The sequence below is a fragment of the Enoplosus armatus genome, chromosome 19 (assembly GCF_043641665.1).
Source record: "Enoplosus armatus isolate fEnoArm2 chromosome 19, fEnoArm2.hap1, whole genome shotgun sequence".
Classification (NCBI taxonomy): Eukaryota; Metazoa; Chordata; class Actinopteri; order Centrarchiformes; family Enoplosidae; genus Enoplosus; species Enoplosus armatus.
Window position 1 is genome coordinate 13893566 of NC_092198.1, and position 117152 is coordinate 14010717.

The 117152-nt window shown below is 41.1% G+C and overlaps 9 protein-coding genes and 1 non-coding gene across 12 annotated transcripts; 4 read left to right on the forward strand and 6 right to left on the reverse strand.

Moving 5' to 3' along the window:
* Positions 1 to 919: 919 nt before the first annotated feature.
* Positions 920 to 8964, reverse strand: prkg3 (protein kinase cGMP-dependent 3). The gene is made up of 21 exons (XM_070925382.1): positions 8877 to 8964; positions 7984 to 8046; positions 7732 to 7858; positions 7351 to 7517; positions 7049 to 7162; positions 6309 to 6414; positions 6036 to 6099; positions 5666 to 5743; positions 5473 to 5561; positions 4639 to 4704; positions 4399 to 4446; positions 4214 to 4255; positions 3974 to 4085; positions 3531 to 3667; positions 3333 to 3422; positions 3005 to 3146; positions 2654 to 2817; positions 2220 to 2336; positions 1792 to 1854; positions 1493 to 1568; positions 920 to 1006 (listed from the first exon to the last, which is right to left on the reverse strand). Exons 1-21 carry the CDS (start codon positions 8962 to 8964, stop codon positions 920 to 922), a joined length of 2040 nt encoding a protein of 679 aa, XP_070781483.1.
* Positions 8965 to 14436: 5472 nt separating this feature from the next.
* LOC139301892 (phospholipase ABHD3-like) lies at positions 14437 to 18838 on the reverse strand. The gene is made up of 9 exons (XM_070925385.1): positions 18719 to 18838; positions 17102 to 17262; positions 16661 to 16843; positions 16432 to 16477; positions 15934 to 16046; positions 15573 to 15746; positions 15443 to 15491; positions 15195 to 15360; positions 14437 to 14642 (listed from the first exon to the last, which is right to left on the reverse strand). Exons 1-9 carry the CDS (start codon positions 18836 to 18838, stop codon positions 14437 to 14439), a joined length of 1218 nt encoding a protein of 405 aa, XP_070781486.1.
* A 1476-nt stretch (positions 18839 to 20314) lies between these two features.
* Positions 20315 to 22699, reverse strand: LOC139301893 (cathepsin B-like). The gene is made up of 9 exons (XM_070925387.1): positions 22577 to 22699; positions 22346 to 22431; positions 22112 to 22226; positions 21790 to 21905; positions 21611 to 21696; positions 21359 to 21502; positions 21152 to 21268; positions 20547 to 20675; positions 20315 to 20391 (listed from the first exon to the last, which is right to left on the reverse strand). The coding sequence occupies exons 1-9, from the start codon at positions 22697 to 22699 to the stop codon at positions 20315 to 20317; spliced, it is 993 nt and encodes a 330-aa protein (XP_070781488.1).
* A 1128-nt stretch (positions 22700 to 23827) lies between these two features.
* Positions 23828 to 31165, reverse strand: fdft1 (farnesyl-diphosphate farnesyltransferase 1). Of its 2 annotated transcripts, XM_070925384.1 has the most exons (8): positions 31067 to 31165; positions 28134 to 28231; positions 27086 to 27269; positions 26652 to 26780; positions 25968 to 26159; positions 25372 to 25548; positions 25102 to 25254; positions 23828 to 25018 (listed from the first exon to the last, which is right to left on the reverse strand). In XM_070925384.1, exons 1-8 carry the CDS (start codon positions 31163 to 31165, stop codon positions 24791 to 24793), a joined length of 1260 nt encoding a protein of 419 aa, XP_070781485.1. In that variant the 3' UTR covers positions 23828 to 24790. The 2 variants fall into 2 exon arrangements, with proteins under 2 accessions (XP_070781485.1, XP_070781484.1); XM_070925383.1 differs by lacking the exon at positions 31067 to 31165 and having other exon boundaries at positions 28134 to 28558.
* A 10449-nt stretch (positions 31166 to 41614) lies between these two features.
* Positions 41615 to 48865, reverse strand: gata4 (GATA binding protein 4). Its single transcript, XM_070925832.1, has 6 exons — positions 48343 to 48865; positions 42987 to 43153; positions 42756 to 42881; positions 42364 to 42445; positions 42143 to 42279; positions 41615 to 41740 (listed from the first exon to the last, which is right to left on the reverse strand). Exons 1-6 carry the CDS (start codon positions 48863 to 48865, stop codon positions 41615 to 41617), a joined length of 1161 nt encoding a protein of 386 aa, XP_070781933.1.
* Positions 48866 to 63465: 14600 nt separating this feature from the next.
* On the reverse strand, positions 63466 to 63537 carry trnae-cuc (transfer RNA glutamic acid (anticodon CUC)). The gene has a single exon. It is a non-coding gene; the product is annotated as a tRNA-Glu (tRNA).
* Positions 63538 to 64942: 1405 nt separating this feature from the next.
* Positions 64943 to 78794, forward strand: ncoa7b (nuclear receptor coactivator 7b). 2 transcript variants are annotated; one of them, XM_070925818.1, is made up of 16 exons: positions 64943 to 64980; positions 69752 to 69909; positions 72246 to 72316; positions 72455 to 72562; positions 72657 to 72758; positions 73502 to 73627; positions 73956 to 74140; positions 74561 to 74715; positions 75304 to 75879; positions 75986 to 76157; positions 76300 to 76447; positions 76596 to 76721; positions 76852 to 77004; positions 77866 to 77961; positions 78040 to 78113; positions 78267 to 78794. In XM_070925818.1, the coding sequence occupies exons 1-16, from the start codon at positions 64943 to 64945 to the stop codon at positions 78400 to 78402; spliced, it is 2424 nt and encodes an 807-aa protein (XP_070781919.1). In that variant the 3' UTR covers positions 78403 to 78794. The 2 variants fall into 2 exon arrangements, with proteins under 2 accessions (XP_070781919.1, XP_070781920.1); XM_070925819.1 differs by having other exon boundaries at positions 75313 to 75879.
* A 1968-nt stretch (positions 78795 to 80762) lies between these two features.
* LOC139302299 (adenosine 5'-monophosphoramidase HINT3-like) lies at positions 80763 to 83260 on the forward strand. The gene is made up of 5 exons (XM_070925957.1): positions 80763 to 80892; positions 81624 to 81741; positions 82123 to 82192; positions 82608 to 82734; positions 82964 to 83260. The coding sequence occupies exons 1-5, from the start codon at positions 80797 to 80799 to the stop codon at positions 83021 to 83023; spliced, it is 471 nt and encodes a 156-aa protein (XP_070782058.1). The 5' UTR covers positions 80763 to 80796; the 3' UTR covers positions 83024 to 83260.
* LOC139302300 (adenosine 5'-monophosphoramidase HINT3-like) lies at positions 83256 to 87168 on the forward strand. Its single transcript, XM_070925958.1, has 5 exons — positions 83256 to 83765; positions 83848 to 83965; positions 84878 to 84947; positions 85064 to 85190; positions 85761 to 87168. The coding sequence occupies exons 1-5, from the start codon at positions 83679 to 83681 to the stop codon at positions 85806 to 85808; spliced, it is 450 nt and encodes a 149-aa protein (XP_070782059.1). The 5' UTR covers positions 83256 to 83678; the 3' UTR covers positions 85809 to 87168.
* Positions 87169 to 91783: 4615 nt separating this feature from the next.
* On the forward strand, positions 91784 to 113055 carry ppp1r13bb (protein phosphatase 1, regulatory subunit 13Bb). The gene is made up of 18 exons (XM_070926331.1): positions 91784 to 91900; positions 95874 to 96021; positions 97148 to 97267; positions 98240 to 98310; positions 103015 to 103116; positions 104508 to 104682; positions 104849 to 105048; positions 105196 to 105336; positions 105542 to 105734; positions 106174 to 106302; positions 108391 to 108524; positions 108686 to 109136; positions 109947 to 110740; positions 110834 to 110971; positions 111069 to 111202; positions 111312 to 111478; positions 111768 to 111967; positions 112612 to 113055. Exons 1-18 carry the CDS (start codon positions 91784 to 91786, stop codon positions 112651 to 112653), a joined length of 3456 nt encoding a protein of 1151 aa, XP_070782432.1. The 3' UTR covers positions 112654 to 113055.
* The last annotated feature ends 4097 nt before the right edge of the window (positions 113056 to 117152 follow it).

Consider the following 117152-nt stretch of genomic DNA (forward strand, 5'->3'; position numbering starts at 1 on the left):
GTATTTTTCCCCTTTGGAAGATGTGATTGCTTTCATGTGAGTCTTGTCATATGTGTGTGATTTGGCCACAACAGCAAAAAATGTGCACCGTTTCACACTCAATATTTGATTGTAATGCAATGGTGGGTACGTAAAGGAAACAAACACAGCTAACTCAAGCATATAAGAGCACTTTTATTTGCTAAACTCGAGTCATGTAGACATTTTTCATCAGGATGTTCTGTGATCAAGGTGTGTGAAACTAATCTGCACACAAAAAGGGGGCAGATTATCCAAAAACTCTCCACAGGACAGTGACAGTTTATAATAAAAAAAACAACAACTTTAACAATATCAAAGCATTTAATGGCTTTGCTATGAGCAGGAAAGCATGTTTTATCTCTAAAACTAAGAAAGATCCAAAAGAACAATAAACATGGGCGCACAATACAGATAAAACATTATTGGTTTACAGTATCGAGTTAATTATCAGGTTTGTTAGAGCTGGCCTTTACAGATTACAGATTGTACAGTGACTCAAGCCTTTTTTCCGCAGCCAGCGAGCACTCAGGCGGGTGTTTTATTCTAATAAGTAAAGAGCGTTATTAACACTTCTTCATCTGGCACTAAATCTCCCTGCACTGAATTTGGAAACAGAACGTCCTCACATCTTGTTTTAACACCTCCTCATATTGTCGTCCCTTCGCCACCTAGATGGTTGTTTCTCTATAGCAACAGAGAGGCTTTAATAAATATGTTGCAAGTGGTGATTTCCTGCAGTTCCACTCTAACTTAATAATCAAATTAGTATGAAATGGGTTATGTTTTTTCCAATATGAAATGTGGCTTTAACTGTGTTTTGGCTTAAACTGAGGTTATTCTGATTTGGCTCCACATTTGAGTGACATGGGCAACTCTTGTGGCCTTTGATCTTTTAACATCAGAAGTCACGGTCCCAACCAGAGAACTCCTCCTCTGCTTTTGTCTGATCAAGAGGGAAGCGATCAAAGTTGATGTAGCAGGGGCCCTGGAGGAGGAAAAAATAATTGTTTAAATAATAAATTGCGGATACATTTAACACAGTCATATACAGTCCTGTCAAACTGTGACTTATAAGCAATAGCTTGTCCCTCCCGGCCTGTTTCATCTAAATAAACAGAAGGTTTTTAAAGTTTCAAAGACCCTGAAAACCTGTTCACTTTCTTATGAGTGATGGTGTCCTACATGAGCACACAATTCCTTTGATATTTCTGCCAAAGTCTGAGCAGTTTGGCTTATTTGATGTTCAATATTCATGTGAACCACACTCACACAGATTTTTTTTTTTCACACTTTATCTTTGCACATTTAGTAATGAATATTCAATGTTATAAAGATTTGAAACCATGTTTTAAAGGTGTTTAAAAAGTACTCTCTGGAAGTGAACTGGTGTTCTTTGGTTCTGTTTTCCTTAAACCACAGTAAAGGCGTTTTCACATGATAGTAAACAAACTAAGCTAGTGGTTTGGCTTGCCTTGCGTATGAGCCGGACTGTGGGGGCGTCAAGCTGACCCACGCGCAGCTTGTGCCAGTTCATACTGCTGAACCACCTGAAGGGAAAAGATGAGGGAGATTACAGGTCAAACAAACTGAGAGTGAGAAGTAACTCAAACGATTCATCACAAGTAGAAAAGCTCAGTCGGCAGCAGAGGAGAACAAAACCGAAGCTTCACACTTTGATTAAGAAAATAAAAAAGGCCAGCTGGTGAATACCTCCTGTGCCCCAAGGATTATGTGGTATCACTCATATATATGACATGTTGCCATGGTTACCTGTGATGCCGGACATCTTTGATTCCGTTCTTGGTGTTTCCTAACCTCTGACCTGGCCGAGGTCTGCAAACAAAAATACAAGATGGATGACATTTACGTCCAGTTGTATCATGAGATTCCACTTTTGAAGGGATTTGCATTCAAAAACCATAAAAGAATAGTGCTTATCAAGACACAGTGTATTGATTGTGCAGATATGCTCCATAATTCATGCTCTACACTGGGAGTAACTGTATGAAATGCTCAAACCTCTATGTAATTACATGACACATGAATGAATTACACATGCATGTTACATGATCCAATCCTATTTCATGAGAAAGTTAGCCATGCACCACATTGAGTTCTCTTTGAATTCATACTACAGCATTATCAGTATATGACATTTGAATCATAATGCAGTCTATATATATATATATCTGTCTCACCTGCACATTTTGCTGATAATGGACTTGGCTGCCTCACTCAAGTACGGTGGATACTTGAGCACCCCGTCCAAAATCTTGGCGTAAATCTTCTGAGGCTCTGAGCTTGAAAAGGGAGGGCTGACAGGTTGAAAAGAGAGAAGAGTGTTGTTGTTGTGTTAATCTTTCCACCGTCTGACATAAAAAATGGCTCAGAAATCAACCAGTTGCTGTTGGGTAACCTGAATCTTGCAGTCACATTTCTCTGCTGCCATCTACTGGTCAACATCAGGGCTTGACTTATTCGTGATTCATTCTCACTTCAATATATTTGTGTCACTCTCCCGTAACTTATAAAAGCTTTGGTTTATTTATTACTACAAGCTTGTCAGATATGAACCACTCCAAGACAGCAGAAATGCTTGTTTCTAATGTGGGCAGGTGTGTGTTAGTTTCACCTTCCCACCAGTAGCTCAAATATCAGGATGCCAAGGGACCAGAAGTCAACAGCAAAGTCATGTCCCTGGTTCTTGATGATCTCTGGGGCCATGTACTCAGGAGTGCCGACAAATGAGTAGGTTTTCTCACCACGCACCAACTCCCTGGCAAAACCAAAGTCAACCTGCACAGAGACACACACACACATGCACACAGAGAGGGTGGAATACACAAATCCTGCTCATTATCATTTGCATGACTGCAGCACAGAAACACATGCTCACACACCTCTGACGAGTGCATCTCCTGAATATTCAATTTATCCTTAGAGTTTAAAGAGTGTAGAAATCAACACACAGGTAAGAACTCACCAGTTTGACGTAGCCCTTTATGTCCAGCATCAGGTTCTCAGGCTTCAGGTCTCTGTACATGATGTTCTTTCTATGGAGGTAGGCGTAGGCCTCCACCACACAGGCAGTGCAGAACACAGCGATGGGCTCATCAAAGCGCCCTCTGCAATTCACACAGACATAAAAGGTTGAAATAACTTCCTCCTCTGCTCGCTTTAATTTCCTTTCAAACAAATGTATTACCCTCCATCACGTTCTGTTGCTGATATTTCACCAGTCTAAATGAGGAAATGAGATACTCTTTAAATATCATTTGAGACATTTCTTTTTTTGGTCCGTGTTTTCTCACACTTCTTTGAGTTTGGTCCAGATCTCTCCTCCAGCACAGAACTCCATGACCATGTAGATGTATCGCGTGTCTTTAAAAGCTGCATGAAGCCTACAGAGGAGGGATTAAACACCAACTAACACTTAGTACATTACACTGTATTTGTATGTTGTAATTAAAGGACTGTGTGTGTGTGTGTGTGTCTGTGATGGCGGATACCTGACGATGAAGTCACACTGGATGGCTTTAAGGATCTTCTTCTCAAACAGCATGTGCTCCTCTTGTCTCTTGGCAACAATGTGCTTCTTGCTGACTCGCTTCATGGCGTAATACGTCCCATGATTCACTGTGGTCGTCTCAGGATGACAACAAAACAATGATCATCACTAAACTATGAGTGCTGAATATCCTGGGTGTATATATACATACAAAGGAGCCTTTCTTTTCAATAAAATGAAATATTATATTCACCCCCCCCTCCCCATTTTCATACAGTCCCTTTGTATTTGCTATACCAGAAACAACTGTGTTTTAAAAGTGTGTATTAAAAGTCTCCTAGCTCAAAGAAGTGACAACAACCCCGAAATGGTTTTGGATAAGAGACCAAATGCATTTCACATTCCAGCAAATATCAAAACAGTGAAACAGAAATATACACGCACCAGCTCAACGCGGCCAAACCCTCCGACCCCAAGCGTGACAGGATCACCTTGATAGCGACCCTCCTGATACAACACAGGAACCAGATCCTTAAACCTCAGAGTGGAGCTGGGACTGACAGAGACAGACAGAGACCTTCTAACTGATGTTATTTCATTTCAAGGAACTCATTCGTGTGATTCATACGATTGTGTTACATCGTTCAGCCTGCGTCCACAAACTCTTCTTCCACAGACACTCACCTCGACTTTTCTGGAGCTTGTGCCTCCTGCAGCACTTTGGAGCTGGGAGCAAAAAAAACAAAGGGTCAAGATTTAAGGAGGAAACTAATCAGGACAGTCTGTTCTATTTACACTTCTCACTGCTCTTACCAAGACGGAGGAAAAGATTCATGGTTATGAAACGAAAAGTGTTCTGCAGTACGTACTCGTCAAACAGCTCCAGGTGCTCTAAGGGAATTGTCTCTTCAAATACCCTAAAGAAAAGGCAATTTTAGTCAAACTGCATCAATGACAAGTACACAAAAAGCAAACACTGCAAACGAGGTGACAATGGCAGAGAACAAATACACTGGAGGACTTCTCTCAAGGATCTTTCTCTCCAGCCATCACTGAACAGGAATATCACCTTCGTTTAGACTCAGAATTTAGTGTCGAGTCAGACTCACTCCTTGTCAATGGAGAAACAGGTTACAGGGCCGTCAGCAGTGCAGGTGGCAGTTCTCAAGACTTCACTGCAAGAGGAAAAAAACCCAGGAAAACTGCATGTCATTACTGTACATATACAATTGTCAACACCTCAATGTGGAAAAAGTGCATTTTAGCTGTCAGAAATCCGAGAAAACTTTAGCACCTGAAATCAATGACGTATTTCAGGTTTTATGTTTTGTTTTGCTGCAACAGGAATGTCATCCTCTAACTAAATAAACTATAGCTGGTAATGAAAGATATCTGTACTGGATTTTTCCAGCACATTAATATATGTGGATACAGAAAAGTGTTGCAGATGTATTAATTCACTGATCTCTATGCTGCACAAGTCTGCATCTGAAAAACCTCCCAATAAAACAACAAAGCTGCTGCCTGGTACTCAACAGCAGGCATCACTTGCTGGATGATATTTGGTTTTTAATAAAAAGCCAACATCACCCTTACATAATCAAAACAACATGTTGCTGTTACTCTACCGTAGATTACACTCTGTATTCTTGGTTTCTATGCAGTACTGCTGACACCCATGTACAAGTTTGCATTTTAACAGTTAAACATTTGCAAAATGTTTTGAATCTTCTCCTCCAAACTGGCTGATTTGCACATCAACAGCACTGAATTATTTAGGGAAATGTTCCTGGTTCTTCTAAATCTAGTGGAGTGATTTAAACCATAAGACATTTAGAAGATAAGCGGCAGGTTGTGCAACACAAATATCTCAGAGCAGTGGATGTTGCACAAGTCCAACTCCAACAAATGTCCTCAGGCATTTGTTGAGTTGCCATGGTTACCGTATGAGGGCCTGTTCCCCGAAATGCTCCCCTTTTCCCATCCTACGAATCTGCTTCTGATGCCCATTGACGTTCTTAGTCACCAGGACCTGAGGGGGAAACACACATGAGAGGGTGGAAGAGAATGAGTGCATATATATATATATTATGGCAAATCATGTAGGAAATTATTATATATATAATATGAAGTTACCTCTCCTTTGAGGATGATGTAGAATGTGTTTGCTTCTGCTCCTTCTCGAACTATAACATCTTTGTCCTGGTACTTCACCTGATGTAAACCAGACAAAAAACGTCATTTCCACATACTGACAAAAATGTATCAAATATGTTTGTCTTGAAAATAAAGTTTGTGATTTTACAGGAAAACAAAGCCACAAATATTACACCTAGTGCCTTGAAAATGCTTTCTTTCCAGACTACTGAGATTTAAAATATGTTAGCTGCAACTTGAAGCGTTAACTTTATGACCATCTATCATATATATAATTGTCAAGTTTTCCTTTATCTTCACATGACAACAGTAACACTCAAAGTTCACAAATGGACATCAAAGTACACACCTCCTCCATTGAGTCAATGATTTTGGACAACTGGACATCATTCAAGTCCTTCAGAGTACGAGACCTGTGGCAATAATGCAAAAAATACAGCAGCACAGTTAGAAATAGTTGTTATATGCTCCATTGAGCCATGAATAAGCACAGACACTGTTATGGAAGAGTGGCATAGGAGGAAACCGCCAAACCAAGATCAAAGAATACCTATTCTTTTAACTTGGGCAAACCATGCTGACAGGATATTAAATTTCCGCTAGCTGCAGTCTTTAAACTCACGTTTTCAGGAAGCCCATGAGCTGCTCCCGTTTCTTCTTGGACTTGTTGGTTATGATTGTCCTGTAAGTCTGTCGCTCCATGCACCACAGACGCACTGCTGTCTTTGCTGCAACGTTAAGTGAAAGTGATGAAAGCTGAAGCTAAGACTGTAAAGTCTGGCTGGACAGCTTTACTATCAGTAGGAAAGAGTACAGGGGGCCGAAATCACACAAATACACCAATGAAAATCTCACACCGAGGGCCGTACCTGACCCCCTCAGGGCCCGAACCTAAAAGTAGCATGGCACTTCTTTTTTCAATCAAAGGGCAGAATAGCTAAAAGTAATAGTAATAGTTGGTCAGTAATCTGTTTTCTATAATCAGATACTTTTGTCAAGATATTTTGACTACAGAGTTTGGCCACTCTATCTAGTCTTCTGTTACAGTTAATTTGCTTTGTTGTGGTTCATATTGCAGTGTGTGCAATGATGTGCTTCTACCAGACAAGACAGGCAATGATTAACAAGAGGGTGTGTGTGTGTGTGTGTGTGTGTGTGTGTGTGTGTGTGTGTGTGTGTGTGTGTGTGTGTGTGTGTACAGTTACATGCACAGTTACTGTACCTTAAGACACAAACATCTTCTATCCAGGGGGAATGATGACACAAAGGAATCACATGCTATTCATGCCTTTAGTATTAAGATAAACTGCCCCATTATTATCTCTGCGTGTACTTCCGGGAGTCATCGTTACAGGGGCTGACCTTTGACTGTTGCTGTCCGTTTGCAGTTGTACAGGATGGCCAACTCCCCAAACACATCACCAATGGTTAGGGTGCGGAGGTCCCGGCCTGCCTGGGTGACACAGAGCTCACCAGCTAAAAGGTGAAAGGAAAAGAAATGTGCAGAATTTTCTATATATTTTCTACATATAATATATTATATTGATGTTAAGGGTTTTCATATAAAAACAGAGAGCCTTAGAACATAATTCAAAACATCAGTCACATGCAGCCTTAGCAGGACAGACAGAAACACACACCCACACACTCAAGCGTGTCCTCACCTGCTACTATGTACATGCTGTCTCCTTCAGAGCCCTCTTTAATGACGTCCTCCCCCGGTTTGAAGTTAGATACTGCTAAGAGGTCCACCATCATGGCTGTTTGCTCATCGTCGAGGCGGCTCAGGAAGTCATTCTTCTGGATGGCTTTGACGATCAGATTTGTCTCGCTGATGATGGGAGGGGAGAGAAGTCATCTTGATCTAAGGTCATTGAAATGTCGAGGAGCTCCCACGTAGCATGCAAACCCATCATACATTATTTAGGTGTTTGACATGTGCAGGAGAGGCAATTAGATCGGATTTGCCACAATGGCAAAGCAAAAACTCCTGTGCAGTCTTACTTAAATGGAATACTCTCTCGTCACCAGTACTGATTACCAACCTGGCAGTTTTCTTGACCCTGGTGCGTGTAATCTCCAGGGTCTCAGGGATTGGTTCGGAGGCAATGACAGCCGCGCGGCTCTTCCTGACCTCGGGATCAATCTCATTACCGCTCTGAGAGGGAAACTCTGAAACAGACAAACAGAGGAACACAAATGGAGGGTTAACTACTGTAAATGGCTTGAAGCAAAGATCACTTCAATCGTGTGTGCGTGTGTGTGTGTCCCTGTCCCTGGTACCCAGAGCCTCTTACCCAGATCATGATATTGACTCTGCAGATCCTGCAAAAGGTTTTCTTTCTCCTGCAGTCTTTGTTCTTTGAGGATAAAAGCAGAGGAACACATTCAATGTATGAAATATCACAAGGAACCTGTTGCAGATACTGATATTGATTGATATTTGGGAGTTTATAAATATCCAATCATGATATATTGGCAGATATTCAATTTCTTACCAAGACATGTGTTGAATAGGACATTTTACAGTTGAAAATTAAATGTGTCAGTGCTCTCTGGGGGACAAACTACAGACATAGGGTGGCATGATGGTAATGTAGTAATTCTACAGAAACGTGCATTAAAGAGCAACTGTACCAGTTTAACTGTGTTCAGGCAGAACGCAAGGCGAAGTTTATAGCAGATGCAATTGCACACAAAACAATTAAAATGTGATTAGACACACATTTAACCGAGGTGGAGACGCATCTGTGCAAGGTCAAAATGTTTCAACTTGAGTGAAAAAGTCACGCTTATGAATCTACTTCATAAAAGTACAGAGACAAGACTAAAAACAAGAGGGACTGGATGGAAATAACAGAAAGAACTGGAGTTTCTGGTGAGTTGTGAGATCAGAGGCAGAAGCAAGCTACAGTTAATCTCCAGCGGTCAAATGCACATAAATGACTCAAGGTGAAAATTCGCTGTCATTTCTGTCTGAACACGCCTTAATCCTGCTTGCTCGGCCAATTAGTGGTGACTTTATGCTTTATTCGTGATGTAGCTTTGCATTATATTATATTATTATATACATTGCTATATTACAGCTGGATGCCGTCACAACCCCAGCTAGACCACACCTAGCTGTGATGTTGGGTGTGGTCTAATGTGAAGTGACTCTCTAATGTGACACAGTTATGGTTGCACTCACCCAGGTCTTTGTTTTGCCTCTGCAGCTCCTGGTTGATCAGACATTGCTTTTCTAGCTGCTGCTTCAGCTCCTCTAGTTGCTTCTCCATGACTACAAGAGGGAATAAATAAAGATATATATATGAGGAATCGATAGCGTGGTAAATAAATAAACTGCCCCACAATCAATAGTAGGCAGGTGGTATTAAGTTGAAGTGATGCATCTGAACACAGACATAAAATACAGCACCAGACATGCTGATATGTGTGGAGACTTGCACAAACAAAGCCCCAGACATCACATTTCAACTGTATGCAACTATGCTGGTGCCTATTTCACAAGGCACTGTACTCCACTGCCTGCACACAGCAAGAGCCCCGCTGAATAATGCAGACTAATGATGGACAGTCAACAGGGTGCTTTCTGAATGCTGTCACACCCTGCCAGCTTTTGCTAAAGATCTATTACTGTGCCAATGACTGAATGGCACAAAACCTGTCAAAATAGTACAGAAACCTTCATTATCAGCTCCCTTATTGCAGGCTGTCTGCTTATGGGTATTTCTTTATTATCCTCATGTGCGACATTAACAACCTCTGCCGTATAATTTAGTGTTTGCATAGAGTTGAACTAGCCAAGCAACACATGTGTGTGCATGCTAACAAATTAATTGACTCAGATTCATTAGCACTGCTTTGTGAGATAAGTTAACCACACACCAGATGCAATATTTTTTTTTTCATCCAGGTGATCCTGTTTACAAAAGCCCTCCACCATTTTAATTTTACTGTTAAATGGAAAGATGTTTATGTCTCTATTGACACGGCAAACATTACAATCAATACAAACACAAGGCCACTGGTTCCCCCGACCAATATCCTAAAACCCACACACAGGTGGAACGAGCTGTTTGCCTGTGATCACTGTGCTCATCATGTGACCCCCAGTTACCCCTGCCTCACCCTGAACATTGGACGGCTCTGAGATTAGACGCGACGTTAAAGCGAATCATAAAGTTGCTGAGCAATAGACCAACAAACTGTGACAGGGAAATATAAAATGGCTACTGTTCCACTATCAAAGAGGGTTGTTTCTTTGATGCAAATCTGGACAGAGGGTGATACTGGCAAGGAGTTGGGTGAGAACACCGGGCCCAGTCTTCACAGCATTTCCCAGTCACCTAAATTGGAAGTGATATTTTCCATCACGCCTATGATTCACTAACAAAGGGCAACGTGATAATCCAGTCCAACACAATACTACTGTAGTGCCAGGAGTTAATGGCCTGTGTTGCAGGAAAGACAAAGCTTGATGGTCATTAAATTTTACAGGGAACATAATGGCAACAAAACAATATGTCACTATATGTTGCACCATACTGGGAATTCAAATTTGAGACACACACACACACACACACACACACACACACACACATACACACACACAGACGGAGCTTTGCACAAGCACAATTTGTAAGCTTTCTAGGAACTTGCAGCTATAAATAAAGACAACAGAGGCAGATTGGGCTGATAACCTTTAGTGCCTGCTGGTCAACATTTAATGAAGGAAAATGACTGTTAGTTTAACTCCAACGCTTTCAGCCTGAGGCGACGAGGATGGAAGCAGTGATCCCATAAGTAACTGCACGCTGCTGGCTGTGTATCGGCTGTTTTTTTTTCATTTATTTATCTATTTATTCCTGTGATGTAATGGCTACAAAAGACTGAGATATTTCAAGTATTTTGTATATATTCAGACTATTAAGTTTGATCTTTGAAAGCCAACAACATTCACATAAGCAGTGATTCATCCAGTAAATGATTCTGGGAGGGAACGGGAAATGGAAAATTAGCAGCGATAACAAAAAAAAAAGGAACTATTTCTGTCTGCTTTTCAGCTGCACAGCAGGAACATGATGCTGGACTGATCACCATTATACTGATACAGGCAGCATACTGTACAGTCCATACTGCCTCATTACTAATTCATGGCCAAGTGTAACTACAGCTGAAGTCATATAAGATGCTCTGTAATCGAAACCTGTGTCTAGTCTGGTGGTGTGTTTAAGGTGCACTCTTTCAGTGGATATTAGGGTTTTCTGGCACATGCAGGTCATCATCTTTTTACTTAATGGAATTGTGATGGTGATAACTACCTCAAAAAAGGCATGTATGTCTCTGTTTAGTCTGTAAAGCTAAGAATCTGCACTTTAAACACATTGCGCCACATGATTACATATGGATCTAGAGCACAGTTAACAACAAAGCTGTCTAAATGCCCTTAGGATCCTCTCTTTACATGCCATCCCACTCTCAAAGACACAACGACATGTAATATGTAGACATACAGAGTCCACACTCACCTGCCGGCTGTGTGTGGATCAGGAGAGAAGATGAATGTCTTTCCAGCCTATAAAGGCCGCATGGATCACAGGAGGCAAATAATCACCCTGAACTGCTCACAAGATCCACTGTCAGTTGCAGAGAAGTATTTGCTGTGTGTTCAACTTCTGCTTGACCCCCAGACTGTCTACAGACTGGACACACCTGAGCAGATACAAACATGCAGTCTGCAACCTCTCTGGCATCACTTCCTCTTCTTCTTCTACCTGCTGCACACTTTCTCAGCTTACATTGCCATGTCGGCTCTACAGCTTTTACTATTTCTACTTCTCTCTGGCTATCTCGCACTCTCAATCTTCCCTCCTCTTTCTCTATCTGTCAATCTCAGCAGCTCTGGTGTTGAATCATTAACGATAACCTGAGGCTCCTCCCATCACACCAGGTAGAGGAATACAGGCAGGAGGAGGAGGAGGGGGAGGATGGACTGGGGAGAAAGCTAAAGTTGGGGTTTAAAAATCATGCTCAGCTGCTAAAATGCAGCTAAAACAGATTTATTTTGCAATTTACAATTCATTGTATTTTCTTCATTCTCTCTCAAAATTAACCTGTGCGTGGAGTTGTTTTTACTTTAAAACATAACTGCAATACTGATTTGTGAGTCTGTGACATTTAACAGTGATGTATGATTTCGATGCAGAAGACAGATACCAGAGAAAATTAAAGCAGGGGCATAAGTGAAGAATGAGAAGTCACTGTAAAAGATGATAGAAAGGGGAAGTGATTTGAAGACAATATGAGAAGCACACAAGCAACACAGATGAATTTTATGTATTTTCTCAAATGCTTTTTTTCCACCTCTGAAGAGCCACAGCTTTTCAAAGATCATAATGATGAGCGGCTTTCCTCTGAGAGTTACACTCACATAACTGACAGCTGGAGGGGAGGGAAATTATCAAAGCTGAGGGCAAGCAGGACAACTTGTAGATTATATCTGCCCGAGTTAGAAAGTGACTACTTCATTAGGTTTTAGTTTTCCACACTGGATGTTTTCCAGGCCACAGCGTCATTAAATGAATCTAAATGAGGCTGAAGGGTTAGCATTGTGACAGAGGGTGTGGGCCTTTATTGCTCACAGTTAATTATTGATACTCTGTCTGGTTAATCAGCGACATTAATGACCCCACCACTCAAGAGATAAAACGGCTCGGATTACAGCTTTGGAACCGGAGGGAACTCGGTGACAGGCTGTGCGGGTGTTGTGACATTTTTCCATCAGGACCAACGTGGTGATATGTATTAATCACAACAAACCCATGCTGAATTATGTGTTGCTATTGACGACAGCCACTGATGAGTTCAATTTAAGGACATCTTCAGTTTACAATCCCATTAGTAAATTCAAGATGAAAAATCACCAACTGAAATAAAAATGTGTGTTATTGTCATTCTTTAATTCAAGTGTCAAATAATCGAAAACCAAATAGATTGCTCATAATGTCCAAACTTACAAGTGGTCACAGCTCATACAGAAGTGGAACTGAAAAAAAAAGGAAAACATTTGTCCATTAAAAAATAAACAGCAATGAAAGGCAAGTGAATGTGGTCTGCAAAGAGCTAATAAACTCAATAAAACAGCAATTAGCAACATCTGCTGCTATAATCTTAATCCGTTCATGTTCTTGAGTCACAGTTGAAAACACTTCCCGTTAAGAGTCAAGTCAAACAACTGAAGCGTCCCGAACACATGACATAAATTGTAAATTAAGAGTAGCTTGGTATTGGCATTATTAAATGGTGTATCAGTGCACTGCTGGTAATACACACATAATAAAACCTTCAGTGTGTTCTCAACTGATTTTAAAGACATTCAGTGCGCGCGCACACACACACACACACACACACGCACGCACGCACGCACGCACGCAACTGATTTTCACACACACACACACACACACGCACACACACACGCACACACACAGATCTGGTCCTCGTGTGAAGACTTAAAATGATGATTAAGTTCAAGACAAATGCCCTCCGATAACTACAAACTACACTTCAAATAATTATCATGTGGTCTGAAAGTGGCCCCAATACACACATGATAGATGTTAATTTATCTATCGCCTGATCCTTAAACAAAAATGTGTTTCAAAGACAAACGAAAAGCAGATTACAACACACACAAATTCAAAACCCCTCACTTTCAATTAAATTATTGACAGCAGGTACAAATATCTCACACTGGGATTTACTGTTTTTTACAGTGTCAAATTGATGTACTGCATAAATTACATTGCAACCAAGCATACTGCAAAAGCATATACAAGCATATACAAGCATGCAATACTTTTTACATTTAACTGATTTTGCCTTTTTTTGTTGTTTTAAAATCAAAAACTCTTTTCTTCATGGCAGATATGCATATTACTGCTGTGTGGGTGTCTTCAGGTTGAGATTGATGGCTCTAACAACTGTTTGCAGGGTTAGCTCAGTGTGTGGTACGCAATGAGAAACTGTAAAAGGTTGAGACAGAACGCAAGGCAGGGCTAAAAGATGGGGAAGTATAATCCTTTAAGGCATGTTACACACTTCAACGGAAACAAGTCTTGCAAAACCAGAGTAATTGAAAGGAAAGCAAACAGTATACCAATATCAACAGGGCAATATTACTGTTCTAATATTAATTTCCAATTCATTTCTATTTAAATAACATTTTCAAATACTACCTCAAATCAAAGCACTCATTTTCGAAGTGCTTTTTGTTTTCAACACACACTACAGTGCTCCATGTGAGGTTGGGACGGCGTGTGGGAGAAACAATTTGATTAAAAGCAATTTACATTCTATTGACAAATAATTTAAAAACAAAAACAAATGTATGTGTTTCTTTTTTGTGTAGATACAATATTAGGTATCAACCTAACCATAACCAGCTGGCTGCAAGATTTCTTGAATCTTGAAAATTGTTCTCTACTTCTTTTCAACCTTCTTTGATTGCTCCTTCAAAGAGAACGTGAGACGATGAGGAGGTAGATTAGCCTAGCTGCAGTGAGGTCATATGATTGTACAATACAGTTGGTCATTCTCAGCGCAAACATGGAGGAGACCCAACATTTCTGTGCTAAGATAACGGCATGCAAAGATGAGCAATGCAGTTTTGTGAATTGTTGCGGTGATGCCAGTGACTTGACATTCTGACATTAGTTCAGGTTCGGACAGAGTGACGGGCTGGAAGGTGATCAGCTCATCTTCTCCTCCTTAATGCCGCAGGCTTTCTTGATGTCCCTCGGGTGTTCAAAGGCGGCTTGGACAAACTGACCAAACAGGCGCTCCATGTAGCTCTCACCACGGGGAAACAACCCCTGCAGGAAGGCGATGTGTCCACCATGGGCCGTCAACAACAGAGCGACATTAGGTAGGCTCTGGACTATGGTCAACGGGAAGGCTGTGCGGGCGGGAAATACATTGAAAAAGAAGTCTGATTTAGTGAGAGTAGTCAAGCTGAAAACATTTTGTGCCGCATGGAGACTGAAATATCAACCACAGCACAAAAGAAAACATTAAAGGGCAACTTAACACCCTGTTTTAACACCATTGAATTTTTGAAGGGGCGGTGGGAGGTGAAGGTCACGGCGTATTGTACTTCAGGGGTAGAGTGTCCCAGAGTACTTCATACATTTTTCAGACTTTTTGGAGTCAAGAAGACAAAATGACTGGAATTGTCTCTGGAAAAAAAACTTTTGTTGCAATAAACACTAAAAAATAAGACCAAGATCAATAGACAGTGTAATAAAGTGCCTGTACATGTAATTTACTATTTCAAAAAAGTGGATTTAGTGTCAAGTTACTCTTTAAACATTTCTGCCTCCACACCAAAGATTAGGAATATACAAATGAGACTAAAATACATCAAAATACTAAGGTTGTGTAAGTGTTTCATACATCTGGTGGATCCGATCACAACACAAATGTCCATCTTCTCCTGTCCTCTACTCACCATTTTGGGGAGAGAAGGGGTCATCGGCAGCGTTGAGACACAAGATGGGTACTGCTGTGTTGGGGAGTTTTTTGTCTGGGCTGGCATCGCGGTAATAGTCCGTACAAGATTTATAACCAAACATCAAAGAGGTGAAGCGTTCGTCAAACTCACGGATAGTCTGTGCCTAGAGAGGGGTGAAATGAAATTAAAGTAGAGAGAAAAGGCAACTACATGAAGTAAAGTAAATGTAAAGAACGGGGCCATACCTTCACGACATAATCAACGTCCACCACTTTCTCCAGAACCTTCCTGTGTCTGTGAGAAACAGATTTTTTTCTTTAAAACTCATTCAACAACCCCGAATTGTTAAACTAAATTCAAGAATACTTATCTGACCTGGAAACAGCGCGACACAGGCCACTCGTGAGGTATTTGTTGAAGAGCAGCCAGTTGAGTGGTTCTTCCATCGAGGCGGAGGACTTCACTGCATCCCAGGGGACCGAGATGGTGAAACCCGCCACCATCCCTGACTGTGTGCGCTTACGGGCCAGGTAGTTTAACAGTAACATGCTGCAAACAGGTGAAAGAAGAGAAGGGGAAAAAAACAGGAAAAGACAATTAAACAAAAACGGTAGTAACTAAAGAGAAGACAGAGAAAGGAAACAAAGCTAGGATAAATTTGACCATGAAATAACTTTTTGATTTTCTCAGAGAAATGTGAGCAGTTGGAAACCAAGACATCAAACACCCAACTCACCCTCCCAGAGACACACCAGCACCAAGCACAGGGGCATGTGGGTAAAGTCCTTTGACATGGTGCACCACACGCTCAAGATCTGAGGTATTAGCTGCGCAGTAGGTAACAGGCGTCTGAAGCGAGCAGAGAGACAGAGGAGGAGCATCACATGCAGTGTTCAAATACCAGATTCTGTGTTTGGGTTGTTATATGTACTACAGCTGGCGTCATTCTACAAATTCAGTGAAAAGTGTTTTTAAAAACACCTGATGTTTAAATCCCCAAATATGCACAGACCATTGGAATCATCATGCTACAACCAAGACAGCTTAACACTGCTATAATCACCAAAGACTGCTGAAAATAGTGCTCCCTTCAGACTGATACAGGTATCAATGTGCAAACCCTAAGATGTGGAGGTCCTTCATAAACAGAGGCTGTAGAAATGACAGAGGGAAAAGGAAACTTCAGAGTTAAATGTGACACAACCATAAATCATTAGGTAATCATTGTACTTACCAACAGCTCCTCCCCTCCAGCGCCTCTGTTGTTAAAGACCACACATCTAAGAAAGAAAATGTCTATGAAAAGAGCTACAGCAGTGACCAAACTTTCCTGTTACTTCTTCAAGATAGAGTCTATTCTGTTTAAATGACTGACTAGAAACGTTAGCGTGTTTACATTTCACTGATTTTGGCTCACAGATTAATCATTTTAGGACAGGGGACAGATGAGGAGCACAACTGACCTGTAGCCATGGCGGGTGGCCTGGCTAATGGCATGGAGCACATAGGACTGCTGGCTGTTCCCTGTCAGGCCTGGGAGGATCAGTACTGTGGGGCGGGTAGAGGATTCTGGGTAGGTCCCACTGGCCTGATTGTCCACCCAGTCCAGAGAGATCTGACCACCATCAGCCGTGCGGATCAGCTCACTGAGGGATGAAGGGAGCATTACTAGAATTTCGTGTTTCACCACACTATAGGTTTAAGGATAAGGACTTATTTCATCCACGTGTTTGAAATGCACTGGATATGAAGCACATAAACGTCATACTCTTACAGGACGATGCTATAGACAGGGTTTTCCTGAAGAAAAATATAGATACTGTAGTACGATAACAAGATGACTGTGTCAGCCAGCAAAATAAATATAACAGAACAAAGGAGCTAATGAAGGAGGTTCATCCTACTTGCGATAAGTAACGGGGGGTCTGGATTTGAGGAGGGCACAGACCAGCGTTTGAAGTCGGCCTCCCCAGCACCACGGAGTGGGACTGAAGCGCTCAGCCACCACAGGACAGTGCTTGTGGAGGAATTCACTGAAAGCCTTGCTAGAAACCAGGGCTGGTGTCTGGGAGGAAAAGAGACAAAAAAAAAAGTGGGTATGAAAACACAGAGGCCTTGAAATGAACACCTGTGACAGAATGCATGCAAAACAAGACGTATGAGAGGTATGGTGCTTCAAAAGCAGGGTGTGTGGTGATGTGGTGTGGCAAACTGTACAGTGAAAAAACAATAATTACGCACACTTTCTTTCTATATGTTTTGTTATGGTAGTTAACTATCCCATGGCATCTAGACTATAACATTTACAAAACACACAACATGTGTAGTATGTGGTATTAAGTTAGCATCCACTCACTGAGAAGTCGACAGACCAGATCATTAGTTTTAGTAATCCAGCTTCTCAAATGTAAAGATTTGGTGTTTTTTGTGTGTTTTATATGACTGCAAATCAAATATCTTTGGGTTTTGGACTACTGGTCAGACAAAACAAGTTATAGAAAAGGCGTTACTTTGGGTTTTAGGAAATTAGGAAAGTGATGGTTTTTTACATTTCATAGACTTAACAAATAATTGACAAATTGAAAAAGTAATCAGCAGATTGATCAATAATGAAAATAACCTGTAACACTTTATTTCAACCTCCCTAACATGCGTTTGTGTAACAGAGTCTATTCATGTTTTTGTCAACAATTGTAACTCCTCCAATGAGGGAGGAGATCTGTCATTATATATGATTACAACTAGGTTAAATGATATTACCCAGCATTTATTAGCACTTTATACACCAGTTATGATGCTTAATATGATAGTTACAGTTGATGACAAATATACTTAAACACTTAGAAATGTCCTAAATCTCCTTATGACTACATCATAGTGAGTCATAAAACATGTATTATTCATATGCTGCTTATAAATGCTAAATAAGTGTTATAATAAAGTGTTACATTACTGTAGGATCAGGCCTCAACATAATGTATGAATTAAATCTGCCCTCAATTTTGTAGAACAAAGTACAGTAACCTTAGACTAACGTTTGATATACAAACCATGGACATTATATGATAATAATTATTATATATTTTCATAAGGGCTCATAGTAGGATTTTGCTGGTGTGTAAAATAAAAATAGCTTGTGCAAAATTATCAAAATTGTCACCTTAAAGACATTCAGCTTTGTGTTGCCTGATCTCTAAAAGGTTTCTTTGAAAAAAGGAAAAAAAATTGGAAAAAAATACAATAAAACAAAATAGAATAGACTAAGATAGAATACAAAATTAATTAAATAAGAAAAAATAAAACCATATAAAGTAGCAAAGTAATATAAAAAATGATTACATCAAAAAACATAAAATTGAATAAGAAAAAATACAACAAAGCATAATAAAGTGGAAAGAGTGGAATACTAAACAGAATGCGAAAAACAAAAACTAAAATTGTGTCGAATAAGATGAAAAACACACACAATAACGTGGATATAGTGCAGTCGTTATTACCTAGCCTTGACCGCAGTGACTGACCTGACACTTGCGGCCCCACAGATAGTACAATGCGGCCGTGAGGGAGCAGATGAACACCGTGTACGGTCTGGAAACACACTCCCAATATGTTCTCCATAGCTCCGAGTGTGATAAAAACATGGCTATCTAGCTACAGTACAGAGCTAACCTGAGCTACATACAGAGCTAACAGAGTAACTGACTCGTTCACCGACACAACGAGACACACAACCGACAGACAGACGTTTAGTTAATGTCCGACAACCTGCCTTCATCACCACCAGCTAACGTTAAAGATGCTTTAAAGCCACTCCTCTACCCCGAGACGTCCCATCAGCTCTGACGATGGTGGTAACGAGCCGGTATCCACCTGCAGCCTTTTTATTCAGCGGTGTGTTTTCTCCAGGAGCTGCTACTTCCTGGTTGTCAGGTCATAGCCGAGGATCGTATTTTTCAAGGGGGCCGTCCAATGTCAAAGTCCGGCTCATGTTATGGTCCGCCCCAGTCCGCCCCAGTCCGCCCCCACCATGGATGGAGGCGTTCACAGACTGAATATGGAAGTTGACAAACACGCATGCGCGGTTCTTCTTCTTTTTTTATTTAAAGCCGACCGGTTTGCAACAAGCGTGTTATGCGCATTACCACCACCCTCTGCTGCATGTAGCACTTGACAAGGTCCTTGTTGTTTTTAGATTGTATATTTATTTTATATTTTCCTTTTCTTTTCAAATGTCAACCTTGGCGCCAAGGCTGACACAGGGCAAAGTGGACCCAGACCCTCAGGGGACCCAAAGACTGAAGGTTATGTAGGCAGTTACTTTGTAGAAATGTTATTAATAGCAAGTGTTTGGTAATATTCACAATTAAAACACTATTTTAAAATGATATGGTAAATTCCCTGATGTGGCTATTGCATGTTTACCTAATTTTTAGGTCTTATAGGGGTTCTGTGTCAAAATCTAGTTTTAATACCTGTAATATTCCAGTTGATACCTGCTTACATGGTGCATATTCATAAACAATGTTTGTTTAATTAAATTATCACAAACTAACGGACTGGGGCAGGGTAGTGTTACAGTTTAAGAATGATAGCTGGTGTTGAAGGCTCATTTTTGCCCTGGGACCCCTTCACAGGTTAATATAACTCTGCCTTTGCAGAGGACTCGTCTTCCTCTTCGTCTTTAATGTTTATGGTTGACTTCTCTGATTTGTTCAGCTGTGGACTGTGTTGCAGATATTTTGATCATGGATTGATATTCACTTGCTTGTCTTGTTACAGTCATGTATTTTTTTCACAAGGCCGCACATGGTTTGGATGTAATATATCATTATTACATGAATATATATAAAGTAGTTTCATCTTGAAAACTGGTAAAATTGCAAAACAATTAGGGGTACTCTTGTTGCATGAAACATCCATCCATCCATTCCATGCATCCAAAAAATACCTACAACATAATGATTTTCACAGAACAATAAAAAAATAAGAGCAACAGTTTCACCATGTTGTGCAATTTATTCCCTGTTGATTACATGAAGTCTTTCAATATTTGCCTTTAAATGCAATCCTCAAGTTCAAGGTCTTTATTTCATCTTTCTTGATTGACTTGATTTGACTCATTTAAGTGGGATTCCTGTAACCACCTCTGACTCAATTCCACACTCATCATTTCCACGCTTGATCTTGAAGAAACCTGAAATGAGAAGACACAAAAACATGACTTATAAGGCCAACACGTCTTTACCATGTCACTCACCACACTGCCAGATTGTGTGACATTGGTCTATCCTACACTACAAGAATATGTGACATGACGCTCTCCAGCCCCAAACCCTTGTTTTGACGTACCTTTATCTCCCCAGTCACTGTTCCAGGAGTTTGCAGCCAGCCAGTAGGGCGTCCCATTCTCCTCTCCCCAACCGAGGATCTTGATGGCATGACCCCCCAGCATCTCCCCTGTCACATGCTGGTACACACCTACAGTAGAGTAACATTGAGTGCAATAACACAGGACTTAAACAGTGGTGTTTTTCCACATTTTAATGCATTTACTACAGATTTTCTAAAGAATAAACTATGCTTTCAGATTGATGGTGTGTTCAAAGTAACTCCAGCATCTAAGATGTGAGAGTCAGTCACCAAAAATCCTTATATTTATGTGTTGTAGGACAGTGTGTCCCAACCTGGGGGTGTCTTTGACCACATATAAAATAAAGTGATCAGTGTAAACTATGAATATGATGCAAAACAAATTTTAAGTGGATTTTGATTCTGAAATGAATTGAAACTGCTTCAAAGGTTGTGAATATTTCTCAAAACTAAAGAAATGCTTTGGAATTAGGTCAGCAGTCACCTAAAGCATATATGTTGTATCCTGTATGTTGGAGTTAATGGGCTCAATATACCGTTTCAGAGTTGAAGCTAATTTGGAAACAAAGTCAAACCAGCCTCACCCGTCTTGTACAGCAGAAAATCTGCATATACAGCGAAAGCTGCCTCCACAGGCCCGTTCTTGTACAGCTCAGTCATGATCTGCTCCTGTTGGGATGGGATGTTGTATGTGCGTCTACCTGAAGAGGTGAACACAGAAAACAGTAACATCATAGGTAGAAACGAGACACGACGTGACAGGAAAGCTACCGGAGGGGGGGAAAGTGTACCAAAGTGTTTGTCCTTCTGGTAGGATGGCGAGTATCCATCAATGCACTGCTCCTCACACTTAGGAGTCTCCTCTTCACCCTGACAGGGAGGACGAGTACCATTTACATGATGCTCACAGGGAGCGATGCTGTAGGGTCGGCAGCCTGTCAAACATACCATCAGTGTCAGTTCAGACTTTAAATGCTTTCTTTTAAATACTTCCTGAAAAGTTGTATAAAACCCATTTCAGTTCACACTTAGGAAGAGCTCACCAACTTTGGAGTCATACAGGCCACCTGTCACAAGTCCTTTCTTTGCCCAGAACTCCCAAGCAGAGGAGGGAAACCCACCAAAACAGCTGCATCCACAGGAAAATAAAAACACCACAAGTGTTGTTCGATGTCCTCTTACAAGACCTGGAGTACACTCATTTTATTACTCAAATACTCACCCCATGCCACATTCATCACAGCAGGACAGTAGATCTTCAGCGGAGATCTCCACAGAGATCTTACCACTGCTGTGGATACACAACCTGTCGGATATCGCCTCAGCTGCCCCAAAGGCCTGTGGGAAATAAAAAAAAAGAGAAGAGAAAACAGAACACTGCTTTGTGAATATGATAGTTGGTCCTAAAATACACTTGATTTATCTTTTAGTTCCCCTCAACTGTGCACCTTTAACCCCTGTTACAGCTTTCCCTAACCAAGGAAAGAGTGCTGATTCTATTACTGCCTACTGTACTATTGTGTCCTTTAGTTGGTCTATCTTACCCAGCAGGACCCACAGGATCCCTGATCTCTGATCTGTTGGATTGTGGGACAGTTGGGCCACTGCTGGCGCGGGTCGAAACTGTCTGGAAGCTCGATGCCTTCGATATTGTGAACCCTGAACAAGAGAGGATGGTCAGTGAGCACTGCAGATAAGATGAACCTGCTGACTGTCACCTGACGTGAGAGACTGCACACACATAAATCCCACACTCACTCATGTATGTTAAAACTTACACCTCGGGCAGCTTGGGTCCGTTCAGTATAGTCCCACACAGTCCCTTCACATAGCTGATATCAACGTTATGGAAGTTCTGCCCGGCCTGGAGCAAGTTCAAATTAGAGATTACAGAAATTTCAAAATTCATGACCACAATCTGTGACAGCAGGTTTCCCCAGGTGGACATATGACATAAGTGCCAGAAATACCCTAAAAATATAGAGAATGGATGGTTAAGATGGGCTCACCGTCCAGGTGGTGTTGGCCTTGTTAATAAGGTTGATCATCTCTGAGGAGAGCAGGGGGAGGTGAGGCCGAGCCCAGGTGACAGAGACTGCCACAAGTACACAAAGGAGGGCTAGTGGACGCATCCTGCAAAACAGATGACAGTCAGACTCCAACATAACCACCTCGACTTCAGTTACTACTCAGAAGGGAGAGCTTGCTGTTTTATGACAGCAACAACAGCATCTAGTCGTCCTTTCTGAAAATGTTGAGATTATTTTTGCCTACATTTCCTTGTTGTAATGACATCTGAATGAACAAAATATAGATGTAAAATAAGCACAGGGGTGTTACAAATACATTTCTGTTGTAATTCAAGTGATAGTTGGACAGAGCTGCACCTACACAAGTACAACGCAACTAGAGAATGCATGATAGCTGCAGGTGATGTATTTAGTTATTGGCAACTACTTCTGTGCTTTTCAGATACACACATGAAGTGCCTCATCAGATATATTGTTATTCATGACTGCTGTCTATTTAAAACCAATTTAAAAGGATGGAAATTGAGTCTTATTAAAGCCAAAATCTAACAACTACTATTTATAAAACTATGAGGAAAAAAATCTGAATTTCAGCTGAATTTTAAGTATATTTGTTGGTATAATAACCTGCTTCCAGACAACTTAAATATAAGGATGCACTAATTAAAATCACAATAACACAATAAAAGAAAAACAATCTCTTAACTTAAGTCTTATCTTTTACCTGTGTTGCAGTTGTTTCAACAGACGTTTCTTCTGAGCGATTCCTTCCCCTCTCTGAACTAAACACTTCTTGCTGTCCTTTTTACAAGCATTAAGTTATGAAATCACATGTCTGTGTAATGAATGCATTAAAATCGGTCCACACCTCATGTGATTAACAAAATGTCTTTGCAAAGGTTGACAGGTGATCATAAAATTCCTGACAATGATAAAGAGAACATATGCAACTTATTAACTTTATGAAAACCTTTCCATTAGTTTGCTTCATAACTACGATTTCCCCATGTACACACATATACAGAAATATAACAATATATATAACAATATAACAAAATCAAAGCACAGCACAATACATGAACCTTGAACCTGTGCTGTAAAATACAAGAATATAATTTTACAATCTGGAATCTATAAAATCAAGTTTAACCCCACTATAATCATCAGGCTGTAAAAAAAAAAACAAGACTTGTGTTATTTGCACAATCACCATTCAAACGCAAGTTTAGATTCTTTCAACTCTTTATTTGTTCAAATATGTACAAATCAAAATGTCACATTACATAGCAATGTTTGTAGCTCTCCTTTGGTTCTGTACAAGGTTAATCTGTGCTAGCCTTTCTACTCACCAAAGCTGTGTTAAGGACACTTTAGCTAGCAGTCTCAATATGCATTTCTTTCAGTTATCAAATGTATGAGAAATTACATTTGTTCTCCCGTATTCATGTTAAACAGTCCACGTCAAAACTATGTTTCTTGTCTTTCTCTCCTATTCAAAAGGACAGAGTTGAAACAGAAAGAACACGGACATAAAAGTGTTGAATAAAACTGTCTACTGTGAGTGCACTGTTGTAACAGTTTCATTTCATTTTAGTGTAGAAACACAACAAGTGGAATATTCAGCAAGCTTTGATTTGACATGAAAAATAGGACTAAGATGTGACACAAAATTAAACAAAAACTTAATGAAGTTTGGTGACTGTGTTCCCCACAATCCTAAAATGGGCAGTGCCATGTACTGTGCATTTCACCATTTGAGCCCACTTAATGGAAAAGATTAAACTATTCATTCCTCTGTTGAAATATTTAAATAGGCTGAATAATTCCACTCAATTCAAAGGGTCAAAATGTTTAAAACAAATCAAACGAAAAAAAAAAAGAACACAAACGTCAAAAACGCCCTGAATTGTTTCAGTGTGCCATTTATGCTGGTGAATATAACCACACAACACGGTGTGTAAATCATTTATCCATGCAGGATGGACTACTAGAAATCACTATCACAACTAATGAGACCAGCCTGCTACCAGAACCCCTCCAGAGTATAAATATGTCCATGGTCTGGTGACAGCCATAATAAGAGGGCAAAGTGGGAAGAAGTGCTTCTTCCAGTCAGAGGAGAACCAGACCTCCAGAGTGGGCAAAGGGGCTTTCTGAATCTGTGGGCCCCAGGAAAAGTGAGGGTACATGGGTTCATTGTCCCTGCATGTCGCCGGTGCCCTGTGCCTGTGCTGCAGTGGTGCTGAGGTACTGCCAGCTGAGGGCGGCGAGCAGCATGGCAGCGGATAGGTACATGGGCGACAGGTGGTGGGTCCTGGAGGGGAGGCTGGACTGTGACAGGGCGGACTTCTCTCTGATCAGAGCCAGGATGTGCAGGGTCTTGTCCCGTGATGGGTCAGTAAGGGAGACCTTCTGTAAAATCTGCAGAGACAGAGGGCAAAATGGTTTGTGTTAAAATGCACCAAGATGGTTGAAGTAAGAGTTAAAACACAAATCACACCCACCTCCTGGCTGTACTGGGCGATGATGGTCTGCACAGCTCTCATATTGGTGGCTTCCATCATGAGTGTGACAGCCTGTCCCTTTCTGATCTTCACTACCCCCTGGAACACCATGGGGTTGTTGTAGCATGTCGATAGTGTAGCTATTGCCATCACCTGGTCAAGAGAGGATTAATATTACACCAAACTCTGTGCTGTTCAAATATCATGTCATACAAATCTAACTCAATCACTACATTGTGGTAATGCAATAAGTAATGCATCGGTGTGTACCTGTGGAATGGCACAGAAATTGAAGACGCTCTGGTTGCGCAGGCGGGACAGGTAGGCGATAACATCTGGGACGTGCCGCAGGGCATCAGTGACCAGCAGGTTCAGACAGGAGAGAGCCGACTCCAGCTTCTCGGGCTGGGCCAAGTCCTCCAGACGACCTGCAAACTGACTCCAAGCCTGCACAGGGACACAGAGGACACTAACACATCACATATGGTACGATGTGTTTTATTCAATATTCAGCAGACCTCTAAGCAACATGAGCAAAAGAAGTCATGTTGTTTTGCTTTTACTCTCCCTCTGCCGTCTCCCTCATCAACACTAACACAATGGTAAATGTAAAAGATGCATAACAAACAATGAATATGACTATCATTTTTTTTTAAATGTTTTATAAATTTTCTTTTTCTTAAGAGACACAATCTTACATGTGTGACACAACTCTCCATGCTGCATAAAACCTGTGTGTAAATTGACATATTCTGCATATAAAATGTGAGTAAATATTTAGGTTTGAGTGGGTTCAACACTGAAAGGTATTCAGGAGCATTTGCTTAAACTATCATACTGCAAACACACTCATACCACGATCTCACCTCTTGTGGCCAGAAGGCACGGCCCTCTTGCGTGTCCTCGAGATAGTCTCGGATGATGTTAGTCTTCTGGAGGAACAGGCCCATGGAGTTGGCCAGCTCGGTGTCCCTCCCCACCTCGGGGTCCTCCAGCTTGGACGCAGAGAACAGCTGAGACAGACCGATACCGACCAGCCCTGCCACAAAGTGGCAATACTGCACAGAAACAAAACAAACAAACAAGACAACATGGCACCAGCTTTTACAGTCACAGCACGACATGTATTACAAAATCAAAATTCTGGCTCATGATTGAACATGCAACGTTACTCTAATATCCAAAGGTGCAGAAGATTTTGAAGCTGCAATTAACAGAAATAGTTTAAGGTTCTATTTCTGGTTTTCAAAATTTGCATAACGTCCAAACTGTCACAGAGATACACGTCAATAATCATATATTTTCCTCCAAGCCAAAGACGCCTCAGACAAAACAATAGCATCTCTGCTCTAATCTGTTTTCTCATCTCTGCTGTTATGGCCAGTATAGGGTGAAGAGGTCAGGGGGCACCATAACCAGATCTCTTTGTGTTTGTGTTACAGATTTAAGTCATTTATTTCTTATTGGCATTTAAACACATGCTGCCATTATACTCCTAATATGTCTAATATTTATGCCTAACATAAAGGTAATACATGGCTAACATTTACCAGGTCCCACTCCTTCATGGATCCCACTTTCTTTTCCAGGAATTCAGCCATCCCAACTCCCATACGATGGCAGATATCTGAGATGACGTCTCTGTATTCCTGAGCGAGGTTTCTGAATTCCAGTGATATCTGAATACACATGAAGATTATAGTTACTGATTTATAACAGCCTTTAATCTGAGTGTTCATTTTAGACTTCTCTATCACATACCATCATAGAAATTAGACAACCAACTTACAAACTAAACTCTGTAAGTAACATGGTATTTTACGGTGTATGTGATTGTGTAAGAACTAGAAAATGAATCTGAGAGCTGCCATTTTGTCTGTAAATCTGTAATTTAAAAAGGAACTCCATCAGTAAATTAAGCCTGGAGAGCCTAATGTACCTACCTACTGCCTACTTCTATGTACCATCATGCAATGCTACTGACCGTGGGGAAATCCTCCAGAACCTGTCGGTCTTTCTCCTGGCTCTGAGTGAAGCACCACTCATCCTGGTACAGGTAGGTATGGAAATCATTCAGCATGGGAACCTTCTTGTCCAGTGGGATACTCATGTCATCCTCCACTGTGTCCAGCGCTCGCAGCACCAGGTAGAAAATACAAACTGCGTGTCTGGATCATAAAGACAGGACATGAGACGGCTTTAAAACACAACTGGAAAATCTTTTACCGAAAAAGCTGCCTCGCCATTGGTTAACAAGACGGCATAAATAGCAGGTGTGTGAAACAGGTCATCACAGATCGGTCTAGTGTATATGAAGAGGATATATAAAGCGCACACACACACACACTAAAGAGGTGTATTTACAAACAGCTGTCTCTCTACTGGCAGTTCTGACCTGAACAGGGATCTTAAATTAGACGCCCAGCAGGAGCAGCAGACTTCCCTGTTTGTAATATTAGCAGTTTCCTTTTTGGATACAAGTCACCAGTAGAAACTGGCCACATTAAGTCATCTGTTTCTTATGGTGTTACTTTTACTTACAGACACATTAAATTAAAAAGCACTTGTTTGTTTTGTTTCTACACTCTATGGTTATTATCATCATTATTACTTTTACTATTATTCATGAGTGACATTGAGTGAGCTGAGCCAATTAATCAATTCATTAATTAATCGATCAGCAGATCTGTTCGTTCATATTTGGTGCCTGACACAAACACCTAGCATTTATTTTTGGAGGAATGCATGGGAGCTGTGTCTCCACAGGACATACCATCATTTGAGTCGACTGTTTTTTCTCGAGTAATAAAACAAATGCAACACCAGATAACACACTGGGTCCAATGCAAGGAGGTCTAAACTGTTGATAGTAGTTTCAACGCGCTTTTATTTTGCACAAAAAGTACCAGTGAGGAAAAGGGAAGTACCCCAGCCAACGCCCCTGGTGCTGCCCTTCACTACAGAAAACATGCACGCAGACACACCCCTCCTCACCTGCAGCCAGCTCAGCTCCCAGTAGAGCTTCTACTCACCGTAACTCCCCGTCCAGCGCCTGAATCACAGCTGCAAAGCTCCGGCTGGTTTGGTTCAGGTACAGGTAGCAGGTCCGCAGGCTCTCGCTCATGGACTCCTGGCAGGAGAGACAGACGAAGGCAGTGTGTCGGTAAAAGCATGCGGGTCTCAGGGCGCTGGAGGGTCGGGCGGCCTCCTGCAGGCCACGCTCCCCGAGCCTCCAGCCCAGAAGGAGGGACCGAGGAGCGGACCCGCTGCCCCGCGGCGCCACCGAGAGAGAGCGCTTGAACACGGACAGAGAGACTGGACACTTGCAGCAAACTCCGGCCATACGAATCACCTGACAGTACCACCGACCCTGCAGCTACGACACGACCCTGTCCATGTCGACGCCAAGGCGGGTGGAGAAGCTCGAAACACGCAGTCCATGTAGAGGACAAGCAGAGCTAGGAGGTCGAGCGAGGTGAAAACATTTTAGGAGGAGGTCTAGCAGAGCTAAAACAAGCGCTCCACTGATCTCAACACAAGCTTACTTCACCGAGTAAGTGGGCAGCGTCTGTGCGCAGCATTTGTAGATCTGCTGTTGTGATTACAGCACTCCTCCCACCTCTACACACACGTAACACCGCTGCACTGCGCCGTGTTTCCTAATCTGCTCCTAGCAGCAGATATGGCTGTTAAACTCACTTTTATCCCGACGTGTTAACCCACAACTTGCCACAAGATGCATCACTGTATTAGAGCAGAAGCTGACATTAGATAATATGGTGTTTTGAATGGAAAACACACAGGCCTGAATATCTGCGTATGCTATTAGCTCATGTTGCCTCTTGGTGATTAGCCCACACACGCAGATAAAACGTGCAAAAACACTCGTGCATGATTTGGTTTCCAGTCACCTGTGATTTCATGCCTTACAAAAACCTACTTCTTTCGTCTAATATAAAACAACAAGTCATAACAACACTGTCAAAAGCAGGGCCCCTTTCTCCATACATGCATAACTGAGTTATCCAGTTTACAATATTGACAGTTTGACATTAATCTGGATGATTTTGGTTCTTCAAAGCGGTTTAAAATGAATCTGGTAACTTCACTGTTGTCAGAGCAACAAGTCCTTAAACCCAAACCTGCAGAAGTGCAGGCTTATTGACAGTTAGCTGGATCATGAACAAGCTTAGATTTATAATGAAATAGTGTTGATATATTTGTGCTTTTAGATGAGAAACATGCAGGTTATAGTAAAAATCAACATGATCTGTTGGTGTGATTATCACAACTAAAGTTTTCTATACTTATACACCATAAAACAACAAGAGCCAAATCAGATGTAGTTTGAGAGCCTGTGAGCAAAAAGACATACACTCAACTAAAAGACTGCTAAACAACTAATGGTGCCAGAATATAACATTTAATTTGACATTGAAATGGGAATTTGTCCATTTGAACTCTAAAACTTTAAATGAAATGATCAACTGGACAACTCACTTTGCTGAAAATTGTTTGTGCAGTTAAAGTAAGTGTATAAAGAGATTTTAGAAAGGTTTTATTTTCATAGCCGGTTTATGATTATTATTTAGAAGTCTCTTATACGTGCAGTTGAAAGTGTGGAAACGTTATGGAGCACAGTGTAGAACAAAATAACATCAGTAACAATGCAGGAACACACATGAGACTTGAATCTGTTTGCCCCCGTGCATGCTGGGAAGGTTCCTCATGTAATTGCAACCACATGATCAACACTCAGCCAACCATCAATGCTCATCATGGTTTCAATTCTCTTCTCATTTTTCAAAGAACCAAATTAGCTGGATTAGAATAAAAAAATATTATTTTAGCCATAACAGCATGTTAGTCCACTAAGAGACAGTGGGATGTTTATGTTTATGTAGATACAGGTGTCACAGTAAAATCTGTGACCTGTCAGATTCTGTCACGTTAGAGGGTTAACAGCTCATGTTAACAGGTAATGTGCTCTATCACTATAATCAAAATTTGTGACTCTTATTGAAATATTATGGGGTCTCCACCTTTGGTGAGATCAAAATGTGACAACAGCATTCAAAAATACATGTATCCTTTGCAGAAACTTTTACATTAGCCTGATAGTCAAACTGATTTGCTATTTTGTTTTTATTTGAGTATTTTGCTGTTAAAATTGCGTAAGGAAGTGTTTGAGCGGTGGTCAGAGGTCTGGAACCAGGCTACTTTTACTACATGATCCTCTGCATAGCTGCCTGGTTTGGCTTTGACACTGTGGCAGCACCTATAGTATATATTGTAATAGAAGGTGATATAAAAATATGATTAGATTCAATTGTAAGAATCCCAGACATAATGTATGGATGTGATGGTGTCTGGGCCATTGAATAATGCTGCCAACCAAAATAAAGACTCACTGGTCAAACCATGTTGCAGTCTGTGCAGGATCTCTGTCTCTCTCTCTCTATGTCTGTCTGTCTGTCTGTCTCTCTCTCTCTCTGGGTCACATTGGTGTTAAAACAGTCGGATTAGCCGTCAAACATGCGCACAGCATCTCTCCCCACTGCTGAAGCCTCCAAGCTCATTATGTAACGGAAATCCCGAGTCAATTGTCATACCTGCCGGTATATCCGAGCCAACGCAGGAGAGAGAGCACAGATCTAATTAATCCAACTAGCTGACTCTGTTTCCATCGGCCCCACAAGGAGCAAAACTCAGCACCATATAAGTGAATTCATTACAGGTTGTGTACACTAAGCATGTGCAGACCTACTTGTTAGTGGTGGTTTTCCGGGTTGCTACAGTAGCCTAGTACAATCTGTGCTGATGCTGTGAAAAGGGGAACATCGCGTGCTGCTTGATCCGTGAGGCAAATCTGCAAATGTAAATCTACCTGCATGTGTCTTCATGTTCACATGACAAGTTTGTTATCAGTATATATTTTCAGAACTAGGGTTCAGGGTTTACTTACATAATCCAATTTTGGCATGACGGTTCTGCAACCCCCCATCTTAAACTTAAACAGGTTGAATATCTCCTCCGGGTGGCCCAGTGACTTCAGGATGTCCATGTTGCTTCAGGTGTTCAGCTGTTACAAACTGATGCGGAAATCTGGCGAGGTGCTCCCCATCAAAACGATGCAGCAGCCGCAGCGCCAAGAGAACTCGGCTTTCAGTAACAAGCCATCGTCAGATCAACTGACTCCTCTGATTGGCTGGCGAGTCATGGGCTTAGAGCGCAGCGTCCAATGAGCGAGCAGCCCGTCTGGTGTGATGCCCCGCCTCAGCGAACTGTCAGTGAAGCGCGGCTTCTGATTGGTCCGTTATTTATCCGTAAGGGAAACCGTACCTGCTCAATGAAATTGCATAATTCTAGGACAGGTACCTATTGGATGTGATCACTAGGCAGTGTTCAACTGCAAGGCAACTTTTGTTTTATATTAGCTATATAAATAAAATGTTATTAATTATTAGTTGTATTTATTCAATCCTCAATGGCATATTAAGAATTAATATGATTAGTACTTTCATTTTTTAAGATAAGATACCCTTTTTGGTCCCACATAGGGTAAGTGTCACAGCAGCAGAAGCACACTAACATTTATAGTATAGATAAATTCCTTTAAAAATAAAAGGTACTATATACCTTAAGAAAATGCTAACTATTAATTGTATATTAGACAAAATATTCAATTAAATACACCTTGACATGTGAATTGCCTGTTCAAAAGATATTTTATCAAGAGTTCAAATGAGGTCACAGTAGGCGTATTAGCTCATATACAGCTGGGTGTGTAAAGTCCCAGTTAAGCTGAGCTGCTTTATTGCCAAGTAGTCCATCAGAAAGTCAGTAGGACTTCCAAGATTCACAGTCCAAACATGAAGAGCCCCAGCGCCATTTGTCTTTAACTAACAATAAATAATGTGCAAATTATGATTTATTGCAATTTGATTTTCATTTGACTCAAAGACAATTACTATTACAAGTTTAACTTTGAACTCTGTGATTTTGAATAATTTAGCTGTAGTCTGGCAGGTCTGTGTGTGAAGGCCTGACACAATCCTTTCAATAAGTTTATGGGCATCCAAGATCCAAGACTTTCCCATTTGTACTCTTCCACACTTATGCACACAGTCAAAAACCAGACAGATTTTGCACTTGTATATAAATTGCATGGTGATTTTTGATAATGTTTTCTGAGGTTATCAGGACTAAGAGTCCACAGCCAAGCTAGCAGCTCTGTGAGACTGTACAAAGCAGCGCTTTGAACTAAAGGCTAACATCATTTTACTAACATGCTCAAAGTGATAATGATAACATGGTGATGTTTCGCAAGTATATGTTTACCATGTTCGCCATCTTAGCTTAGTGTGTTAGCATGCCAACATTTGCTAAATAGCACTAAGCACAATGTGCAGCTGAGGCGGATTTCATTAGTTTTGCGGTTTTAAATCAAAGTTTTAGACAAATTAAAATGTTGACCCGATGATGGCATTACATGACAAGTCAGGGGATCATAAATGTTACAACAGTTCTTCCTGCAGAAGACATGAACATCTGTAGCAAATTTTATGGCAATCCCTCCAATAATTGTTGGGAAATTACACTGAAAACCTCAAATGCAAACCTTATGGTGTGTCACGGCTCAGGAAATGCAGGATTCGATCCAAATGCAGACAAAGCAGGCAGCAGGATGACTTCAGTGATTTATAGCTTACATGAGGGGGCAGGTAGATAGGTAGCAGTTAGACAGGTAACAGGCAGGCTGGTTCAAATCTGGGTGATAGAAGCTCAAAAGCAAAAACACAAGGCAAGACGGAAACATAGCAACTAGGACGAACTGGCAAAGGATCTGTGCTGGTATATGTAGTGAGTAACTACAGGTCAATGAGGAAGTCTGAGGGCACCTGGTGGACAGGTTGGGGGGTTTTATAACCCATTTCCACTTCCTTTTAATTGGTTTGGGATGGCACTTAAAGGTCCCATATTGTAGAAAGTCAGATTTCCATGTCTTGTTTGATTATAAAGCAGGTCTAGGTTCTATATGAATACTGTGAAAGTATCAAGACACATTTCACTCCACGGAGAGCTCCACCACACTCAGTCACGCCCCCTGCAGGTCATCTGCTCCAGGCACAGCACACCCACAAAGTACAGGGACATGTTCATCCACCCACTCAAGTCTTCATGCTTTTGGAGGTTGTTGTTTTGCAGTATGTCTAAAACGGCTTGTTTCAGACAGAGGGTGAACTGAGGGGTAGTATCAGATAAATAGTAGTATCAGGCACTCTTCAACCTGATGACTCCACCCCTCCCCCACCGGTCACCTCTACAATGTGCTTCACTGCCGACCATGTTAGAAGACAGCTGAGGAGACTCCACTCCAGCAAGGCTGCAGGCCCCGATGGTGTCAGCCCCAGGGTGCTTAAAGCCTGTGCCCCCCAGCTATGTGGAGTACTTCACCACGTCTTCAACATGAGCCTGAGTCTTCAGAGGGTCCCCGTGCTGTGGAAGACATCCTGCCTCGTTCCTGTTCCAAAGACGCCGCGACCCAGTGGCTCCAAGGACTACAGACCCGTGGCACTGACCTCCCACATCATGAAGACCCTGGAGAGACTCGTCCTAGAGCAGCTCCGGCCCTTGGTCAAGACACACTTGGACCCCCTTCAGTTCGTCTATTAGCCCCGACTTGGAGTGGAGGATGCCATCATCTACCTGCTCAACCGCGTCTACGCACACCTGGATAAGCCGGCGAGCACTGTGAGAGTCATGTTCTTTGACTTCTCCAGTGCGTTCAACACCATCCGTCCGGCTCTACTGGGTGAGAAGCTGACGGAGATGCAGGTGGATGCCCCCCTCGTGTCCTGGATTGTCAACTACCTGACTGGCAGACCACAGTATGTGCGCTTACAACACTGTGTGTCAGACAGAGTGGTCAGCAACACCGGGGCCCCGCAGGGGACTGTCCTCTCTCCCTTCCTCTTCACCGTCTACACCACGGACTTCAGCTACTGCACTGAGACCTGCCATCTTCAGAAGTTTTCTGACGACTCAGCAATAGTTGGATGTATCAGTAAGGGTGATGAAGAGGAGTACAGGGCTGCTGTGGACAACTTTGTCACATGGTGCGAGCAGAACCATCTACAGCTCAACGTGACAAAGACAAAGGAACTGACTGTGGATCTGAGGAGGACCAAGGCGCCGATGACCCCTGTTTCCATCCAGGGGGCCAGTGTGGACATTGTAGAGGATTACAAGTATCTGGGAGTTCACATAGACAATAAACTGGACTGGGTAAAGAACACTAATGCCCTCTACAGGAAGGGCCAGAGCCGTCTCTACTTTCTGAGGCGGCTGAGGTCCTTCAACATCTGCCGGACTATGCTGAGGATGTTTTATGAGTCTGTGGTGGCCAGTGCTATCCTCTATGCTGTTGCATGCTGGGGCAGCAGGCTGAGGGTGGCGGACTCCAACAGACTAAACAAACTGATCCGCAAGGCCAGTGACGTTGTGGGGGTGGAGCTGGACTCTCTGACGGTGGTGTCAGAGAGGAGGATGCTGTCTAAGCTGCGGGGCATCTTGGACAATGTTTCACATCCTCTCCATGACGTACTGGTCGGACACAAGAGCAGCTTCAGTGGGAGACTCATTGCTCCCAAATGCACAACTGAGCGACACAGGAAATCATTCCTGCCTGTGGCCATCAGACTGTTTAACTCCTCTCTCTGAATGTCAGACACTCAGGAAGAGACTGGAATCCGTATCTGTGTCTACCTCACCTGTTCATACACCACCTCACTATTTATTCAAAATGTTTAAGTGCAATACATATATAGTCACACACTTTAGTGCAACACATACATACATATACATTGTTATTGTATATATTTTTACCTCATTTCACTTAAATACTGTAAATGTGTATATTTTGTATTTTCATTTCATTTTTCATTTCACCTCATTTCACTTAAATACTGTAAATGTGTATATTTTGTATTTTGTATTTCTTATTTTATATTTTGTACAAACTTTTAGTTCTAAATTATGCTACTTTCTACTCTTGAATGGGAGCACCGGTACTGTACAATTTCCCCCCGGGGATCAATAAAGTATTTCTGATTCTGATTCTGATTCTGATAACGTCACGTGGACGCTTAGAGTGGAAGTGGATAGGGAGAGGGTGTAGGGGGTGGTTTGAGAATGGCCCGTAGAGGACGTCATTAAATGGTTTTGAGGAAGTGGGAACAGGTGTGTAGATGGGTGGGGAGGTCAAGTGATGGGGATAGGAGGGAAAGTCCGAGGGCATCTGCTGGATGGATGGAAAAAGGCAATGAAAGAGCCGGGGGAATGTGGCTGGAAAAGACAGACTGTGACATGGTGATGTAAGAGAAAAAGTCGGGGAATCACCAGTGAGTACCATGAATGCCATGATAACATTTCCATGCCAATTGCCATGATACATTTCATGTCTGTATTGTAATACTTAAGTTCTTATTGTAAATAGCCATGACTTTAACACACAGAAAAGCTACGCCGTCAGAAACCAAACACAGAGTAACAGCTAGATCCTGTCTAACGCGTTACCCTGCATGGCTCACATGTGTTCACATGCCTTTGCTTAAATGCAACAGTGTCTCGGAAACCACAAGAAAACACAAAGGAGATTGATGCTGTTACAGTTTGCTATGTTGTTGCTAAAGAATTGCTCAAACATGCAAAGGCACAAAAACACAGTAATGATGATTGTGTTGATGAGAAAGAGCCAAAGGCGCCAGACCTCCACAGTTGTTGTTTTGATGAATTCAAAATGGTTTTAATATATCACCAGATGTCTTCTTGTTTCACTCTAACATAAAACGTAGTGAGTGTCTGTTTTTGTATCCCTCAGTGTGGGAGATGACATGATAGTTGTTCTGAGAAGTGTCCCTGAGTCCTTGGCATGCTTTATGCTGGGAGGTGTTGGATGCCCGGAGTTAAAAGATAAGCTGAAGACCTTGGAGATGCTTCGCCTTCATAATAAGCATGGATGAGATCTGGTCTTGGCCGTCAGTCACAGAGTGACTGTGTGTGTCTACCCCTTCCTTATGATTTCTTCAAGGCTTAGGTACCATATAAAGCTGAGACAACGGTGTGAGGAATTTAAGTTTGTAGTTGGTATTTGACTGTGTCCATGTATGAAGACTGTGCCAAGATCTTCTCTGATATCAGATTTGTGCTGTAACAAACTGCAACAACTGAGGCTCATAGAGTTTATTCTTCTATTCATCAAAGCAAAGATTGACCAGAAGTACAAGTTTTTCCACATCAAACAGGCAATGTTGGACAGACACCATTTGGGATTATGGAAGGACTGTGTCAACCATGTTTGAAAGCAAGACTAATTGAGCAATTGTAATTCAATAGATTTTGCTTGAGGGCACGCAGCTGTGAACTGAAACCGACCTACTGCACAGGGTGTGTTTCACTTTGTAGCGTCAATGAATCACTTTGACCCATAAAACGAACCAGAAGCATCTCAAACATTTTCATTTGTCTTACACTCTTTTCACTTCAAAAAACGATTATTTCTTGCGTTATGATGGAGGCATTCGTGGACACAGGTGCTCCCTGCCGAACTCTCTGTAATGCTAGATTGTATGCTGCTAATTCTTTATCATTGACTTGCACAACAATTGCACTTTGAGTAGTGCTGTTATTTTAATGTTGTTTTTTAATACCAGGGAGTGCCATCATAATTGTGTTGTGTTGTTGTCTTGCACAGCAGTACAATGACAATAAAGATTCTTGACTTCAAAAGTAAGGTGGACTTTGTTCTTTCTCCTGTGCATACTTCTGTGAACTTACCAAACTGGGAGAAAAGGGGCTCTGAGGATGCCCTGAAGCAGTTGATGACACACACAGACACATGCACTGCGTGGCTTGACTGTAATACATCAACATAGAGCAGGTTAGGTAATAGCTATAAGGCCATGAGCATTACCAAGAGGAGGAGCTCAGTGCTGACAGTCACAAAGCAGTTGTCTGAGTAAACATGTGTAACTGTTCAGCCTTCGCTTAGTTTGTCAGAGCTGTTTCTCTTGCGTCAGGAGTCAACTAAGCGTCATAACCAGACAAAAGAGGAGCCAAATTTTTGTTGAATTATTCCTGAGCTACCAGAACGGAGGAGTCTGGATGGAACTTCCCATGTGAGTAAACTCAGTTCTTACTTTGAAACTAACCTGAAAGAGAGGCTAAGGAACGTTTCCTTGCATCCCGATATGTGTCAATGTCTGGAATAGCTGAAGGCATAGCATGGGCTCTTAAATGCCTTTATTCATAACCAGAGTTGTCTACGGATGTCCCATGAAGCCTACAGTGTTTGGTTATTTTTGAACAGCCACTGTACACACACCATTCTCTGATCCTACACGTTAATCAGTGCATTTTTATTCAGGTTGAGTCGTAAGCGGCCTCTGTTTAATGGATATGAAAAGGAGCCTCCGCCCTACACGAAGAAATGTTTGGCCACTCTGGTGGACAGACATCAGACTGACAGATCCCCAGAGCATGCCAGACTGAAGTAAGTACTGACTGAATTACAGTTCATGATCATAAAGGGTGTGAAACTGTTGAAACAGGAAAAGTTTATTCAAGCACCTGGGTTGTTTTAGGTCAGATGGTATTTCAAGTATCACAATTTCAGTTCCTCTTTGTATTACTCAGGCTGCAAAAATCAGTGTTACAGTATGCCATATTTTTTATATGATATATATCATTATGTTTCACAAGTGTATTTCCTCATATAACCTCTCAACTTGTGTAATGTCAGCCATAATCTCATGTTTTTAAGCCCATGCTCACAGAACGGACACTTAATTAATAATTATTAATTAATCAGTAATTTGTATTTTACAACATATTCAATTATTTTAAGTTCTCAACATATTTGTAATGAGCTCTCCTGATCTGCAGATGTTTTTAAGATATATATTCTGTAACCATTTAAGAAATGTGAAGAAACTTCGACAGTTTATGAAATATGCTTATTGACTTTCTTGCAGAGAGTTAGATGAACATACTACTTTCATGTCTGTCCATTCAAAATAAATCTAAAGCCAGGAGCCAGTTAGCTTTGCTTAGCGTAGCACAAAGACCTCTAAAGTTTACTCTACTGAGTATTTCTTGGCTGTCTTGACTATTTATTCCAGTCACTTCCTGGAGTCAAAACCAAAACGTGTCATATTTTTACAGATTGAACAAACAAGATGTAGTGAGCTTTAGAAGTGCTGGTAGGTGTTTTTTTTTTTTTACAGTTGGGCCGAGCCAGGCTAGCTGTTTCCCCCTGTTTCCAGTCTTTTTGCTAAGCTAAGCTAATCGGCTGCTGGCTGTAGGAGATGAGAGTGAGTGGTATTGATCCAACTCTCTGCAAGAAAGCGAATAAGCGTATTTAAAAAAACTATTCCTTTAAAAAGTAAATAAAATAGTAATTTGACAACAAGATTCTTATCACAAGTCCATCTGATATTTGTGCTAAGAAGCATCAAAATTGATTACATTTTTGTGTATATTTCAATACACATATTTACACCCCTGTAACCACAGGGTTTTTGTGTTATTCACCCAAACTTTTATGCCTTGCAATAAGATAATGTTTGTGTTACAGGACAAGCTGTGGACAACCCTGCACACGTGAAGCTTGTGTGAACGTAGGGATAAAACATCCGACTGAGGCCGAGAGCTTCTTTGAGCAGATATCGTCCTGGGCTGACACACAATACTCTGTGAAGAAAGTCTTGGAGCATCTCAAGTTCAGACAAGCCACAGATGACATTTTCCTCAACAACTCTGTCAACGAGAAATTTTTGGAGTTTCACCGTGACATCACAGAGGAATGTGGTGCTGAAGATAAGCAGCATTCATGGGCTGTCATTGAGAAACAGGAGGAGATTGTCATGTACGGACCTTATTATCCTAATTACAACAACGGAGAACACAGCGAGGACATCATTGTCAAACAAACCCAGGATCTTCTGGAGTCAGAGGCCGTCTCAGAAGACTGGAAGGTGTATGTTTTCACCATCAACAGCCCGTGTTTGGCTAGAAACACTGATCCATGCATGCTTAACCTAGTTCAGAAAGCTCAGGAGTGGTGGAGTGTGTATGGGGTGAAGACTCATATTGGTTATGTGAAGTGGTGGGGCTTCAAAGGAGTTAAAGAAAATGTATTCAGGGATATTAACTACAGCCAAGTGGAGTGTATAGGTCAGACAGAGGACCATGCGAGCTACATTAAAGCAGCTGAAAAGAGCACTGATCTTAATCCTTTATGTGAAAAAATGTTTTCTGCTGTTAAAGACCTCTTGAGATCTGTGAGTTTCCCTTTGACAAACATTGTGCAAGGACAGGACTGGAAGAGCTACTTCAAAAGTATGCATACTATTTTTGAAAGCAAACCGGAAGGCGAGAAAGAAATCCTCACACGGGACGTGAACGCCATCATCGAAGCTGCACAAGCTCTGCTTTCAGAAAAAGGTGGAAGTTTTGAGGAATGTTTAGAAAAAGGACGGGCTTTTGCTTTTGATCACACTTTTAGTTCACAAGTATCTGACGCCATCCTGGAACACATAACAGTCACATTTCAGCAGCGTTGGAGGGAGATGTTACAGGACAAATATACAGAGTTCATCAGGGAGAAGCTGACTGAAGACTTCAATCAATGCACCGTCCAGCTTTTTATCAAAGATGTCGCAAAGTTCACAAAAGAATACTTACAAATTGGAAGGATACAGTTCTCAGAAGAAGATTCAAAAGCTCCACAAGGTGTCCGATAACTAAACCCTTTGCCAATAATGGCGAGGACGTTAAGACTAAATATTTCAAAAATGTTTGGTATGCATTTGAATTGAAATGACTGACACCGAACCTTTCCACCACACATACCATTTGCATTATGCCAGAATGCTTTGTCTTTATTAGTTTCCTCATTAGAGCTACAGTTGCACACAGAGGAAAGGCATCAGGTAGTGTGAGTGCACACTGAGAAATCCATCTCTCACCGTGTCTTTACTTACAATATATCACAAGTGGTGTATTACAATTATACTGGAGTGGAGTTTTCTTTTCTTTTTTTTCTTCTTTTTTTTTTTTACATATATGCTCATATATTTGTTATTTTGCTAATTACATGTGGCGATATCCCACATTTACACATGTTGCCTCCATGCTTGTCACAAGCAAATTAAAGCAGTAAGTACTGCTAACAAACTGTACAGTCTTGACACAATACTTCTTCATAAAGTTTAACAAACAGCCTTCAGCTAATGGATGATAATTAGATGATGATGTGGTTTGAGATGGTGCCTATAATAATAAATATTTGCAGGATTTTCTTTTGGAAACGCTCTTAAGTATTAAAGATAGAGGTTTTCTTATCTGCACTTGTGTCAGCAGAGGGAGCTATGTGCCATTACTTCCATCCCACGTTCATCTTGTGCAACTTAGATGCTGCATAGGTAGTTTATCATGTATGTTTTCATTGAGGTGTCAATACTGCATTTTTCTACACAAAGGCAAACAGTTCAGGCAGCTTATCCAGAAACAACAAACCGCCAGGGAGCTGCTCCTATTGCACCGAGTAGGAGATCATGTTTACTGAGGAGTGATGAATGTCTCTCTTAGTTACAGTCAGTTTATAAGAAATTATCCAGATTAGCTTGTAGAATTAGATTGCTTGGGGCAATGGTAAAAGGGTCAGTTCACTAACCTACTGTTTTTTTGCTTTGCAGAATTTTGGTTTTATTTGCTAACATTTTGAGATATTGCTGCTGAGTTTGTAAAGAGTTTTTGAAATATAATTTTCAATGCTTTTAGCACCACAAACAAAACTTAATTCACCTCCATGCATTGTGGTGCAAAGTAAACACCACTTGTAAGTGTGAAAATATATATTTTTCGTATTAATGTGAACTGGCCCTTTAAGTACACTTGCTACAGCTCCTGTATGGTGCTTCTTTTGACATTAAGGTGTGTTACATGTTTCAAGTGTCAATCATTTTATGGCGAAAATGTCCATAATAATATGAAGACAAGACAAATATGTTCAAATAAAAATTACTCAGGGAGAAAAAGTCTGACCATTACCGTTATTTGTTACTGGTTTGTGTGACAGTATTTGTCAAGCACTCAATGCCCCTGCACTGGCCTGGTGGAAAAAGGTGAGACTGACACAAAAAAATGTTCCCTTTTTTCACTTGTTGCTTGTTTTTCATATCAAGAGTTGTTGTGTGTTTCCCATCACAGTGCTGCTCTTTAATGATTGTCTAACACAAACTCCATTCAGTCCTCGATTGCTGAGATTGAACACACACTATCTGTTTCCTTTGTGGCGCCCATGTATGCGTCCCAGAGCGTCATACTGAAGGCACTGTGCGGTGTGTAGGCTGCGGGAACATCTGCATCCAGAGCGGCAGTCTGCTGTCTGGAGAGCCCTGTCTCTCAGGAGAGTTTAATCGGTATAGATATAGGTTGAGATGTAGGTCTTCTAGGCCAGGATTAGGTTGTTCCAGGGCTCAGCTTTGGAGCCAGAGGACCCGCTGTGGCCCCCAGGGGACATCTTGAGAGGAATGGCCCCACCTTGAGCCACCATGTAGGCTGGCAGGGCTGAAATCTAGAGGGATACAGAAAAAAATGGTGAGAAAGGCTAGTGCAGGATTTAATCTGTCCTGTGAGGCTGTTAGTGCAGATGAGCGCCTCTTGGTGCATCACATAACAATCTTAGATAGGGACTTTATCTTTCCTTGTCCTATTACTTGGCATGTTGGAGGAATATCAATATAATAAGTGCCAAATAAGACTCCATATTGTAGAATTTGGGTTATAATAAACATGTCTAAAGTAGTTTAACTCTTGTCTGTTCCTTGAGGTGATAGTTTCTGGGCTTATTAGATTGTTCTATAGCTGAATGTAATGTGCAATGAGTGCCTCTACCTCTTTTGTTATCACAACCAAAGACTCTACAAAAAAATTGGACATAAATATTCTCTGAAGTTCGACTAAAAAGGCATCCAACCTGTGTGTGTGCACTGTGGTGTGAGTACAAGCTGTGAGTGTCCGGCTCTGTCTTTATCTGGCGAGGCTCCTCTGTGGCGGCGGAGGCACGGGGAGTGCTGCTTGGCGTGACTGGAGTCCCCTCACTGCCTGGGGTCCCTGTGGAGCACAGATCTGAGGTCAGTACACAGTCACAGATGGTATATACGCACAAACGTGAGCACAGGTGGTTTTGAAGCTCACCAGTGTGGGGCTTGTTGAGGTTCTTGGGTTTGCGTTTGCGGGTCTGGATCCCTTCTTTCTTCATAGCCAGGGGTCGTGGTACCTGTCGAGACAACAAAGAAATAACCTTTAGTCAAACAGCAGACTGAAGTAAGATAAGAGTAGCATCCTTGGAGGCTGGTGAGACAAAAATGAAGGGAAGTCAAGATTCAGAGGTGTAAAGGAAAAAGGATATGGCTGAAAAATGTACAGATGATAAGTCTTTTGCCCTCAAGACTTCCACTAATTTCTTAAGATACATTTTCAAAACTCAAACTTTTTGAAAATCTCATTTGATGGTGTGTACTTGGTGCTTAGATGTGTATTTGCTTTATTGACGTCTGTGTATTTCTATTTGCAAAGCATGCTCTCACCCCGTGGAGTTTCATGTAGAGGCCACAGGCGTTGCAGACCGGCTCTCCCTCTGCGTTTCGTCGCCACAGGGTGGTGGTGGTGGTGTGACAGTTGGTGCAAGACAGGCCCACCCTCCTCGAGGCAGACTGCAGCATTAGAAATATGACAAAAAGACAAAAATATCTCAGGTGAATTTATCATCCATGTAACACTCTGTATTGCCTGCAGGGAAAAGTGCCCTACTGTCCCACCAGCCGTCTTTGAGGTTTGATGAGAGGTCTGTTGATGCCATTCATCTTGTGGTACAGTCCGCAGGCGTTACACAGGTAGTGGCCGGTACCATCCCGCCTCCAGAGGGGGGTCGACATCGCCCCACAGTTCACACACTCTCGCCCCTCAGCAAAGTCATCAAACAGGTCTGATGAAGGACGACAAGAGAGAAATACAATAAGCCAAAACATGTAACTGTTCAAGGATAATACAATGCCACTGGTGCAAAGTAACTAAGTACATTTCTCAAGTACTGCACTAGTACAATTTTGAGGTACTCCATTTTATGCTACTTACTATACTTTTACTCTATTACATTCATTTGACAAATGTAATTACTAGTTACTTTACAGTTTCAGATTATTAATACAATAATCAACAAATAAATGATGATGTGATATTGTAGATTAAGCTACCCAGCAGTATTTAAAGTAATTAGATCAGCCCCACCTTTACCAGCTGCAACATTAAAGTAATACGTATATTAATCTATCAATAGTTGTAATCCAATAATGCAACATACACAATTGAAATGGTCCATTCTGCATGATATTTTGATGCTAATACTTCAAGTAAGTGTTTTAATTCAGGACTTTTATTAGTATTTCTATACTGTGGTATTAGTACTTTTACTTAAGTAAAATATCTAGTACCTCCGTTAGTAAATTCCTTCAAAACTCCACTGAATAAAGAAAAATGAAAGCATCCTGGTCAAGTTGAAGTCATGGCTTTTTTTTTCCTGAAAGTTGATGTTTCACTGATAATGTTTTGGCAATAAGTTGGCAAAGCTGTGTCTGCTACCATTGTCGGCCATTGCATAGAAAATTAAACTGATCTTTATATACTCTCCACATATAACTTATTTAGTTCATGTTACAGACTCACACTGAGTTAATTTCTGTGATTCTTCTAACTTCCAGCTGGGCTCATGCCACAAAAATTCTTTCCACCCTCCAACAATTTCCTGTGAAAACCCTGACAGGGTGGTCATCAAATGCAGTGGCACTTCTACACCAGCAGGAGGCGCAGGGCGGGCTACAGTCCTACAACAGGCCCACACAACAGCAGCCTGGAATCCCTCCTTATCTCGCAGCTCTCCATGAGATAAAGAGTCGGCTGGAAATAGAGACGCAATAGAGCTCCATCATATTCAAATAGAGAGTCCGTGTCTATCACATCTCTTCTCTCCCTCTCTCTCAGATAGCATGACATCTTCACTCTCTCATCTGCCACATAACAGAGTATCTCCCAAGAACCACTTAGCCGTTCAGGGGAAGGACATCAATCTGTGGTTTGATGGTGACAATATTCATCAGCTATGTGAGGTTAAAGCTTGAAGACATGTGGAAAACACCAACTTATTAACTATAAAAGCCACATTTAAATCAGACCCTAATGTGCTTTTTAATTGTACGCTCCACTGCGTGTGATTCTTCTTCTTCAGATAGTATAAATCTGGCCTCCCTCTGGTCCTCCCTCGCTGCAGAGTGTAACTGGAATGGCACTGATGCATATGCAGGCCTCCTCCAAGGCTGAGAGCAAAACAAAGACGGCAGGGCAAGCTAACCTTGAGCCAGGCAGCAATTGTAGCCAACACATCACAGCCACATGAGACAATACACAAAAACGCAACAGTGCAGTGTCCGTGTCTGTCTAAATGGAGGTTTATTTTTTCCGTTGCGTGAATGTCAGTGTGTCTTTATCAGGGTGCAGTTTAAAAAACACACCACACTGACGCTATTAGAGGACAAAGGTGACAAAAATAAATAGCATGTCTACTGTGACGTGCAGACGAACTCAGCTTTATCTAAGTACAATTCTGTGCTACTTTCACTTCACATGAATATTTCCTTTTGCTTAGACGTTATGTTTTTAGTATATGTACTCAGCTACATTTGTCTGACGGCTGTGGTCACTCATTACGTTGGATATAGAGACTTTACATGCAAAAACATATGATCACAATATAAACATTTATGTAACAGCTGCTATGTGAAATAGTGAAACCCAACAACCTGGACTGTGCGAATATACAGTATATAAGTACTTTTATTCCAGTACGAATTTAAGATGCTTGAGTATTTCCATTTTATGCTACTTTACACTTCTACTCCACATTTCAGAGGGAATTATTGCACTTTTTACTCCACTACATATCTTGACAGCTGTACAGATAAAAAAAAAACACAAGGTGAATTTATAAGATATGATTAATTGCTGTAAATCAAACAACCCAACAATATATGAAATAGTTGAAATTAGCATTAATGTATCAGTAATAATAATCTAATGGTAATATATACAGTTTTAGAGTTTCAAGGACTTTTACTTGTACTGGAGTATTTTTTACATCACTTGTACTTATTCTTCAGTATAAGTATTTTTGCTTTTGATATTTATTTATGCATTTTACACTCAGTGCTTTTAAAACATTTTACTTTATTCATTTTTAACATTTTTTTCCCACCGATGTTTACCCACATGCCGAGCAAACTGCAAAAAGATTTGTGTGTGTTACTTGCCAACATGCCACAGTCCAAAGGGAGAGAATATTAAACTGTTTAAGTCATCAGTTGGCTGTTTGTTTAATATTTAGATAGGCAGAGGCTCCTTGTATGTGAAGGAGACACATTTCATTTTCATTACTATCAGAGTGCATACAGATGTAATGTCTTATAAACAAAAATAATTATGTTTTATCCAAAACATACATCATAAAAAGCTTCTCTTGTCGTTGGAGAAATGTTATAGCTGTTTCCAGAATGATGGACATCTGATGCATAACTTCCTTTTTACTAAAAGAGTTTTAGATGTTTAGAAGCGCAAAGTAATTGTGAAGCTATTTTTGAATAATCAAACATATTTTCTTACTGATGTTTTACAGAACTTAAGCTTCTCAGTAAGCTTTATGCTAAATATCACTGATCATATTTCATGTGACGATCACTAAAAGAATCCTCATTGCGATGCATTTCTTCTTTCATTGACTCAGAAGACAAAGCGTGGTTTCCTTTTCTCCTGTTGACCAACCAGACAACAGAGACTTTCAAGGCTGAATGCCACTTCATCAAACTAAGATTTTGATCTAATTTTTATGTGATTGTAAAACAATGAGGTGAAGAATTGAAACATGAAGGCATGTTCGTCCATCAGCGAGGGAACAGGCTGTACTGTGAGAGGAGTGTGATTGTAATCAGATGAAGAGGTCAGAGTGGATCAATGCTCTTATCTCTCACACTCTTGTACAGCTGATCTTTTTCTGTATTCATCAAAGGCTTCGGGGAGATTAACATTACATTAGCCTTGTAGATGGGAACGCTTAGGCTATTTGAGTCATCACCACACAAACCATTTTTCGGTGCAGTCAGTCAGGTCACATGCTTATTAATCAGCAGACAGGAAGAGAGGCTGGTATTTATAAATGGAGAAGTAATCAGCTGTTAATCAACTGTTAATTTGATACTAATGAGAAGTGATATGTGTAATAATGGTCCAGCCAATCAGATTAGGTTGTAAGTTCCATGATAATGAAATGTGAATGTAAAGGTTTAGATGCCCATCACCCTGCAGCTGCCAGCAGTACAGAAAATAAATGTAGATAATGGAAGAAACACAGGTCAAATAAACACAATGCTGATTACTGTAGACCATACAAGGTGCAAGTCACAGTCATCGAAAAACTGACAACCAAAGCAAAATCAATGCGCTGAGATGGTCCAGAGTACACTGCAACCTGCAGCCAAACGCCTGGACGTAAAGTTAGGGTTGAAATTACTCCCAACATGTTTTATCGCTGGAAAAGGATTCGCTGTATCCTCACCAACTCTGACGTTGATGCAGTGAGTCCAGAGCGGCTGATCAGGATCAGTTTCTCCACGCACACACACTTCTAGAAATCTAATAAAATCTGACCTCATCCACGAGGCCACAGTCAAACACAACTCATAAACCAAAGTTTGTAATCCCTACAAACTGTTATCAATTCAGGTTCAGTTAAATATTAATTTCTGTCATTCCCATAATGTCTCTTTGATTCATAAAGATACACAAAACATGTTGTTATATTATGTTAATTATATAGTTGGTATTAAAACAGCCAATCTGAGTGTAGTATAATTGTCATTGATACTCTATTGTCTGACCTATTGGTTTATTTTAGAGGAACTCATCATAAGATATAGTTTGAAATCATTTCAAATGAAGTAGCCATTCATTTCATTGAATGACTTTATGTTGTTTTTACGTGTTAAATGTCACTTCCAGACACGTGGGATAAGTAAGGTGAATGTATAGTTCATAAAGTAAAAACACCTCAAATGTGTGATGATTATTATTACAAATATAATGCAGCTCAGCAGCCAGCAGTTTCGACTAACCGTTAACATGATCCAACGATACTGTCGCTGTGAGCAGGTACACTAACTGCTATTTTAGTGTAGCCAAACTTAACTTACATTTCATTAGAAAAAATATTTGCGCTTTATTTATCATATTTAACTGTCGTGAAAATACTTTAGTGAAATAGAAATCGTGCAACTTAAATAGATAAACTGCCAAACAAAAATTTCAAAGGTGACGATCAGCCTTTAGTCAGAACCAGAAACTGTTTATTGCCAAGTGACATACATTACAAGGAAGAAATTCCTTGTAATGTATGTTACCTCTTTGACAGTCCTTCTGCAGAGACGCTCTGTGGCGGATTTATGGGCTCATCTCATGTTGCTGCCTAAAATACGTTATAGGGTTATGATCAAATGTAATGAATGCAAACAAAAAAAACATGCAGGTCCTGCTTCATTTTAATTGGACGCTGATTTTCGTTCTGCAGAAATTTGATGAACAGTAACTTTTTTTTATCAGATCTTCTTTTGTCAGACAAAAATAGGCCTAATGTTTAAACTTGCCTCATTATTCAAGCAAATGTAATCGATTCCTTTTATAAAAGAATTGGTCTGATAGTTGTGTAAAATATAAACCACACATTGTATCTTGTTTTGTGTTATTATATTTCAAGTTAGTCAAATTAGTTGTTATTTTCAGATCATATTTCAGGTCCTCCGACAATTAACCTAAATAAGCCTTAATCTTGATTAAGAGATTATTTCTGATATCAGAGGAAACCGTTTTTTAAGACCTGTCCTGCAGCAGGATTTGCGTCAAAAATATAATTTTATTTCTGCGAAAAACATTTTTCAATCAGGCCTTGTAACCTCTTTGACATTCCTTACATTTCTGTCTGGATAACAGAATTTCAAGTCGAAACACCTTTTAATTTTCAGCACGACACTTACACAAAATATTGAATTAAAGTTATGTGTTTGTAATCCTGTCGCTCACCTATGTTTGGGTGCCGCGTTGTGCCAGGAGGAGCGCCGGTTTGGAGACCGTGGAGGACCGGGCTATCAAAGGGGGACGCCGGCCACGTTCCACTCACGTTCGGGGTCATGTAGGCCGGGTAGTGGCTGTGATATGACCCGCTGAGGCTCCGGGCGCCGTAATGCTCCCTCCCGTTGGCAGAGATGTTCAGCGGGCTGGTGTAAGAGGCTGCCGTCTCCCGGGCCGTGGCCACCCCGGAGGACAGAGGCGGGCTGGTGGAGAAGGCGAAGCGCGGAGACACCGGGGAGTGGTTGTACGAGGGCACCGAGTCGGCGCCCGACTGCGCCCAAGCAGAGTGGCTCGACACGGGGCTGCTCTGCTGCGACGCGCCGGGCGTCTGGAGGTAAGGCAGCGCCGGGATCATGGGGGTGACGACCCGGGTGGTGGGCACATAAACCGGAGAGGTGCCCGCCGAGGCGTTGTGGAGAAATCCGGCCTCATAAGAAGGGGGTCCGTGGTTGGTTGTCATTATGCCCTGATACATATCCTCTCCTTGAAGCTGGACATCCGTGTTGATGGAAGGGATAATGGATGCAGTTACGCACAGGATGGCGTAGTATTAACGCAAAAAGATATGGTTCAATGTGATCCCCAAAGCTCGCTCGTCCTCATTCAAATCAGATCTGCTGGCGAGAAGTCAAGTAAACCGCAACATTCAGAAAATCAAGAATAAACTGAGAGGAGACACGCGAGAGAGGAGGAGTGAGAGACTACACTTTGTGATCAAGATCCAGCTGTTATCATCTCTCTCTCTCTCTCTCTCTCTCTCTCTCTCTCTCTCTCTCTCTCTCTCTCTGTGTGTGTGTGTGTGTGTGTGTGTGTGTGTCCCTCTCTCTCCCCCAAAACAAGAAATGTGAAAAGAAGGATTTTAATGAAACGACCAACCAAATCACATTCAGTTATCTGACAGTTTTATTCTAGATACCTGAAGTTTCGCGGTGTTAACCAGAGATTAATAAACAGTTTCTGATTCTGATTTATTTCATTATTATTTTATATCTGATCTTTATTTTTTACTCATTATGTCCTGCATGCTTAGCTCGATGAAACAAATTATTTTGTTGTACCTATTTAGAAATCATTTTAATTTAAAAAGAAAATCCCTTTTTACTTTCATTTGTGAATTAAAATAACGCATAAGAAGGTCTTCAGTACAGATGTTGGCCTCTTCCCTGTTACAGAGTTGTAGATACGTTTCTATTTCTGTCACAAACTATGTCAAAATATGTAAATGTGGCGAAATAAAATCACTTTGAACACGGAACATTAAAACATACAAATTACAAACTGAAGCCTTGTTCCCTCTAAACCAACTCTCTTTACCATTTTTCGTTGCTTTGAAATCTCTCTAAATGGCGATTGATGGACAGATAGAAAATCACGACGATGTTCTTGTCTGTGGTGCTTAAACGTTGTATGATCTCGTTTTCTCCCCCAGTGGTATTTGAAGTTACAGTGAAGCTATAATATTTTTTTCCTGCAAACGTATCGTATAAATATATGAACTAAAGTAAAACCACTGAAAAACGTATTATATTAACTGATATTTTCTTTATATAATATAATTCTTTCCTGATTCTAGAGATCAAGATGTTTTACAGTTTCTAAACACGTGGTGGCCGTTATTAACGTCACATGAAAACAAGTTATCCATTAACCAATAGAAGGCCTATAGAAAGGCATTAATGAAGGAGAAGCAGATAGGCTACATATACATATACATATATATATATGTATATATATATATATATATATTCTGGAGGGTCTAACAGGTCATTGATTTGTTTCAGTTTGTTGTCACATGACTTCCATACATGTGCTGAATTATCTACACGTCTTATACGCAACATCGAGGCCTTTTTCTTTTTCTTTTCTTCGTGACAAACATGATGCATCGCGCTGGACGCTTGACGCGCCTGCAGTCGGAAGTCTCCGGCGGTTGTTGTCCTCATGAGGACAGATTTATACCTGTCATCAACACCAGTGAACGTAAACACACGAGGCCATTTCATTGTGCAGCCACTTCCCACAGTCAGCCGCTCGTTGAGTTATGTGGCTCAACACAGGCTGCCAATATGGTCCAGTGTGTGTGTGTGTGTGTGTGTGTGTGTGAAAGTTTAACTCTATAATCCCTAATTCACTGTGTTGTACATTATCTGATTAAAAGGTTATCAGATTATGACTATCTATGACCAGGCCTGTTGATCGAATTTCTTTCATTTTTAAAATTCACTTCAGAGGTTTCCCACTAGGAAGAGAATCAGTGACAGAAAGTGTCAAATAGAAAAATAACATCTGATTAAATGAAATCACCTTTAATGTCCAATTTCTCTCGCTAATAAACAGATTTTGCAGTTTTGACAAGGTTGTTCTCTGCATGTAAACAGATACTTTGACCTGTCATGTTGCATGACAATCACAGGTGTAGCTAATAACATGAATTATGACTCCTTTCCATTTAGGTGCACACCTAAATGGAATGCAGCCGTCATTAATGTAATTAATTACATCTGTGGTTTCCCTGCTAGCACGTTAAAATGACTACAGTGAAAAAAACATTACAAACTAGATCCCTTAGGAAATGTATCATTTGATGAGTTCAGCAAATCAATAAAAAAGTTTTTTGAGAAGACAAGCTTACACTCTTGGCTAACTAAATGGCATAACTCATGTTTACTGTTTTGCACGGTCCCTTAGATTAAATAGATTAATTAAAATTTTAAAAAATGATAAAAGATAGATATGTAGATTCAAAATTGACATGGTAATCAAGACATAACTGAAAACGCCTGTGTGAGAGGACTCCACGGGTTCAGCATTGCACTCCTGTAACGCTGTCGGACTCACGACGGACAGTTTTCTTTAAAAAAGGATCAAAACTGATGCTGCAGAACCAGAGATATCATCTTTGTTATTTCATATATTCTTACCCACAATGCAACATGACCACTGACAGTCAGTCAGAGGTTCGAGTGTGTTATGTTAGTAGCAGCTAACAGTGCATGTTTTACTTATGGCTTGGGAGCATACAGTATGCACATGTGGTATTTCAATGAGTGAATTATGAGTGTGCGTATCTATCTATCTATCTATCTTAATCTTATACAATAACCTATAGCCTTACACAGTAGTATTGACTCACCACCCCCCACCCTCTCTTGTATAAGTCAAATAGAGCAAGATTGCCTCAATGGAAATGAGGAACTGTCATCAATGTGTAACTGCAGGCTGATAACAGAACCACCAATTTGTGGCTAATAATATCAAGGCGTGGGTCCCTGTTTGCCTGCGAGGGCATAAAGCAGCATCAAAGTCAGAGATGATTCATGTTTTTATGGTTCCAGTTAATGTATAGAGGTTCAGTCTGTGTGCCGCCATGTGAAATAATAATTAATGTAAGAAAAGAAACATGGAGACATTTCTCTTAGTTCTGCATGCTGTGCAAGAAGTTTAGAGAGTTAGATCCTCAGTCAGTCCTCATTCAGCTGCAACAACGTTTGGTGTCATTCGTCTTTCAGGCCAACGGGCGACTAAACCCTGCAGTCTAATCTGGCCAAATATAAGGTGAAAAGTTTACAAAAATACCAAAAAATCAAACAGAGTCCATCCTCTTTTCTGTTATTGTACAGTACAGTGTGTGTTTTGATTTGTGTGTTTGCACATGCCAGGCTGTATCACTGACAGTGACAGAGGCCAGAGCCCGAGAAAACTGTGTGTGTGTGTGTGTGTGTGTGTGTTTATAACCATCATTCTGTGCAACTGTGTGTGTTTTCAGTGTGTATGAATGAGGAGGTGTTGGGTGAGGGACTAGATAGAGATGCTGGTATGTGGCGGACAGCAGCAGACTGTTGCTGAGGAAAGTGTGTGTGTGTGTGTGTGTGTGTGTGTGTGTGTGTGTCCCAACCAGGCACCAGGAAAACTGTCCCCGTCTTGGCTGGGGCAGTGACTCAATCATTTGGGGTCGGTGACTTACTTTGGCCCTTCTTCCTTGCACACACACACACACACACACACACACACACACACACACACACACAGAGCGGCTAGTAGACTCCTGGCTCCAGGAAGAAGACTTCAAATGGAGAAGCAGGAAAAGCCAGGAGGCATAATACCCTGTCGATATGGGCCAACAGAGGCCAGGGACACACACACACACACACACACACACACGTCACTCAGAGTACTCTTCATTAGCACGCTGTTTTGCAACGTAAGCAGAAAGTATGAATTTGTTTTTTACGAAAGACCTCTCCTCTCGCCTGCATCTGGTCCTGCTGACCTCACCTGTTTGTCTCCTTTTATCTGATCAGATTGATCATTCTGGATCCACTCATGTGATAATGATGAAACAGAGCTAATCAATATTAACTCACTGTTTGTCTAATGAGCTCATGAAGACCTCTGATTATGTCTGACGACTCTTTTTTGATTGTTTATTCATTCAATTTTCCTGTTTGACAATTATTTGATAAACCTCAGTTGACTTTTTTGACTTATTGATTTTACTTTATTGAGCCAGACTTTCAATTCATCAACAGCATGTGCACAAAACACGTGATTTCATTTGTAACACAAAAAAATACATGTATTCCATCAACTATTGGATTTTAAATATAATGTCATTTGGTCTGTTATCAGTTTGCTTCTATTGCAGTTTTTATTTTTCTCCAAGTCTCTCTAGGTTTCTACTGCTCTCATTCTTATCTTGAAATATCAAAACTTTCGTCATCGATGAATTTATTCATCCGTGTGTCTGTGGTCGTTTTCCTATCCGCTAACTTCAGTTCAAATCATGTATATCCATACATTTTGGTTCACTTTTGGGGGCTGAAGCCTTTAGTAATAATATTTGGTCAAGTTTGGGTGAGTCATTTATTGAAATTAGGGTTTTTGTCAGAGTTTCAGTTTATTGTAAAACACTGGTTGTATCTATACAGTCCACATTTGTTTTGCATTCTGCCTTCATTTTTCTACAAATGGGTGCAGTTTTCTTGTGGAATAATGCTCGTGTGTGTGCGTATGTGTGGATTTGTGTGTTATTCTAAGGTATCTGTATGTTATGCTTGCGGATTAAGTGTGTTTGACCAGGTAAGGTCAGGGAGTCACACAAGTCCTCTCAGCAAGACACCTGGGCTTCAGCAACGCTGATAATCTCTCTCTCTTTCTGACTAACACACACACACACACACACACACACACACACACACACACCATTAACCAGGAGTGGGGTTTTTTTGTTTCTGAATAAATTATTAACTCCTCAGTTGCAGGTTCTCATATGTGACGGGCTTGAGTCTTGAATTGGACTCTTGGTTCACACTGTTTGAAGAGCAGCGCAAACACATCACACAACACTCAATTGCAGATGATAAGAATTAAATTATCAAAACCTCTTTTGTTCTGATGGTCTCCATTGTTTATAAAGCTACTTAGCACAATATTTCTTTGACGATTGTATGCTAATATTTGAAATTCCACTCCTGGGTGTTGCTTGCTCAAATGCCAGCTTTAAAAAAAATGAGAAAAATCCTAAGGAAGTTCTGTGAGTGACTCGTTATGATCATGAGCCCACGTGCAAAATCCACCACTGACCAATCATATTGGCCAGGTGTCTGACTGACAGGGTGCCCCATGATACTCAGTGTGTTCATGTTTGTGTGTGAGCAATAGCAAGTGTATTTTTAGCAGTGAAGACTCAGGGATCCCAGGACCTCTCCCTGAGATAAGCAGTGGCCAAAGTCCGCAGGCTAGCGAAGGCCTAAAGAGCAAATAGGCAACACACACACACACATACACAAATGCAAAGACAGTGTTTAATATGCTGATACGTGGGGCTTAGTTGCAGTGATGAGGCAGGCAGAGGGAAAGCTGTTCGTTTGTACGTGGAGGGGCAAGTTAGGGGCAAGATTCAGGTTAGGTAAAGGTGAGGTGACGTCATCAAAACAATGGATTCTGGTGTCTTTGAAGGGTTCGTGCAGAGTTCATGCAGAGAGGGTTAAAGAAGTGTCGGTGTGGCTAAAATGGTGTGAGAAGATGCAGAGTGTGATGGAGAAAGAATGAGAAGGAGGGAAATAAGTGTGTGAACTTTTCATCAATGTCAAAAACTTCTCTTCTGCTGTCAGTCAACGGCAGGCTCCTCCCTCTCTCAAAACACTGTAAGGGAAAACAAAAACACAATGAGGAAGCGGGAGGAGGAAAAGGTCCCTCAATCCAGGGACGGTCACAGCGCACATGGCAGATAACAAGAGGAATATTTCTGTTTGGACAAAGAGAGGGGAGGGAAAAGAGGAGAAAAGTTTAACAAATTGGTTACGTCTGGAAAAAAAGAAGTTGAAAGTGAAAAAGAGGGAATGTCAGAGAGGAGGAGGAGGGAGATGCCACCAGACAGGAGGAGCAGTGGAAAACAAAAGAGGCTCCATACTCTGCTCTGTCTTATCTGTCTGAGGGTCTTATCCACCACTGGCTCTGTTAGTGTAACCCCATTCCCTCCCTCCCTGCCGGCCGCTCTCCCTCCACCTCATCCCTCCATCGCCAGGCCCCCCACCCCCGTCCCCCTCCCCCTCCCACCCCTCTACTGCCTGCTGCGGACCCCGTTATCAGGCCGGGGCTGACGTCAGGGGGCCCGCTGGTGCTGGGGGGCCGGAGACGGAGGCTGATAGCGCAGCAGAGGCTGCCTCCACACAGGCTGTGGGAACCACGGACCCAGCCCACCTCGACCCAACGGCCCCGCACGTCCACCACGAAAACACACACAGAGGTGAGGATGTGCGGTGAATTCCCGAAAGCACATACACTTTTTGTGGATTTGGGTTAGGGTTAGGATTTCTTTTAGAAACAATTAATAACGTACACATTGTGGGTATTTATAAAGCTGAGACCAATATTTATATGCTCAAAATGGTTAAATTTGACTATCTTTAGGCCAACAATCATAAAATATATCAAATAAATCAAGGCTTTTTCCTGCCAGTGTGGAGATTGCTATGAAACACCACTTAGACTCAACCGTATAAATACAATATATATGGGGTGACTCATGACCTGAGTATTTCTAAAATCCTGGCTACGGCCCTGACACTGATGCATGTACAGCACAGCTGATAAACCTTGCTCACCTATAGAAGGGGAACAAATGCATCTAAATGCAGCATATATGTTCACATCTTGCTATTATAAGCATTTTCCACTTTCACAGACTCTGCAGTCTCTTCTTTAGCCTAAAATAAACACAAGAATCTCATCCACAGCAGATATAAATTGCGTAGTTAATGAGCTGTTTCTTATCAAAATTCCCAACTGCGGAACATCTCATCTTCCATAAAAACAACATGTTTTTTTTTGCATCAAATATGTCCCAAGGTAGCAATATTACTGTAACTTCTTATCTCCCATCATTTTTGTCACAATATTTTAGCAGTGACTGACTTCCACTTAACAAAAATAAAGTGCACAAGTTCAGGGAATCACTTTATGCATCATAAGTTACATGTTTTCAACCTCACTCTTAAGAAATCAGCTCCCCAGGCACCCACTCAACCTGATAAAAACTACGTATGACAGATATTATGTGGAGAAGGAAACTGTCATTTAGGTTTGAAGATAAAGCTGAGGTTATGTGACACTCCTCAGCCCATGTATCTCCATAAGAGACAGAGCAGTGGACAGATTATGATGTCAGGGCTGGTATTAGTCCATGAGACATGAATTCACTGGAGTAAAAATCAGGGAATTAATTGCCTGAGACTAGGTTAAGGAGGCACTTAGCCCTGAGTGGTGGAATGGCTATTGTCATGCCAAAGAATCTATGTAAGGTGTGAGTGTGTGTGTGTTGGTACAGGTCAACAGGTGCAAGTCTGATCTGAGGGGAGTGAGTGGAGCATGGAGGGCTGCAGCAGATGAAGTTGGCAAGTTTCACATCATTAGTTGCAGGTGCAGCACTCCCAAAATGTGCAAACACACACACATCCAACTCACGTCACCTAAACCTTGTTAATTATCATCCCTCAACGTCAGTATACCCTTCTGAAACCACCCAGCTCACCTCTGTTCAGCTCTGGTTTGACACGTGGACAGTAATGGGAGTGAATCGAAGCATCAATCTGTTACACACACGTATATATTTCCACATCTTCCTACGTGTGTCTCAGATGTTTTCGGAGATGGATCTGTCGGATGGGGAGTGGAGACACACTTATCAGTGTGTTGTCCTCGATAAGGCGGAGAAGATTTGTTGTGTGTGTGTGTGTGTGTGTGTGTCTGTTGCTTTCTCTCTTACTCTGACCTCTCCTCGGCCGAGCAAGTAGGAGGAAGAAAAGAGTGGCCTTGACAGAGCGAGAGGAGGGGTGAGATGTAAAATAAGAATCTGCGAAAGAAGGAGGCCGTTGTTTTCTGGGTTGCTTATTTCTTCTCCTCCACCTCTCGCTGTCATTCTCTCTCACTCTCTTTATCAGACACACACTCCCTAAACTTCATCAGTGGCTGCAGCGTCCTTGGGTGTAAATAACTATAACATAAGTGAGAGATTAAAAAGACAATTTATCACTGCTACAGATGACACTGTGGCGGCAGTCTGTGAATGCTCTGTGGATTCAACATAAAGGAATTATTTGTAATATAGTGGCATTATCAACACTGAAAAATATGTGCAAGAAATCCTTGTGAAATGGTTTTGATTGTATCACGCAGAAACTACTTTTCCTGGATGTTGAAGTCAGTGCACGAGTGACTAAAGATGCAGTTCTTCCAATGGTCGGCGTAGGACCTGGCTCCAAAAGGATTCCAACTGTGTGGGCAAGATTACCCCCAGTTTCTTAAGAAATACAAATGTAGATTAGACTTGCATGCAAGTAACTTGATGTAATTTGAGCCAAAAGCATCGCTGAACTGAGTCTGTGTCTGTACCAAAACTATTCTCAGTCGATGATTTGGGGCCTAATAAGGTAAGAAAATACAGTGAATGTACAAACAAATCCCTAACTACACCTGCATCCCACATGTCAGTGCATGAATCCACCTGAGCTAGAAGTAGCGTTTGCAGTGCAGCTTGCAGATGTAATTGTATACACACATATGCATGTGCTAAACACCACCTGGGTGTGTAATGCCTGGAAAACCATGCAGCTGCTGTCTGGTGGGTAACATAAGCCTATGTTAACAAGTTTTAACAACAAAATTTAACAAAAGTTTGATGTAGAAAGCTGAGCGACCACTGCATTATAATTAACTAATGTGAAATTAACTGAATTTCATGAAACTGAAAGGAGCAGATTCCAATGTGGACAACAGATGTCACCTGGTGGCAATTTCCATTAAGAGGATATCAGAGATTAAAGAGGGGTACCTTCAAGCATATTTGCTTGATCTCATTCAGCACTAAACCATGGTGGTTTTTAGTTTTGCTTGCTCCACGCAGATTCTACACTGAATCCCAAATTTGGATTTTCCATCTAAAGAGCGAGGCAAGGCAGCAGAGAACAGTCAACCACTTTCACTATGGGGGATGTTACAGATTCTTTGAGTAGTCATGGTTTTTATTAACGTAGCCTACTCTATACTGTGTGAGTGTGTACTCATCGGGAAGTGTGTGTTTGACCAGAAGATTGACTCATTAACACAGATTGTAAATTAATCTGTGTTTAGAGAAATGCATTTGATGATTCATCCATTCACGTGACCACCTTCTATTCAACAGTGTATTGTCTCCTCGAGGCTCTCTTGGTAGTCTGTAGTCTGCCCTCTGGGTGACTTGATAAGCAACAGGCCTCATTAGTCTTTTTAATTGGTCCAGAACAGTTGTAGTGAGCCAGTCTGTGGTCTGGCCACATGCCAGGGTTAAGTAAACCGACCCAAAGGAAACATTGCACAGGCCAACCAACAGATCACAGAGTGCAACATCGAGCCGGACGGCTTTTGATTCAGACTAAACCAAATGGGGAATTCATTGTATACAATGTTTTATCTTATCTAGTGTACAAGTTATATCTCTAATTTCTGAGTTAGGCCATACCAAATTCAGTTTGGTGCCGAAAAAATTAAAACGTTTGAGCATGTACAGTGTTTCTCAGGGACCTGCTTTGTTAGATTTTAAAAATCACACGAGGAATCCGTTTCTAAACACATCGACTCCCTTCACTTGACAGCTTGTTGGCCATCTACCTTGACTAGCCTCCACAGCGCTAAATACAGATACTTCTCTTCCCAAGATGAGTGTAAAACAGAGCAACTTGTGTAGCCTTTAGTCTTCTGGAGCGTTTGCTTTGTCTGTGTGTTCTTTGTTTAAGATAAATATATATGTTTTTATTAGCTTTTATTGCTAATATTTGTAATTCATCTTCTTTTTACTCGTTTTTTGCTAATCTAGTACTGTGCATGTGTGATAGTGCGTGCACAAGCATGCATGTGTGAGAGTGTGTGTGTGCGCGCACTGTGGCGTCCATAGCTTGTGGGGAATCCATCAAAGCTTATCATTATAAGTAAACATGACAGAGTGGACAAAATGTCTTGTGCACCGCCAGACCTGCTATCTAACCACGAGCCATATCTGCGATGATGGACTGATGTGGCGCTGGCTTGGACTAACCAGAGTGTGTGAGAGTGTATGTGTATGTATGTACAAGCGCACACTGACACACATATGCAAGAACAACACACATCAAAAGAAGTACACATGTAGATACTCAAGACACAGTAAGCACACACTCAAGTTACCTTCAACATGGCCCTTATATATTTTGCCTCTCAAAGGAATACTACCTTTACCGTGCATGAAAAGTTGACTTATCGCACAATCATAGATGAGCAGGCGCAGTAATAATTCATATAGGAATTTATAGCTGTTATTTATTGGCCAGTGTTCTTCTGAAAAGTGATGGTTACTGTACAGGCCTCTTTTTATGGCAGATGAGATCAGAGGAGAGTTAAGGAGTTGCTGAGGGAGATTTATTAGTAATGTTAGCTAATAGTTCATGATCTGTACTCAGAGTGTTAGAATATAGACCTCGCTTAGCGTGAACTGCGCTATGTCAAGTAAAGTTATCAAAAGTCAGACAACGATTTTTAGAGCTTTTTCTTGCATTTGCCCAAGGTGAGGTGTGTTTGCGTTGAGGTCAGCCTGTGTGTCCCTCTACTTGTTACAACACCGCTGATAAGCAGGGTAAACCACCATGCACTGTTTGCTCCCCTACCATGGTCATGTGATCAAAAACACTGATGAGAGTGTGTGTGTGTGTGTGTTTGAGAGGGTGATATAGTGCTTGTGTCCATCTCTCCTGCAGGTCTTTCTACACTGTCTGCCTCCTTCCTCGAGGTGTGGCTCCTGCACTGTCTGGGCATTTAGCTCTAAGAACGAAAACCCCGACATTGATAACCTTTCCCCTGCTGTCCAGTTCCTGGGTCAAAGGTCATGGCTGCAGTGCCTCAGCTGACTTGGCAGATTGACAGCGGGTGTAGTGGCACTGGATGGTATACAGTATAGAGCTGTTTCAAGCCATGTCTTCATCACTTTCATTCGCCTCTCTGTCTTTGTTAACTGACTGGTGCAAGTGGCCGGTGTGTATGCAGAGGGAGTGTGTGTGTGTGTGTGTGTGTGTGTTTGTGTTTGTAAGGGGTCATTAACCTCATGGTAACCTAGAAGGACTGGACTCTCCTAGACCACCAAGGGAGTGGTAAATGTGTCTCCATCACATCTAAACTATTGCAGCTTGCAATTAATCATACACAAGTTTTTAAAAAACAATATTACATCCCTGCTCCTACAGCCATCCACAGAACACCATCGATTTGTAAATCCATCACTAATTTTGTGTGTAAAGTTCTTCCTGAGTTCTTAAGTACTGCCTAGTTTTAATCTGGTTTATTTGCTGCACTGTTATAGGAATAGTTCGACATTTTGGGAAACGTGCTTATTTGCTTTCTTGCTAAGAGTCAGATGAGAACACCACTCCCGTCTGAACAGTAAATATGAAGCTACAATGAGCAGCCGGTTAGCTTAGCACAAAGACTGGAAACCTGGCTCTGTCAAAAATGTGCCTATCAGCACCTCTAAAGCTCACTAATTGTTATTTATCACAAAGTGTAAAAAGAACACTTGTGGTTTGGGTTTTATTTAACTCTTCGGTTTAGCTAGCTGTTCCCCTTATAGTAAGCTAAGCTAACTGTTTGCTGACGGTGGCTTCATATTTACCATATTTACAGACTTGAGAGTGGTACTTATTTCTGCAAGAGAGCGAATGAGCGTACTTTGTCAAACTATTCCTTTTAAACATAGGGAATGTCTTAGCTAGTAAAGACTATGCAAAAGCTTGTAAATTTGTCACAGTTTTTGGCTGTTGAGGTTCAAAAAGGACTCTCAATCCTGATGGGATTTTTTTTTACAGTTGCTGTCGTTAGCTTCATTAATAACAGCTCGCTGATTTCTTGTCCTAATTGGTTTATTGCACAACAATCTGTCAGCATTCTTACATCTCACCATAAACACACAGATAAAAACCCAGTCTGAGGGAAGAGTTTCTAAAATATAGCTGCATTTCTTTTCACAGGTTTGGTTCATTATAATGAATTACAACTCCCATATTTCCTATCAATTATCATTTGTGTGACATATCCTTATTCAGTGTTTAGGTTTTGCAGCTTCTTGCTGCCACAGTGTACTTGAAGTTATCAGTGGTTGTAGTCTAAGCTAGAAGTGTATGACGTCTGAGCAAAATGATTTTAAATCCCTCCAAGGCCTGTGCCGGGTCAGACCTTTGTGGCTACAACAGTTAAAAGATATAAGCAAGATATCGTCTTTATTTGCCCTGACTTAGCAAAACAAGGCACTGAATAAAATGAGAAAAGATTGTAGTTGCTGCTATTGCTACTCTGACATAATGGTTTATTCTTAAATATGCACTGAATATATTAGTTGGAACATACAAGAATACATGCATTCTCAGTGGCACACATACAAACATGAAACACAATACGTCCTGAAAAATGTGCTTCATCTTTTTTTTCTCTTGCTCATCCTCTGCAATATAAATTCCAGTGTGTGTGTGTGTGTGTGTGTGTGTGTGTGTTTGAATAACTGAATACCCCTGTGTAGCAGTAATATTAACACAGAAAATGACACTGTAATGCTACCAGGCTGTTTGTGGGCCCTGATGGGACAGTACCGTAAAAATTCCAATATCAGAGGCTGAAATGAGACTACTAGTTTACTGTACAGATCTTATATGACAGGGAGACCAGGGACAATATAGGTTTGATGGACTTAGACTATTATTATAGCCCTGTCTGAGAGCCACATCTTGAAAACATTTACTCAGTATGTGGAGAGTCAAAAATTTACTAGAGCTCATCCTTGGCTTTTTTTAGTGCTTAAAATTCTGTGAAACTATGCTACTCTGTCTGCCTCAATGCATTTTCCTTTTCTATCTTGGTGTTTTCAAAGCCATGCCTGTGCTCCCTGGAAGAAAAAGCAGAAAATCAATGATAACTGGCAATACAAAACGTGAAGAAAACTATTAGAAATGAGGAAAGGGAACAAAAAGCAAGAGAAAACATTTGAAAGAAGGTGGATGGCCACATTTGGGTGGCTGCTTAGTCACATGAAGGTTTTGATGGTCTTGAAGGGGGACGATGATACCCAGAGACCCGGGGTCCCTGCCAACACAAACCCTGCTCCCAACCAAACAGTCCCCCACAATCCTTTGCTCCAAGCAGGGTCGGGAGAGGGGGGTGGGGGTGGAGAGGGGTTGATGAGAGTCTGGACAGGACGGAGGAGGGACACACCGGCGCCATGGCGATCCTTAAGACAACTTATCTCCTCTCTCACAATGATAGCGCCTGTCAAAATAACTGCAGAGATACATAGCCAGCCAGGAACTGGTTAACTCATGCCTTGTCCAATCAGAGGGCCTACAGCCGGGGTCTCTGTCTTTCCCCACCTTAGAGGGCTCTCTGGGACCCAAGTTCCATAAACACACATTATCTCTGTCTCATTGGTCTCTATCTCAAACAGGTTCAGTTCAACTAAGCTTTAATGGAAGGAGTAATATAAAAGCGTTACTGCATTACATTTATCTGAATTATATTGTAGTTAATGTCATGAGTGAATATTGGACTTGAAGTTGAAGAAATTATACAAAACAAATGTTAAAAACACTCAATAGTCTCTCCCTCACCCCTGTCCTCTCAGTGTGAAATGCTGCAGTGAAAAGTACGTCTTTACTCATCCAACAGAGACTGTTTTGAATGTTGTTCTTTTCTTAAAGACAAATAAAATAAGCTCATGTAAGTTACAAGGATCTTATGCTAGATGCTGTTTTAATGTGCAATACCTTTTGTATGGGACTGCTCTATATACCTAATGCAACCCTCCTCCACATTTTGTAGACCTCAGTCTTGTGCCATTTATTGTGAATTGTCGCCACCTAGCGGAATAGTTGATAAATAGCTCCGGAGGGCAAAGTCAAGTGTACTGTGTATTTCACATTTGGGTCCACATAAGGGGTCACATGATACTTGTGAAGGGTCTCGATATTTTTCAGGCGTTTAACACAAATTGCAATATATTTTATCATGTCTACTCTGGTAGGTGTCAAGTAGCCTACACATTGCTGCCAAAGTCAAAAAGGTTTGCACATTACAGTCTGTGGTGAACTCTTCACTCATTTAACAATTAGCAGAGGTAATACAAAAAACAGAAAAACAAAAGTAGAATTTTCAAGAGACAATATCTTGTTTTCTACAATAAGCTAACGTTACATCTGTAATGCTTTGGTGCGGACTTCAATTTCTAAACGAGACACGTTTTAGGCTGTTTTTATACATAAAACTAAATCTAAAAATGGTGGTAAAACAATTGTATTTAAATACTTTTTTTTACTGAAATGACTACTAAATAATAAAGGTATATACCTCCAGTCATTCACTGCACTGTATTTATAGGTTAGCAATATAGCTGTGAGTGGCACAGGATCGTCCGTCATTTGAGAAAGACGATCACGTATCAGTGTATTAATATTTCAGCCAACGTAGTTGTTAGGTTGGGTTTTCCCGCTGAACTCTATCGAGGGTTGAAGATAGTTAGGAGAAAAAGAAGTGTTCCCTGACCGGGAATCGAACCCGGGCCGCGGCGGTGAGAGCGCCGAATCCTAACCACTAGACCACCAGGGAGCTTGTACCTTCGTAACGCCGCAGAATAATTTAAATTATACCAAAGAAATTGTACAGTTGTGCATTTGTAGTTATATTGTTTATAGACGTCCGCCTACACCATGCCATGTAATATCGCCAAACAGTCAAATATTCAACCTGGCTAGTCTTAGCTAACTACGTCAACGATACCACGAAATTAGCTAGCTAGCTAACAGCTTATAGTAAAGACAAGCTAACTAGTGGTGAGCTCATTTGTGTTTTTACAGGGCACATGACACCAGAGGGCGTAGTGAAGGGGGGCATCATTCTGGTGTTAACATTAGCTGTTTGAGGATGCACGCAAGGTATGTGGGCAATTTTAGCTACCTGTTTTTATGTCAAATTTAGCGTTTAAATGCGTCGTTGCACGTCGATGTTTCGCGTCAGCGTTGGGTCACATTGCATGAACAGGAATACCTTATTTTAAAAAAACGGGGTAGCGGCTGGACCGAATAAAATATCCTTACCATCTCCGCCAGGTTGCTATTGTCCTGTAATCAAAGTGGCTAGCTAGCACAGTTGGCTTCAGCTGTTCAGCCAGCTGGAAGACAACCGTGTTCACTGTGACTGTGGTTGCTTAGACCTAGCGGTAGCACAATCATTAGCATAACATGATATCTGTCTTTTGTTATTGCTGCACCTTAAGAAGAGGGTGGTCAGTGGTCCGGTTCATAGAGAAATCCCACCTATTGAGCAAGCTGCTACAAATTGAAGAATGTAGCTAAGCGGGGTAACGTTGCTTCAAATGTAGCCTTTCCTCTGTGATCAGCCACTTATCTGTTATATAACACTTTGGAGGAAGTGCAGTTGCCTTATTTCTGCACTTTAGGGTGTGTGACATGCGTGTAATCAATTGTTTCGTTTTCGCTTAATCCTGTGAGGTTACAGCTAGCTCTTAGTGTAGCCATGATGGTCTGAATGTTTACATCAACTGGATTCCCATACCGATGTTGCTAATAATAGACACACTGAAGCATAATTAACGTAATAAAACACATGTGTACCGCGGCAACATTAAGTTGTAGCAGATGTGTCTTTCCTCTACAGCAGAGTGATGCATTTTCCATCCTGTTGGTCAGCCATTGTCAGCTGAGTAGCCTGAAAGGCTTATTATAGGATGCTTTCATCGCCCTCCACTTAGGCTGATGAGGCTTCACCATCAGTTATTAGGCTTTTTTTTGAGTGAGGAGGAACCCGGTGAGCCTGCTAATCCCCCGCTTATTTCCTCTGCAGGACAAGAGAGAAGTGTGAGAGCACAGTGTGAGAGGTGATCATCCCAAAGTTGTGTCTGCTGGCTTGGACACACTGAGTGCGGATGTTTGTGTTTGTGTGTATGGTTTGTATGAATGCACTTGACTGCACGCAGATTTAGGACCCTGGCCTGATGGAAAAGAGAGACAGGAAGCCGGGATATTTTGCCAGGTAAGGAACTCTCTGTGTGTTTGTTTGTTTTGAATTTATGTCATTTTCATTTCATTTAGCTATTTTCCATGCAGCCGTAATGAGCTCCAACATTTAGCTTTCATTAATCTGCATGTTTTTTTGTGCTTATGATAAATTGCAAGGTGGTTCTTTGAATAAAGAGTATAGATAGTGTGTTTTGCATTCGTGATGTTTTTAAGGGTTTCTTATGTTACCATGTAGGGTTAGTTAAGTCAGTTTTACAATCCTTAGACCCTTGATTAGGATAAAGAAAAACTACCAAAAAAAAGAGGAGGGAATCCTATTCCAGGACGGACAGACATGCATTAGGTGTCATATATATATATATATATATATATATATATACAGAGTACACAGGAATAGCAATTGTACAATCTCAATATGGAGAAACAGAACATTTGGTAATGGAAGTGCAAATATATGTGTGTAGAGCATCTCTCAGGTGACTGATCTACTGCACAGAAATCCTGTCATGACACCCAATTGATGTCTACATTAATGTCACAGAACACTTATAGTGTCAGGTTTCTCCCAAAATGATCTTGGCAATATATTCGAATGCCAGCTAAAATGACTGTCCAGTTACCATGACCTTCAATGAATGATGAGCATCAACCAGCCGGTTTATTGGGCAAGTTTCCCAACCCAAACAGATATTGTTGTTATTATTATTATTATTATTATTATTATTATTATTATTATATGCATCTGTTGGACGGAAGTCTTTTGGCTCTTGTGATATTTATGTCACTCAGCCCAGGTATCACATGCTGAAGTGTAAAGTCCAAAATCTTTTTATGAACAAGTTCTTTTTAGTGCATTGGTTGCTAGAAGTGACATTGTGGTTTTTCCATTTTGCTGCATGGACATTTGCACCTTGACATTCTGCTGTCAAGATGCATTAACTAATTATTTATTCCCACCTTTTTTGAATCATGGATCTACCCTGTTAAGTCACCTGTCCCGGAGCTGCACCCAGCCGATATAGCCCCATGTAATCCGAGTCATGCGTCAGAGGTCTTGCATGGAATTGACCCACTGGCATCATGTCGACTTCAAAATTGGATTTTGGCAGCATTGTGAAACATGATAACAGGAAATATATGGAGAGAGGCTTGTCACAGCTACGGTGCATAGACAGGCAAGCAATCGGCAGGTCATGAACAAAGAGCAGTCCTTTTCTTTCTGACGTGTACACAGATGTGTCGTAGAACTCAGAATATAGTCTGTACATAAGCAGTATATAACAGCGTGAGAAATATAAATATGACTTGTTTGACTTGTTTTATGCCTTAGAATAAGTCAACAGTTGCTTGTATGAAACTGAAGGGCCCCTAGGCAGAACAGTCAAATGTACACGAAACCAGATAAATAAGTTGATTTTATAGATGAGCAGTAGTCATGTGGTTAGAGTGCTGTTGATATATGAGAGTTGCTGAGTGTGGACTTGTTGTGAGGTAATGCAGTGTAGCCTAATGGGCTTTATTCTTTCTTACTATGCCTCAGGTTACTTGTCCAGGCTGTGACCGCTTTGTGTTTTCATGATTTGATTGGCTTGTGTTGGAAATATTACATCATGGAGAGAAATAATTTTGTGATGGCGTCGCTCTCTGATTTTTAGGCAGGCAGTGCATTAAATGTTAATGGGATGCAGACTTTGAGGTGGTGTTTTCCTGAAAAGGCAGTGTGCAAACCTGTGGGAGTGAGCAGCAAAACAACAGTGGAAAAGTGCAAGATGAATACATCAGACTCATGCAGACCTTTACTGTAAAGACCAATAGCCATATTGTGCCTCTATGGATGGAGTGAACATGTCAGGAAGGAAAATCAGGCTTATCTCCCCACACAGCTACTGCTATAACTTGTAGCCCTCCTGCTAGGTGCATCATATGCTGCCTCGCTTCCTGACAAATAGAGCAAAGGCCATTGTGGAGCATACACATGTGCAGCACAGTGCCAATAACAAGTATTAACCCATCATTGACTTTTTTCATGCTTTTACAATAGTTAACCCCAGTACATGTAATTTGATGTTTTTGACATTGAACAACAGAAACAATATTCTAATGTAAAAGTGAAAAATACATGAACAAACTGATGTAAATGAAGTAGAAATACAAAACACAAAATAAGTGCAAGTATTCACATCGTTAATATGGCATGTAACATTACAGTTGAGATCATATGAAGGTGTGACAAGTTTTTAGGTTAAATATTTGGAAAGTTCAACTGCTTATTAGTCAGTTTCCTGGAAAAAAGAAAGTAATATTCCTAAAAAATTTGCAACAAGGTTACTGAAAATTCAAAGGCACTGAATATACTGTAAGTACAATAAGATCGGGCTTAAAATGGAAATATTATAGCACAGCTGTACATTTGCCCAGAGCAGGCTGCTCACAAACACTAGGCTCCAAAAGGCTCATGGCAAGCCTGAAGGAGCTGCAGAGCGCTGCAGCTGAGATAGAGAGACGCTGCACATGAAGTAGCTGTTGTCTTGGTAATTTCACCAATCACAGCTGAATGGCTGTTCACAGCATCCTGGCCGGTGTTTGCCAAAAGATATGTGGGAGAATGTGAAAGTGGGGAAAAAAGGTCTTTGGTCTGATGAGACCTAAATTATCCTTTGTGGCCTTTGAAACGCACAGTTTTCATCAAGAACCCTGGTGGTGGTCGCAACGCGCTTTGGGGATGACTCCGCGCCGCAAGAAAGTTGGGGGTAAAATAAGAGTTGCAATAGAGAAATATCCTGAAGGAAAACCTACTAGTGTCTGCTCAAGAACTGCGATTTAGGAGACAATTTATTTTTCCAGCACAACAACCGCAAACTTATAGTTAAAGTAAAACACGAATAGCCTAAAAACAACAATATTAATGTCATGGAGATTTCAAATTTATTGTTTATTGGGATTCCCATTCATTCCTGGGGTCCATATTCAAATGAAATACATATAGTCAAAAATGTTTGCACTTACACTTCATGTAGTAAACAATAAAGTTACATTAACATTGCATCCATTAATAAAATTACATCAAAATCGTACATATACAAAACCTGAAAACAGTTTCAATCGATTGACAAGTAAAACAAAACAAAACAACAATAACAATCTCAAAGTTCATCTGAACATCAACATATTTTACATTTTACTTATTTATTATTACTTATTTTAGACTGAAGGATTATTACTGCAGTAGGTGTCTATTGTCTTGAGTGGGGGTGTGAATATGTACATAATTATTTAGTGTCGTATATTTGTACATAGTTAAAATACGTTTGTAGAGATTTCATATTTGCTGTTCAACAGTGTTATAAAGAGAGAGTTGTTGAGGCATAAAATCTAAATCTAAAATCTGTTGTTAGCACTGCAAAAACACAATTAAGCCAAGTTTTGTAAGTAGAAGAGCAGGTTATCTTTAGTTTGTTTTGCCATTTTCACTTGTTACTTCCAGTATTGTGCTTTCTCTGTTATTATGCCTGCAACGGGTACACTGGTTACAAACTAGAGGAGAGAGAAGAAGTAAAATAGTAAGATGAAGGGGAGAGAATGAAATGCCAAATGCACCAGAGTGAAACAGACGGTGCTGTTGAGAGTGTGTCTGCAGATTCTCGTTCACTGCCAGATGTGTGCTGCATCAGTTCAAGTGGGAGAGTGACCCGAGGCTGTGGGAGAGGCCTGAACTCTGTCTGTCTGCAGTCTTATCGACCCACTCTTGCCTGTCCATTAAGGCACTTGAATACTTAAAACGCTTCTCTTTTTTCGCTTTTCTTTTATTCCTCCTTTGCCCGGGGCTGCGCAGGGCAACACTGTCCCTATCACTCAAAGCTTATGATAAATCAAGTTGGTCTTATCTCTTCTTAACATACTCATATCCACACTTAAGGTTTCAGTTGGGCTCATGGAGCGTGCACTATCCTTAAGTGCACCACTAACCTGTGGTTCCACTGCACTGCAGTGTTCCCCCCTTAATGAACCCCAACAGAGTCTGGTGATGCTATTACATCACTCCCTTACCTAATGATTAAACAGGGGGGAAGGACTGTTTGAGAGGAAATACAGCTGACGCAGCAAAGTAAAGACAGAAAAGTTTAAGCTCAATGCGATAACTTTGAGCACAATAGCAGCACCTGCACAGAAGGTCTGAATTCACAACTGAAGTTTTGATGAATTTAGACAACAAACAAGCATGTTAGCACAAGTCATAAGTTTTAAATAAAACAAGGAGCTAGCTGATCATTTTATTATCTATTATCTCATCTGAGATTTGGTACCAATGACTTTAAAGAACAAGTTGATCAGATGAGAATGAAAGTTTCCACCCCTCCACAGCTGGAACTTGATGTGCAGGGTTTCATGCACATACTCGTCACACATCAAACCAAGACTAATAAGAGCCCCAGCCCTGATAGTATCAAAACAAGATATTCCCAGGCTGTGGAAACAGTCAACAATTGTGTATATGAGGGGATTTGAAAAGCTTATCAGGAGGGAGTTGATGATTTTAACTTGGATTTGTAAACATACACGTTTTTAGATTTCTCTTCTTGGTTTATGTTGTAACACAAGGTTTTATGTGTTTTATCATGTTTTATGTACCCAAGTCTTTACATACATACATTGATCTCCGCCTGAAAGTGTTATAAAGTGTTTGTTAGTGTAACAAAAGTGATCAAATGGTCATCTACACTCCTGTGCTCTCTTTATTTTTTGTAATGAAAAGATGTGAATATGTCCGTCTCCTCTTGCATCAGGCTGAAGAGGCGGAGACAGCTCAAGCAGAGCCAATCAGAGAAGAATGTGAATGAGCAGAGCCAGGCGTTCATCTCCTGTCCAGACGTCCCAAATGACAGCGACCCCAACAAGACGACAGACCTACAGAGAATAACAGCAAAGCCACCTGCAGGCTCAGGTAAGACCTGCATCAAAAACTCAGAGGAGAGCTGCAGTATGTATAAATAACTCGAGATGTTAGAACATAACCTGAAGCTTCTTATTGGCTTCAGATACCCTTAAAGAGCATGCATGTATAGAATAGCATTACTCATAAACATGTATATTATTTAATGCAATCTGTATGTTCAGTTTGTTATTGTCAGTAGACTTAAAGGTTGATTAAACGTCTCCACTGACATTTTGCTGTACCTACATATATATATATATATAAAATGTTACTATGACAACTGGAGAACTGGGACTGCTCTGCTCTACTTGAGTACTGGTGCTAGTACTATTTGTTAGTGTTGAGAATTATAATTAAGTTAGAAATAGTCTAGTCAGAGTCCCCTATCATGGCAGTTACCGTGAGCTTTGGTTTAATGGCTCCATTCAAAGCAGGTTTACCACCTAATTAGAAATAAATCTTATACCAGCAGGGCAAAATCATATATTCCTACTACTACAGAAGTATTCAAGCTCTTGTTGGCTTAACAAAATGGGTTTTCCCACTTTTAGACAAGCAAAATGTGTACTTGGTGGTGTTTGTAATACCTATGACTGATCTGCAGCACAGGGGTCCTCTGTGTTGGGAACGACCTCAGCAGTTTTATACAGGAAGTTGCATAACCTTTATCCTGTACTGTTTTGCAGTAGATGATAACATTAAAGGCGTTGTATTCACAAAGTTTGTGAGTAGTAAGAGTTGGTAATATTGTTAAATCACAATAGAAATACCATGATGCCCTTAAATTTCTGCTTGAAAATGACATCAAATTAAAATGAGCTCAGTTACGCAACGCGTCATACTCTGAAAACCAGGCCCTCTGAATGGCCAGACGTGAAATACTTTGATATTTATAACTATTTGGTCAAATCACCAGTTAAGATCATCATTTAAGCTAACAAAGATCAAAACCAGGCCTTGCATAACTTAGTTAGTTAGCTTAGCTTCAGCCTCTACACTTTGTCTGTATACACTGACATACTGAGTGTCAGGATCCAATTTTTCCCACTGATGCCTCACATCCTGCCTGTTTCTACTTTTGTCTTCCTAAAGACTTAGTTTTTTCAGATTGGCTGCTCATAAAAATGTATTTCTGGATTCTTCACCCTGTTGGTAGTGCATCCCACCACACAGCAGCTTTTAGGCATTTTTCTATTGTTTGCTAGCAGATGGAAATGACAAGGAGGCACCTTCACGCAATACAAAGTCAATGGAGAGCAATGAATTGTTGATGGAATAGTGTGAGTGTAAGCTAACTGTCAGAACATATCTACAGCTTCATATTTGCCCAACAATAAACCTAGTTTAACCTAAAGTCATTCCTACAGCTCAGAGTGATGTGCTGTTTTAATTAATTACACTTTAAGTTGGTTTTCTTATTTACATTATGAGCATTATGCACCAGGCTATCACATGTTGCATAAATCAACACCAACTCCATCATATTGACTGTGATAATAGACTCTTGTCATGCATGCAGTGCGTCAGCCAGCTGTGTAAACGCTGCAGCATGTGTTTTAATATGACCACATCATTGTTACCTGCAGCCCATCAAATCAAATATGATGCTCTGCAGTGTAATAGACAAACAAAACATAACTCTTTAGGTTATATACGCATCCGGCTAAAATCCATAGCCTACAATGCTTCATAGCATATACATATAGTACCAGTCACAGCCCAGTATGAATTCAGTGAATAAGCGGCAGTCTTGTCTTTGATGCTCGGTACAGTAAAGAGCAGATACTGCTGGAGTCTGGCTGTCTAATGCTTAGTCATGCCCTCTGTTTCCATGGAGGAGGCAGCAGTGTAATTACGCAGTCGGGGAGTGGTACACTAATAGCTTCTGTTTTACTGGCAAGAAGAAAGTGCTGACTGTGGACCTTGTCTACTACAAGGGTCAGGTTGCTTGTGTGTGTTTATGAAAACTGCTTCAGCATGTGTGGGACAGTGTTTTTAAGGCTGGATAATGAGTTGGGGACAAACAAGCACTGGTACTGTCTCAAAAGGAAATTAACCACAGGATATTTAGAAGGTCATCTCTGTGGGGTATTTCTTTTTACCGCCCTCAGTGGATGGTGTTTTTCATTTTCACTGTTTATTGTAGAAACTTAGAATCACTGGATTACTAGAAATATATGTGTTAGCAGCCTAGAAAGTATGAGATGGACAGCATGAAACCATATATTCATCTTTTAGAGGAGATGAATAATTGTTTTTTTATTGTTTTTCCCTTATGATACTTGTGAATTTGCCATTGTCCTCAGTCTGCAAAATCCTGTTCTCATTTTCTGTTTCCCTTGTAGATGATGGCTGTAAAAGTGACAATCAGGCAAAGAGGGAGAAGAGGAGGCCACCAGGGACGGTGGAGGTCATTGTGAGTAAAAGCACAGTGATGACACGTTTAAAGAACATGCTGACTTATTAGCAGAATGGTGGTAGTTTGCATCATCTAGTATTTTGTAGCATGCCTGTAGAGACTCATTATCACAGAGGAGTTCATGTCTTGTTACAGGTGGGACCTAATGACTCCCTCAACAGCATCGCACTCAAGTTCAACATCACGCCAAACAAGCTGGTCCAGCTGAACAAGCTCTTCTCTCGCAGTGTCTACCCGGGTCAGGTGAGAACCTCAGCAGTAACTCGAACCACCGTCCAGTAATGTCCCTCATTACCCCTCTGACTCGCTGTCCGTTGGCTGTCCATCATTATTACAGAAGCTGTTTGTCCCTGATGTGAGCCAGTCAGAAACTGACCCGAGGTCTCCGAGCTCCTCTGGTCCCACCGTCACAAATGGCTTGTCAGAGAGTGCCTCACATGTAAGTAGAAAATGATTCATCATGTTGCTTAGAGTACACAACATTATACAGTAGTTTACAGGAACCGTTTAGGGACATATTTGTTAAAAAGGTGGTTAAAAAGCATCCTCCCTCTGTCTTCTTATATTTTCTGTCTAAATCTTGACTATGAAACCGTCCAAAAATGTAAAAAAATTCAAATATCATATAAATCCACCTTTGTTTGCTTCATTTGGGATAATTGTGTAATTATACTTCAGGGTCTATCAGAAACATCAGGTACTGATAAAAATGTGTCTTCCACCAATCATCTTAGGTGTTAAACTTTGGTTAATTAGGTAATATAACAGGAGTACATACAGTCTTTCTTGTGTGTTTTCAAACTTGTCCAAAATTGGCTCCAACTTTTAAGTAAAACTGTGGCTCTGATGCTACAAAATGTTCCTTTATTTATTATTCAAATTCTGCCATCCTCCGTGATGAATTCCAAATGTAATCCATGGTATGACTTAGCAGTTTTTAATGGAGTGTGCATAAACAGTGTAGACTGAATATTTTGCAACAGAAGGTAATTTAATCTACCATCTTTTTGGCAGTCAAGAGAAAAAGTTACTTCAGTTATTTTAAAAGTGTGTATCAGACGTCTGTCTCTGGTGGTCTAAAATCAAAGGCTGATGAGAACTGAAACCACATGGCGATCGTACTCTTTAAAACATACAAGCTTAACATTCAGAGCTCTGATCTGTGCTTTGAACTTCCTTCAGGATGGCGTTTCAAACTGCATGTCAGCAAAGTCCATCCGGCGTGAGCTCTCCCCAAACTCAGAGGACGAGAGCCCGGCAACGGTTAAATTCATCAAGATGAGCTGCAAATATTTCACCGATGGGATGGTAAGAAGCCTAGAAAATATAATGATGCCAGGTAATGATTCAAATTAATGCTGAAACGCTTAATTTTGTAGTGGATTGACCAAATTAATCTGTGACAATTGAAGTCATTTACAAGTATAAATACTAATTTTGATGGACACAAAAAGTGAATAGATAAATAAATACACATATTATTATGTGTAATAAAATGTAAGCTAAAATGTTGACCTAATTCAAATTGTATTTAGCGATCACCACTCTTGTGTTTTGCTTGTTTTTGACCTATATGTGGTGTCACTGCCCCCCTCTCAGCACTGCAGTGTCTCTGTGTGTTATGTCATTGCTGCAGGGAGTGGTGGGAGGCGTGCTGATCGTGACACCCAACAACATCATGTTTGACCCCCACAAGTCCGACCCGCTGGTGATCGAGCATGGCTGTGAGGAGTACGGCCTGATCTGCCCCATGGAGGAGGTCGTCTCTGTGGCGCTGTATGACGACGTGTCGCGCATGAAGCTCAAAGATGCTCTGCCGTCGTAAGAGATTCTCTAACCAGCTCGCTTTCCTCATTTCCCTCTTTTGGTTCTTCTTCCAGTCCTTATACCTGATTCCTCCTTTCTTGTTCCTCCTTCCAGTTTCTAGTTTTCTTCTTCTTGTCAACAATAAAACACAAAACCCTTTTGATTTTCAGGACTTTTCACATTTGCCTCTTTACCACCTTTGTTTCCACTGGAAGTTGTTCTAGTTTTGCAATTTTCTGACTTGTTCATTCATTCATTTTTCTATTTTTGATTCATTAATTATTTTACATCACGTGTTATTTTGTTTTCTTTTGTTTTATATCATTCTGGTCATTTATAATTTCTGTTGGACCTTGTCTTTCTTTTTGTTTTGTTCCCTTTTCATTTTCATCCTCGTTTGCGGTGCGGTATGTGTGATGCCCCGTGACCCCACAGAGACCTACCCCAGGATTTGTGTCCTGTGTACAGGCCTGGCGAGTGGGAGCAACTGCCTTCAGAGCGGGATCTGAACCCCTTCAGCCGCTATGAAGCTCTCGATCCGAAGCGACCAATCGTCTTGGACAACATTGAATCGACCCTCTCAGAAACTGGTAACGTCATATCATCCCATGTTGACGTGTGGTGGAGCATACTGTATTGAGTCTCTTCTTAATCTTAGCAATGAGTGAAACTTCAAAATGGTGGCAATTCTGGGTTATGACTTTCTGCTTAAATCTGTTCAATCTGTACTATCCAAAACCAGCTGAAACAATTTTTGGGTGTTGTTTGATGTTTTGTGTCAGCTTAATGAATGAAAGTGACCACATATTTATTGAATTTAATATTTAGATTACTTCTCTGTCATCAATTCTTGAGTCTTTTTTTCATATCAATTTACTGACAATTTTATATAAAATATAGATGAAACTATTAGTCGATTAATTAATTAGTCTATTGACAGAATATTACCCTTTTTGATAGTTAATTAATGATAAGTTGGATTAATTGCTCAAGTCAGTTTGTAAGGGAATATCATGAAAAGTCACTTGTTCCGTCTTCTCAGATATGAATATTGTAAACAGTTGGTCGGGTCATTATTGTGCATTTTGCACTATTATTTTATCGACCAAAAACCTCTGCAGATTGATTGATAATGAAAATGTCTTGATGTTACACAAGTTTGATCATTTTAAAACCAGGGAGCACAGAGGGCGAGCAGACAGAAAAGTCTCCGTCAGACGAAGGATTCACAGAGTTGGAGCCTACTGTCAATGGGAGCACTGAAGAGGCGGAGGGGACGTCCTCCAAAACACCCAGCATCATCAGCAGGGACCAACAGGAACTAGGACCAAGCTGCCCAGGACAGGGAGACTTTCAGGACAAGTCGATACTTGGTCAAACTAAAGGGAAGCTGGATGATGAAGAGGATGAGGGTGTAGCTCAGAATAGCTCCATAGAGGATGGAGAGTCAATACAATCCTCTTCTGAGACTGAAAAACAGGGTGAGGTAACTGAAACCAAAGATATGAAACCTAAAGGGACCGAAGAGCTGCTAAATGATGCGCATGATAAAAGAATCAGCGCACCAGTGGACCAAAACAGGAAGTTGAGTCTGAAGGAGGCTTCGGAGGTCCCTGGGGACTGTAGTCCGAAGAGAGGAAGCCCAGACAGACCAGCAGGTGGCGCTGAACTCAGTGAGGAGGAGAGACGGAAGAAAACCTATGAGGCAGAAGTGAAGTCGTGGCTGCTGGAGAGGATGCAGGCTCCAATAGAAGGCAGGAATCATAAACTAGATATTAACCTCATTTGTCACAATTATTGTGACTGGATACTGACCAACCTCCATTTCTCTATTTATTTTAATTGTCCCATCCTCTGTAGACATGCTTTTCTCATCGGAGGAGAAGAGCAAAAACCCACCTATGTTCCTGTGCTTCAAAGTGGGAAAGCCAATGAGGAAGTCCTTTGCCTCTGGGATGACCTCTAGTCCCGCCCACTCATTTGGGGGCCGGGGTAAGCAGCCAGAGTACTGGTTTGCAGTGCCACAAGAAAGGTGAGGTGATTGTTAGCTCTTACATTAATAAACACCCTTACAGTACATTGACATGCTGAAATCCAGCAATACCACAAACGCAGATATTGTACTACAATGTGTGTAAGATGGCAGTGTGCCTTTTTGTGTTTGTGTGTTCCAGGGTGGACCATCTGTATGCATTTTTTGTCCAGTGGTCTCCAGATGTGTATGGGAAGGAGGCACGAGAGCAGGGCTTTGTTGTGGTGGAGAAAGATGAGCTGGACATGATAGACAACTTCTTCAGTGACCCGGCATCTTGCAGCTGGGAGGTAATCTCAGTTGAAAAGCAGGCATCACAGACTGTTATAGTGTGTTATGAGCTTCATTTATGACTAATACCATGTTTTACATAGACAGTGAAGTCTTTGTGTCATTGATTTCTCTTTGACTTGCTTATATGCTCATTTTGCTCCTAAGATCATCACCATTGATGAGGCAAAGCGTAGGCAGAGCTTCGGCAGCTGTGACGGAGACTTGTCTGTGGATGCCCTACCCATGCTCAGTGATGCCAGTGATCTGCTGCAGGACACACACATTGAGAAGGTACCTCCAGCTGGCTGCTAACCACGCGAACCACGTAACCCTCTTACTGACAAGGAAATTGTTACAATTTGAGGAAGAGCTTACTGATCAGTAAGTCTCATAATGATCTGATGATCTGTTTGCCCTCCAGCTTGCCTGTCGCTTGCCAGCCCGTGTGCAGGGTTACCCCTGGAGACTGGCCTACAGCACTGTGAAACATGGGACCAGCCTGAAGACGCTGTACAGGAGCCTGGCAGACGTGGACAGTCCTGTGCTGCTGGTCGTCAAAGACATGGATAACCAGGTAGATACAGTATGTAGATGAGTGGGGGCTCGCTGGCCGATAATACAGAAGGTGAATAGCAGCCAAATAAAATGGCCACTGGTCATTAGTAGACGGTGTGTATGGGCTCGATACACAGATGGCGATTGTTGTTTTTTCTTATTATTAATAACTGAACGACTACACAAACACCTGGCAAGGTTGGTGTTTACGTCCTGATTTAATTTAAATTTTTCAAAAACGTACAAGAATATATTTTTACAGAACACAACTAATTTATGCATTTTTACTATTTCTACTAGATATGAAGTTAGATGTTAGCGAACTTAAATAACTATTTAGATACATTATTAAACAACTCCTCCAACAACACAGCCGTTGGTGAAACATAAAAATATGTATTCCGGCATAGATTCTTTTTTCCTGCATCCTAAAAGGTAATAGTCAAATGTAATGGAAAAACTTGAAATTTAAACGGTGGTTCTCACAGTTGTTTAGTTAGGGTGTTTCTTATATTACAAGGGGTTTAAATTTAGATGCAACCGCCCAGTACATTCAAACATGTCTGTCGCTGCGTCCCAATTCAGGGGATGGATCCTTATTTTATCAAATAATTCTTTTCTTTTTTTTTTTAACATTGTCAAGGGCCTCCCCAGAGCAACACATGGGTTTTTTAGGTTTAGTTCTGACTGGTGCCTCCTTGTGGTGGTATCAGAAAATACACTGTGGTAAAAACTTGTCCTAACAGAAGGATTCCAGATTTCCCCTAATCATTAAGATTCACACAGGGGATTTAACTACTAGCTGAAACTCTTAAAGCCTAGTTATGAGTATTTGTTCCGAGTCTTTTCACCCTTAGATTGAATCTGACTCTTATCACAGATATTTGGGGCATTCTCGACTCATCCCTTCAGAGTGAGTGAACACTGCTACGGCACCGGAGAGACATTCCTCTACAGCTTCTGTCCTGAGATCAAGGTTTGTTGGACTAAGTTAGAACTAAGTTTGGGTATTTATTCTTCACATCAACAGCCATCATTCACTCTGTGTTTTCAGGTGTACCGCTGGACGGGGGAGAATTCTTACTTTGTGAAGGGCAATATTGATTCTCTGCAGATGGGAGGAGGAGGGTAAGGAGATCTACCAGCTACACAGCAAATTACTAGCTTGTTTAATGTGTTTTTTTGTGACCAAGCACAAATGTATATAAGTAATCTAAACCCTAGGGTTTGCCATCAAATAATGTACACCTGATTTCTAACTTTTTGACCCCTCTTCTGCAGTGGTCAGCTGGGTCTGTGGCTGGACGCTGAGCTGTACCGAGGCACCACCACCAAATGCGCTACCTTCAACAACCAGCCACTCTCCGCCCAGCAGGACTTCAACATCCACAGTCTGGAGGTCTGGACCTTCGAGTAGCCTCACCTGCTCCAGCTACGTCTATATTCGCTCTCCGGCACCCAACCCTCAAACATCCCCAAGTCTATTGCGCACCACTTGGAAGCAAACCTAGCTACCCCACAATGACACTAAATGCTCTGTGAGAGGAGACAGAAAGCAGTCTGCACAGTTGACTGAAAACCGAACGGAGAGTCGTCTGTAGCCTGTTTTGAGGTGAGTTTGGCCAGTTTATGTCTGGTTCATCCTTCCTTCAAAGGTGGAAATGTGAAGAAAATGTTGTTGCTCTCCGTTCATTGGCTGCCTTAGACGTCTCCAGCTTTCCCAGCATGCAGACTGCCTTACCACCATAAGCTTATGTGGAGAGAGAGAGAAGAGGAAGGCTGCTGATGTTACTGTTGAGGTTAACCCAAAAAGAGCTGATTTTAAGTGTGTATGAAAGAACAAGGTGTCCCATAATGCTGTCGGTGTAGATAACGGTTGATGTAATGTGTGTGTTTGGGAATATACAGGATTCTGTACTGAAGAGGTTTGGAATGATGGTATCTCTTCTTTTTTTTACGACAAAATGAATTTCAAATGTGAAAGAAGTGGAAATTGCCATGAAGTTTTTTTTTATTTAGGATCCTCCACCATTAAATTAACTGTCACTGCAGGAAATATTTCTAATTGTTTACAACGGAAGTGTTGCACTTCACCTGAAGGCCGTCTTGTTCCCTTATTTTGAGTTTTAGATGAACTGAATGAAAATGTTCCATTGCATTTCCTCATAGCTGCGTAAAATGTTTTCATTCCCCGTTTTCAATCCAAAAGTGGCAAAGCCAGAAAACATTTGCAATGACCAAATATATTCTATTTTAATTTCATATTAGTTGTGAGCTCATCATATTTTATAAGATATTTTAGATTTTTTTATTTTTACATTTTATTTTTACAAAGAATGCTCAGTTGTTGTTTTTTTTTAATGGTTGTGCTTTTATAGAAATGTTGTGTTAAATATTTCTGTTTCTGATTGGACCCAACAAGCACCAGAAATGACTGTATTGTCAGTATTGAATTCATGTCTCACGCCGACTGATTTTTATCTCTTTTGATTTTCATATGTGGTCATTGTTGTCACAGCTGGTAGAAGTTTAACACAATGTGACTTTGCACTACAGGATCGATCGACAGTCGACGCCGTGTTGTGGCCCCATGTAATTAAACATTTCTTCATTGTAAAATTGTTGCTGAATGTTGTTTGATCACCACTGCAGGAGGGAAGCTTCCCGTCCGACCACAGGTCAGCCTCAGTCTGCTTCACTTAAAGATGGGTGGAAAAGGGACTTTCTGTTTTTGCACTCTGGTATGCCACTTACTAAAAATTCAGATCTACTAACATGGAAAAGAAATGTTCATTTATACCCTGTGTATGTGACACAGGCTTGTAGTGCATGAATATGCAACACCGCAGATGTCTTGACACCACTGTGATGAATCCTGCCATACTCTCCACTAATGCCAGTAATCGCTTCATGTGAAAATGAGCTTTGTTGTCTTTAGTTGTTCAGTGTTGTAACTGTGAATGCTCCCCCGAGTATTATTTCTTGTGAATCCAAAACTGCTGTGGTCTGTGATATCACTAAGGATCTATTTATTGTGTTGTTATGGCAACCACATTTAAACCTAAATAAATGTTAAATATATACATATACGATAATGGGTCGTGTTGTTTGTTTCCATCCTTTTGTTTTGTTTTTCGCCCTTCAGTGGGATTTAAAATCCAGATTATAGATTATATAATTAGACCAGATTGTATAATTACTTTATTGAACATTACCTTGTTGTTATTGTGTGTACTGGTGAAAGTGCGACCAAGTTACAGTAAGACGCTGATGTAATAGGGGGAAGTTGCCATCCCCTCAAAGATCGCTAATAGCGAAGATGACTTCATTACATCACTTTCAAGAAACAATAAAGCAGACTAGGTTTCAGCAACCTGTTTCCAGGCACCACACAGGCACTTAAACATTACGTATCTTTATAGAACATATCCAAACCTGTGTACAGTGATCATTCATGCCTTCATGGCTTCTTTTTGGACGTTTATAAAATTTGCAAGGTAACCACATTACCCTACAGGTCTGTATATCCTGACTGCTTCACAAACAAACAATGTTTCCATTTATAGACAGTTGCCTAAATAAAGGACGAAGCAAGAAACACATTATTTGAAAGGCCAGTGAAAGATCAGTCAATTTGACTCCCTTCCATTCCCTACCTTTTGTGTTTGGTGTGGGGATCTAGAAAAACATTGCGTAATCTCTCTTCGCAAAGACGATCTTCGGCAGCAATTACAACCTGCGTTTTCCCGGCAGCAGTTGAGGAAGGGACAACAGAGACATCTGTCCAAGAACATATCGGATATATGTCGACATGTCGGGGAACGAATCAGACTCAACTCTAGATGAAACGTGTATTTTCTGTATGATAGCCAACGATCGAGACAAAGAAACGGAAGTCATTAGAAAGGTAAGACCCTTTTCAACAAAGATACAACTGTTGGTAAGGCTCACTTAACCACGCCTCCGTTGACAGATACAGAAGGATACATGACCGACTTCTTATTGAAATAAGACAAATACCATCAAACCGTATAATATAACAGAAACTCTTATCACAAGGTCCAGTGACTTGATTTGACTGTCCTTTATGGTTTTATAGGCTACAAAGTTTTATACAGTAGGCTATAACATTTATCACATAGCCTATTTTGTTAAATAGATCATCAAGAATAGTCCACATCAAACCCACATTTTCAAATAGAAGATCAAGAGTACATCCGGATAAAGATGTGATTATAAGCTATTGCAGTACAAATCATCTTTGTGATACGCAGGTAAACGCCAATTTCTGTCAATCAGATAGGAAGTTTCCAGTTAAGGACTTCTGGGCTTGTTTGACTTTCAGTTCCTTCTACATTAAATGTTCAGAAAGATAAAGAAATAAAGAAAAACAAAGTTTCTGACACATTGTCTCTATAAAGTGACTATGAGCAGGTAATGCAGACAAAGGAAGCGAAGACGTGTGTGCCAGAATAAAACATCCCACTACGGCCTCCATCCCAGTGGCAACCTTGTATCCACATCACTATTTCCAACTACACACAACTGTTACAGACTGAATACACAGGAATGCTGCATTCACTGGCCTCTAGGTTAACGTGTGCGTGTTTCATCTCTATATTTCATCCCCTCCAACAGAACAAGGAGCTGGTGTGTTTCAGAGACATTGACCCTGCTGCTCCCCACCATTACCTGGTTGTTCCTATACAGCACATACACAGCTGCTACTCACTGAACAGGGGACACATCGGCCTCGGTCAGTTATAGTGGATCAGTAAAAACTACTGTTAGTATAAGTACTGCAAATACCACTGAACCACTATTTCTACTGAGCTTCTACTGCTACTGTTACTACTAATACTACTACTGCTTGTAGTGATACTACTAGATTCCATACAAATACTGCTGCTAATACTCGTACTGATACTTTTACAGTAGGATAATACTAGAACTAGAAATAGCACTGCTGCTGCTGAAGCTACTATCACTTAACTACTGCTAGTAGGCCACTATTACAGCACTTCTATTAGTTTTCCTTCTCCAACTGCCTCAGTTTAATAGAGTGATATTAAGCTACCTCATAAGTTAAATCTAGTCAAGTCTTTACAGAGAAATAACTGAGTCATGTCTCCAACAGTTAAACAGATGGCTGAGATGGGGAAAGCTGTACTACAAGACCAAGGGATCACTGATATGAAGGACATAAGGTAGATGAAGACAGGTTGTGTGTGCGTGTTTTTCTTTACCTTTAATAAACACAAAATTTAAAAGGAATAGTTTGACATTTTGGGAAATACGCTTATGAGAAGAGATGAGAAGATCGATGCCACTCCCATGTTTGTACAGCCAGCAGCTGGTTAGCTTAGCTTAGCTTAGCACAGTGAGTAGAAATGGGGGGAAACAGATAGCCTTGTTTAATACGTATGAAGTGCAAAATCGCCAATTTAACGTTTTAATGGGTTATGTAGGCTACCTGACTAACTTCCTGGATTCTCCAATTGCTCAGATCCCAAAAGAATGTTGTTTTAAAAGTGTTCATTCCTCTTCTGGAATTTTCTCAAATTGTACTTTGACTTGCTTGTCAGCGTGCTGGTCACAGCCCTGATGTGTTTCTCTTCACAGGCTGGGGTTTCACAGACCTCCCTACACTTCAGTTGATCACCTCCACCTCCATGTGCTCGCACCCACCAGCAAAATCTCAAAGTACATGCAGTATAGGTTCATTCCACAGACCGAACGTTTTGTAACTGTGAGTGCTGGGGACTAGAAATTCCCTCTTCCTTACTCCTTATTTCATTGATTTTCTTTAGCAATTCTCTTATGAGAAGAATATTACAGTGATTGCACTTATTGTACTTGTTCTTTTGTTGTATTCATACGTTACTGTGAATAAAATCATTGGACAAAGGGCTAAACAACAGATAGAGTGACTTCCTCCTTCGGTCAAAATTTATAAGTTAATGTTTTTCTCTTTGCAGGAAAAAGGTCTACGGAAGCATCTAAAGGATAATCCTCCATCAGCCAAGCATCCTTTATAAAGCTGACTGTGGTCTCTGTGAGCCAGCAGCTCCCAAACTGGACTTTGGATTATTGCAGAGGAGCCTGAATGAGCCACATAAAAACCATGCCTTTAATATAACACTCAAATTATGCAAGAGTTGTGCTCACCAAGTTGGGACACAAGAGCAATGACAAGATTACAAACGAAAGAACATTATCTGGAAACTGGGTCAGTAAAAGAGATAATGAAGCAGGTTAATTCACTTTTTTTTTTTTCAAAGGAAAGCCATACAGTAGCATTGAGATGTCACTGTAGATAAATGACTGCAAACATTAATGCCAAATGTATGAAGTACACAGAATGTTTCATTTTTCTGAAATTTTGGTGGTAGTAGAAATATCAAGTAGCAGAAAATGTACCTCAAAATTGCACTTAAGTAGAGTACTTGAGTAAATGTACTTACTTACTTTCCACCACTGCCACAGAGTACAGTAGGCTGTTTTGGTTGAGACATGTTGGCGCATGTCTGACAAGTTTAGGATTGAAGTCATTTGAATCAGGGATGTACGCGGTTCCCCTGAACGCAGCAGTGTCCTGACTCCTGAGCACAGACACGCCCAGGCTTGACTCAGTCACAGCCTCACAGCGGTGAACCCACAGTGTACCGGAGAGACACAGCTTTAAAAACACACATGGGAACTCCGGACGCTTCTGGGAGCGAACATTGTCCTTTCTGCCAAATAGCGAACAACCAGGCTGACACAGAAATCCTGCTCAGCGTGAGTAGCGACTACTCATTCATGTTTAAAGAGTTCAAACAACTGGAGGCTCCTGACTCTGCCTCTGTCTCTCTCCCGGCAGGACGATGAGCTGCTGTGTTTTCGTGACGTGAAGCCTGGCGCCACACATCATTACCTCGTTGTCACCAGGACGCATATCGACAACTGCAAAAGTCTCCAGGGGGACGACATACCTCTAGGTGAGGGAGAGCCGGGACTCGCTGTCTGTTTGTTTGGCAGTTTGTCAGCAGGCCACGAGTATCACTTCAATAGAGGAAGATGAGTCAGCAGCCTTTGATCGATTGCAGGGAAATGTCACGTGTGTTTTGAGAGTGCCAGGATAATGACTGTCAACATACATCCATTCATTGTCCCAGAGACATCAGGAGGCATAATGCACAAAATGATAGGAGTGAAGTGTCCTGGTGAACAGGAACAACCTGAACTCTTATGCATTACCTCATTATACCTTAATATCCAGAGGTGGCATGTAACTAAGTACATTTACTCAAGTACTGTACTCAAGCACACCTTTTAAGGTACTTGCACTTCACTTGAGTATTTCCATTTTATGGTACTTTATACTTCTACTACACTTTTGAAGTCAATATTGTACTTTTTTACTTCACTACATTTATTTGACAACAGTAGTTACTAGTTACTTTTTTACAGATTATAAATACAAAATATTAATCAACTAATGAATTATGATGTATTATTATAGATTAAGCTACCCAGCAGTATATAAAGTAGTTGAAATAAGCCCCACCTTTACCAGCTGCAGCATTGGTGATGCTTACATTCTGCATAATGGGTACTTTTTTTATACTTTAAGTATATTTTGATGCTAATACTTGTACTCTTACTTAAGGACCTCTTCCACCACTCTCACTATCATTGAATGAATATGTGTCGCTGTCCTTGAGTCCAGTGGGAACGTTTGTCAGTTTTTCAAATGATTGAAAACCAAAGGTGTACCTGAGCTACTGTCCATGATGGACTCACATGAATAACTATCCTTTGGTAATTTTACACAGCAAATGTACTGCTGTGTACTGCAGTTTTTCAGGCTGTATGAGGAGACCATATTGATGTGATTTGTTTGTTGACAGTGGAGCGGATGGTAGAAATGGGAAGGAGTGTACTGGAGAAGAATAAAGTCAGCGACTTAGATGACGTCAGGTGAATCGGTTTCCTGAGATGCTTCTCAGGTCTTTATTGGGTCTTTTTGAATGATTTTGTTTGTAATCATTTATTTGCAAACTTTAGTTCATTTGTTTTTCATTGAATCTGTGCAGGATGGGGTTTCATGTGCCTCCATTCTCATCTGTCCCCCACCTCCACCTCCACGTTCTGGCCCCAGCCAGTAAGATGAACTTCAAGTCGCAGCTTCACTACGGGCCACAGTCTTACTGGTTCATCACAGTGAGTGAAGTCTTGAATGGAGTATGGAGACTGGAGTGTGCCAACAACATCATTGAATTTGATTATTTATTATTCATTCAAATCAAAAAATCATTTAACAAAATTAGTATTTTGGTAAATTTTGCAATTGCAAAGAACTTTAATAAAAATAGTAAAATGTCATTGTTGTCTTTAAATTATGATTACATTTAAACTTTTGGATTTCATTTTTAATGTCAAATAATTTACTGTTATTATTGTCACACTAATTTAAAGCTGCCTCTTTTTACATTAAAGACATGCAGCCTCAGAAAATGAAACTAATTAGGTACAATTTTGATTTTCTCAATCAATTAATTAACCCAAGTTGTTATTATCCTTTGATTACGTGATTATATTGACCCCTGATAAATTGAGTGATTATTTTTGGAAATGAGCCACATTCTTCCGTTCTGTCTGTTGTGTACACTGTACAAATGTTCTATACATTTTTTAAGTATAAATGTCTTTTTGTAATCACTTTTAATCACTATGATGCTGAACTACAATATTGTGAATACTTTATAAGGTCCTTGTTCGGCTCCATTGCAGGTGGACAAAGTGCTTTCTCAGCTGAAGACTCGCGGCAAGATCAAATGAAGCGATGCAAAGAGTCTGAAGGCGCAACAGTCTTCTTTTATGTCGACAGGTTATTTATTGTCATTCTGCCTCGCCGAGTGCAATTTTAAATCAGTTTTCCATCTGACTTGACATGTTTGTGTTAATGAGTTATAATGATGTATAATTTCTCCATGCTGCTTAATGATTTTAGTTGTGGAGAAAAGTGGAAAAATGGCTCTGTTATGAGTGGAAGCTGTAAAAGAATAATTGTTTCAAACATGCATCCTCGTCCTATCAAATGAGACTAACTTGAACCTGTTTACATGCAGAAGTAATTTCTTTAAATATTAATATAATATTATATATAATATTGATAAAAGATCTTGAGAAGCTCCAAATAATGGGATCATCTCTGACAAAGTCTTCGGGGTTGCTTGGCCCTTTCTCCCATTTCACAAACACAGGCTCAAGTGTGTGCAGCTGTGTATGATAGCCCCTCAGTGTTTCTGTTACTTTAATAATCACAGGGGACAATGGGTCTTTGTTTCACTGCCAGCACCTACTACTACAAATGTCTGAACAACACTGTTTGGAGGAAAAGCACAGAATTAAATATAAGAACACAAAAATACTGTCCAAATACTGTCCAAAAACAAAGTCATCAATTGACAGTGACTCATGGTGCATTGGTGGTCACACCTTCATAACAATGTCAGTTCTCTCTGTGAGCCACTTGATGTCACTAGTGCAACTTGCAACTCTTACAAAAGCATATATTTTTTGTTTTAATATGGCTCTCAACCTTTTTTATTACTCTTTTAAAAATGATAAACAGTAAACATCAAAAACCTGGTGTCTTTCTCTCAACGCCCCACCACACTGAGGCAAATATTCAGCACCATCTTTTATTCATCTTTATATATATATATATATATGATATATCTGTTAGTGTGAGGTGAAGTTACAAAAATACTAACATAGTCTAAACCTAACGTGCATGCCAACCTGCATATGACGGAGGACCCCTTGCCTGGAGGATACAGAAGGAGGTCCAGAGAGGAAGATGATGATGAAGAAGGGGAGAGTAGCAGTAAGAGACGGAAGAGAGATGGAAGAGTTTGTGTACAGCGACTCTGACAGTGATGTTGATTATGATAGTGATAGATGAAGATGCTGACGTGGAAGTTGAAAAACTTCCTGGATCCAGGAAGAGGGGAAGACATGATGATGAGGAAGATGAAAGGAGCGCTACTGACTGCTGTTTTTCTTCTGCTGTTTTTCTTCTGCTGTATGCTTCAGAAGAAATACCCCACTGAACAAGAACTTTGATTTCTACAGCTTTATATCTCTGTACTGTATTTCTAATCAGTCTATGGTAATAAAGCAGGACCAACCTTAAGGCCTTTATCATGTCATCAAATTTAAATGCAATGACTACAAACCAGCCTGGAGTTTTTAGGGCCCCTTGGCAGTTGCTCACTTTGCCCGGCTGGTAATCTAGACATGGGACTCAGTTTTCCTTCTATCTAGTTTTATCCCTTTAACTTTTCGATTCATTAAGGAAATCTATGTTTGTTTTTGTAATGGGAAAAACACTATTAAATGAAACATGCAGCAGTCAGTCCACATAGATTTTCAGACGCATGTGTGCGATTTGCTCATACTTCATCCTACAGAGAAGCCAACAAACTGAGTTATTATATCTGCTTATAGTTATCATTATCTACGCTGTTATTTCCCTCGTTAACATCTCTGTCATCCTGCACCTGTCAAGTGAAATACAATTGCAAAAGAAAGGAAGTGATTGCACTAATGTTACCACAGCAGTAAAGTACAGTAGCCTAACCGCAAAATACCACGGCGGTCGCGTTTGGGCTTGCTATGTGTCCGATAATGGATCCAGAGCGTATCCGCAAGGCATCAGCAACGTCTATCACTTAAACGTCGTAAGTTGTTGCTATAAACAATAGGTCGATAGCTGCGGACTTACTTTCAATATGATACGTCTTCCGTTTGATTTTGGACAACTCGTGTCAGCTGGAGAGAGATGAAACCATTCCAGCGGTCGATAAACTGGTATCCTGACTGGTGACGTTACATTCTTGACATTCTACGTTGACGCGACGCTCTGGTTGCTGCGGTGTAGCCCCGCCCCTCCCACCGTCAACAACTGGATTCCAGCTATTTGTGTTTTCGTCAACTAGCACTGCTAGCCTGCTAACGATGATTCATTGCGTTAGTAAAAACACGAGTTAGCCAATCTGGATGGACATTTATAAATTTATGTTTGCCTGATATGCACTCCATCGATAGCTTGTGCCGATGTGCAGCCAATGCAAGCTAAAGGACCGACGAGAGCGGAGAGATCGCCTTGCATACCGTCCTTTTAGCCGCCTCTGAAATCAGCTAACATAGCTAACACCTTACGTTACGTTAGCTGGCTGGCTGACAGCTGGTTCGGTTAGCTACGTGCCTTTTAACAGTAACGTAGCGAAGATTTACTCCCTGAAACAATGAGCTGCCTCTGACATTGGTGAGTATAATTAGTGTGTCATGGCTTAGTATTATCAAGTCAATGAATGTCATTTGTTTTGACTCGCTTCAGCGTTGCTTTGCGAGCTAACTGACTGGCTAACCATCGGCTTGTTTGTAGCAGCAGCTGCACAGAGCCACGCCTGGGCCATTTAAATTGACGTTTGTGGCTGAAAACATTGGACGTCAACTACCTTACAATGTTCAGTTTTATAGCACATAATAATTCCAATGTTTTGGTTTACAGAGAGGACTGAGGCCCAGTTGGTTGTCACATTGGAGTAACCAGAGCCCGTAACTAGAAGGTGGGTCTTGGTTAGTGGGTGAGCCGTAAGTCATCTTGCCGATGCGCCCCTGGTTTTGACCTGCCAGAGCTGCCAATATGATGCCGGTAAGTGCACACAGCACCCGCTCTCCTAGCACAAAAATGTAACTGACTCTACTATTTATTTTTTTCAAGATCAGTGCCTTCACATCTAATGATTGGACTGCCCACTTCTTTCACAAAATCAAACCTGTGTGCAAGGTGGAAATTGTCAGGTGTCAGATGCTCTCAGGAGTAGTATTAAGGGGAAATAAAAGGCACACCTAGCTTTTAATCTTGCTCTGTGGCATTTGGGGTTCTTCATTCACATGTGGTGGTCATGTGGTTCCTCAGTCTAAATATGTCAAAGTAACAGATGAACATGAGGAGCACAGTTTGATTCACACAAGTTGCAAGTTCAATCCTTTCCCACCGCCAATCAGCTAATCTATCAGTGCGATCAGTTCCGAGAAATAAAACGCTTAATGTTATCTTCTATGACTTTATCTGTTGGACAATGTCTCTGCAGTATAGCTGCAGGGAGTACATTTTCCATGTTGATGGTTACAATGACTAAAACATTAGGAAAGGGGAATGTGTTTAACTTGATGAACAGGGATTGTGGTGTGTCTGAACATCTTTAATCTCACAAGATTAAAGATGTAGTCCAGGTTAGGAAACATGCAATATTGAAGACGTAGAATTACACCACTGTATATCAGAATAGGGCAGGTTAACTGCACACCCTCGGCTCTCTCTATAAGAATTTGTGTTGAATAATGTTGAAACATCAATGATTGCTATATTTAAAGCAGTAGGTAAGGCAGTAGTAACTATTTTCATTGTGTTGTTTTCCCTGGTGTTATTGTTCAAGATGCTCTGTGTTGCAAAGAAAAGAATACTGAATGGCGACCCTATTGGAGTCGTGCTTTGTTGGGACCTCTTTTGTTATCTGTAGTGCTGAGAATGCAGTGGTGGATTGTGGGAGAAGTGATTGCAGCCCTTTTGGCCTTCAGGGAAGGGAACATGACCTCGGATACAGGATAAGTTTACAGTAGGTTCAGTAAAGTGTCATCATAAATGGAGGTGATTCAGTCTTGGCCGGTTATCTTTCCAAAGGATTGTGCGTTGGTTGAAAATACAGCATCACAGTCGCATCTTGTTTGTCATTTAAAATAGCTTTACAACACAACTTCAGAGAGGCTTTTAAGTTTTCTGGAGTACATAGTAACAGAGAAATAACTCCAGATTCGCTCCAGTCGTCGCAGGATTGAGTGCGATGGGAGCCTCCGTGGACGTTTGTACCCTGTGGCACCAACAGGCTATCAGAGTCAAAGAGCCAGTCGAGCAGAGAGGCAGCCTGCACTTGGGTCTCGCGTGACTCCAGCAGCCAATGAGACCTTGGCAGATCTAGGTCTGTGTGGCTGCGTCGACTAATGCTCTGTTGTTAAGGGGAACTTTTGAGCTGAGTAGATTGTCAAGTGGCATTAATCTCACACAGTAGAGCCGGGCAGAGCATGACTTACAGGAAATGTAAACATTGCATTTTATTGTCGCTTTTACCATTTTTGGAGGTATGCAGGTTTAGAGTGACACCAGCCAAGCCATCACAGTTATGTCATAAAGCACTTGTATTTCATATAAAAAAATAAAGTGTTTCATGGATTAGTGTTCGACCTTTTCCCCAAAGTCACTGTGAACAGATAAAAATAGTCCAGATCTTTGTTCTTATTGGTTGAACAAGTTTACATTATTAATTAGACTTTCTTAATGCCGTCCTCTAATGCACATTAGTCAGCTTTCAGTCAAAGGGACACATCCTTTATTAAGCAGCGGGTTAAATCTTGGCCTGATAAGTTCCCAAGCCTCTGTCCAGATTTGTATTTTCTCCAGCAAATATGTTGCCTGACAAAAAATATGAAATATCAAAGGAGTTTGTACTTGATAGCTACTAGACACATAAGCCCTGCTAGATTAGTCTGTAATGGTAGAGCCAGTGAGTATAACTTGGGTTATCCAGCTTAATAACAGAACATTTTTTCATATCAAAATGGGTCCAAAACATCTCATGTGCACCAGTGTTCAAGTGCCCGTGCACGTGTCACACATAACAGCATTATTTTTCAGTTTTCGGACACCCTGATGGGTCAGTTGTTTCAGTTTATTTCACATCATTATCTCATCTTTCCTCCGTGTAGTTCAGTGCCATTTTTGCCAGAAGGGCAGTTGGCTGCATGAAATGTCTAGATCACACATTGTTTTTCTATTAGTCAAGAATGTCAAAAGCAACTAGCTATGATTAAGTGATTTGTGTGTTTGAGTCAAGCAAAAAAAAAGACTTACTTACTCTTACTCTTATTTGTTTTTTTGTTACAATGTGAGTAAATAAGTTTGGGAGTTGAATTCATCCTCCATATGTCTTGAATCTGTGGCTCTGTGGAAAAAAAGAAACAGCCTTTCAGGTAAAGTTTGTGCTCTCAGGAAGCAATATTCTGCTAGATCTTTCTTCTTCATTGTGGCCACCTCTTTGTGAGTAAATGAATGACGGGATTTGTGAGAGGAAATGACAGTTTGAATCATCCTGCTGGAGATCAGGCCAGCCAAGCATCCCTCTTTCCCTCTCAGAAGTTAAATGATAAATGCTCCTTTCTCCAGATGATGCCCACTGTATCATTACGCGTCAGACAAGAGGGGATACTATATGTTTCTAGTCATGTGCAGCCAACGTACAGTATAAGGATGCCTCTACATGATAGTGCCCTGACCCTCTTGCCAGTCACAGATGTGGCCAAACTATTCTCATAAGCAGCCGTTGTTGGTGTTGCAGATGCTGGCACAACCCAGGGACAATTTTCCAATAGAAGGACTTGCCGTCACCCTCCTCCACCCACATCCACCACCCTGTGACTCTCTCTCTCTCTCTCTCTCATACTGTTTGTTTCTCTCTATCTCTCTCTCCCCCCTCCCTCTCTGTGTTACACACACGCGCACACACACACACACACACACACACACACACACACACACACACACACACACACACACAGAGCAAGTGTTTTTTTCCTCCCAAGTCTCCTCTGCAGCACTTCTCCAATGCACGCACCGCTGTCTGTTTCAGAGGTCTGCTCGGGATGGCATAACAATTAAGTCTCATGCCTTCAAAAGCGGCAGCGCTATGATGAAGAGGTTTGTGACTATAGTGTTACGCGGCCTTGTTAGCCTCTCCAAGGAAAACCCCATTTGGGCAAAGGAGCACCACCGGCCACCAAAGAAGGAGATCAGGAGGAAGCGGAGGGCGGTCAAAAGAGCCAAGAACATGGGCAGACGCAACTTAGTGAGGGCGGTTCGTATGTCTCTCCAGTGGTCAGTCAGCTGCATCACTGGAGTTTCTGTTTTCTACGCTGTCACTCTCTGATTGTTTATTCATGGCATGATTTAGTTTCTATTTATATGAAGGTATATTTTAGAATATTCTGCATTGGCTTTTTGTGACAAGTTTAAATTAAATTAAGTTTGCACCTCAGTTTAGTTGATTGGTTAATTGTGTGTCCTGATTAATTGAAGGCTTGTTTTGATATTCAGCATGTAGGTCTGTGTTGAACTGAGTGTAGATTATTATGGACTGTTTATTTTTATTGCTAGAATATTTCATTACATTTTCCTACCTGTTGTATTTCTTACATCGAACACTATAGCAAAACATAAATGTAAATGAGAATGCATAATTTCCACCAGTACAAATTCAAATAATGGCATCAGTCTTATCTGGATTCAAACTGATGTTGTTGCTGGCCTCATTGGGCTGTTTTGTGTTCACTATTTTTCTTCCTGTACTCTGTTGTATCTCATTATGCAGCTGGTAGCACTCCAATGCCCCTGGGGATTAGCAAAGTAATTATCTATCAGTAAAATGTGGACATAACTAGTCTCTTACAGCTTACTTACAGCACTTACTTTTTCAGTTTCTTTCCCATTTCTTTTTTTTTTCTGTTAATGCTCTTGCAGATCAGGTCCCAAAAATGACATCCATTGCTAGTCTGTCAGGACACTAGGTCCTAATAACGCTGTAAGAAGCAACATGAAATCATAGATGGATGATTTGGATGGACGACGAGTGCCTCGGCTCCAGCACCATTTCATCATACATAGTTTCTGAATTTGCCAGAATATGAGCTTTTAGGCTCACACTCAGCTGAGTGAAGTCGCAGAGGCTCCCGAGCACAAGTGACCATATTGTTTCAGTTAGGCTGCTGCCGAAAATGTCAATGAATCACACGGATGCATCATTACAAAGGATGAGTCACTTTGTCTTGGAGAAACCCCCAGAGTAATAATCTATAGGTAGCACAGTGACTAAACTTAGATATTATATTGTAGCACTACGAATGCACCCTGAGGCCACACGTACAGTTCTGCATCAATGAAACTTCATTGCACTTTGCATTTGAGTACCTACTAAATTATGCATGAGTAAAATACCTGAACTGCAGCTGAAACATTTTAATATTTTTTACTCATTACACAGAGTAACTTGTATAGTCGCTCAGGTGGAGTCCTAGTAGGAAGTTTTGGTTCTTTGTTCCAATTTATTTGGTTTGACATTGTGAGCCATATGTAAACAAAGTGTTGTAGTTGTTGGTCTAGGCGGCAAGAGTAGGATAACAGAGCCCTTTGATAGTGTAAGTAATGCTTTATTTTAAGTCTTTATTACTTGGTTTTCTTTGCATCATGCCTGAGTTGTTTCTTGGCTCAAATTGTCCCTGTTAGAGCATGTTCAACCAGTGAAGCATGTACAAAAACTTAACCTTAAACAAGTTAAAAGCAAGTGAGTGAAATATAGGGAATTCAGATTTCCCTTTTCTGCTCTGTTTACTGACAACGAGCTGAACTCACACCGAACCTGCAAGAAGGCCGTGATGAACTCCGTCTTTTCAAACACAGCTAACATTTGAACATCCCCCCAAACTCTTGGCTTTGTTATAGATATATTCTCCACAACAGTACTGTTTTTTCTGTAGTGACACAAAAAGTGAGGCCTGTCACATGAAACAGGAAGGCACACCTCAACCCCGTAGAGTGCTTTGTGCCACAGAAAACAATGAAAATCTGCCACATCTCACCACAGATGGAAAAACGCATCATGTAGATGTGCTGTAACACTGAACATAGAGGAGTTAATGTCGATCCATTTGGCACGTTATTGTCTCTCAAAAAAATTAATTACAAGAGCAAAGAAGTCTTAGTTAATGTGGGCTGGTCTAAATAAGGCAGATGGGAAGCATTATGACTTGAATATGAATATGAGTTGATGGCACAGCTTTCTTTTTGTCACAGGAAAGGATCAGTGTGTAAGGAGGACTTGAGAGGACATTATCCACTGATCCCCTCATTCTGTATTTTGGCTTTATTCAAGCAAGACGTTGATTAATCTCATCGTAGGATCCATGTAGTTGTTTACCCAGAAAATGAGTTGTCAAACATTTTACAACCTAACTTCAAAGTGGATCAGTATTTTTTTAATGCCCTTCATAAGTTTAGAAGTAACCAAGTGAGTCAATACTTTGTAATGACTGAGTCTTCTTAGATATGTTTTTATCAGCTTGGACCTTCTGGATTTGGGGATTGTTTTTTTTTTTTTTGCCCTCCAGCTTTCCTCCTTTAGGGGTAACATTGGACATGCTTTGGAGCTTGTCTGTGTGTTAGTTTGAGATTTAAGGGTCTGTTTACTGGTTAGTCTAAAAGAAAAACGTTGTAAAACAGTGAAACATGAAAAAGTCCAAGGAGGTTATTCATATTACCATAAATGTTCAACGTTCCAGAGAGATAATATGCACATAGAACATATATACTGATGTAGAAAGGTACATACAGTGAATTACATTACATAAATAGGCCTATTACAAGTCATCTGAGCCCAGATTGATTGAAAATAGCTTATTTTGATGATACAACAGTAAAAAAACAAAAAATAATTCATACAACAAAAAAGTTTTAGAAGCTACGACCATCACACTTGTATATCTGTGACCATGACCATTTAAATGACTGATAACAATTGTTGCCACCAAACTTACTAAGCTGCTGCTAATTAACCTTAATTCCCTAAATTGGCCAAACTACTGTCAGAAACTCCAGACTGGATAATAAGATCATTTCAGTGTTTGTGATTGGAGATTATTGGCACCAAACAAAAAAAAAACTATGTAATATGGTGTGGCCCACCAACTAGGCCTGGAGTTAAAGACCATTGTAATTTAAATCACAATTCACTATTATAAAAGCAAACCACAGATAGATAGATTCAGCCCTAGCTGTTTGTTGATTTTCTATCAATCAGCTGGTCGATGAATCATCCAATCATTTCAGCTCTTGCATTCAAGCTGAAGACACAAACTATGCAGGCAGTGCCGTATGGATTAGTCCAAAGGTCGTATACACATTGCTGCCCCTTTGCCTCGCCACCTGGCTAGTTGGCTGAGGATGTTTGGACAGGCGCTGTCGTACAGTCTGATAGCTGCAGGTACAAAGGAGCACTTGCAGCCCTCTGAACTTTCCGGTGATTGCTCGAAGACGCTGCATTTAGCGTGAAGTTCATTTTACTCCACATCCTGTCCTCTGTCTTCTGCCTCCAGGCTGTTACATTTCGCCATTTAGTAGCTGGATAGAATTAAGAATACATCAGCAGTTTCCCGACGTCCACTGGCTCAACGTGCCCTGAAAGTTATTTGTTAAGAACTTAGAAGTGTGTGTCATCTCTGCTTTTTTACAGCGTTTACAGTTATTTGAGAACAGACAGAAGCATGTGGGGGCTTGTATTGCTATGTCTCACCTCCCAGCCTAAACTGTATATCTTCAACGCTATGGCAGGCACTAATCACGGTAAACAGAAATGTGGCAGGCACAGGCATGAGTCCACCAGCAGCTCAAACTAACAGTCTCTGCTGGTGGACAGCAAAATGTAGCGTCAGCACACTGGGCTTTGTGCAACGAGTGGGTTAAGCTTCGTCCTTAAACCACACGTCATCTGACAATTACATATTTTCTCATTTCTTGAATCTCAAATAATTTCATATTTACATACAGAACAAATTTTCATGTAATATCTTTAATTTATCTTTATTTCTGTATGTCAGTATGATCTACCACTGTGTTTTCATGTTTTTCTTCTTTTATGCTATATTTTATTGACTGTCATTGGGCAGTATTAAAGCTTCGTCTTCTCTCTCCTGTGTCAGTCTCCCCCCTGAGCGTTTTTATTCCTCTTTCAGATGATATTGACGGTGTACCTCAGCGATGGGGAACAGGCTGTGACTGAGGTGCCCATCACCCCTGAGACGACGTGCCGGGATGTCGTCGAGTTCTGCAAAGAGCCCGGCGAGAGCGGCTGCCACCTGGCTGAGGTCTGGAGAGGCAACGGTAAGAGCTGGTTGAAATTGTGCCGCTTGTTACGGAGTGTTAAGAGCCGGCTTCTCTTCTCGCTTGAAAGCGCTCTGCCGTGTTAAGGAGGAATGCATGAAGGTGGAACTTCATTATCACTGAGCTTGACACTTCACTTACATGCACAAGAATTTAATTTTAGGAAGTAGCAGCGTTTAGCCTTCCTCATTAATTTAAAAACAAGCCCTTTGTTAAAGAAGTGGAAAAGCATGGAGAAGCCATAGATAAGGCAAAGGTTTCACACCCTCAAAGAGAAGAAAGGCATGTATTAACAAAAATACATGTTACCCATTCCCATCAGCTGTTATCAGACTGAAATAATTCCCTTAAGTACAAATTTGTGGGTTAGAAAAGGGTTACGTGCTGCTACAGTCTACAGCACTGTCACAGCAGATTCCACTCTGTCCAAACGATTTGCTCCCATCGCCACAGTCGTGCTGACATACCCGGTGTTATCAGCATTTTTCGCTGAGGGGCCACTCCCCTGTTGAACACAACATCCCAGCCGAGGGCTTTATTAACCCACGTTATGCAATCGTGTTCGGCTGGTGCCTGACAATGCAGCTGTCTGCCCCCGAAACCTCCTAAAACCTCCCTGTCTTTGTCTCTGTCTCTTTGTGTCTCTGCCTCTCTTTGCCCACAGAGTGCTGTCCTCTTGAAACACAGCAAATCTTTTAGCGCACATAGTTGTCCATCAATTTCGGAGGTTCCAGTTTTCCTAGGGATATCCGTGATTCATTTAATCCTGAAAACCTCCATGACGGCTCAAAGTGGCTCAGATCACAAGTTTATCTGCTGTTCAGTTTACTACCCCCCCCCCCCCCCCCACTCCACACACACAAAAAAGAGAACAGATTGCAACTTTCCCTTGGTAAAATTTTTATTTTATATATTTAAAGAAATTGTTCAACATTTTGGAATTTGCTTATACAGTAACACGTATCTGTCTGTGAAGTGTATTTCCCAAAATGTCAAACTTTTTCGGTAGAATTTTGCATTTGACATATTGGACATGTGCTAGAAAACTGAATTAGATCAGTTGTTACCATGAGACAAATATGTTCAACTAATCCTTCTTTCCCCCTGAACTTTTCTGTGTCTGTAGAGCGAGCCATCCCCTTCGAACACATGATGTATGAACATCTGCAGAAATGGGGGCCTCGGAAACAAGAAGTCAAGTTCTTCCTCCGGCATGAAGATTCACCGACTGAGAGCAGTGATCAAGGTGCGTGTTGTCCCTCACTCCTCTGTCTGCTCTGTGTAGTCTCCACCTGAAGGGGCCTGAAGGGTGGAGTCGGAGTTGTCAGGGAATTCCTGATACTTGTTCTGGTTGATGTTTCTCTGCCTCCCCTTCTCACCCCGGTATCTCTAGTCTTTTTGGTTTCAGGTAGGTTTTTTCTTTGGTCCAGGTTTGAACACTACAAACACAGTTTTGATGTTGTATCCTTTATTTTAAGGACTTATTATTAAGAAAATCAAAGTTTAATTGTCCTTAATGGGACATGTCAAAGGAATAAATCATTGCTGCATTTTCTCACACACACACACACACACACACACACACACAAACACACACTGCATTAACATGATCTTTTTGCATTTGTGTTTGGATGGAGTAGCTATGTAAAAAGCCAGGTGTAAAAATGCACCAAAGCTTAAAATCAATCACTGAAAGAATCTTTGCACAAGATCAACATTAATTCTGATGTTGGAATTTAATTAAAGTCAGAATACATGTCTAGACATTCAAAGAAAGTACACACAAAGTTAACTGCCTCATTGTGATGTGATCCTGATCTGATTCATGTTTGATATGAATTCAGAACTTGAGAAACTGTATTTTTGCAGCAAAGGTACCGTCAAGGTGATTTTTTTTTTTAGAAGTGCAGCAGAAGTGGCCAGTTCTCTATCTTTTCCTGTGAAGTTTTAAATCATTTACTCTCAAGCCTTTCTTATAAAAAAGTTTCGGTTAGGTGGCTTTAGTCAGCAGTGCTTGTCCCAGTTCTTAAATCCCTCTGTCATGTACAATCATGTCAGTGAATTTTCAAACTATCCTTGACAATGGTTGTAGCCTCTGAATCTGCACTTGTGTGTGTGTGTGCGTGTGCGCGCGCGCTTGTCCGTGCACGCTTGTCCGTGCACGCTTGTATGTCTCTGTCCTGCCTGTGTTTGTGATGGTGACTGTTTCTTTTTGCAGGGAGTCAGCAGTCTCAGGATCAGACGAGTCGCAGAAGTGGAAACACTGGAGAGAAGCACAATGAGAATGGGGTGAGACTTAATTAGCATTATCTAAATGAAATAGAAATGTACTTGCAATAACTTGCTGGAATTTGGTGCCTTCTTTTATGGATAGATAAGGGATATAATGAAAGTTATATATATGTGTGTGTGTGTTACTTTCTTTATTGTTTTTTTAAATTAAAATAAAGAACAGACGCATTCAGAGCGGTCGGTTCTCCTTTGAACTCCTTCTAAATTGAAGACTGCAAAGCAAGTAGTATCTAGGTTCATTATTCTTCCAGTGAGTTCAGGTGGTGTTGTTTCTTTACATCTAGTTTCTATAAGTTTGTTGTGTGCAGCATTATTCTGGTTTTCATTTGACGGATGAGGTAAGTAAGTATCAATACCTGCTGATCCATAATTATTCTGATATGAAGCCTGAGTTTGAGAGTAACATCACGAGTCCTGGTGTTGCAGTGCCAGTGTTTCCCTGTCAGGTGACCCCATTGTTGTGCATGTTGAGCTCTAGCTCCAGGAAGTGTGTGCTAGGAGATGTGAATGACTCCGATAAGAGCAGCCTCTGGCGTGGCATCCTTTCTCTCTCCGACCATCTGTCCCAGATTTCACAATGGAAAAGTGTTGCGGTCGAGGAATCGTAACTAATTCAGCCTTAAGGGTGGAGGGAAGAATCCAGCACAGCAGGAGATGGAGGGGTTGTGGTTTTTGTTTTCAAAAAAATATTGTAGCACAAGAGCACCCAGAAGCCATTCCTTTTTATTATCCTGAAAATCCACCACTTTTCACTGTGTTGAAGCATCACAAGGTAATATATATATTTTTATGGATACAGAGATCAGCTATTGATCGACTCTCCAAGCGGCAGTCTCAGTTTAAGCACTGCCAGTATCGTGCTGCTAACCTATAAATCCCCCACCGTAGCATGACAAGTAAAAATATCTATTTTATCGTCACTGTTCGTTCACTCAAACAGGAAAACATTATCATCTGCACGGCCGGCTCCGCTTAACCTCCCAAGTGCCGAGGCTCATTTGTGTCCGAGTTTCTTCCTAATATCTGATTTTAGAGGATTATATCAGTCAGCCTGCTGGATGATATAACGGGCCCTAAGAGGATCATTGCTTTGGCTTTTCTACAGGCTGCTGCCCAAACCCCAGGGGCTTTCTCTCCACCAAGCAGAGCTGATGATCCTCTGAGAGGGACGCTTCCCTCGTAAAGAGCAGAGGTGCCTCAAGGGAACGCCACAATGATCACACGCATTTTAAATGTTTTTTTTAATCACAATTTTAGCTTCCATAATTGGTGATGACAGCTTATTGGCAGCATTGAAACATCTCATTTCATTTGCCAAGAGATTACATTTGATCAGTCAATCAACAAACAAAATTAATCTGCAACTGTTTTGTTTTCATTGATTTTTCAAACAAAAAAAAATACCAGACAGTCTCTGGTTCCAGCTGCTCAAATGTGAGGATTTGCTGCTTTTTTTTGTCATTTATGAGAGTTACTCACAAGTGGTTGGAAGACATTGCTGTGGGCCCAGAAAAATTGTAATGTAATGAGAAAATAATCCACATATTAATCAATAATGAAAATAGTCAGTGGTTGGAGCCCTATGTTTGCCCACGCCGATGAGCTCTAGGGCTGCAGCTAACGATTCATTGCATTATCTGACCTGCAGTGTATTTTCTTGATTCATTGATGATTCTTTTGGTCTATAAAATGTCAGATAATAGTGAAAAATGCTGATCACAATTTCCTTAAACCCAAGATGACATGTTTAAAACAGCCCAAACTCAAAAGACATTTAATTTACTCAGAAATGATTGATACATCGTGATGATCATTTTAATCATGGATCACTCTCCATGTCAGATATGTATAAATCAATACAGTTGTTGGAGGGACTAATGTAGACTCCCAGTAGGACTACATCCCTCGTCTGCTCAGTCGGGTGTTTCTCCAGCTCCCTCTTCATCACTGTCTGAGGGCGTGTGTGTCTGTTTCTCCCTCGGGTGAATTGTCACTGATGCAGTGTTGCCTGAGTGCATTTGAGCGTGGCTGTATGTGTGCCAGTGGCTTCCCCCGCTCTCCCCATCTCGACCTCACATGAGTCACCCTCCCCCCTCTCCTCTGTGAGTCTTCCCACACATTCTTATATTCTAAATTCCTTAACAAATACCAGGTAAGACAACACTGTCTGAGCCACACGTGCAGGCAAAGCTGCAAATGCAGTGTCCCGGGCTTGAGTGTCCTCAGAGATGAGATGATGTGTGACATGTATACTATTGTTGCCTCACTTCACAATACCATAAAAGTCAAATTATTCCCGAAAAGAGGCATGTTTTATTCAGACAAGATGAGTCACAAAAATGCCTCTTCGAATCAAGTAGAAGCAGTGCACACAATATCTTTGTCTTTTGCATGTCATGTTTATTTCACTCTGATTTTATCGTATGTCTCCAGCTTTTTGCACGCATGTTTAGGATCATATCAACCAATATAGTTCTATTTTTCGTCGTCATCCTCTCCATGCCTCTTAGTAATGCTCTACATTTCTCGGTCTGCTGCTGAATAGAAAACAAAAACACCATGACATTTCCTGCATCGCCTCCTCTCTCCTCCCTCTTTGAACGCACCTCCTAAAGGCAAAGTCTAGGAGCACTTGAAGCATTTCAGTCCCGCTTGTAGTTGGGAGGACTGTGTTCACTGCTCACTCAGTATGCTGTTTTATTGAAGCGTCGTCTGCCAGTGGGCTCACTGCAGCAACTGCTTTGAGGAAGTTCAGAAGTCTGCAGAATGATAGTTCGGGGGAAAACAGAATTGAATGTGATAGCCTTTATTCTTTGAGCTCGCGAACGACACATGGGTTCTGATTTCTGGATCGAGAGGAGGACTTCATTGAAAATGTTTATGGAGGTGAAACAATTTTCTTTCATTTACTGTTACTTCTACTTGGGCTTTCTGAAAGTTGATAAGTTCAGTCTACATTGTATAAACCCCATACCTTTTATACTTTTTTTGGTTGTGTAGAGTTTGTGTCTTGCTACAATTACAGCTGAAGTGATTAGTTAACAGAAAGGAAATAATAATAATGATAATTGATTGATTGTTTAAGTCATTTTGCCAAGTTAAATGGTGGACATTCCCTTGTGTATGATTGTTTTGCAGCCTTTCTTTCTCTTTCGTGTTAGTAATCAGAAACTCTTTCAAGGGGAACTCCACTGATTTTATACATCTATGGGTGTTTACAGGTGTTTGGGAGTGTTACTACATATGTTGTATAAAGCCTTTTGTGGCTCCAGAGGGAGCTGCGTGAAGTCTGATAAGTTGCCTCAAGTGAGGTCATTGGTTGGGTTTGAAGACTACAAGTTTGAAAATGAAAAAATGTGTGTGAAGTTAGAAATAAGTGAGCTTACCAGACCTCTGTAGCCCACTCGTCATCTCAGCTTGAGGCTAGCAGCTTGATGCTATATTAGCCACGTTAGCCACTACTAGCATAACACACCCAAAAACCTCTGACTGAACTTTCGGCCTTCGAGTTGCATTGTGGGTAATTTTGATGTTTTTTTAAAAAAAACAGTACTTAGTGACTCCTACAGTGTTATATGAGTCAGTGGAGTACTCTTTAAGTTTTGGTCTGTTGGTTGGGCACAACAAGCCATTTAATGACATCGTCCTAGGCTTTAGAAAACTGCGATGGACATTTTTGGTCTTACTGTTTTCTGGAAATGATCGATTGATTTGAAAATAATCTGACTATGAATTCATATTTTCATATGAATTGGACCTCTAACAAATCCAGGAAGTAGATTGGTAGAGCTACTACCTCTGCTAATGATAATACAATAAGAAAATATATACCTTTTCCACCAAATGAAACACTGCCCTCAGAGCAATTAATGTCCCGTCGTAACAATGTTTGGAGCCTTGTTGTGGAGGAAGGAGAGCCAGACTCTCACTGCTGTTAAGTCTCCTGCTGTTTGACCCTCTGGCTGCTGAAGTCAGACATCTTTTAAAATCATTTCTGCAAATGGCTTTTTTGCGTAACTTGTTTCTTTGTACTTGTTTTCTTTGTTTTTGTGGTTTTTTTTCTTATATAACGTTTTTAGCTTATGTAACTTTTCATGCTGGATGTTGTTTACTGCACTTATTGACTTGCATAATTGTATATTATGCTATTATATCACACATTTACCTGAGTATTGGTAACATACATGACATAAAGATGCACAGAGATACATGACACTGCACAGGCTCTCACAGTTGAGTTCTCCAAACCATTTAGATGTTTTCGGTATTACTGATAAGAATTTAACTATTTACCTTGTAGCTTTTCCTCAGAGCTACTTAATATTGTTGTTTTGGCTGGAGTTGTTTATCCTTGTAAGTGCGTCATCGTACTCATAGCTGCTCCCACAGGGCAAAAACTTGAATCAACAACTTTTAGTATGAGGAAAATAGGAGAAAATAAAGAGTTTTGGGCTTATTGCACAACATTTTTATGAAAATCTGTTTTTCTCCTCATGAATTAAAACGTCCAGCTGTGTTTTAAAAGAAGAGAAGGGCCCAGTACCAACAAGCACACCTTTACTGTTTCGAATTCCTTATGTATCAGCAGTCCCAGTCTACATCAGTGGCTGTTGTAACATTTCAGTGGATGTCTACATCAAGACCACTGCTCAGATTTTAGTGTGTTGATCAATTCTCATGTGTATGTGTATGTTTGTGTAGGTGGGGAATCAGCGCGTGGAGCTCACGCTGTCGGAGCTGCAGGAGATGGCCACACGGCAGCAGCAGCAAATCGAGGCTCAGCAGCAGATGCTCGTTGCAAAGGTAGCGTCTTGACTTAATTGTTTTACCATGAATCTTTCCCCTGAACACAGGGCTTTTCATTCAAAATGTGCTTCTCACTAACAAAATAGCACGTCGCAGTAATTTGAATTTGAGTAGTTAGTACTGGGGAACATCAGAAAGTTCACAGGTCCTCTACTATCTCAAGCTGCAATATCTTCCTTCTTTTCCAGTTTAAATTGTTAAATCTGAAGCAACACAGCTGTAGAAATGATGTCAGTGAATTGGCCATTCCTTAAACCTCAATGTTATGTTCCTATGCTTGGATCAGACTACACAATATTTTCCTTTTGAGATGGTTACCGTGCAATTATACATGAAGCCCAACCAATCATAGCTCGCCATCTTTAACGCATGACGTACATAGGTAATCTGAAAGGTGCAGGTCGGTCTGATATTGTGTCATGTAGTCTGATCACACAGACTGGGCGTTAGTTCAAGGCCCTCAACAGGCCAAGTAAGTTCAGGACGCAGCCTGGAATTTTCTTTCTGTTCGAGAGATAATTAACTACCGTTGCACCACTTTCATCCAAAGAGTTCCATCATGACTTGAAACGGGGGCAAACGGTTATGTAACAAATCAGATGGGAGGTGTGAGTCACAGTGCTAGTACTGTCCAGTCTGTCAGAATTCATAGTTATGTATTCACTGACATTGCAGAGTCTACTCAAGCATGTAAATTATTCATGATTTTGAACACTGAGGATACTACCTTTCTCTGACCAATTACAGCGCCACAGTGCTTATTAAAAGAAGATTTCGGGGCTCGTAATAGGAGGAATAAGATTTTGGTGGCGTACCTCTGCACAACCAGTCTACCGTGTCATTCTCTGTGGCTTTTCAACACACTAACTAAGTGTGACCACCGTGCTTGTGGAGTGCTGATTAGTCATGCAGGATGAAGCCCACTGTAGACCCGCAGATAGAAAGACTATTTATTGCCTTTATTGTGGCGAATGAAAAGTAGGCCCACTTGAAGCCCTACAGTCATTTGGAAACCTGGGCCTGTCATTTCCTATTTTAGGCCTTAACTGGAGCAGTTCTCAGTTGGATAGAGATATGAAGTCATCCGACCCTTTCTTCAGCCTTCAGACAGTCTTGACACGGCACAGCGTTTCATTCAGTGCATACAGTAGAAAGATTTAGCCTAGTTTTAGGGTATGTCTGCTGAGATATCTTGTGAGCCTTGGGGCAGTGCCCTGCTGGTTTTATATTCATGCATGTGGTATATTTGCTGATAAAAATAACGTTTTGTCTTAAGTATTTCTTTCGAAACTTGCAAAAGCAGGTAGTATTGAGACTGGGCTGTTATGACATAATATTGAAGCTTGTATTTACCTATAAAGTGTCAATCTCTGTCTCGTTCCCTGAAGGAGCAACGTTTGCGTTACCTGAAGCAGCAGGAGCGGCGTCAGACGCAGACCGTTTCAGAGAGCGAGAAGCTGCAGAGGCTGAAGGAGCGCGTGGATAGTCAGGAGGCAAAGCTCAAGAAGATTCGGGCAATGAGAGGCCAGGTGGACTACAGCAAGGTCATCAATGGCAACCTGTGTATGTATTTCAATATGTACATCATTTCATTATACTAACTTTGTCTTTTCATGCAGCAACCTTTTGAACAAGGTTGTGCTCATAATGAAAAAAGATTGAGCTAGCTTGCTAATTTCAAAGAAGGTTGTGAATGAACCGATGTGAGTTCTTCATTTCTCACATCCAGCAGCAGAGATTGAGCAAGTTAGCGGCCTGTTCCAAGAGAAGCAGGCCGAGCTACAGTCTGCAGTCCTGAGGGTGGAGCAGCTCAGCCTGCAGCTGGAGGACTTGCGGAGGGGAAAGCTCAACGGCATACAGACCGCCCTGGGTGGCCAAGTAACCGGCACTGCAGCCCTAGAGCTCCGTAAGCTCTACCAGGAGCTTCAGGTACTGCCTAGGGGAACTAAGTGCAATCTGTAGTGATTGCTTCTATAGGTTCCACTATGTTTACTTTATCTCTGACTGCAGTGATGGCAGGATCTATTGTTCTACTGACTCTGTACGTGTGTTTGCGTCTGCATTCATCATCCACAGATCCGGAACAAGTTGAACCAGGATCAGAACAGCAAGCTGCAGCAACAGAAGGAGCTTCTTAACAAGCGCAACATGGAAGTGACGCTCATGGACAAACGCATCAGTGAACTGCGGGAACGCCTCTACAAGAAAAAAGCTGAGGCACGTCAAAAAGAGAACCTTCCTGTAAGACTAAGAGCGCTTAACACACCTCCCCTTTCAGACTCTTTCTGTTGAAATGCTTCTGACAAAGTTCTCCTGTCTCAGTGAGACGTCAGTCCAGACACGCCAGATCAGACCTCTTTTACATGTTGGTTGTTTCTCGCTGTCAAAACTTCTCAACTTTTCTGACTTTCTCCTCTTATAGCTGAACAGAGGCAACGGGCCTCCCTCTCCCCAGCCCGCTCCCGGTACTCTGGGCCGTGTTGCTGCTGTCGGGCCGTACATCCAACTCCCTGTGCCGGGCCGTCAGGAAGGAGGCTACACCATGCCACCTGATCCACTGAAGCCTCAAAGTCTGGGCGTTAATAACCAAGCCAACCATGGCCGCACCAAGTCAGGTTGGTTGAAACCCATGAAATTGTAAGGACTAAGTTTTAATTTAAAACGTGACTTTTTCCTCATTAAGAAAGCAGAAACATGGACAGTTAGATAAGTAGAAAGAAGCAGAAGAGAAGATAGTTCCTGGATTCAGTTACAGAGTAACTTGTCCTCCCAAAGGCAGAAGTCTTACACCACTACACATTTAACACATCTTGCATGAAAAGCTTGTGACTGAAATTCCCTCCTGGGCCCCGACTGTTTCTATGTTTCCTTCCTACCTGACTTGACTTCTGTGATTTTTCCTTCCTCTCTAACCTCCTTCTCTTCCTGTGTTGTGTGTGTGCTGTGATTCCCTTCCTTTTCTCTCCTCCTCTCTCACGTGTCTACGCTGTCCTGTCTTTTGTAATGTCTCTATTTCGCTGGGTGTGGGGGTGGGGGCAACTCTTCCTGGGGCAGACGGTGTGCGAAAGCCTCCCGGCCCTTGGAAGGTGTCTGATTTAGACATCGTTGTGGACCCGGTACCCCCGTCCCTTCCAGAATCACACCCGGGCACCGGAGCCTCCACTGGCTCTGACGGCACGTCCCGTGAGTGCACAGTGCTGCATAAGCAGAGGGATGGCACTTCCTGAACCTTCTCTCTCGATTGTAGCACAGGATCCTCGGCATGCACTGGAGTTTTGACTCCACACAACGTCCTTATCTTTAAATATCAGTCAGCTTAATTGGCCAGGAAGTTAAGATGACCAAAATTGTGTTCTGCCCCATCACGCCTTCAGCCCCCTACACTCTAGTTCCCAACTGATGTTTTTATGCTCCACAAAACAGATTCCCTTTTAAAAGTAATGGGACTGATTTTCTCCACCAGACAAATTTAATGCTTAGATGCACAGCTGGGGAATCTGAGGAGGAGATGAGCATCTGTGCCTGGTTAACTTGAACAATCGCTGACTGATGGAAGCATCATTAAGCTCTCCCGCCAGTGCAGCATTGAGCCAGTCTTTCTGAACTGGAGTGAGAACATGTTGACATTTCATTTTGGAGTGTTTCCTCTGTGGATTGGCTAATGACGTCAAAGTAGTGGGGTGCCATCTTGAAACACTTTGCTGCCATCTGCAGAAATTTGACATCATGCCTCCATATGAAGAAAGTGTCACTGACAAAGCACTGCCGATCCTGTGTGTGTTTGTACGCCTCTGAGAAGGTTCAATGAGTAGAGTGTCTCCATAAATTTCCACATGCAAAGCAGTCCAAAACTAGCTTTGTTCTAATTCCATAACATTTCCAGCCTGCCTAACCTTTACCTTCACACCACGTTCTCACAACAACTAAGCTGTGAGAATCACTTTTACTTGTCAAACGCTTCACATGCACAAGGAAATTAACTTGTACATGTTAAAATGTCACTGGATTCCCTTAGCAGCTGTCACTTCTGATAATCGGTAGAGACCCAGATCAAGCTGTTTCCTTTTAGACTTAGTTAGTGTTGGTAGAACTTTCTTATTATTACTATATTAATGTTTGGCACTGCGACGTTTAAAGATGTTTTAAAGAAAAGATTGGAGATTCCCGATGAACTAAACTAATGTAGTTGGTTGACTATTTAAAGTTACCGTAGGTATTAAGTAGCATTTGGAAATCTGAAATGCTATAATTGGCTTTTGAGACTTTGTAGGTCGCCACTCTGTAGCTTTATTTATTATCATGTTATACAAACAAACTCCTGTTGAATCATACCACAACTATTGCTGTTGTTTTGTTGTGTCTTCCTTTTTCCATCCTCTTTCTTTTCACCCTATTCTTGCTGTCTAAAGGTGCATTTTTTTAAGTCATCAGTTTAGTCTTTGAGACACACAGTACTGACATTAGTGGCAGTACTTATCCCTGCATATTCTACTAAATCGCAATTTAGTTATTATTTATCAAATGTAACTAAATCAAAACACTACTTGACTAAATACAAGTGCAAAATACAGATACATTCATTGCCATCATTGCTGTGAAGGCTCAGGATTTTTGTCCTATTGATCAACAGCCCCCCTTGAAACATTTAGTCCGTGGTCTTGATCAATTGTACCTAAAGAAGAAAGTAGGACAACTTGCAGATCCTTTGTGCAAGAAATAAATATTTCTGTCCATTGCGAGAGCAGTCTATGGGAAATGCATTACGCCCAGGTCAATGTGCATTTATTATCAGTGTTTCCAGTCAATGATACGTGAAGCATTTTTTCTTTTTCTTCCATGGCCAGGTTTGATTATTCGATTACCTTTGCTTGTACATCTGAAAGATGCTAAATTCACATCAACAAAATGGCAGTCTGTTTGGTGTCTGGTTAATAGGATAGGCTTCTCAAAATCCTGAACCCTCCATTTAATACCAATCCTAAATCAAAATGGTACAGATATACGTGTTCTATGTGGATACAATATTACAGATACTCATGTGTTCTTGAAATACCATCACTAATATTCCACTTGATGCGGTAAATCACACAAAGTGACACATTTCAAATAAAAAGAACTACGAAAAGTACCATTTTGACCTAGCTCTGGTGGACATGCTTCATCACTACCCCTCTTGTAAAAGAGACTTATGCTTCTCATACCACATCAGTCATCAGGTATGGTCGTTTTTCTCTTTTGCAACACGCTTACTGTGTCCTGTTTGTGTCCTAGCTAATGATACTGGTTGGCCTACTCTAGGCAAGACCAACACATCTCTAAAGCCCCCTGAGAGAAGAGACTCAGGGACTGATACCCAGGGCAAGAGCCCTCCCTCAGGCTCCCCCGTCGCTCCAAGTGCAGAAAAGGTAGCTCTTTTTTGTTGTATGTTTGAGATTGTGCTAGAGATATACTGTCATAGCGTCTTTATTAAATATGGCCTCAGGGCAAGAATTTAAGATTTATGTCTCATTTCTCTGAACTGTTTCTAATGGTGGATGTTTGCATGTTATTTCATGCCTCTTCACAGGTGCTAGACTCCAAAATGGTCGTGTCCTCCCCTGCTATATCTAAGCCACAGCCGCCTCCCTATGGCTCCCACCTCATCTCCGCAAACTCTGCCAGCTCCTTGGAGCGCCGGAAGGATGCGCCTCCTCCTCGCCCGCTCCCAAACCCGCCAGCTCCTGCTTGGCCCCGCGTGCCCCCCTCCACAGGCTCATCCTCCCAGCAGATCCAGCAGCGGATCTCAGTGCCACCAAGCCCCACCTTCCAGCCTAATGCTCCCCTCTTCCCCCCTGGGCTGAGCGAGCGACTGGATCCCCCACCAGCTGTGGCAGTACGCCCCTTCATCCCAGACAGAGGATCGCGGCCTCAGTCGCCCCGAAAGGGACCGCCTACCATGAACTCAAGCTCCATCTATCACATGTACCTCCAGCAGGCGGCGCCAAAGAGCCAGCCACTCAAGCCTGCTCTCAAAGCAGGTAAGAGCTGGGTTTGAAGAGATGGTCCAGTATCTGAGGCCTGTAAAATGTAAAATTCATGAGAGAAAATGTGTTTTCATGATTGGGTAGTTTTATATTTAAATCTTGAATCATTTGAATCATGCTTTATGTTCTGTATTGTGATCAAGTGTCTCTTTCAGTATTGCTGCCACTTAATAGATCCAGTTTTGTCTTCTTAGATAAAAGTGAATAAAATGGTGATTTGGCCCATGAGAGTTTTATACAAGGTACAACAGATTTTATTTCCAACATCTACCATACGTCTCAATGTCAATTAAAGTTTTAGACTTTTTCTTCATTCCACACTGACCCCTCACGGAGGTATATGGACATAGTTACACAAAGAAATGAAAATAAACAGAAAGTGGTCAGCGACAGACAGTATAATAAAGACGAAAACAATAAGTCAATAAACAAATATATAAATGTGCAAACAAGCACACTGTGGTCAATACACAGTAGTTACTTAAAAGTAGCAACTTTAACTTTTGATTAACCTTTTTACATCATGTGTCAAGAAAGAATGCCAAACATTAGCTTGTTATGGCCTCAAATTTGAGAATAATGTTTTTCTCTGATTTATATTATTGTAAATTGAATACCTTTGTAGATTTTCAACTGTGAGAAAAAACAAGGAACTTTAAGATGTCACCTCGGGTTCTGGGAAATACTGATGGACAACTTTAACTTTGACATTTTAGACTGCCGTCTATCTGACCAATCGATTAATAATGAAAATAATGATGATGTCAGTGCCCTCCAATATAATTCCTGTCTGTTTGTCTCTAGTATATGGGAAGCCTGTTCTCCACCCCAGCTCGACACCCCCCTCGCCCCTGCCTTTCGTCCAGGCGGGAGGGGCCTTCCCTTTGCTGCAAGGCCAACCCAGTGGTGAGGACACTTTTGACGGAGAATTTGATGATCACGAGTTCTTCCAGCACCCGGAGCCCTCCGCGCCTCCTCCCAGTGTGGAGAACATCCCACGCCCACTCAGCCCTACTAAGCTAACACCCATGGTACACTCCCCGCTGCGCTACCAAAGTGACGCAGATCTCGAGGTGCTCCGTAAAAAGCTGGCCAACGCTCCGAGACCGCTAAAGAAACGCAGCTCCATCACAGAACCAGAGGGCCCCAGTGGACCCAACATCCAGAAACTGCTCTACCAGAGATTCAACACTCTAGCAGGAGGCATAGAGGGAAACGGAGTTGGCGGGTCAGGAGGTGGCAACGGCGCAGGTAGTGGAACACCGTTTTATCAGCCAGCTAATCCTCCTGGATATCTGGGAGGCGACTCTGCGGCTGATACAGACAATGGCAACCTCCCCTCTGAGATGCTGCTACCGCCACCACCAGGGGCAGAGGAGCTGGGCTCTGAGGCTCCACCTCCATCTACCGACGCTAATGACAACGAGCCACTGCCCTCGCCACCAGAAGGGCTGGGGGATCCTGCTGAAGCAGAGGGGCCAGAGGACGACGACGACGACAACAACAACAACGTGGGAAGCTCTGAGGCGTCGCTGCCCAGCCCTGTGCCGGAGGTCACCACTCCAGAAGAGAGTGGCACGGTGGCCTCGCAGTCCCTGGTGAGAGACGCATACACACAGACTTATTATTGCATTTAAGGAGTTATACTTTCAATAAGTTGCAACTTATGCTTCTTCTCTCTATCGTCACAGGAGAAGCGCACAAACCTGAAGAAGCCGAACTCTGAGCGCACTGGCCACGGCTTCAGGGTGAAGTTCAACCCTCTGGCCCTCCTGCTGGATGCCTCATTGGAGGGAGAGTTCGACCTCGTCCAGAGGATCATCTATGAGGTATGTCATGACTGTGTGAGTATATTTTACTTATTAATTTATATTTGCATGTCAGGATAAGCACTCATCTTTTCATCTGGGTCCTTCTTTTTTCCAGGTGGAGAATCCCAGCACCCCCAACGACGAGGGCATCACACCCCTGCACAATGCAGTGTGTGCGGGACATCACCACATAGTCAAGTTCCTGCTGGATTTTGGTGTGAACGTCAATGCTGCAGACAGTGATGGATGGTGAGTTCAAGCTCTCCGACACAGATTTTGAATACACTTTGTGCAGTTTGATTTGACACGATCTGCTGCCGTATCCATTTACATGTATATGTCGTGTTTGCTGGAACAGGACTCCACTTCACTGTGCCGCCTCCTGCAACAGTGTCCATCTCTGCAAGTTGTTGGTGGAGTCAGGGGCCGCCATCTTTGCCAGCACCATTAGCGATGTGGAGACTGCTGCAGATAAATGCGAGGAAATGGAAGAGGGCTACATCCAGTGCTCCCAGTTTCTATACGGTAAGAGAGAAACTACACCATCAGTGTACGTGCACAAATGTAACTCTAAAAGGTTACTTCACTTCAAAATAAACATTTTGTCATTATCCCTCCAACTCTGTCAGTCCAAACTTCATTGAGGTTTGTACAAACACGTACCAAATCACACCCAGTACTGTAAGGCAACTTAGTGTAAGTTGGAAAAAGTCTTGTCCAGCATTTGGTTTGAATAATTTGAGATGACTTCATAAAGATATTGATTTGATCCAATACAATTGTAATATTGATTGCTTTGGACTCTCTCATGCAGGCGTTCAGGAGAAGTTGGGTGTAATGAACAAGGGGACGGTGTACGCTCTGTGGGATTACAAAGTTCAGAACCAGGACGAGCTGGCGTTCGGCGAGGGGGACGCCATCACTATTCTGCGACGACAGGACGACAGTGAAACGGAGTGGTGGTGGGCGCGACTTGAGGACAACGAGGGCTACGTGCCTCGCAACCTGCTCGGGGTAACGACAAAATACATAACTGGTCACATTCGTTCAGTTTCCATCAGCTCACCAGTAGGTTTAACTTAAGTTACCATGGGTAGGGCTAGACAAGTTATCACTGCATGGCATTTCTTTTCCGGTGTCCTGATTTGTTTATCCAGATTAATGAAATAAGTGGATTCATCGATTAGTCGATGAACAGAAAATGAATGAACTGTTTTTAATAATTGGTTAATTGAGTCTCTTTTCAAGTCCCCTCTGAGAAAGGGCAGAAATATAAAAATGAAAATAATCATTAGTTGCAGCCCTAAATGTCAGTATGACCTGACATAAAGACACTCGACTTATTGACCTTACCCATGGGCTGACCCCTGCTTGGATGTGATGATTATATTTGTCAGGATTCTGACAAATGATCAATTAATAATACTAAGATTATCAATATTTTGCCCAAACAAAATACATTCATGAGTCAATGAATCTGGTTTATTGTCCAGCTCGAGTCATGGGGTACAAAGGTTTTAGATAAAGCATTGAGAAGAAAAATATATAAAACACAACTGTTCCAACGTTGTCAGTGAGAAAGTACATAACAACAACCATGAGCAAGTCAAACGAGTCATGTTAAACATTCCTCCTCTTCCTGTTTGTTTTCTTTGCAGCTCTATCCCAGGATCAAGCCTCGTCAGCGCTCCCTGGCGTAGTGTCTCACTCCGCTGACCTCTGGCCAACAGCTGGACTAGTGACAAAACCAAGAGCAGAGAACAAAGGGGGCCTGGCGCTCTGTCTTCTTCCCCGTGGCCATAACCTCCCCCGGCCTTGTGCTTCTCACAAAATCCCTTTTCTCTGAAGCAGAACCGAACTGTGACACACACACATATTTACATCTGCACACACGTAGACACACACACACACACACACACACACACACACAATGAAACACAAGCACTCCAAATGCGAAAATCTTTTCAACCACTCCATCCTGCCCCCCCTTTCCTCCACCTTTCAACCTATTGCTCTGTCATTGTCCCAACTTGATTTTACCCCGACTCAGTGTCGGCTCTGTATCAGACATCAACTTGAAGAATAAAACACTAACCCTTGTCTCAGTACTTCTTGCAGTGTTCACACTTCTTCAGCCATCTCCCTAATGAGTGCCATGGTGGCACTGGTTTACATGACGCTATATGGTGACTGGAAAATCATCTCTAACGGTGAGAAGTTGCTGATTTTTGTTAATGAAATGTAATTTGAGTTATAAGACATTAGGCGTTTTTCCCCTTGAACGAAGAAACACGCAGAAAAGTGGGCTCTGTGTTTGATTTTTGCTGTAGTCTAACCACCAAAGATGAACATAGATTCAACAATTTTAATTCTGTTACTCCCTAAGACCTGGCAGGATTGTTGAGGAGTGAGAAAATCAAGTGGTTTGTTGCTATCAGTAATGATAAAGGATTTAAAAGTCACTCTAGGTATTCTCATGGAGCGGAAAATGGATTTAGGAGGGGAAAACAGAAAATGGTGTAAATCCTCAGTATTAGCTACACAGGCCAGTCAAAACAGATCCAACGTATCAAAGCAAAGATGAATATAGATCGACAGCTCACAACTTGCAGGACTGTTGTGGATGTGTGGCAACAACATTAATAAAGTGTAACCACCTGTAGTAGTGAGGCTTCAGACAATACTCCAGTTTTTTTTCTGTAATATGAGATTTCAGGATGTATCAAGCTGCGTGAAAACACTGTTCAAATGACCATTTCGAATATTTACGCAGAGTTTGTATTTTTTTGGAGTCTGATTCTCTCTGAAATGAACAGCTTGTGTGCTGCAAAGGATATTGTCATGGAAATGGGTAACAAACAGTATTTTTGTTTTACCAACAAAAGGTTTCCAGAGTGTGTAGAAAGGTAAAAGATCTCTTTACCTAATGTACTGCAGGAATTAGGAACTGGGGAAAAAAAGTGTTTTATAGTTTTTAATTCCATGGTGGTGAAGTGGGAAGGAATCAGCTCTACAGAGATGGTGTCATTGGGTCAGTTTTGCTATTTTCTATAATATTGAGTAAGTCATTTACATTCTGTATGTTTTTAATTAGTCCAGGCATTGATAATAAGTTGGATCTCACTGCAGAGATCCAGAGTTGTTTCGACTTCTTCCGATTTTTGCTTTTGTTGTGATTTAACTTGACAACATGGCAAGAAGACCTGCAGGCAGTATCTCTACATGAAAAGTAGATCTTGCAAGTCCCGACACTGCACCTCAAGAAGCACTGAAATCATCGGCCAGACCGTCGTACAAGCTTTGTGTATCCCCACTAGACAAAGTTAACACTCAATTTTAATAATCTCTTTTTTTTTTCTACTAGCTGCTAAGGAGGTCTCTGGTCATCTAACGTCGCAGTTCATTTTCTGTGGCTGTGACAAACCCCACTTGAAACACTTAATCTCAGGACCAACATGGTGCTGCTGACACTGTTCCACCACTAAACTGCTGATCATCGTTCTATTTTCACTCAACAACAACAACAACAACAACAAACATCACCTTCATTTGAGCAGCGAACCAAACAAAAGAGACAGTCCAAAAAAAAAGAAAAACGGCATCAGCCATGGGCATAAATTATTGATTGATGAAGAGACGGTTGTGTCTGAAATGTAAATGTTGAGACTCAGACTTTAAATTTGCTTCAGACAATCCTGAATTTGCCCAGTTCTCTTCCTCCCAGCTGCCCCCCTTCAGGTATACACCATTCCAGTAAACACTAACACATGTGTTATCTGTCACATTATTGAACATCTAGAGTCCATCAGCTTGTTCTGAACCTTGAGTGACTGAGTGTTATGCCAAGTGTGCTAGTGGCCCCAGGCTTTATCATGGCTTAACCTGTACATAGTGTGAGGAGATGTGTTCTATGTCTGTTTGCTGTATGGACAAGTGGGCTTTCTGTATAAACGCTGTACTCACACATTCAATTCTGTAAATGTCAACAATAAAACAGAAGCTCTGGCATGACAAATGTCTTTCGTTGTCGTATCAGCAAAATGATGCAAATAATGCAGTGTTAAATTTGATCAAATTTGTAAGAAGCACAATGTTTGAAGCTTCTCTTTTTTCTGTAATAACATGCTCACGAGGCAGGACCATCCATGCTGGAATGAATTCAGGATTTACTGTGAAGAAATTTGGGCTATGAATATGGAGGAACTGGTGAAAATGGGCCTAATCTTGTGGTCTAACTTGACCAACAAAAGCAAACGATTAAAATACCCGCAAAAAGGTAAAATAAGTAAATCAAATTCAAAAGGAAAGTTAATAAAGTTTGAGTTGCTTTTGAATCAGATGAGCTCACATTAATCTAGTGTACCAGGTTTGAATATAATAAGCAAAGGCTTTGTTTTTGTAAATGTACATATATTAATTTAATATCTGGCACGGTTTATTATTTAAAAATGTACACAATCATCCCAAAAATGAGACAGTTTTTAAGTCTGACACCCTGTTTGAAGAAGATGAAATGAGTTCATGTGACGTATAAAACGCCGTTAGAGCAACAACTTACCTCATAGCTTCTTATCTTCATACCTCAAAACGTCAAGAAACATGATGAGTATAGAATAATACGAGTTGTGTTATTTATTGTGCCGGGTTGAAAAGCTTGTTTCACTGTATGTGGTAGCCCACATTAGTGTTATCGCCTTGAAACCACCATAAATGATCTAATGGGCCCATAGAACTTCAATACATGTCCTTAAATTAAAAGTACTACACTGAGTTGCATGATATGAACAATTACATACAGGTTGAATTATACTTAATTACTTTTGGCTTCCTTAATTGTTTATCTTTTATTTACAGAAGGTATACATCAGTGGTAGGAAAAAAGACCTCCCATCATTTACTTCATTAATACCACAATGTAAAGAAAAAAGCTCCATTAAGTAAAACTTAGAACACAAGTACAAAGGTATCAAAGTATCTGTTATACAGAACTATACATAATTATATATAATTATATGACTTCTAAAGCCAACTGGATGTAGCAGTGATTTACATTTGTCCTATTATAAAGAGTATGCCTAGTCCCGCTCTTTAAGAAAACTTGTTATGATTTGGTGCTATATAAATAAAATTGAACTGAATCCTGTTTACTTGTATTTTGTATTCGTAATTAGTTTTCACTTTGATATTAAGGCATCTTTTTAAGTTGCTCCAAGTCAAAAAAAGAAAGTCCCATTAAATGTACTTTGATTCAAATGTTGTCAGACAATAAAACATGAAAACTCCTCAAGGAGGAAGACTTTTTGTAGGCAGTGCATGTACTTCTGGGTAGTTTAATTAATAACAGTGCACTGCTGAGAAACCATACACTGTAGTTTGTATCAATAATCTTAATTGTAAACCTAACTATAAAACTGTTACACAAATGGAGTAAAAATACAATATTTGCCTCTGAAATGTAGCTGATAGATAAAGAACCTCAAAAATTGTACTTAATACAGTACAGTACAATGTTCCCATCATATACATTTTGTACAATTGAGATTGTAAGATCAGTTTTCTGGGAACAAAATACTGCATCTGGTTAAGCACAGTGTTTAGTAATAGTTATACTCCACTGGGAATAAACCTTTACTCAAATTCAATCATGTAGAGTGACCTTTTCCTTATCTTGGACACAGATTTTCAGAACCATGAGCTCATCCTAATAATGCTAAAAAAAGTTACCAAAACATGAGAAAAACCTCAAACAATCCTGGTCAAATGTTAGAAGAACAGTTTAATCATACATAGTCACAATTCTGCTTCCAAAAATGAGTTTGTTTTCTTCATCTAACATCTGGAAATGTACATAAGGCCACCTGAAAATGTACATGACTTTGACAGTGTGACAAAACTCATATGTTCATATTTATATAATTGACAATATTTTACATTGCTTTTGCTTACAAGGTAGTAGCTGTTCCAAAATACAGCACTCTTCTGTACAAAAATAATTCATGTCATATCCTGTGAAGTTTCCATGGTAGCAGAGAGGACTAAATGCAGCCTCAGTTTTTAGTAGAGTGTTTTTTTCTTCTTTTTAAACTGTCACACATCAGAAAGACTATCAACAGTGGATGTTACAGCTCCGGTACAAATAGAGGCTGGCCTTTCCCATAGCGGATTAAAAACAACAAAAAAAAAAACATGCCCGATTGTG

Excerpts from the sequence above, each read along its gene's own strand:
- LOC139302300 (XM_070925958.1), top strand. The coding sequence starts at position 83,679 with ATGGGAACTCCGGACGCTTCTGGGAGCGAACATTGTCCTTTCTGCCAA. Across the intron at positions 83,766-83,847 it reads ACACAGAAATCCTGCTCAGC|GACGATGAGCTGCTGTGTTT; the intron begins GTGAGTAGCGAC and ends CTCTCCCGGCAG. Across the intron at positions 84,948-85,063 it reads AGCGACTTAGATGACGTCAG|GATGGGGTTTCATGTGCCTC; the intron begins GTGAATCGGTTT and ends GAATCTGTGCAG.
- LOC139302299 (XM_070925957.1), top strand. The coding sequence starts at position 80,797 with ATGTCGGGGAACGAATCAGACTCAACTCTAGATGAAACGTGTATTTTC. Across the intron at positions 82,193-82,607 it reads ACTGATATGAAGGACATAAG|GCTGGGGTTTCACAGACCTC; the intron begins GTAGATGAAGAC and ends TTCTCTTCACAG. Across the intron at positions 82,735-82,963 it reads AGACCGAACGTTTTGTAACT|GAAAAAGGTCTACGGAAGCA; the intron begins GTGAGTGCTGGG and ends TTCTCTTTGCAG.
- ncoa7b (XM_070925818.1), top strand. The coding sequence starts at position 64,943 with ATGGAAAAGAGAGACAGGAAGCCGGGATATTTTGCCAG. Across the intron at positions 72,563-72,656 it reads GCAGTGTCTACCCGGGTCAG|AAGCTGTTTGTCCCTGATGT; the intron begins GTGAGAACCTCA and ends TCATTATTACAG. Across the intron at positions 77,962-78,039 it reads GCTTCTGTCCTGAGATCAAG|GTGTACCGCTGGACGGGGGA; the intron begins GTTTGTTGGACT and ends CTGTGTTTTCAG.
- prkg3 (XM_070925382.1), bottom strand. The coding sequence starts at position 8,964 with ATGGAGAAGCAACTAGAGGAGCTGAAGCAGCAGCTAGAAAAGCAATGT. Across the intron at positions 8,047-8,876 it reads GAGGCAAAACAAAGACCTGG|AACAAAGACTGCAGGAGAAA; the intron begins GTGAGTGCAACC and ends TTATCCTCAAAG. Across the intron at positions 7,859-7,983 it reads GAGTCAATATCATGATCTGG|AGTTTCCCTCTCAGAGCGGT; the intron begins GTAAGAGGCTCT and ends TGTCTGTTTCAG.
- gata4 (XM_070925832.1), bottom strand. The coding sequence starts at position 48,865 with ATGTATCAGGGCATAATGACAACCAACCACGGACCCCCTTCTTATGAG. Across the intron at positions 43,154-48,342 it reads AACGCGGCACCCAAACATAG|ACCTGTTTGATGACTTTGCT; the intron begins GTGAGCGACAGG and ends GTCCTTCATCAG. Across the intron at positions 42,882-42,986 it reads TCAAACCTCAAAGACGGCTG|TCTGCCTCGAGGAGGGTGGG; the intron begins GTGGGACAGTAG and ends CTAATGCTGCAG.
- LOC139301892 (XM_070925385.1), bottom strand. The coding sequence starts at position 18,838 with ATGTTTTTATCACACTCGGAGCTATGGAGAACATATTGGGAGTGTGTT. Across the intron at positions 17,263-18,718 it reads TGTGGGGCCGCAAGTGTCAG|ACACCAGCCCTGGTTTCTAG; the intron begins GTCAGTCACTGC and ends TTTTCCTCCCAG. Across the intron at positions 16,478-16,660 it reads GCCACCCGCCATGGCTACAG|ATGTGTGGTCTTTAACAACA; the intron begins GTCAGTTGTGCT and ends TTTCTTTCTTAG.
- ppp1r13bb (XM_070926331.1), top strand. The coding sequence starts at position 91,784 with ATGAAGAGGTTTGTGACTATAGTGTTACGCGGCCTTGTTAGCCTCTCC. Across the intron at positions 96,022-97,147 it reads TGAGGTCTGGAGAGGCAACG|AGCGAGCCATCCCCTTCGAA; the intron begins GTAAGAGCTGGT and ends CTGTGTCTGTAG. Across the intron at positions 105,049-105,195 it reads AGCTCTACCAGGAGCTTCAG|ATCCGGAACAAGTTGAACCA; the intron begins GTACTGCCTAGG and ends CATCATCCACAG.
- LOC139301893 (XM_070925387.1), bottom strand. The coding sequence starts at position 22,699 with ATGCGTCCACTAGCCCTCCTTTGTGTACTTGTGGCAGTCTCTGTCACC. Across the intron at positions 22,432-22,576 it reads AGGCCAACACCACCTGGACG|GCCGGGCAGAACTTCCATAA; the intron begins GTGAGCCCATCT and ends AACTTGCTCCAG. Across the intron at positions 20,676-21,151 it reads TTTTCTGCTGTACAAGACGG|GTGTGTACCAGCATGTGACA; the intron begins GTGAGGCTGGTT and ends ACTCTACTGTAG.
- fdft1 (XM_070925383.1), bottom strand. The coding sequence starts at position 28,444 with ATGGCCGGAGTTTGCTGCAAGTGTCCAGTCTCTCTGTCCGTGTTCAAG. Across the intron at positions 26,781-27,085 it reads TTCTGGAGGATTTCCCCACG|ATATCACTGGAATTCAGAAA; the intron begins GTCAGTAGCATT and ends ATGTGTATTCAG. Across the intron at positions 25,255-25,371 it reads ATTTCTGTGCCATTCCACAG|GTGATGGCAATAGCTACACT; the intron begins GTACACACCGAT and ends TCTCTTGACCAG.